General features: G+C 39.9%; 2 protein-coding genes, 1 long non-coding RNA gene and 1 other non-coding gene across 7 annotated transcripts; 2 read left to right on the top strand and 2 right to left on the bottom strand.

The window, feature by feature from the left end:
* Positions 1-7,322: 7,322 nt before the first annotated feature.
* On the bottom strand, positions 7,323-16,622 carry PRXL2C (peroxiredoxin like 2C). Of its 2 annotated transcripts, none has more exons than XM_044756828.2 (6): positions 16,271-16,622; positions 15,791-15,859; positions 14,850-14,903; positions 14,576-14,681; positions 10,802-10,933; positions 7,323-8,909 (listed from the first exon to the last, which is right to left on the bottom strand). In XM_044756828.2, exons 1-6 carry the CDS (start codon positions 16,460-16,462, stop codon positions 8,782-8,784), a joined length of 681 nt encoding a protein of 226 aa, XP_044612763.1. In that variant the 5' UTR covers positions 16,463-16,622; the 3' UTR covers positions 7,323-8,781. The 2 variants fall into 2 exon arrangements, with proteins under 2 accessions (XP_044612763.1, XP_014717306.2); XM_014861820.3 differs by having other exon boundaries at positions 10,802-10,843; positions 16,271-16,600.
* A 58,198-nt stretch (positions 16,623-74,820) lies between these two features.
* On the top strand, positions 74,821-83,194 carry LOC106844421 (uncharacterized). The gene is made up of 3 exons (XR_011497345.1): positions 74,821-74,954; positions 82,626-82,723; positions 83,058-83,194. It is a non-coding gene; the product is annotated as an uncharacterized lncRNA (long non-coding RNA).
* Positions 75,215-75,316, bottom strand: LOC123280319 (U6 spliceosomal RNA). Its single transcript, XR_006519126.1, has one exon. It is a non-coding gene; the product is annotated as a U6 spliceosomal RNA (small nuclear RNA).
* A 15,573-nt stretch (positions 83,195-98,767) lies between the features above and the next one.
* LOC106844422 (zinc finger protein 782-like) lies at positions 98,768-135,795 on the top strand. 3 transcript variants are annotated; one of them, XM_014861849.3, is made up of 6 exons: positions 98,768-98,905; positions 100,257-100,484; positions 100,859-100,952; positions 105,607-105,733; positions 123,111-123,206; positions 133,636-135,795. In XM_014861849.3, exons 3-6 carry the CDS (start codon positions 100,938-100,940, stop codon positions 135,414-135,416), a joined length of 2,019 nt encoding a protein of 672 aa, XP_014717335.2. In that variant the 5' UTR covers positions 98,768-98,905; positions 100,257-100,484; positions 100,859-100,937; the 3' UTR covers positions 135,417-135,795. The 3 variants fall into 3 exon arrangements, with proteins under 3 accessions (XP_014717335.2, XP_044612514.1, XP_044612512.1); XM_044756579.2 differs by lacking the exons at positions 98,768-98,905; positions 100,257-100,484; positions 100,859-100,952 and adding an exon at positions 104,762-105,015 and having other exon boundaries at positions 133,636-134,898; positions 135,657-135,795; XM_044756577.2 differs by lacking the exons at positions 98,768-98,905; positions 100,257-100,484; positions 100,859-100,952 and adding an exon at positions 104,762-105,015.
* Positions 135,796-144,179: the final 8,384 nt, after the last annotated feature.

Genomic DNA, 144,179 nt, shown 5'->3' with positions numbered 1-144,179 from the left:
CACTTTTTCATTAAGTATGATACTTGAGATGATCATGTGATTTTTATTCCTCATTTTGTTAATGTGGTGTATCACACTGATTGATTCGCAGATGTTGTACCATCCCTGCATCCCTGGAATAAATTCCACTTGATCGTGGTTTATGATCCTTTTAATGTATTGTTGTATTCAATTTGCTAATATTTTGTTGAGGATTTTTGCATCTATGTTCATCAGCCTGCCTGTAATTTTCCGTTTTTGTGTTGTCCTTGTCTGGCTTTGGGATCAGGGTGATGTTGGCCTCATAGAATGAGTTAGGAAGTGTTCTGTCTTCTTTCATTTTCTGGAATATTTTGAGAAGGACAGGTATTAAATCTTCTTTGAATGTTTGGTAGAATTCTCCAGAGAGGCCATTTGGTCCTGGACTTTCATTTTTTGGGAGGTTTTTGATTACTGTTTTAATCTCTTTACTTGTTATTGGTCTATTCAGATTCTCTATTTCTCCTTGATTCAGTTTTGAGAGGTTGTAAGTATCTTTTCTTTCCCCCACCCCAACACCCCAGTGCATGGTTGTATATCATAGTTGTAAGTTCTTCTATTGCTTCTATGTGAGCGGCTGCCCACAGCATGACAACTGACAGACAGGTGGTGTGGTTCTGCAACCAGAAAACAAACCCAAGCCACTAAAGCAGTGAGAGTGCTGAATTTTAACCACTAGGCCATCCGGGCTGGTTCGGGAGGTTGTATGATTCTAAGAATTTATCCATTTCTTCTAGGTTATCAAGTTTGTTGGTGTTTAGCTTTTCACAGTATTCTCTTATAGTCCTTTATATTTCTGTGGTGTCTGTTGTAATTTCTGCTCTTTCATTTCTGAGTTAAACTCAAATAAATAATTTGAGTCTTCTTTTTTTCTTAGTGAGTCTGGCTAAGGGTTTGACAATTTAATTTATCTTCTCAAAGAGCCAGCTCTTAGTTTCATTGATCCTTTTTTTTTTAGTTTCTATTTCATTTATTTCTGCTCTCATTTTTATTATTTCCTTCCTTCTACTGACTTTGGGCTTTGTTTGTTCTTCCTTTCCTAGTTCTTTTGGATACAGTATAAGTTTGAGATTTTTCTTGTTTGTTGAGGCAGGCCTGTATTATTATAGATTTCCCTCTTAGTACTGCTTTTGCTGCATCCCATAGGTTTTGGTATGTTGCGTTTTTATTTTCATTTGTCTCCAGGTATTTTTTTATTTATCCATTGATTTCTTCATTAATCCAGTAGTTGTTCAATAGCATGTTGTTTAGTCTCCACATATTTGTGACTTTCCCAGTTTTTTTCTTGTAGTTGAGTTCTAGTTTCATAGTATTGTGGTTGGAAAAGATGCTTGATATGTTTCAATCTTCTTTTTTTTTTAAGGATTGGCACCTGGGCTAACAACTGTTGCCAATCTTTTTTTTTTTTTTTTCTGCTTTATTTCCCAAACTGTGCCCCCCCGGCTCCCCCCCCCCCCCAGTACATAGTTGGATATCTCAGTTGCAGGTCCTTCTAGTTGTGGGATGTGGGATGCCGCCTCAATGTGGCCTGACGAGCAGTGCCATGTCTGCACCCAGGATCTGAACCCTGGGCTGCCACAGCAAAGCGCAAGAACTTAACCACTCGGCCACAGAGCCAGCCCCTCAATCTTCTTAAATTTATTGAGGCTTGCTTTGTTTCCCAAAAAATGGTCTATCTTTGAGAATGTTCCATGTACACTTGAGAAGAATGTGTACTCTGCTGTTTAGGGATGGAATTTTCTCTATATCTCTATTAAGTCCATTTGCTTTAGTGTTTCATTTAAGGTCACTATTCCCTTGTTGACTTTAAGTATGATATTTGTTGTAGGTTTTTGGCAGATTGCTTTTATCAGATTAAGGAAATTCCTTTTATTTCTAGATTGCTTAAGGGTTTTTTTCCCTAACTATAAAAAGATGTTAAATTTTATCATATGCTTTTTCTGCTTCTTTGAAATAACTATATAATTTTTTTCTCCCTTAAATGTGTTAATGTGATAAATTATATTAATTTTTACAAAATTTACATTTCTGGGCTAAACCCTACATTTGTGTGGTAAATTAAATATTTTATACATTGGGTTGATTTCATTTGCCAATATTCAGTTTAGGAATTTTGCATTTGTTCCCATGGGAGAGTCCATAATTTTCCTTTCTTATTTATTTGAGTCTGACTGCAGTAACAAGGTAAGCCTCATTTTCTATTCTCAGAAAGTTTGTATAAGATTGGAAGTATCTTGTCCTTGAAAATTTGGTAGAATTCACTTGTAAAACCCTCTTGATCTGGTGTTTTCTTTGTGGAAAGAAATTGCTGATTCTCAACTGCTGATTCAATTTTTGAATGGTTATAAGGCTATATAGGTATTCTATTTCTTAAGACTTTTGAAAAGTTACATTTTAAATAAAAGTCATTTCTTGAAATTTTTAAAGTTATTGGCATAAAGTTGTTCAGAATGTTTTTATATTTTAATCTCTATGTGTGCAGTTACATCATTTTTATTTCTAATATTTGTACTTTCTTTTTTCCTTAATCAGTTTTGCCACACATCTGTATACTTTATTACCAAATTTTGGTCCTTTGAATCTCCTATTATTTTATTTGTCTACTATGTAACCAATTGCCATTTCTTTTCTTTCTTTTTTTTTTTTTTTTTGAGGAAGATTAGCCCTGTGCTAACTACTGCCAGTCCTCCTCTTTTTTGCTGAGGAAGCCTGGCCCTGAGCTAACATCCATGCCCATCTTCCTCTACTTTATATGTGGGACCCCTATCACAGCATGGCGTGTCAAGCGGTGCCACGTCCGCACCCGGGATCCGAACCGGTGAACCCTGGGCCACCGAGAAGCGGAACGTATGAACTTAACCACTGCACCACTGGGCTGGCCCCGCTATTTCTTTTTCTTATCTCCTTTCATTTTTTCATATGGGTTTAGTTTGCTATTTTTTAAATTTCTGAAAGTTGAACACTTAGTCCATTGATTTTCACCCTTTTTTCTTTTTCAATATGAGAGTTTAAGGGTATAAATTTACATTAAAATGTTGTTTTTGAACATTTTGAACATTTGAACATAGAGAACATGGTCTCTATGAACTTGAGTCTGAAATTTATTGAGATTGTCTTTAAGAGATGATATAGGGTTAATCTTTCATGTGTATTTCTTGAGAAGAATAGGTATTTTTGAATTCTTATTTTACACTTGTTCATTAAATCAAACTTATTATGTGTATTGTTCAAATATTCTTTATCCTTAATGACTGTTTTATTTGCTTCATCTATCAATGAAGATGATCCATAAGGTGACCATATAATTTATGGTCCAGACCAGAACATTTCAGAGTGAAAAAAGGCACAAAAATAATTAAGATTATATAATTTCTTGAAATATTCATTGACTGGCAATTGTTTCAATGGTGAGGGACTTATACAATCCTTCTATTCAAAAACTTTTAAAAATAAGATTCTTTCTAAAAATTCTTAAACCTTTTATATTGATTTGAACTTTAAAAAAAATATAAGATAATTGTGCTTGGGAGGTATTTATATATGTATTTTAGTGCATTTCTAAGCTGAGTCTGTCTTTAATGCCATGTCACAGGTATTTTTCTGAAAACTGTTTTTTTCAATATGGTTTTATTAATTTCTAATTTTTTTTTTTGAGGAAGATTAGCCCTGAGCTAACTGCTGTCAATCCTCCTCTTTTTTGCTGAGGAAGACTGACCCTGAGCCAACATCCATGCCCATCTTCCTCTACTTTATATGTGGGATGTCTCCACAGCATGGCTCACCACGTGGTGTCATGTCTGCACCCGGGATCTGAACCAGCAAACCCTGGGCCGCCGAAGCGGAACGTGGGAACTCAACCACTGCACCACTGGGCCGGCCCCTAATTTCTAATTTTTAAATAAAATTCCCTGCAACCTTCCCTACAGTTGCATTTTATAGTTAAAAGACTCGAATTGTAGACCTCTTCATTTGATTCTTCTCTGTAGTCCAGGTTTCAAATTGAGAATATTCTGTCTCTACAGGTACCTGGTAAGCTCAGGACAAATTTTGCTAAATGGAGGATATTCTCAAGTCCAATTTTTTCATATTAAAAACAAATATTTCAGCCCTAATACTTTCAGATACTGTCCTTTGCCTCCAGAGTACCTTTCTTCAACACATGATTTTTACAAGATGAAACTCATCAAATAAATTCTCCATTTATAATTCCTTTGAACGTTTCAGCAAATTTTGATGCTAGAAAATCATAGGCCATTTTATTCCTTTTTTTTTTCATTTCATTCCTTTCTGATGCAGAATTCACATTTACCCAATTAAAAATAGGAGCTTCGTCATAAGTTAAGAAGCTATAAAGCAAAGTTACAGAATTTCAAAATTAAATCTTTTAGCCTACTTGAGATTTCAATTATTTATTTTGTTTAATTTCTTTCCTTGTGAAGAGCCAAATTTCCGTATCTTCCTATTTGTAAGATTTGTTTTCAATCATATGTTTTGCTAAAAACTTCAAAAGTTAAAGTTTTTTGGCACACCATTCACTGAATAAATTCATTAAAGATTTCCAACTTACTAATCAAAAGAAATAAAAACATACAGGACCCATTTACAAAAAAAAGCTCACTCTCAGTGAGGAGAAAACAGGTTGGTTTACAGAGTAGTTCATCAACACTTCAAATATTTCTAACATCCACTTGATGACGGGCAACAAAAAAGTACAGGCTGCCATGTTTGCTTTTAAGAAAATTATTATTCAACATCAGCTTCTCACAGATATTTTCTTTGGTTACTCTGTGCATACACTTTTAAAAACTGGCAATTTTTGTCAAAACTACATTATCACTTCACAGCCATTAGAATGGCTATTATGGAAAAAAAAAAAACAGAAAACAAGTGTTGGTGAGGATGTAGAGTATTTGGAGCCCTTGTGTGTTGCTGGTGAGAACATAAAATGGTACAGCTGCTGTGGAATACAAAGCTGCACCATTCTGGTTCCTCCTAACATTGAACATAGAATGCAAATATGATCCAGCAATTCTTCTTCTGTGTATATACACATAATTGAAAACAGGGACTCAGAGAGGTGTTTGTACAGCAATGTCAATAGCAATATTATTCACAATAGCCAAAAGAGAGAAATAACCCAAATATTCACTGAAGGATGGATAAATAAAACATGGTATATGCATACAACGGAGTATTATTCAACCATAAAAAGGAATGAAATTCTGATGTATGCTACAACGTAGATGAACCTTGAGGACATTTTGCTGAGTGAAATAAGCCAGACATAAAACAATAAATACTGTATGACTCCGCTTATATAAGGTATCTAGAATGCTCAAGTTTACAGAGACAGAAAGTAGAACGGTGGCTATCAGGGGCTGGGGGGATGGGCGAATGAGGACTTACTGTTTGATGGGTACAGAGTTTCAGTGTGAGATGACAAAATTTTGAAGATGGATAGTGGTGATGTTTGCATAACAACATGAATTACTAACGCCACTGAACTGTATACTTAAAAATGGTTAAAATGGTAAACTTTATGTTATGTATATTTTACAATAAATAATGGTTATAATGGTAAATTTAATGCATGTATATTTTGCCACAATAAAAATGGGTTAAAATGTTAAATTGTATGTGTATTTTATCTTTTTTTAAAGAAATTGGTAAATTTTAACTATAATTTCTATTTTGATTGACAGCTTAGTTTGGACACAATTATAAATTGTGTGTGCACCACAACAAATTCCACGTATGCTTCTGCTCCACAGGTTTCTTAATTTAACATGAACATTATTTTTATCAAAATATATATTCATGCAAATTTACACTCATTTGTCACCACAAAAATCAATTTTTCTTCAATGTTAAATATTTAAACTCAAGTTAGAGTAGCATCCACCATAATATCAGATATTTCACCTTGAAGAGAATGAACTTCCAACAGTTTGCCTCGATTCTGTAGACTGGATGAAAAAAAAAGGAACCTTTTCCTAACTCCTTTTTTAGGAATGTTTATCTGACTTTCTATTTGAAGCATCTGACAATTTGGATATGAAACTGGCATCCTGTAACTATTTTCAGAGTTTTCTGCTAATAGAGCCACTACACGAGAAGCTACCACTTCACTGTTTATATGTGCCTAAGAAAACTTGGAATTCACAGTAAGTGAAATTAATTTAAAAGAACTCTGCTCTAAACGAAAAATCATTGTGTTCTCCACAGAATGACACGTAACGGTACCTCCTGCAGCTGCACGCTGTAAGTCATCTTCCGAAACACTCTTCTGAAAATAACTACGAACTGTAAAGCAGATGATGTTGCTGCTTTAGAAAGGTTGTCTTCCAGGTTTTCACACGGTCAGTGTTAGCACTGTGGCCCCGTGGCGGATGGGAACATAAACGCACATTGCATGCAGGTTACTCCTTGAGAAACATAATACTTGATTTTTAAAAGTAAACATGCTCTTTCATTTTCTTGAAGTTCTTGTTGCCCTAATGGCTCACCGCAGAAGCCCTGCAGTATTTCCTCCCTGGGCTCTGTGCCCTGCGGATGGATCTGACCGTGGCCCGTTCTGACCGCTGGAGCCGTCAGGCTCAGGGGCCCAGGGCCCGGCCCAGGGCTCAGGCTGTACTTCGCGCAGTCGTCTAGGTTCATCTCCCTGCTGTCGAGGCCTCTGAGTTCACAAGGGAACAGCCTTCTCCCATTCTTGGAACAGGCACAGCCCTCAGGGCGGCCGCGACTGCGATGCATGGATTAGCCTGGTTTCTGCCTCTGTTTTTGGCCCTGGTGGAGCTTCCTCACTTTCTTATAAGTTCACCTTAAAAAAAGATGTTTCTTCTCTGTAAAAGGGAGATGCTAATAGTAACATCAATTCCATAGAGCCAATGGATGTAAGGTGTTTGGAATAGCACCTGGCAAATAATTAGCACCATAAAAGGGTTAGATGTTATTATTCTTTCATCAGTACTTCTATGTATTTATCACAAGAAGCTTTTTCAAGGTTTTGAGTGCAGTACACTAGTGGATGTGAGCATGTTTATACATTTCACAGCATCGAGTATAAGTAATTTCACATTAAATGTTTGTTTGGGTAGGCAGCTTACCACTGCACTGTATTTTTGTAACCGTACCTCCCTGAAGACACATAAAGAACATTTATACATCTTTAAAAATGTGGTGTTTACTTACAAATATATAATTTTTGTGTAAGCTGGGATTCAGAAGTTGTAAGTTTAAAAACAACAAAGGGATCTGGGTTACCAGTCTTTCCTTACTATAAAAAATAGTACGAAATTGCTTAATTTTATGAGAAATTTCATTTTTATTGATTAAAAACATGATTGCCCATGTGTATATATGAAAATACATTAAAATATTTGGATACTTTGAATAGATATATTTTTGTGTGACTTCATATGCTTTATATAAAAGTTATACTTGCTAATAATTACCAATATTTTGATTTTGCTATGCTTTTCATCAGAATTTCTGGGACCCTTCCCAACTAAGCATATTTAGATTCTGGAGAAATAAACAATGACAATATTCCACTAAATAAAAGCAATTTGGGGGTGAGAAATAGAAGCTGTTTAGGAATATACAACCAAACCATGGTATGTTTAAGTTACAAAAAGTGTTTTCAGTCAAAACAATTCTTAAAATTTCCTGTCAAAAAGCATACTCATCATCTTTTAAATACACATCTTAAATATCTAAAACATATTTTTCTCCTCTTAATGCTCCCTGACGCCCCATCCTAGCGAAATGGGTAGTGGGTGTGCGGGACGAGGTGCTCTGAGCACCCTCATCCTAGCGAAATGGGTAGTGGGTGTGCGGGACGAGGTGCTCTGAGCACCCTCATCCTAGCGAAATGGGTAGTGGGTGTGCGGGACGAGGTGCTCTGAGCACCCCCATCCTAGCGAAATGGGTAGTGGGTGTGCGGGACGAGGTGCTCTGAGCACCCCCATCCTAGTGTGGCTGGCGGGTGTGCGAAATGAGGTGCTCTCAGCACAGGCTCTATGAAAGGGTCACTTTGTCATATTTCCTCTGAGTAAAGCAATTAGGATAGAAACATGTGGCAGCACTTTGTGGAGCTGCTTATGTAGGAATATATTCTTCATATAATTTTTAAAGATCTTTTCCTGGCCAAAAAAAATGAATCATGCTAATTATAGAATATTTGGGAAATAGAGAAAAGTGTGGAAAAGAAAATAAAAACACCTGTAATCCTCCCACATAGAGACACCTACTGGCAATATTCTGGTTTTATTTTCTGTCTTTTCTTCTAAGCATACAAAAATATAAACATATACATAAAAACGTGATTATATTGTTTACAGAATTTGATATCCTGCTCTTTTCAATGAATAAAATGGTCTTGACTTGCTTAACCTTCCCCTTAAATGTTTTTCATAACAACTTATGGTTTTAATGGCCAACTAAAACTGTCACTGAATAGATATACTATAAGGTAAAATACAGAATGGTATTTATAATTTTATAGCTTTTAAAGTTTTATTTTGTATAAATGAAATTTTATTTTGTAGAAAACTTTAAAAGCTATAAAATTATAAATATATATCACACCTTTGATAACTGATCCTCTCAGCATGCAATTCAACTGCTACTTGGTTTCTTCATGTTTTCATAACTCCTCAAAGGCTGGGAAGAGCCACCAAGTTAGATGCTGCACAAGGATACTCCACTCCCACATCCAGGCACATCCCAAGAGTCCAGTGGGAAGCGACAGAGCCTGTCCTGTCACACGTGGGTAACTGAAGGTCTGCCTGTAAAGTCCACAGGCTGAACTCCTACAAGCTGTAAAACAGCGTTGATGGGTTTGTGATCCAACCTATTCCTATCACAGTGTATAAAATGGATATTGTTACCTAGAAGAGAGTAAGAAGAGAAGGCAGAGGTTGGCATAGAGTATCATTCATTCGATTGATTGCTTATTAGAATCAAGGAAGCTTTTCAACTTTTAATCAGTCCAAAGGGAAAAATTAATTACCTAGAGTACATTATATTCTCCAGACAATGCCATAATTTTTAATTAAGGTAATAAAGCATGACAAGGATTATGGTTAAATAACAGTGATACTTAATGTTTTATGAGATCCAAGAGGAAAGATTCTTAAATTATAACCTTTTGTTAGGTTTTATTAAATGTAATTAAATAAAATGTCCTGTCAAACATACAGGCAGAATATGGAACTAACATATATATCGAGCTGGGAAATCCTTTGTTTCTTAAATGTAATAATGGAAGAAATCACTTGCTTAAAAAAAAATCACTCCCAAATACTGATCTAATAGGCTATCTGCATTATAACCATAGACCAAAAGAGGCTGGAGAATAAAGGCATTACAATAACAATCAGTTACAATACACTTACATGTCCACAATCCCTTTATCTGCTCAAATAAGTCATAATTTATAGTCTAGGTTCTGTTTACTTTGATTCTTAGACTCAAGAACCGAATTTTAATTTAAAACATTAGATTAAGTAAGTATTATGAGGCAGGTTTTTGGCATTGTACATATCTGCTGTCTACAGTAATCACCAAATTTAATATCATACATTGGCTTACTATCAAATAAGGCAAAATGAAATACAGGATTAACCGTGATAAAGATTCGTATAAGTGAGCACACACAGCTAGCTCTTTCCTTAGAGAAGCTACATTTTTTCCAGAGGATAGTTTCAAAATATTCTCTTGACTAAGTATGTTTCTACTTCAGCACACAATGGCGCTCTCCGGGAGACAAGAGACTCAGAGAACAACCCCTTCCAGGTCTGAGGATGGAAGTCAGTCATTCAGAAACATGGCTCAACGTCATTCTGGGCCAATTAACAGGACTCACTCTGATAAAACAGGGCTTCCTTTTTGGCGAGTCCAACTGGTGCAAATTTATGAGAGAGAGGGAAAGGGACATCAAATAAAGTGATGGATTTGAGCTGGCTACAGTGTTCCAGCTCCAGAAAGCCAAAAAGTCCTAATACTTGGCCAAAATCCTCCTTCTAAAGACTTCCTTTTAGATCCTGGAATTTACTAAAAAGCAAATATTAATTTTATAACTCTAAGAAGTTACACTCATTAACCTGGACAATTTTAAAGAGGAAGAAGAACCAAGAAAACTCAGTTTACAACACAGTGACTTAGCCTGCTGGGCCCGTGCTGTCACACGCGGGGGTGTGTCTCTCACTGAGATGTCTGACCACAGTGGAGAGTCAACACTCAAGCATTCAGCAGAGTGGAGCCAAAGGAACTGCAGGTGCTCCAAACTGATCAATAAAGCTATTCAGAGTATGTGGCTTACAGTAATTGTTATCGAATGAGCTGTCCCTGGGGCAGACTTGCTTTCGACATTGAGCAAGTCTCCTAGTTTCGTCAGTATAAATAACTAGATTATTCTTGCACTGACAAAAAAAAAAGTGGTGGACGATTTTCTCCTATTTGGAAATGTTCACCTCCATTTAGCTTTTTAGAGTGTTATAGCCACAAACAATTCACCAAACTACCACTGACCTCCCTAATCCCAAATACCTGAAATCACTCAGGCATGGAGTGATGGCACCTTTCATCCAATACACAGACATCAAAATGCACAGAAGCCTTCAAAAACAAAAGATGCCCCATGGAAAGCACAGCATCCTGCCTGTTACAATGTCAAGTTGCCCATTTCTACGTGGTCTCCATTTTATGAAGAAAGTGGGTGGCCTCTGCCTTCTACGGGGCACAATAAGGGTACTGCTGAATCTGGGCTACGATTACTTACCTGGACCTAAAATGAGGGTTCCGCCCTGCTGAGCCGGGTCTCCTTGAAAATCAAAAAGAGGGCCGGTCATTGCGCGCCACAGGCTCCGAATGCTTCCTGAGAGTATATTTGACTTTATATGGGGGCTTTTTCCTGAAATATTGGGAATTGTCTTTAGATGTTATCATTTTACATTTGATTAGCTATTAGAAGATAATGTTAGTGCTTCCATAAAACAGTCTCTTTCTTGTGTGTCATCTTACTTTCGACTTCTTTTTTCTTCCTTCAAAGAATGGTGTCTCATCCTTTGACAACTGACATTTTGGCCCAGATAATTCTCTGTAGGATGCAATGCAGGGTGCTTAGCAGCATCCTTGCCTCAGCACCCAGTGATCTATAGCACCACTCACCAAGTCGTGACAACCAAAAATGTCTCCAGGCAATGCAAACTGTCCCCTGGGGGGGAGTAGGGGCAAAACTGCCCCTGGTTGAGAACTACTGCTTAAAGGAAGAAGCGATGACAGACCCAGATCATTTTCTGCCACAGAAAAATGTCAGCTATGGACTTCTCCAATTGGTAGTGCTTTCCTTTTTAATTCTCCACTTAGACTCCGTATAGTTTCTCACCTACTAGTAGGAAGATACACTCTTTTTCAAAAAACATTGTGGCACAGACTATCATATACTGCTCTTTCCACCCGTTTCCTCTTTCTGGGCCCACAGCTAAACTACATTTCCCAGTGTTCCTGACAGCTTAGTATGGACACGTGACTATGTTCTAATCCATGAGTGACATGATGTGTACCACTTCCAAGCCTGCTCCTAAAACCTCCCACAGTGATTCTCCACGTTCCTTCTACGTTCTGGGAAGCCTTGGGTTGAAAATGGCAGAGCCAGAAGATGGAAAGAGCCTGGGTCCTTCCATATTGTGACCCTGAATTGCTACTTGGAGAGCACCTGAATGGATATATGCATCTCGACATGTGAAAGAAAAGGACTAATCTTCTACCCTGTTGTGCTACGGAGGCTTTGGGGTCTCGCTGTAACATCTACCACAGCTGTCCCTCCATCTCTCCTTGACTGTCCGTTTTTCTGTCTGTTTTCTCACAGTGACTGATGCTTCGCTTCCACTCCCCTTGAGTAAAGAAACTCAGTCACTTTACCCTTCCTGTAAATTACCTTCCTGTTTTTTTTTGCTTGAGGAAGATTAGCCCTGAGCTAGCATCTGCACCAGTCTTCCTCCAATTTCTAGGTGGGGTGCCTCCACAGCATGGCTGACGAGTGGTGTGTGGGTCTGCAGCTGGGATCCAAACCCCTGAACCTGGGCCACCAAAGTGGAGCATGTGGGACTTTAACCACTCGGCAACGGGGCTGGCCCCACTGCCTGACTTCTTAAAATTTCCAAATGCCTATTATTTCCCTTCATCTCTCCAACTCTTCTCTTTCTTTCATGTTTACATTATGATGGACAGCGCTCTTACCAAGAAACAAATACAGGCTCATCAGCTTAGAGACACGGGTAAAAGACTACATTTTAACATCTTCTATGATTCTATACCTAAAATAAATGTTCAGAAATCCAAACTATCTCTTTATGTCCAAAGAGAGAGTTATTTAATATTTCTGAAATTTTAGAAATTCAATTGAAGGAGATTCCACAACCTAGAATTGAACAATCTTTGCTGTGAAGCACAATCTAATTTTGCCAGTTTGAATTTAGTCCTTATGCGTAAAACTCCTGTTTCTCAGCCTTCTACAAACCCATCACTCTCTCACATTTAATGGCTTTATTTTCTCATTCTCTGTCCATTGATTTTAAATTATAAGTGTATGTTTTTAGTCTCTCAATCTTCAACTGGCACTATTCTGAGACTAATTCTGAGATTAGTACCTTTTCAGGGAGGAACTTTTAAAAAACTATTTTATGAGAAAAAAGTGTTTTCTGTTTGGAAATACAATACTTTAACACAGGTCAAAGGAGTTTAAAAGATTTGAATACACCCTCTCTTACAATTACAAGCATACATCTCATTTAGAACTCATCTGTCTCTTTGTAATTCCCTCTCTTTATGTCGGCAGTGAATGGGGAGGGGTCACTGAAGCGCAGCTCACAGTTCACAGCTGAAGTGCTGAACGACAAGCAGCCTCACGTGCTGAGGCTCTGTTCCCGCAGGAACGGCCTGCCACAGAGGAAGGGCCACGTCTGTGCCGCTGCAATTCCCTACACTAAAGAGAGACAAAGAGGAAACTGTGTTTACGCCAGCTCCTCACCAGTTTTAACAAAGTTTAGGTTGCTTTCTTTAAAAAGGTCAGTAAAGGGATCATGTCAACTCCACCTCATAGACAGCCACCTGATCCATCCCCTCCTCTCCATCTCCACTTCAGCCCGTTTCTTTCTAGCCTGTTACTACAACCTTGTCCTGAACATCACTGCCTCCGGTTTGGCAGGTTCCAGTTACTCCTTCACTCTGGGTACGTGACCGCATCACCCCTCCACTTCAAATGCTGGCATGACTCCCGCACCGCCTCCAGAACAAATCCAGACTCCGCATAAATTGGCCACAACCTGGCCCTTGACTCACACCAATTCCCCAGCTGGCCCCTAGACTCCGGCCTGATGCAGGGACTCGCACTTCTGCACTTCTCCAAAGGACATGTTTTTTCATGCCTGTGTGCTTTTGCATGTGCTACTTTCTGTCAACAGCACCCTTCCTCTGCCTCATTTCACCCAGCTAACTCCTTGAAGAGTGAGCTTAGATGACACCTCCTCTGAGGAGCCTTCCCAGATTCTTCTCTCCCCTCGTATTTCTGGTACGGGTAATTCCAGTACATGGTCTCCTCTATTACAAACCCTTAACCTGTATTGTAATTGGCTCTCCAAGAGGATTATGAGTTTGGGGATGGCAGAGGCGGTGTCTTTCATCACTGTCCTCCTGGGAGCATCCAACACAGTGGATGTCATGGACAACAGCTCAATAATATCTGTTGAGAATGAACGATTTGAGTTCGAGTTGAGTTCTCTTAGCTGGAATTTCAGAGGCCAAGTTCTTTCTACCTAAAACACACATAAACAGTTCACCTAAGCCTATGAAGCTCTATTAACTATAAAGAATTGTTCTAAGGGCTGGGAATGTGGACTATATGAAGAATAAAACATCCAACTCTTCAACTAACTATACTACCCAGCCACCTGAAGTGCAATAACAGAGCATATAATAAAGTGCAAGGTGCTACTATTAAAGTCCAACAAGGGAGGCAATCACTTCTGCCCCTTCGAGCTGAGCTTCAAGTGAAAACTAAGACTTCGTCAATTAAAGGACAGAGAGTATTCAAAGCCATGGTGTTGAGATATGAAAATACATTAACTTAAGCAATATTATTTTTGTTTTAACTACAAAAGTAAAATGTACTCAGTGTAAAAAGTACAAAAGCCACTTTTCTCACTCCTGTGCCTTAGGATAAGCACTGCAACGTCTCTTAAAACCTTCTTCATCACGCACACAGAGACATACTATAAACTTTTATGTTTATGAAAACGATTCTTTCACAAAAATGGAATCATAGTGAAAACATTGTTCTGCAACTTGCTTTTTTCTTTCATTTAGTACTTCACAAACAGCATCCCGTGTCATTACACCAGGAAATGAATTTTTTAGATTCTGGTGTATCTGGACCACTTACTGGAATCATAAAGAGCAGCCTGATTTATGAATTTACTGTTTGTTCCCCTGTGCTCTATATCAAATGTGAAAAGACACCATCAGCGTTTGCTACTTACGACATGTCTTGTCTCACCTGAAAAGGCGATTTCTTCACCTCTTTTCATTCCCAATCTTTTATAAATTTCTCTCTCAGGGTCAACATAGATTTCATGAGAATACCCAGTCAGTTTGCAGAAGGGCTGCAAAAAAGAGAACAGTTGGAATTTTTATAAAAACAAGCAAAAAAAATTAATGATAATCTGACTTACTTTCAGCAAATATAACCTACACTTACTGGTTCAAATAATATACTTTGTATGTCTAAAACTGATTTAGTCTATCAGTGTCCCAATGTGCTATGTATTTACCTCAATATGATGGTAGGATGACTGTCCAATCACTATAAGGGTGACATTTGCTTCCTTTAGGAGAAAAAAAGGACATGTACATATTATTAGAAATGACATGTTTTATACAACCTCCCCTAATCCAACTATTTTGTTCCATCCTAATGCCACCTGCAGGCTTCTGGAAGAATGGAATAAACGACAAAATTGAGTCAAAGCAAAGCAATGTATGCTAAAACGTTCAATTAACTCAGATGATGCTTTTGCTAAATAAGAATCTCAAAATAATAGTCAATAATTTATACACTCCTTCAAAGGAATATATAAAAAAGAATAAAAACTATTTAAGTAGGGTTATTTAATCAGACAATTTTATTTTTTCAGATCCCAATTGATAAGGTCCGCTGAAAACAGATCTCAGTTTTACAACCTGGCCCACCTTTCCCTCAAAAGGTCACCTGGGAACAAACCTCGTACCTGAAGAAAAACACACAAATGTGGTCGTCCCACGGATGTGGAACGTGCGCCCTATTAACAAATACACGTCTTCATTTAAGATGTATGGGTATTTTCCTATCAGAAACAACTATTTGGAATGTTTTTATTACAAAAATAAAGGGAAGAAAATATCAATAATTTCTAGCATTTGTGTTTTCAGTCATTATCATTCAACATTTCCAATTAGGCAGGTTACGAAGTAACATCAAAATTATTATGATGGTTAGTACGCTTGCAAGCAGGCAGTAACGAATAAATAATAAGTTAGGACAGAACTGGATCTCTGGCTCTCTTTTCGCAGGTGTCGGAGAGATGTGTGGGGAGGTAGCGATCCGGCTTTCGGAGCATCAGCGCAGGAGGGTGGCACGCTCCGCACCGACCCCACTGCATTCCTATAAATGACAGGCGACTCACGAGACGCCTCTGAAGCAGGGCGCGCTCCTGCTCACGCTCGGGAAACTCACTTGTAAGAAACTCTTGGGGATTTTGGCCAGATCTTCTACGTATTCCTTGCAGATGTAACACAGGAAATGCTGAAATCCAAACAGGACAAAAAGGACAAGTTAGCCACGGACACCCTCAGGGTCCAGAATGGACCGAGTACTTCGTTATGCGTGACGCTAACTAACACCACACCCCAGGCGGGTAGAAAAAGGTATCGAGGGCGCCCGATTGCGTTAAAATTGGGCCGCGCCCAGTGCCTGCGAGGCGTCACCGCTTGCTGAGAAAACGGACTGGCTGGGCGGGCTGTTTTTCCATGCCCGGGAAAGGAAGCGAGTGGAGCGGTTCGCATTCCGGAAGCCTCTGGACGACGACATCGGCAGGGCCGGGCCCCGGACCCTCCGGGGGACCCGATGTCCCCACAGCCGAAGCTGTTGAAGCAACCTCCACCGCAGTCTGCGGGCGAGGGCCCGGCTCCGGGCCGCCCCGCCGCCCGCGCTCACCCGCACGAAGACCACCACGGCGCGGCGCTCCCGGAACAGCGCGCCGAACGGCACCCGCCTCCCGGAGGCATCCAGCACCGGCAGCTCGGCCACGGCGGCGGCCAGGGGCTGCCCGCACTCGGGGCCGCTCGGGACCGCGGCGGCGCGGCCGCTGACCTGCCGAGTGACCGGGGGCAGGGCCGCGGCAGCCATCGCGCCTTGCAGCCGCCGGCTGGACCTCGCTCGGTACGGCTGCGCTGCGTCCCAGCGGCGCGAGGAAGGTCGCGGCCGAGTGGGGCGGGCGGGCGGAGCTGCGTGGGGTTCTGACCCGCCGGGGCGCACGGGCAGGGCGGGCCGACTGGGGTGCGGGGCGGGGCGCGGTACAGTGGCGGGGGCGGGGCGGGGCGGGGCGGGGCGGGGCGGGGTCGGGGCCGGGGGCGGGCCGCTCTGAGGTGAGACTGGGCTGTTGGCGATGCTGCGGGAAAGTGCAGCGTCCCTCGCTGGTTTTCTGACTCAGTCGATGCGGGTAGCGGGAGAGAGGCGTTCGAGGCAAGTAAAGCCTTGTTTAGGAAGAAAGCAGCGCCCGCCTTCCATAGCCCCCTGGGCCGAAGGTAGTTCTCATCTGTTCAAGAGAACTTGTCATCTAGCAATTTAAGAAGAATCTTCTAGGAGGCTGGCTCTGTGGCCTAGTGGTTAAGGTCGGTGGGCTCGCTACGCTTCACTGTAGGGTTTCGGATCCCAGCACAGACCTACACCACTTGTTGTGGGCCATCCTGTGGCGGTGGCTCACATACAAAATAGAGGAAGATTGGCATAGATGTTAACTTAGGGCAAATCTTCCTCAACAACAACAACAAAAAGGAATTTTCTACCTAGGGCAGTCACATCTATGATCCAGTAGATTTATTGTACTTCCTTCTTTTCTATTTTTTTAACCCACCCCTTCCTCCGGTCTGGTGCTTTTTTTTTTAGCGTCATTAACATACAGTGTAATGTACAGATCTTGTGTAGAGTTTAATTTATTTTTATGAGTAAGATTGTCCCTGAGCTAACATTTGTGCCGGTCTTCTGCTATTTTGTATGTGGGATGCTGCCACAGCATGGCCTGATGAGTGTCCATAGGTCGGCAACTGGAATTCAAACCAGGAACCCTAGGCCTCTGAAGCAGAGCATGTGAACTTAACGGCTGTGCCACTGGCTGGCTTCCCAAATTTTATTTTTAAAGTTAATTTCTAATTTGAAGTTTTCAAACATTGTATTATCAAAATTTTTAAACATGCCTAAAAAGTTGAAAGAATTTTGCAGGGAATGCTCCTATATCCACCACCTGGGTTCCACTGTGAATGTTTTACCCTCTTCTATCATGTGTCTATGCATCTGTCCACCCTTAGATGAGTTTTGCCTGATTACCCACCCCTGTTATCCCCACTTATATGAAAATAGGGAATATTTTCATCACTGGAGAAAATTCCCTCAGGGCTGCTTTTTAAGAGCTGGTGCAATAAACCTTTTTTAGAAAGGTGATAGGGGATTTCAAGAGTCCAGGTCCTATTCTCAGAATTTTTTTTAGCTAAAGCTATTTACCAGACCTCTCAAGTGAGATAATGTGCTGGGCGGGGGGGTGGGGGGGGGGGTGGGGGGGGTGGGGGAACGTGTGAGTGAAAGGTGGGCTGGCAGGGATGGGGACGATGGAGTTAAATAGCTTGCCATCAGTTTTGTAGAAGTCCCACCGTGGACACATACCAGGTAGTCTTTTAAACATGCTTTCTGTTCCACCTTAATTTCTCCTAGGGCAGGCTGCAAGCAGGCAGGCATGGGAGAATTTAGCAATTTCTGCGGTATCTACGAGACCCAGCTGGCCCTGGACTGGGAGGTTGGTCTTGCGCTGAGGTTTCTCGTGGGTGGTGACTGTGTGTCCAAGATCTCTAGGGCAGGACCACATAACATTCAGGGTTTTTTTAAAGATTTTATTTTTCCTTTTTCTCCCCAAAGCCCCCCAATACATACTTGTGTATTTTTAGTTGTGGGTCCTTCTAGTTGTGGCATGTGGGACGCCACCTCAGCATGGCTTGACAAGCAGTGCCATGTCCACACTGAGAATCTGAACTGGCAAAACCCCGGGCTGGCAAGCGGAGTGCGCGAACTTAACCACTCAGCCACGGGGCGGCCCCAATTTTCAGGTTTTTGTCTTTGTAAGTTCACTCACCTTTGTATCTGGATTTGCGATTCAGAAAATATGGTCTTCTGTCTATGGTATTTGTCTACTTGAAGCCCATGGGGGTCACCTTTACAAAGGGCGGAGTGCTGGTGAATATCATCTGTCACAAAATGCAGGAGAGACTGACGTTCTGGCTTTCAGTTGTGTGAAGACATACGTTACTGATCACACACGTAAGTGCTCCCACTTTGAGCAGCCCTGCAGTGGTCTTAGACACTTTTAAGCACAGATCTGTTTCTAAATCAAGATGCACTAGGTACTGGGAGACCCAGCACACTCCCGGAGGACAGCAGGATATTTTAAATATCGGAGGGAAAGAGAGGTCACCTGTTTGACATCTTGCGTGTAAGTGGAGATAGTTCACAATTTCACATTAGGCTACACTTCTTTTCTACTGCATTTCTTTGGATGACATATCTTTGCAAAGCTGGGTTTTCAACCATTGTTGTGATAAAAAGCTAGAATTACAAAAAAGTCACTGTGGAACAGGAAATGAAGGTGCTGGTGGCCAATCTGATTTCAAGGCTTGAGGCTTCATCCTGGGATGAAATAAATATTACTTTTTCTTTTAATTTATAGGTATATCTTCAAACAGCTGTGGTTGTTGAGACAAACACTTAAGCTGTTTGGATCTAACTTTTATTATTTCCCTCCTTCTACTGACTTTGGGCTTTGTTTGTTCTTCTTTTTCTAATCCTGTTAGGTGTCGTTTGAGATTGCTTATCTGAGATTTTTCTTGTTTGTTGAGTTGAGCCTGTATTGCAATGAATTTCCCTCTTAGGACCGCTTTTGCTGCATCCCAAATGAATTGGTATGGCATGTTTTTATTTTCATTTGTCTCCAGATAATATTTGATTTCTTCTTTAGTTTCTTCAATGATCCATTGTTTGTTCAGTAGCATGTTGTTTAATCTCCACATTTTTGCCCCTTTCCCAGCTTTATTCTTGTAGTTGATTTCTAGTTTCATAGCATTATGATCGGAAAAGATGCTTGATATTATTTCCAGCCTCTTGAATTTGTTGAGGCTTGCTTTGTTTCCCAAGATATAGTCTGTCCTTGAGCACATTCCATGTGCACTTGAGGAGAATGTGTAACCTGCTGTTTTTGGATGGAGTGTTCTATATATATCTATTAAGTCCATCTGGTCTAGTTTTTCATTTAATTCTTCAATTTCTTTGTTGACTTTCTGTCTGGATGATCTATCCATTGGTGTTAGTGGGGTGTTGAGGTCCCCTACTATTATTGTATTGTTGTTGATATCTCCTTTTAGTTTTGTTAATAGTTGCTTTACAAATCTTGGTGCTCCTGTGTTGGGTGCATATGTATTTATAAGTGTTATGTCATCTTGGTGGAGTGTCCCTTTTATCATTACAAACTGCCCCTCTTTGTCTCTCTTTATCTGTTTTGCTTTGAAGTCTACTTTGTCTGATATAAGTATGATGACACCTACTTTCTTTTGTTCATTATTAGCTTGGAGTATCATTTTCCATCCCTTCACTCTGAGTCTGTGTTTGTCTTTGGGGCTGAGGTGTGTTTCCTGGAGGCAGCATATTTTTGGATCTTGTTCTTTAATCCATCCTGCCACTCTGTGTCTTTGGATTGGAGAGTTCAGTCCATTTACATTTAGAATGATTATTGAAATGTGGGGGCCTAACGCTGCCATTTTATCACTTGTTTTCCAGTTCTCTTGCATTTCCTTTGTTTCTCCTCCCATGATTTTTGGACTACCAATCCAGGTAGGTAGTTTTCTATATTGGCTTTCTTCTTATTTGTAATTTGTGTCTTTATTCTTGTTATTTGTTTAGTGGTTACCATGTGGTTTGTATAAAACATCTCATAGATGAGATAGTCCATTTTCTAATAGCCTCTTATTTCCTTAGATTAAGCCATTCCATCCCTTGCCTCTTCCCCTTCTAGGTTGTTATCGTCAGATTTTTTTTCTTCCTTCTTGTGTTGTGAGTTTGTGGTTAAAATGACAAGATTATATTATTCTTGGTGTTTCCCTTCCTTTTATCTTTGATGTTATACTTAGCCTTTGCTAAACTGTTCTGATGGAGAGCTGCTGCTTTCTGGATTTGTCTTTCTACTTATCTCCTTTGCTCTGGGTTTTGTAACCCCTTTGGGTTTTTGTTTGTTTGTTTGTTTTTTCCGGTATGAGGGTCTTCCTGAGCATTTCTTGTAGGGGTGGGTCTTGTGGCAATGAACTCCCTTAACTTTTGCTTATCTGGGAAAGTTTTTATTTCTCCATCATATTTGAAGGATATTTTCACTGGATAGAGTATTCTTGCCTGCAAGCTTTTGTTCTTCAGAGTTTTGAATATATCATTCCACTCTCTTCTAGCCTATAAGGTTTCTGCTGAGAAATCTGCTGACAGCCTTATGGGGGTTCCTTTGTAGCTTATTTTCTTCTGCCTTGCTGCCCTTAGTATTTTCTCTTTGTCATTGACTTTTGCAAGCTTCACTACTATATGCCTTGGGGTTGGTCTTTTTACATTGATAAGGTTTGGAGATCCATTAGCTTCTATCACATGGAGTTCCATCTCTCTCCCCAGGTTTGGGACGTTCTCAGCCATTATTTCTTTGAACAGGCTTTCTGCCGCCTTCTCCTTCTCTTCTCCTTTTGGGATACCTATCATCTTTATGTTGCATTTCCTAATTGAGTCGGATATTTCTCAGAGAGTTTCTTCATTTCTTTTTAGTCTTAGTTCTCTCTCCTCCTCTATCTGCAGCATTTCTATATTCCTATCCTCCAAATTGCTAATTCTGTCTTCTATATTATCGACCCTACTGTTCAGAGAGTCTGTATTTTTCTTATTCTCCTCAATTGTGTTCACCCCAACATTTCTGATTGGTTCTTCTTTATAGTATCAAGCTCTTTTGTGACATAGCTCCTGAACTCATTGAGTTGTCTATCTGTATTCTCTTTTAACACTTTGAGTTTTTAAATGATGGCTATTTGAATTCATTGTCATTTAGGTTATAGATTTCAGTGTCTTTGGGATTCTTTTCTGGGTACTTGTCATTTTCCTTCTGTTCTGGAGATTTAATATATTTTTTCATACTGCCTGATGGTGTGGATTTGTGCCTCTGCATAGAGATAGAGTTTGGTTACTGCTTCCACTTGCTTGTACTGCTGGTGGGGCGGGGGGCCGCAGCTGTGTAATCTGCACTGACCAGGATCACTGTCAGCTGTTCCTGACCAAGCCTGAGCCCCTCCTCATGATCACAGTGGCCCTGTGGGGTCTCTCGTCAGCTGTGGGGACAATTTGCAAGGAGGCCTCAGGTTGCTGGTGCCTACTCTCACAGACCGCCTAGACACGCTCCCTCCTTAGGCTCTGCAGCAGTGTTATGGGCTTTCACAGTGACTGCGAGCAGGTTCACCTAGACTCACATCTGTCACCGTCAGAGCCCACAAGATCTCACTTGTCCACTGTGAGCCTCAGCAGAGCTATGGTTATCTACTGCAGTCTGTGGTTAGCTCACCCAGCTGTGCTACTTCTGCCTCAGGGCCTTCCAGCCTTGTGAGTGCCAGGCGGGGCCTCTCCACTAATGCTGAGCAGACGCTTTCCCTGCAGCTGCTGTGGGACTGGGGATTTTCCCGCTGGAACAAGGAGCCGTCAGGCTGGGGCTCCAAATTGTCACTGCCCATTTGCACAGTCCCACTGGGTCTCCCTTGCCTCCTCAGGGCCACAGCAGGGCTTTGTGTGTTGGATGTGGCTGGTGGGTTGCTCAGCCAGCCAACCCCTTTTTCCCCAGGGCCTCCCAGCAGTTTGATTGCTGCACAGGGCCTCTTCACTAAGGCCGACTAGAGGCTTTCCCTGTGGCTGCTGTGGGACCGTGGATTTTCCCACTGGGCTAAGGAGTGATTGTGGGGTCTTAGGGCTGTAGTCACCTGTTTCCATAGTCATGCTGCTGATGTGTGCGCACACCCGCCTTTGGTGCCATGGCGATGCTTTGAGTGTGTCAGCCAGTAGAAAGTTGCTTGCAGGTACTAGGCTGTGTGGGGGTCGGAGAGTTCTCACCTATCTCCACCTCCTCCTGGGGGGAAGTCCGTCCACCTTCCGATGTATAGCAGCGCAGGTCTCTCAGGAGCCCTGAGGTGCTATGTGGATATCCTTTGTTGACTGATGAATGTCCAATTAGTTGTAGTTCGAAGGGGGAGACACAGAGAAAACTGCTCACTCTGCCATGTTGCTGACATCACAATCTGGATCTAACTTTTAAATAAAGAGAACTGATAGGTATTTCTTTTGGCCTAAAGGTGCTGTGAATAAACCACTGAGACACTGATGGGTGCTATGAACCAAGAAGGTTTGGGAACCCCTGAATTAGATGGTAACCTCCTTGCCTTCTGCAGCACTGCAGTATCTTCACAGACTGGCAGAGGCCTGGCTGACAGGAGGCCTCTGTGAATATTGTTTGATTGGCGAATGCATGGAATGGGTGAGAAAGGGTGCTAACACAGCTCTCGTCAACAGTGTGGATTGAGTATGAGTGAGAATAGAGGAGTTATTCACAGGACTTGTGCTTCCCACTGGCTGAAATAGGCAGGCCAGAGCTCAGAGGACACATCCAACTGCAGGCTGGCCAGTCCACAGAAACCCATCAACTAAGCATCCAGCCAACTCTATTTCCACTCAGATTATTCCAGAGAGGAGCCTCACCTGACCGTAAATGCCCAGATTTCCTTGGCTTAGTTGCTAACCGCTGATTCTGATCATAGTTTTCACACTGATCGCCGAACAGCTAGTCAAAGCTCCCCAGAGTCCCTGGTTGGAGCTGGGAGTACGTCACTAGTTCATCAGCTGTCCCAGCACAGTTTGAGAACCCCAGCCTCCTGACTTCTGGTTATTTGGTGCACTGCACATTTAATTGTTTTGGAAGCATTTATTACAAATATGATTAAACAGTTATAAACTCCCTAAAAACAAAGTCCATGTCTATTTCTGCATATCTCCAGAATCTGTCACAGGGCCTGGTACATAGAAAGTACCCAATAAATATGCATGAATGGATGAACTTCTTTTTGCTTGTCCTTAAGTTTTCCTCTTGTACTTCCTTATCCCTCTACCTGCCCTCCCCCATCCCCAGCCTTTCATTTTTCCTTTCTTCTCCTCCACTGTGTCTCCGGCATGCAGTATTGCCCACACACCTGGCTGAGTTCTGCACAACTGTCCCTTGGTCTGAAAATCATGCATTACTGCTTTATTCATCTCTGCTACTGTCACTACTGTCTGCTGCTGAAACAAGGAATGTAGCTCCCATGAGGTCAATTCTTCAAGAATTAATGGAGGCTGAAGGGATAAGTTGGTGCCAATAGACCGTATCAGCCCCTTGAACAGAGCCTGGCCCAGAGAAAGGAGAGGCAGAGGATTTCATTTAGCTTCCTTTGTCTATTGTATGCTCCTGAGAAAGAGGAAAGTACAGTAAAAAGGTAACTTTTGGAAAGGTAACTTTTGGGTTTTATCATTAGCTGTTAATGATTAATGTCTGTAGAATGCAATATTAGCAGAGGAAATGAAATACAGGATAATCGAGGATTTTAGAACTGGAAGAGATTTTAGAAACCACTTAGACCCATGGAGGTAAGGAATCTGACCCTGTGAAGGTAACAGGAGTGTAAGCCCAGCTTCCCTCAGGCTTGGTCCAGTTCTCTGATCTCATGTCCAGCCTTTACTCCAGCAGGTGCTATGGTGCTTTCAGCCTGCTCCCAATAGCATCTTTCCATCACTGCCTTCCCACATACGGGGGAAAACATTCTTCCCAAGTTACTGCTCCAGGTGGAGGTGAGAATCACCACAGGAATGTACCGATGTTGGTTTTTAAGCCATAAAATACCCTACATTTATAAGGCATTATTATTGCTGCAAAAGAATTTCTAGAAAGCTTTAGAAATCAGAAAAGAAGGAAAAAACCCACAATAATAAAGCCCTAGATAAATAAAAGTTGAGGTATATTCTACAAAAAACCTAACTAATATTCTTCAAAAGTGTTAAAGGTCATAAAAGACAGAGACCAAGAAACCATCACAGATGGGAGATAAGCATTCAGGACAACTAAATGCAGTGTGGTACCCAGAATTGGACCCTGCAACAAAAAGGAGAGCTTCAGTAGAAAAACTGGGACATCTGAATAAAGTCTGCACTTCAGTTAGTCATAGTGTACCGATGTTAATTCTTTAGTTTTGACAGATGTATCGTAGTTCTGTAAGACGTTAACAATAGAGGAAAGCGAGTAAAGGGTGAGCAGGAACTCTCTGTACTGTTTGTGATTCATTGGTATAGCTAAAATTATTTCATAATGAAAAGTTTAAGACAATATTCTAGAGTCCCAGTGGCCAGGAAGAAAGTATGGTTACAGCGCAGAATCTGTCTTATTCTGTTTGGACGTTGCATTGGGTTGCTCTGAAATGTCTTTGCTCTTCAGAGTATTAATTGCAGTTGTTGTAGTTTCTTTACACTTTAAGCTTCTTAAGCGCATGAGCTGTGTTTCATGTGAGTCTCTTAATCCCTGTACTCAGGATGCAGCAGGCAGCGCCAGTCACACAGTCAATACAGACTTACTTGGCAACTCCCCTGTGTCAGGCGTTGTTAGAGGCCGGGAAGATTGAGGTAAGTAAGACAAGCCCAAGGCAAGGAGCAAATAGTCTAGTTGGGAAGATAAACTCGGAGTAAATAGTTGTAATGAAGAGCAATGAATAACATAGCAACAGTGTAAATAAGGTATAGTGAGAATTTGGATCAGTTATGATGCTTTTGGTTTCAAGTAACAGAAAATCTTGACTCAGACAGTTTTGCATCATAAGGACATTTATTATCTACCATAACAGGAATTTCGGGAGCAGGCCAGGTTCTGGCTGTGGTATGGTCAGAGCTTCCTTCCTCAGCTGTTCTCTGGCTTCCGCCTTCCTTTGTGTTTGGCATGGCCCTCAAGCTGGCCTCCCTTGCTCTTGCAGGATGGTTCCCAGCAACAACAGAGTTGCGGTTCCCGGTACAGGTGTGATGCAGAGACCTAGGATGTCTTCATCCCCAGAAGTCCTGGCAAACTTCTCCTTTTAGTTTAGCTTACCCAAATGAGCTTAGACTTGCCCTTCCCTGGAGCAATCTTTGGCAAAGGATTAAATCTCCATGATTGGTTAAAATTGATTATTTGAATAGAATGGACACTGAGGAATAAGCTGAAATGACCATGCCAGGGGTACAAAGGAGGGAGTGATCAATTTTCCAAAGAGGATATCAGTGACAAAAATAAATGAAATAAAGCAATCAGAGCTGAACTCAACTAGTTGAAAATCTTGCAACGGGACAAGCAATGTCTGTGAAGTGTGCAAGTGATCAATGAATGTGTCTTGCCTGCAAATCCACCCTCATTGCTTGCTCTATGGTAATGGAGCATTTCTCCTTTGCAGTAAACACAACGGTAAGGTTTGTCAGCAGGGGGCTGTATTAACCATGTGTTTCTGATGCTTAGACATCTGGGGCCTTGCTGACTCTGGAGGGACTGCCCTTCCCAGGACGAACCAGCTCCTAGAGACAGTAAAAGCCTTGCCTGCAAGCGCAACTTTCATATGCACACTAACCAGCCCAGAGCCCACACCCTCCACCACTCCTCTGGGCTCTCACACTCTGGGCCACTACTCCCTTGCACTGATCACCCCAGGGCCAGGTCCCAGACAACCAGTGGCAGCCCCTACACAGAGGTTATTCAAACCAGCCAGTCTTAAGTCTGTTTACCCTGCCTCTCCCATTCCTTCCTGTGGAAACCACCATAGAGGCTCTTGTCCATGGTTTCACCTCTCTGCCGCTGCCTCCTGACCACCCACATGCCTCCCCGTGTGGCCCTGCGTAGCATGGCCTGCCCCCTCCTCTTGGGATCAGTGAGTAACAAACTATCTTTTCCATGGCAGTTATCTCCTGACCTGCTGGCCTCACCGTACCTGAATAATAATAAAACGTACATTTTAAAACAAGGGTGCTGGAGGGACACTGCAGAAGTAAGGGCTTCTCTTCTTGGTTTCCACGTGCTTTGTTCTGCCTCATCTTGCTACAACTCCATGATTACCAGGGATGCACATGTGGGGACTTCAGCGATGCCCTGTTCCAGCTGTGCACCCAGGAGTGTGTGGTGCCTTGGTGAGCTTGCAGCCCCAGCCCTGGCCCAGTGACCACCATGCTGCAGCCCTCCCCATGCCAACACCATGCACCCCTGGCCTCCTGCCATGCTGCTCAGAGATGGGCTCCTAATGCCCTGACTCCCTCTGTTCACCCACCTGCCAGCCTCAGCCCGCCTCTCCATGGCTCTCCTATCATGGACACCATACACTCCAGGCTTAGTACCACCCACTGGGCACCTAATGTCCCAACACCCTCCATATGCCTCCCTGGTAGCCTCTGCCGCCCTGCAACCTGGAGGGGTGTTTCCTGCTTGCTTGTGACTGTGCACCAGCTCTGGCTCCAGCAACCCAGCAAACGTCTCCATCATCCAGTGGGCTGAATCCACAGCTTCTCAAAAGACATCTAAGTCTCAGCCTTGGGGAGGGGCACCCTGCCAAGTCTGTTCCTTCCTTGCGCACTCTCCCCGAGCCCTAGGGTGTTCTTTAGAGTTATCTTTTCACTTTTAGTTACTGCCTGTATATAGTTAATAGTTCTTCATATTAAAATTTTCCCATTCAATTAATTTGTTTGTTTTCTGACTCTTGATTGGACCCCAACTAATACAGTAGGTTTGTATTGGACATTAAAGATCTCAAGACATGTAACTTATTTTAATGATTAATATCTTTGCTGAATTGTAACAAAAGGCTCTGTGAACAGAATGTTTCTTTTACATAACATACATTAGAGGTTTTAGTAAATACGAGTAAGCATCCTTTGATGAATGGAACAAATTTACTTGCAAAGTGGTTTCTTAAAATACATTCGTGGTATCTACTGTTACTGTTTAGTAACATGCAGATAAAATTCTTGTTGATTTGCAGTGGATAGATTTTAAATGTTCTATAGCCATGCAAGAACACCAATCAAAGAGAACATTTTTACTCTTTCTTTAAAACTTGCCAATCCAGGATCTTGAGTGTTTCTTTATGAATTTAGTAAAAAGGTGAAGAAACAATGTTCTATCGGTTATGTAAGAACCAACTTGAAATGCAGGAACTCTTGGGTTGAGGACATATATTCTAATTTCAGATTGAATTATAATCTAATTATTTAGGTTGTTGGGAAAACCATAGCTGAAAAGAAAGAATGATGATGAGTCTATTGTGTGCTCATTCATCTGTCTCATCATTAACACTCATTTATTGAGCCCCTCCTGTGTCCCAGGTCCAGTGAACTCTCCTATTTGAGAAACTGGATAAAGTGAGAGAAAACTATAGAGTTAAGTATCAAAGTAAGTTCTGACTTTAGTATGAGAATTTTGGTGGCTAATTCTATTTGTAATGTAATGCCTTAATGCACTACCGAATTTCCTTTTCATTTTTTGGAATAAAAGAGAAATTGATTGTCTGTGTAACAAAATAGCAGGAAAGGCAAAGATGTAGCTTGTCTCAGAAGGAACCACGAGGAACGTCTCCCTTCTCCTCTAGTCTCCGCCTCTCTCTATGGGCTGCTTCCTTTTCTCAGCTTGTTCCCTTGTATGATGCCTGAGAACATGGCTATTCCCAGATTCAGGTCGCACACACTCCACTGGAGATGAATTGAGGTTCCCCCTCTGTGAGATCATGGAAGATACATATCAGTCTCTGCCTCTGGTTCCTGGCACAGAGATCCTGAAACCCTTGTAATTTCCTAAGTGATAAGAACACTAGGAACATCTTTTGTTCAAATATTTGGTCTTTGACCCTGTTTCCTGACACAGTGCTCCTGAAACTCTTCTAATTTTCTGGGTGATAGGAGCATCTTTTGTTCTAATGAGCAGACTTTTGCGGGCTTCTGGGTGGCTCCTGGGTGGGGGCTGGTCCAGAAAGACCAAGCCATGATTAGAAGCTTGGAATTTTCAGCCCCACCTCCCCATTCTCTTGAGAGGTGGGGCTGAAAATGAAGTTAGTGATCAATTACGCCTATGCGATGAAGCCTCTATAAAAATCTTAATAACAGGGGGCTCAAAGAGCTTCTGTGTTGGTGAACACATGGAGACTGGGGAGAGTGGCATGCTGGGAGAGAGATCATGGAAGCTCCACATCCTTCCCCCTACCTTGCCCTGTGTATCTCTTCCATCTGGTGGTTCTGAGTTATATCCTTTTATAATAAACTGATGATCTAGTAAGTAAAATGTTTCTCTGAGTTCTGTGAGATGCTCTAGCAAATTAATAGAACCTGAAGAGGGAATCATTGTGGGTAACCTGGGGACCTACCACTTGTGAATGACATCCAAAGTAGGGTGGGGGCAGTCTTGTAGGACTGAAACCTTAACCTATGGAATCTGATGCTGTCTCTGGGTAGATAGTGTCAGAATTGAGTTGAATTGTTAGGTCACGCAGCTGGTGTCTGCAGCACTGCTTGGTGGGGGGAACACCCCCCCCCCCCCATGCACTGAAATTGGTGATCAGTACAAAAAACTCCTCTTAGGTCCCAAGTTTAGAAGCCAGAGAAGAGCCCTGAATGGCACAATTTTAGTCAGTTTACTAAACCCAGACCAATCAATTGTGATTAAATGTGTGAGGTTCTTTGATGGACCTACTTGGATTAGGTGCCCGTGCATAGACTGATCACTGTGGCCAGGAAGGTGGGGTTTATAAGAAGATTGCGACTCTGTAGTAAACACTTGGATAGATGGTGTGTATCTGAGTGACAGTGGAGGTGCACATCTGGGCAAATAAAATAATATTCAATAAGAAGCCAACTTGGGTGTAGGTTATACTAGTTACCAACAACGAATGATTACCATGATGCTGGAACACTCCTATAAGGTTATTATTGCATTTACTACAACTAACTTTGATCACTTAAAATTGCCACACATTTCACAGTTAATCATTGCAGCACTGCTTTTAATAGCAAAAAGATTATGACAACCTAGAACTCTATCATATGAAACTTAAAAAAAAGAACAACAGCTGTTACATTTACCCAGTGGAGTACTGCTATGCAGCTGTAAAAACGAGCAGGAAGGTCTCTATGTACAGATATGGAGTAATCTCCAAGACATTAAGTAAGAAAAGCAAGGTGCGAAACAGTTTTTTAGTATGCAATTTTGTGTAAGAAACAGGAAGGGCAACGTGAATATATTTAAATGCATTTGCTTGTGTTTTCAAGGAGAAACAATGAAAGGGTAAACCAAAATTAAGAAAATTAGCTATCTAGTGAGGGAAGAAAGGAACTGCAGGGAGGGGATGAGGATGGAAGTTAGATTTCTATGAATGTTTTTTGTTTTATAATTTTGACTTTGTAATCATGCAAATGTTTTACATAATTAAAAAGCAAAGTTAAAACAAAAAATCTCTAAAAGTTGAAAAAATAAACATAAATGAACATAGGTGTATATTAAACTGATGGCACAATCACATATTGAAGAATGACTTCGCATGACTCTAAAGCATAGCATTTTTGACTATACCTCCCTAAGAGGATAGATCCCAAGGTAAAAAAGAGTACTAAGAAATCGTAAATTCTATTCAGTAGTCTTATTATTAGAAGCCAATATTGGCACTGTCATTTCAAGACTATTATATATATTCTGTAGGATAAAGCAAAGAAGTAATAAAAATTTTCAGCACAAGTGAAAGAGATACAGTCAAACAAGTTAAACAAAAACCCTATTATCATTTCCGTGAATGGGAAATAAGTATAAACTTTTAAAAAAAGACTATTTTTTAGAGGAGTTTTAGGTTCACAGCAAAATTGTGCAGAGGTATGAAGAATTCCCACGTACCCGCTGTCCCCACACGCGCACAGCCTCCCCGCAACCAACATCCTGCTGCAGAGCGCACACTTGTTACGGTCAATGAACCTACATCGACACATCGTTATCAACCAGAGTTCATAGTTTACATTAGGGTTCGCTCTTGGTATTTTACATTCTATGGGTTTAGACAAATGTAGGCCATGTATCCGCCATTATAGTATCACACAGAGTAATTTCACTGCCCTAAAATTCTCTGTCCTCCAGCTATTCAGTCCCCCCTCCAACCCTTAGCAACTACTGATTTTTTTACTCTCTCCACAGTTTTACCTTTTTCAGAATATCACATAGTTGAAATCATACAGAATGTAGCCTTTTCAGATTGTTTTCTTTAGGTAGCAATACGTATTTAAGGTTCCTCATTGTCTTTCATGACTTGATACTTTCTAGCACTGAATTCTTTCTAGCACTGAATACTATCTAATTTTCTGGATATAACACAGTTTATTTATCCATTCACCTACTGAAGGACATCCTACCTGCTTGCACATTTTGTCAATTATAGATAAAGCTGATATAAACGTTTGTGTGCAGGATTTTGTGTGGACATAAGTTTTCTACTTCTTTGGGTAAATACTAAGGAGCATGATTGCTGGGTCATATGGTAAGAGTATGTTTAGTTTTGTCAGAAACTGCTAAACAGTCTTGCAAAGTGGCCAAACCATTTTGCATTCCCCCCAGCAGTGGATGAGAGCTCCTGCTGCTGCACGTGCTCACCAGCATCTGGGGGTGTCAGGATTTTAGATTTTGGCCATTCGAATAGGTGTGAGGTCATTGTTGTTTTAATTTCTCTAATGACGTATGATATAAATTATCTTTTCATATACTTGTTCGCCATCTTTATATTTATTTTATGAGGTATCTGTTCAGGTCTTTTGCCCATTTTTAAATTGAGCTTTTTTCCTATTGTTGAGTTTTAAGAGTTCGCTGTATATTTTGAGTAGCAGTCCTTAATCGGATGTGTCTTTTGCAGATATTTTCTCCCAGACTGGCTTGTCTTTTCATTCTCTTGACATTGTCTTTTGACGAGCAGAAGTTTTTAATTTTAATGAAATCCAGCTTATCAATTATTTACTTCATGGATTGTGTCTTTGGTGTTGTTAAACTTATTGTTTACTTCCTCAAGAGTATGTAAGTCCCAGCTCTGTTCACTAATATGGGCTAGAAGCAAGATAACTTAGCAGCAATGAATAACCCTACTGCCCGTACTGTGGTTTCTAAAATTCTAAATTCCCCACAAACAGGAACCAGGACTCTTTTTAGAAATAGCTGATCCCAGGTTTGGTCAGGAAATGTACAAAAGGAGCCTGGAACATTAAGTTGTAATGGAAAGCAAGGAAGTTATCGAAGAGAAAGGGAATGTCAGAAGGACAGGAGCCAATTTGCAGGGCTCTCAGTGGCAAACTTTGGAGCAAATTGAGAATCACAATTGAATAACAACTGCAATGAGTTAAAACACATCAAGCAGTTAAAGATACGCGAATTTTATAATGATACTAAAGACAAAAGTCCAAGTAAACAGAACCTCCTTGGTCACTTGTGGAGGTTGCTAGGTCATCGACTCATTATTCTGAATACAGGAAATAAAGAGAAGAAATCAAACATTTATCTCTCCTGTATTTCAGACACTTTAGAGTCATATCAACAAGTACAGTGTATAGATCTTTTTCAGATCCAGATTTGAACAAATCAACTGTAAAAACACACCAAATAGCCAAAACAATCATGAGAAAGAAGAACAAAGCCGGAGGCATCCCATTTACTGATTTCAAACTACACTACAAAGCTATGGAAATTAAAACAACATAGTACTGGCATAAAAATAGACACATAGACCAATGGAACAGAATATAGAGCCCAGAATTAAACCCTTGCATATATGGTCAACAAATATTTGACAAGGAGCCAAGAACTCCCAATTGGGAAATGATAGTCTCTTTGACAAATGGTGTTGGGAAAACTGGATAAACAGATGTAGACAAATGAAATTAGACCCATATCTTACACCATTCACAAAAGTTAACTCAAAAGGGATTGAAGATTTAAACATAAGACCTGATACCATAAAACTCCTAGAAGAAAACATAGAGAAGAAACTCCTTGACATTGGTCTTGACAATGATTTTTTTTAATCTGACACCAAAAGCACAAAAGACAAAAGCAAAAATCAACAAATGGGACAACGTCAAACTTAAAAGCTCTGCACAGTGAAAGAGAACATCAACAAAATGAAAAGGCAGTGTACAAAATGGGAGAAAATATTTTAAAACCGTATATCAGATAAGGGGTTGATATCCAAAATATATAAAGAACCCATACATCTCAAAAACAAAAAAAAAAAACAATCTGATTAAGAAATGGGCAGAGGAACTAAATAGACATTTTTCCAAAGAAGACATACAAATGGCCAATAGATACATGAAAAGGTGCTCAGCATCACTAATCATCAGGGAAATGCAAATCAAAACCACAATGAGATACCATCTCACACCTGGTAGAATGGCTATTAACAAAAAGATGAGAATTAACTAATGTTGGCAAGGAGGTGGAGAAAAGGGAAGGCTGGTGCACTATTGGTAGGAACGTAAATTGGTGCAGCCATCATGGAAAACCATATGGAGATTCCTCAAAAAATTAAAAATAGAACTACTATATGGTCCAGCAGTTCCACTTCTGAATATTTATGCTAAGGAAACGAAAACACTAACTCAAAAAGATACCTGCACCCCTATGTTCATAGCAGCACTACTTATAATAGTCAAAATATGGAAGCAACCTAAGTGTCCACTGATGGATGAATGGATAAAGAAGATGTGGTAGATATAAACAATGGAATATTATTCAATCATAAAAAGAAGGAAATCTTGCCACTTGCGACAACATGGATGGACCTTGAGGACATCATGCTAAGTGAGATAATTCAGACAGAGAAAGACAAATTCTGTTATGATCTCACATATGTGGAATCTAAAAACAGCCGAACATGCAAAAACAGACAGTAAAAAGATGGTTACCAGGGGCTCGGGAACAGGGGAATTGGAGAGCTGTTGTTTAAAGGCACACACTTGTTGCTACTGGATAAACAAGTCCTGGAGAGCTGGTGCACAGCCCAGTGGTTATAGACATTGATACTGTACTGTCAACTTCAAAGTAGCTGAGAGACTAGGTCTTAATTATTCCCACCACGGAAAAGAATTGACAATGGCAATCATAGGGCAAGATATAACTGTATCCAGTCAACATGTTGTACACCTAAACTTACACAGTGTTATATGTCAAATATATTTCAATAAAAACCCCACATATTTTAGACAATTGCAAACCATAAACTGAGTTTTAAATGATATTAAGGAATTACTGTAATTTTTGTTAGATGTGATAATGTCTATGTGATTATGTATTTTTAAAAGTCCTTTTCTGTTAGAGATATAAGCTGAAATGTTTATGATTAAAATAATATAATGGTGGAATTTGCTATTTGCTTCAAACTATTCCATTCCCTCTTCCCTCCCCAAAAAAGAGAAAAGAAAAAAAGAAAGAGTGAGAGAAAAATAAATAAAACAAAATTAGCAAAATGATGATAGTTTTTGAAAGTAGATGATGATTAAATGATAATTAAATCATTATACTATTCTTTCTTCTATTTTGTATATTTTGGATTTTCCACATTGAAAGTTTAAGATATTGCTGCATAGTTTGTCCTTGACTTTATAAAAATATAACTAACTAGTTTCTTAATGATGTAGGTAATTCCTTACTTTTTTATGTTTTGGCTGTTAGAAATAATGTTTGAGTCACATTCTTTTGCGAACACCAGTTTTGAATTGGGAGAGTACATGCCCAGGATAAATTGCCAGAAGTGGGACTTCTGAGTGGGAGGACAGGCTCGTTTAAATGAGGTTCTTGCCCAGTGTATCATGGCAGGGGGAGTCTGGAGAGTTCCTCCTGCCCCACCCCTTGCCAGCACTGGGTGTGATCAACCTAATTGAGATAATTAAAGATGGTGACCAGGAGCCAGCATGAGGTTATTTGAAAACTTCTGATTCCCTGTGGGGCTTATGTGGGATTTGAAATAGATGTCTCCATCCTCTCTCTCATTTGGGAGTCATCAGTCTGAGATATTAAGGAAGGAGAATGGTGTGTTTACATGGAAGACCCTTTCCCAGTGCATATTTCAGTACCCAAGTCTTTGGCCTAGAGAGAGGAAGCTTCTTGAATTTCTGGGAATAAATGTGTGACCAGAAGTGAGGAACAGGGTGACAGATAGCACTGACAAGAGGCAGTTTACCAGAGAAGATGTGACCACATTTATTATAAGCAGTGCTCTGGTAAGCAGAAATAGCTGCGCAAATAAGAAAACAGCTGTCATATTTTGACAGCTCTAGTTAATTACTGATATCAATGGATGAAAAGTTTTCTTTGACATTACTGCTCTCAGGGTTATATTTAATGTGAAATATGAATTACAGATTAGACAATTTCATTTTCAAATCTAATCAACAATGATTCAGTCATTGTTATTTTAGCAGAGCAATGCACTCAGACATCATTAAAAAGTAATTTCTTAGGGGGGATAGTAGCCATGCACAAAGGCAGGAATTACAAGGGATTGTGTGGGGAGCATCTCCATGAGACTGAATGAATTAGACTCTGAGTGCCTGTGGCGGTTATCAATCTATTGCCTCTCAGCTCCAAATCAATCCTTCAGTGAATGCCCTGTGGCACTGGACAAATTTCCTTTAAGCATCTCTCCTTTAGAGTAAGCACGATGTTCAGCACTTTCAGTGGAGAGCACTGGAGGGGGTGCAGGAGGAAGGGGCTCTCATGCTGTTTCCAGCGGCTGCAGGTTGTGTCAGTGAGGACGCTGGGTGGAGCTCCGCCCCAGCTACGTGCCCAAGATGCCTGATCCATCAATAATCTTCCTGCATCCCGCTGGACATGGAAATGTGCCTCCATGGGTGGCCCAGTTCCTCCCTCTGCACAACAGAGTGTTCCCATCCAGCCGCCACTCTCTCTGCAGGCCTGTGCATGGCTCACCTGCACCCCAAGCCTCTGGTGGCTGATCACCTGTGCTCGCTCAAGCCTCTGGTGGCTGATCACCTGTGCTCCCCTGCACTCTGGAGGGTTGCCTCCAGCTTGCCCATTGACCTTTGACACTGACTGGCCTGGGAGAGCCAGCAAACTTCTCTGCTATCCAATAGTCTGAACTCATCTTCTCCAATGAGGTTTGAACCCCAGATTTGTTGAAAGGACCCATTCCAAGTTTGTCTTCCTTGGGTAGTCTTTCTCAGGCACAGTTTCCTTACATTTTCTAGTCACACTCTAATCAGAGTTTAATAATTCTTTATATTAAACTTTCTCTGTTTAACCTACGATGCGGTTTCAGTCTCTTCATTGGCCCAGACTGCTACAGTGTCTTAGAGACTATAATCAAGGAAGTGTCGATGTCAACTATTGTCATTTCCATCCTGTTATTATTTGAGTGACCTGCCAAGATTTGGTGGTATAACTAAGAAAAATGCTCTTCATTTGCACACGGTTTTAAAGTGGAATGAATGAGTGTTTCAAAACACACATTGAAAAACACACATAGAGAGACACAAAGTTGCCAATATGAACCAATTTGTTGCCCAAGAAAATATTTGGCCCCCTGCCCCAAAATATCCTCTGACTAGTCCAAGGGTAGGTTCAGCTGCCAAGAATATAGCCCTGAGGGGATGATACAGAGGATGTGTAAGTTATTTCTTAGTTACTTAAAGTTTTTAAATCTTTTTTTCCCTTTTATTAAAATTGTGGTAAAATACACTTAACATAAAATTTACCATTTTAATCATTTTTTTTTCATTTTTTTTTTTACATTTTTTTATTGAGTTCAAAATAGTTTACATCGAGGTGAGATTTCAGTTGTACATTATTTATTGACTGTCACCACATAAGTGCTCCCCTTCACCCCCTGTGCCCGCCCCCACCCCCCTTCCCCTGGTAACCATTGAACTCTTTGCTTTGTCCATGTGTTTGTTTATATTCCACATATGAGTGAAATCATACAGTGTTCGTCTTTCTCAGACTGGCTTATTTAGCTTAGCATAATTCCCTCTAGGTCCATCCATGTTACTGCAAATGGATGAATTTGTCTTTCTGGCTGAGTAGGATTCCACTGCATATATATATATATACCACATCTTCTTTATCCAATCATCAGTTGATGGGCACTTGGATTGCTTCCATGTCTTGGCTATTGTGAATAGTGCTGCGATGAACATAGGAGTGCATAGGTTATTTGGGATTGTTGATTTCAAGTTGCTTGGGTAGATACCCAGTAGTGGGGTAGCTGGGTCATATGGTAGTTCTATTTTTAGTTTTTTGAGGAATCTCCATACTGTTTTCCATAGTGGCTGCACCAGTTTGCATTCCCACCAGCAGTGTATGAGGGTTCCCTTTTCTCCACACCCTCTCCAACATTTGTTATTTTTAGTATTAGTGATTATAGTGATTTTAACAGGCATGAGGTGGTATCTTAGTATAGTTCTGATTTGCATTTCCCTGATGATTAGTGATGTTGAAAACCTTTTCATGTGTTTATTGGCCATCTGTATATCTTCTTTGGAAACATGTCTGTTCATATCCTCTGCCCATTTTTTGATCAGGTTGTTTTTTTTATTGTTCAGTTGTGTGAGTTCCTTATACATTATGGAGATTGACCCCTTGTTAGATATACGATTTGCAAATATTTTCTCCCACTTGGTGGGTTGTCTCTTTGTTTTGATTTTAGTTTCTTTTGGCTTGCAGAAGCTCTTTAGTCTGATGAAGTCCCACTTGTTTATTTTTTCTCTTGTTTCCCTTTTCTGAAAGGACATAGTATTTGAAAAGATCCTTTTTAGTTCAATGTCAAAGACTGTACTACTGATATTATCTTCCAGGAATTTTATAGTTTCAGGTCTTATCTTCAAGTCTGTGATGCATTTTGAGTTTATTTTTGTGTATGGCGTGAGATAATGGTCTGCTTTCATTCTTTTGCATTTCTTACCCGACGCCATTTATTGAAAAGACTGTCTTTTCTCCATTTTATGTTCTTGGTACCTTTGTGGAAGATTAGCTGTCTGTAGATGTGTGGTTTTATTTCTGGGCTTTCAGTTCTGTTCCATTGATCTGTGTGCCTGTTTTTGTACCAGTACCATGCCGTTTTGATCACTATGGCTTTGTAGTACATTTTGAAGTCAGGGATTGTGATGCCTCCAGCTTTGTTCTTTTTTCTCAGGATTGCCTTAGCAATTCGGGGTCTTTGGTTGTCCCATATGAATTTTAGGATTCTTTGCTCTATTTCCATGAAGAATGTCATTGGGATTCTGATTGGGATTGCATTGAATCTGTAGACTGCTTTGGGTAGTATGGACATTTTAACTATGTTTATTCTTCCAATCCATGAGCAAGGAATCTCTTTCCATCTCTTTATGTCATTATAAATTTCTTTCAGTAATTTCTTATAGTTTTCATTGTATAAGTCCTTCATCCTCCTTGGTTAAATTTATTCCTAGGTACTTTATTCTTCTAGTTGCGATTGCAAATGGAATTGTATTCTTCAGTTCTCTTTCTGTAAGTTTGTTATTGGAGTATAGACAAGCAACTGATTTTTGTAAGTTGATTCTATACCCATCAACTTTACTGTAGTTGTTAATTATTTCTATTAGTTTTCTAATGGATTTTTTTTGGGTTTTCTATATATAAGATCATGTCATCTGTAAACAGTGACAGTTTCACTTCTTCACTCCCTATTTGGATTCCTTTTATGCCTTTCGCTTGCCTAGTTGCTCTGGCCAAAACCTCCAATACTGTGTTGAATAAGAGTGGTGAGAGTGGGCATCCTTGTGTTGTTCCTGTTCTCAGAGGGATAGTGCTCAGTTTTTGCCCATTGAGTATGATGTTGGCTGTGGGTTTGCTATATATGGCCTTTATTATGTTGAGGTAATTTCCTTCTAACTCCATTTTGTTAAGAGTTTTTATCATAAATGGCTATTGGATCTTGTCAAATGCTTTCTATGCATCTGTTGAGATGATCATGTGGTTTTTATTCCTCAATTTATTGATGTAGTGTATCATGTTGATTGATTTGCAGATGTCTAACCATCCCTGTGTCCCTGGTATGAATCCCACTTGATCATGATGTATGACCCTTTTGATATATTGCTGAATTCGGGTTGCCAATATTTCGTTGATGATTTTTGCATCTATGTTCATCAGCGATATTGGCCTGTAGTTCTCCTTTTTTTGTGTTGTCCTTGTCAGGCTTTGGTATCAGAGTGATGTTGGCCTCACTGAATGTCTTAGGAAGTGTTCCATCTTCCCCAATTTTTTGGAATAGCTTGAGAAGGATAGGTATTAAATTCTCTCTGAAAGTTTAGTAAAATTCCCCAGGAAACCTGTCTGGTTCTGGGGTTTTATTCTTTGGGATGCTTTTGATGGCTGTTTCAATCTCTTTACTTGTGATTGGTCTGTTCAGATTGTCTGTTTCTTCTTGACTCAGCTTTGGGATGTTGTAAGAGTCTAAGAATTTATCCATTTCCTCTAGGTTATCCATTTTTTTGGCATATAGTTTTTCATAGTATTCTCTTATAATCCGTTGTATTTCTGTGGTGTCTGTTGTTATTTCTCCTCTTTCCTTTTTGATTTTGTTTATCTGAGCTTTCTCTCTTTTTTTCTTTGTAAGTCTGGCTAGGGTTTTGTCAATTTGATTTATCTTCTCCAAGAACCAGCTCTTTGTTTCATTGATCCTTTCTACTGCCATTTTTGTTGCAATAGCATTAATTTCTGCTCTGATTTTTATTATTTCTCTCCTTCTGATGACTTTGGGCTTGGTTTGTTCTTCATTTTCTAATTCAGTTAGGTGTGATTTGAGATTGATTATTTGGGATTTTTATTGTTTGCTAAGATATGACTGTACTGCGATGAATTTCCCTCTTAATATGGCTTTTGCTGGATCCTCTATGAGTTGGTATGATGTTATCATTTTCATTTGTCTCCAGATATTTTTCTATTTCTCCTTTAATTTCTTCAATAATCCATTGCTCATTCAATAGCATGTTGTTTAGTCTCCACATCTTTGTCCCTTTCTGAGCTTTTTTCTTGTAATTAATTTCTACCCTTATAGCATTCTGATCGGAAAAGATGTTTGTTATTATTTCAATTATTTAAAATTTATACAGGCTTGCCTTGTTCCCCAACACTTTGTCTATCCTTGAGAATGTTCTGTGCACACTTGAGAAGAATGTGTATTCTGTTGTTTTTAGATGGAATGTTCTATATATGTCTATTAAGTCCAACTGTTTTAGCTTTTCACTTAATTCCACTGTTTCCTTGTTGATTTTCTGCCTGGATGATCTATCCATTGATGTGAGTGGTGTTGCAGTCTCCTACTATTATTGTGTTATTTTTAATATCTTCTTTTAGGTTTGTTAGTAGTTGCTTCATGAACTTTGGTGCTCCTGTGTTGGCTGCATAGATATTTATAAGCATTATTTCCTCTTGATGGAGTGTTCCTTTGATCATTATTGACTGCCCCTCTTTGTCTCTCTTTACCTGTCTTTTCTTGAAGTCTATATTGTCTGATATAAGTATTGCAACACCTGCTTTCTTTTGTTTACCATTAGCTTGGAGTATTGTCTTCCATCCCTTCACTCTGAGCCTGTGTTTGTCGTTGGAGCTGAGATGTGTTTCCTGGAGGCAGCAAATTGTTGGATCTTGTTCTTTAATCCATCTTGCCACTCTGTGTCTTTATTGGAGAATTCAATCCATTTACGTTTAGGGTGATTATTGATGTATGAAGGCTTAATGCTGTCATTATGTGATTCATTTTCTGGTTTTCCTGCATTTCGTATGTTTCTTGTGCTGGGTGTTTTGGTCTACCCATTGAATTACGTAGTTTTTTATGATGTGTTTCTTTGTTTTTTCCTTATTGCTTGTGTGTCTTTTCCGCTTTTTTGTTTAGTGATTACCCTGAAGTTTGTATTCAGAAGCTCGTGTATAAGACAGTCCATTTTCTGATGGCCTCTTATTTCTTTAGTCTAAACCATTTCAGTCCCTGTCCTCTTCCCCTCCTAAGTTGTTTTTCTCATATCTTGTTCCATCTTGTGTTGTGAGTTTGTGGTTAAAGTGACAAGATTGTCTTTCTTTTTGATGTTTACCTTTCCTTTAGTGTAATGCTATAGTTGGATATTTGCCATCGTATTCTGATTCTGTCTACCTATTTATCTCCTTACACTGTGTTCTATGACCCCTTTCTCCCTTTTTTTCTTTTTTCAGGTATGAGGGCCTTCTTGAGGATTTCTTTGGGGGAGGGGGGCCTCATGGCTATGAAGTCCCTTAGCTTTTGTTTGTCTGGGAAGGATTTAACTTCTCCCTCATATCCGAAGGATATTTTTGCTGGATAGAATATTCTTGGCTGGAGATATTTGTCTTTTAAAGTTTTGAATATGTCATTCCATTTTCTCCAAGCTTGTAAGGTTTCTGCCGAGAAATCTGCTGAAAGCCTGATAGGGGTTCCTTTGTAGGTTATTTTCTTCTGCCTTGCTGCCCTGAGTATTCTTTCTTTGTCACTCATTTTTGCCAGATTTACTACTGTAGGCCTTGCAGTAGGTCTTTTTACATTGACAAATCTAGAAGTTCTGGAAGCTTCCTCCACACATATTTCCCTCTCTTTCCCTAGATTTTGGAAGTTCTCTGCTATTATTTCTTTGAACACACTTTCTGCTCCATTCTCCTTCTCTTCACCTTCTTGAACACCTATCATTCTTATGTTGTATTTCCTCATTGAGTTGCATATTTCTCAAAGACTTTCTTCGTTTCTTTTTAGTCTTAATTCTCTCTCCTCCTCAGTCTGGAGCATTTCAACATGTCTATGTTCAGTTATGCTGATTTGCTCCTCTGTGGTGTCCACACGGGCATTCAGGGAATCCGTATTTTGTTTTATCTCTTCCATTGTGTCTTTCACCTCTAATATTTCTGATTGATTCTTCTTTATAGTTTCATTCTCTTTTGTGAAGTAGCTCCTGAACTCTTTGAATTGTTTCTCTATATTCTCTTTTGCCTCACTGAGTTCTTTGGTGATAGCTATTTTGAATTCATTGTCATTTAGTTTCCATATTTCTGTGTCCTTAGGGCTGAGTTCTGGGTGCTTGCCATTTTCTCTTCGGTTGGAGATTTGATGTAGTGCCTGATGTTAGAAGGTCAGGTCTTTCTCATTCTGATATTGTTCAGTTGCAGTTACAGCCTATTGCCACTGGGTGGGGGTTGAGAGCCACGTATTCTGAGCCCTCCACCTTCAGCCGAGATCCCAGGGGCTGGAGTCACCCTGAGCGGGTGGGGGGAGGGGTGCTTTCTCCTGCATGCACTCTGGGATTTCTCAATCAGCTCTGGCTATCTGGTCTCCCAGGATCTTGGCTTGATGAGGTCACCCCGTGCAAAAACTTTTGCCCCGTTAGAGGGCTTCCCTCTAGGCTTCAAGGGCCCGTGGGCATCCTGGGTGATCCCCTGAATGAGTGATCCTTCCCCCACTCCTTCCCTCTTGGAGCCTCCCATGCAGTGATCCCAGTCTTTAGGGGAGGGAGCAACTTTCTCTCTCACCCCATTCCAGCTCCTCCGAGGGGGGCTCCGGCCTCTCCACCCTCCATCGTCTGGCTGCGTGTCTCTCTGAGGTTTCTGTGTTGTTAGGATGTCTTCTGTTGGAGTATGGATGTCCCTTTTTGTTGTATGTTGGAGGGGAGAGAGTCCCGGGCAAGTTCACTCTGCCATGATGCTGACATCACTCTTAATCATTTTTAAATGTACAGTTCAAAGGCATTAAGTGTATTTGCATTGGTGTCAACCATCACCACCATCCATGCCCAGAATTTTTTCATCTTCCCAAACTGAAACTCTATGACTACAAACCAACTCCCATTCTCCTGCCACCCCTATCTCTTGGCAACTACCACTCTACTTTCTGTCTCTGTGAAGTTGTCTACTCTAGGTCCCTCATATAAGTGGAATCATACAGTATTTGTCCTCTTCTGACTGGCTTATTTCACTCAGCACAATGTCTTCAAGGTTCATTCATATTGTACACATGACCAGATTTCCTCCTTTTTTAAGGCTGAATGATATTCCATTGTGTGTATATATCACATTGTATTTATCCATTCATCTGGTGATGGGCCCTTGGGTTGTTTCCATCTTTTGCTTATTGTGAATAACGCTGCTATAAAAATGAGTGTATAATTTACTAATTTTTTGAATGTTGTGTTAGTCAACATACCATACATATTGAGAAAGAGAGAGAAAGATTTCTTTCAAAGAATTGATTCACATGATTAGGGCACCTAGCAAGTCTGAAGTCTGTAGGACAGGCCAGCAGACTGGAAATTCAGGTAAGAGTTGATGTCAAAGTATTGAATTCTAATTTTTCAGGACAGGAGGCTGGAAACTCAGGGAGTGTCTATATTGCAGTCTTGAGGAGAAGTGCTTCTTCAGGAAACCTATCTTTCCTCTTAAGGCCTTCAACTGATGGGATGAGGCCCATCTACATCGAGGGTATCTACTTTACTCAAAGTCTACTAATTTTGATGTGAGTCACATCTAAACAATACCTTTAAAACAACATCAAGACTGGTGTTTAACCAAATGACTGGGTACCATAGACTAGCCAAGTTGACATAACAAATTAACCATCACAGTTTACCTCTTGTCACTTGGCACCTATACACTTCCCCCTAAACCATACATAATCTCCAATCAAAGACAGTAACAAAGTCATACTTTTGCCTAACATGATACAATTATGCTATATACAACCAAAAACAAACTAACCTTTTCCCCAGAACAGAAAGCATAGTCCTTGGGTGATATTCACTCTTCTTGATATCCTGTAACGTAAATACTCTTATGTAAAGTTAAAGCATCTCATGTTACTTGATAAGGAGATAAGAGAGGGAAGAAAACAAAGGTATGTACACATACACATACGCACACATAGACATACATGCATACTTTCATGTGTACACATACGTATGCATGAATATATTCAGTACAAAATAAAGAAGATAACATTCAAAACAACTACCATCCTCATCTCTGCAGCTTGTCACGTGTATGTAGCTGGTATTTATAACTACCTTCTTCCACCACACATTCCATATTCCTTTTATCCTCAGCGAGTGCCTCAGCTTGTGGCTCTTTCTTTACCAGGTGAAGGCTGTGGGTCATTAGTCATCTCATCTGAATTGGACTGTTTTATTTTTCCATTTACTTTAATCACAGGGCATGGTAGTACTTAGAGACACTGTGATATTGTGATATAATAAGAAATATGTATTTGGTTTTCTTCACTGGTTCTTGGCACAGAGCTGCTAAAACCCTTGTAACTTCCTGAGTGATAGGAGTGAGAGGAACATCTTTTTTTGCTTATGATAAGCTCTCTTCAAACATACTGAGTTTATGCTAATGAAGCATAATTGAGTTTATAAGTCAGCATAATATTAGCACACTGAGTAAATGCTAAAGAAGTGACTCTTGGAGGATGAGGACTGGTTACCGAGGAACCAACTATGTGATTAGAAGGTTGGAACTTTCGCCCCCAACCCTCAACCTCTGGCGAGGGAGTTGGGTTGGAGACTGAGATAATCAGCAGTGGCCAATTATTTAATCAATCATGCCTCCATAATGGAACCTCCAAAAAGCCCTACACAATGGGGTGTGGAGACTTGCAGGTCGGTGACAACACTGAGGGGCTGGGAGGGTGCAGCCCCTGGAGAGGGCGTGGGAATTCCGTGCACCACCCACACCCTCCTTACCCCTGACACCTTGTCCTGTGCCTCTCTTCCATCTGGCCATTCTTGAGCTGTTTCCTTTATACAGAACTGGCAATAGTACGTAAACTGTTTTCCTGAGTCCTGTGAGTCGTTCTAGAAAATTATCAAGTCTGAGGAGGGGGTTTTGGGAACCCCTGGCTTATACTGGTTGGTCAAAAGTGAAGGTGAGGGGCTGGCCCTGTGGCAGCCTGGGGTTTTGTAGATTTGAATCCTGGGCGCAGACATGGCACCACTCATCAAGCCATGCTGAGGTGGCATCCCACATGCCACAACTAGAAGGACCCACAACTAAAATATACAGCTATGGGGCTGGCCCCGTGGCCGAGTGGTTAAGTTCGCGCGCTCTGCTGCAGGCGGCCCAGTGTTTCGTTGGTTCGAATCCTGGGCGCGGACATGGCACTGCTCATCAAGCCACGCTGAGGCAGCGTCCCACATGCCACAACTAAAAGGACCCACAACAAAGAATATACAACTATGTACCAGGGTGCCTTGGGGAGAAAAAGGAAAAAAAAATAAAATCTAAAAAAAAAAAAAAGATTAATTAATTAAAATATACAGCTATGTACTGGGGGGCTTTAGGGAGAAAAAGGAAAAATAAAAAAATCTTAAAAAAAAAAAGTGAAGGTGAGAACATGGGATTTACAACTGGCATCTGAAGTAGGGGCAGGCAGCCTTGTATCACTGAGGTTTAACTTGTGGGGTCTTCACTAACTCTGGGCAGTTAGTGTCAGAATTTTTTGGTATGGAAAATCCACACACTTGGTGTCAGAGTAGAGAAAAAAATTTTCCTTTTAGAAGTCCTAAGGGATTGCCTATATTCCAGACATACTCTTACTTCCATTGTGGAGTGGCAGTCCAGTTTCCTCTTGGTAATCAGAACTAATCACCCTGGCCAGCACAGTGACTTCCTTCTTTCTCTGTTGATTCAGAGGCAGAGGGGCCCAAAATGGCCAGGTGGCAGTCTTAAGTTGCAGTTCAATGGAATCATTGTTGTGTCTCCTGGTAGGAGCATTCCTCCTTTTAGAACAAAGACCTCTAGACCAGCAGAGCATTAGGTCCTGAGGATGGGGCAAAAATTCTGCTAGTGGGTCCCTAGGGTTATTATGAATGGTGCCATTCTCATTCCCACCCCTTGATTCCTGGCTATGGGAGAAACAATGCCACATATTGGATGCTACTTTAGGACACATACAGCCTCCTGGAGAAACTTGACCCAGCCATGCAAGGTATTGCCACCTATCTGGCACTGTAACTGAGTCTTCAAAAGGCCATTCTGCCATTCCATCAAGCCAGCTTTACAGTAAGGGTGGGACATGACAGACCCAATTAATTCCATGAGCATGGCCCATTTCCACACTTCATTTGCTGTGAAGTAGGTTCCTTGATCAGAAGCAATGTGTGGAACCATGATGATAGATAAGGTATTCTATAAGTCTATGGACGACAGTTTTGGCAGAAGCGTCGCATACGGGGAAAGCAAATCTGTATCCAGAGTAAATTTCTATTCCAGTAAGAACAAAATGCTGCTGTTTCCATGATGGAGGAGGTACAATGTAATCAAGCCTCTAGGTAGCTGGCTGATCACCCCAGAAAATGGTGCCACTGGGGGCTCAGTGTTGGTCTCTGCTGCTGGCAGATTGGGCACTTGGTGGTGGCTGTAGCCAGGTCTGCCTTGATGAATGTTGCTGAGCCCATGCATAACCTCAATTTCTGCCACCACTTTTTTTTCATGAGCCCACTGGGCAATAGTGGGAGTGGCTGGGGAAAGAGGCTGACTGAAAGGGTCATCCTATGCACTTGATTATTAAAATCTTCTTCTGCTGAGATCACCCTTTGGTGAAAATTCACATGGGACACAAATATATTTATGTTTTTCATTCATTCAGAGAGGTGAGTCCACTTATCTCTTCCCTAGATTTCCTTGACAACAATTTTCCAGTCATGTTCCTTCTAAGTCTCTGAGCATCCAGCCAAACCATTGGCCACAGCTCATGAATTGGTATATAGTTGCACATCTGGTCATTTCTCCTTCCAGGCAAAGTGAACAACCAGGTGCACTGCTCAGCGTTTTACTCACTGGAGGAGTTCCCTTCACCATGGTCCTTCAGGGATGTCCCAGAGAGGGGCTGTAGTGCTTCAGCACTTTTTGGGTGGTTCCTGCATATCATGCAGAACCATCTGTAAACCAGGCCAAGGTTTTCTCATCTTCTGTCAACTGATTGTAGGTAACTTCCCATGCAGCCATAGGCACAGGCTGGGAGACAGAAGGGAATGTAGCAGGAATGGGGACCATGGGCAGTTGGGTCGCTTCCTCATGTAACTTTTGTGCTTTCAGAGCCTGTGCAAGCCCAGTCTCATCTACGCTGCTTTCATTTGATAACGGAGAGCCTAACCTGATGGCTTGGTGGGTCAGATAACACCCAGATCATGACGGGCAGCTCAGTCTTCATTAAGGCCCAGTAGCAGGCCAAAAGATGTTTCTCAAAATGAGAATAACCAACTGTAGAAATTATCTTGAGTCTATGGATGATGGTGACTTTGGTCACCTAGAGCTAATTCTCAAGGAGCTTCAGCCACATATGTTGATCTCTCTAACCCCAGCCCCTGGAACTGAATGAACTCTTCTTCCTGAAGATGGCTAACACACATTAGGAGGGAGCAGAGCTACAGCTCAACACTTCTTTTGCTTGTTGTTGAAAACATAGACTGGAAATAACTCAAAGGTAAAATCAAATCTAAGGTTTGATTAATTTGTCTGAATTATTGTCAGGTTGGAAAAAATGAATTATAATTCTCATCATGTTTCATATAAAACATTGGTTCATTAAACAGGAAGATAAAAAGCAAATGTGGTAAAGAATCAACTTTTATCTGGAAGAACTGTCAAATAAATATTTTGCAAATAAAGAATTTTATTGAATGAAATCCTAAAAGGAATAAACCAGATGGTGCTGTTCGTTTGTATAGACTGAGAATTTATTTGCATCTTCTTTTCAGTAGAAGGAAATCCAAAAGTGGACTCTTGAGGAGACCTACTTTCTTAGTTCTGTTAATTATTCCCATTTTGGAAAACTTATACTGCTATCTAAATCTTCACTCAGGCTTGGGGGCAAAATGGTCTGTTATAGTTTTTCCCCGTATTTGAGAGGGCCTAACAGTCTGTCATCATTCCTGCACATCGTGATTCTGACACTATTACGTGTGCCTCAGTCATTCCAGGACAGATTCTGATTATAAACCTTTCCAATAGACATTCATGCCTCTTGGAAACCATATTTGCTCAGAACAGCATGCTCACCATGTTGAACCACCAGGGGCCTCTGTGCACACTGTGGGAGCGCTGCTGGGGGGCATGCTCAGGGCTGCCCCCAGGAAGAGGGTGCTCCTCAGATAGGAAACTCCTGAGAAGGGGAGGTGGGAGGATGGGAATAGAAAGTGCTGGGTCTCAGGGACGGTATATGACAAGTGGCCTCTGCTGAGGTATACACATTCTGACAGCGGAGGGGCTTCCTGGAATATTCTGGGACTTTGGAGAACATACTCAGAAAAGCGAGGTCTTGCCAGGCATGGCAGAACCTTCAGAGTGGCTGCTGGTATTATTCCTACTGAGAGTGAACCAGGGTCTTATAGTCTTGGGAAGACCTTTTTCTTAGCAGTAGGTCAGAGAAGGGACACCATCAACCTCTTTTGGTCCCTTTTCTTGGGGCTGGACGTTAGAGGTAGAGGTGTCCAGCAAGAAGTTTCTGGGTGGTGGGGTATAAATATGATCCCTTCTGTGAGGGCAACCCCAGACCTAGGGCCAGAGGCCTCCTCGTGGTAAAGAGTGAGCTGCACGTGAGAAAATTGACATATCAATCAGATTAACTGGGTCGCGGCACTCTCGACATTTATTTTCCTTTCCCTTTCTCAAAGACTTTAGTAAATCCCAGTCTGAAGGTCCCAGCTCAGTTTCAGCTGTCACTGGGTTCAGTCGCAAACCAGAGACCATCAGGTGCACGAGCAGGGGAACAGCACCTTCTTGTGGTTAGCACTAAGGTAACGTAGTCAAAATTTTTAATTTTTTTGGTGAGGGAAGAGTTGCCTTGAACTAACATCTGTTACCAATCTTCCTCTTTTTGCTTGAGGAAGATTAGCCCCGAGCTAACATCTGTGCCAATCTTCCTCTATTTTTTGCATCTGGGATGCCACCACAGCATGGCTGATGAGTGGAGTAGGTCCACACCCAGGATCCAAACTCACAAACCTGGGCTGCCAAAGCAGAGCACACATAACTTTAACCACCTGGCCATGGGGCTGGCCCCCAAGCTTTTATTTTTATTTCCTCTGTTGAGCTCCTTCTGTGGGGGCAGTTTGTATAAAGGGCTATGGAATCCATCCTGGCATGCTGGAATCTGGGTGGAGGTGTTTGGATCCATCAGGGAATCAGGGTACTTGCTCTCTTGAATGCGCCAACCCCATGTCAGGGCCCACTTCTGAAAACCTGGGTGAGAAAAATTAGATGTACTCCAATTTAACTCTGGCTTCCCAGGACCAGGGCAGTGGAAAGCCTGAAGCTGGTCACCTCGCTCAGCAGACCTGGATGGCCTCAGAGCGTCCTTACAGGAGTCAAAACTCCCTGCCACATGGGACACTGAAGGCTGAAAGCTTCCCTGTGGCCTCTGATAAGGAACTGGGAGACTAAGTTTGGGACCAATCTAAGAAGAGTTTGGGGCTCAGAGAGGCCAGTGTAAAGTCAGGTCCAATTTAAGGGATGCCCCAGCACACTGGACTCACTGGGGAGTCACTGCTAGTTACTTTATTTGTTACTGTGATAGAATTTGAAGAAGAAGAAAAAACAGCAGGTAAATAAAGCACAGGTGAGGACCTTTGAGAGGGAACAGAGGGCCTGAGCTTCCCCTATAGAAAGTATTCCAGAGAAGGCAAACAAAGCTCAGGACTGGATGTCATGCATGCAGCATCAAAGGAGGTAGTGGAAACATTTCTCTCTCTTGGTGTGGCCAGCCACTGGGGCTCACCAATGCCTGGCTGCCAGTCCAAGTAAGCACAAGAACTTGGAGGACAAGGTCATTCAGTCAGCCTTTTGAAGATCACACCTTCACGCAGAGTACAGGAGCAGTGTGGTGGGTAGCATGTGAATGATACCAGACACTGCAGTCAACAATGAACAAAGGAAGGATGCACACCTTTGCCCAATCTCTGTGTCTTCACAGGATACAATTCCAGTTGTATCCCTTCTCTTGGAGAGGTGTCCATGGCTCTCAAGGCACGTCTTGCCCATGGTGCTCTTCTGAGGAAAGCATGTCCAACAGCTCACTCCTGTCCTGGGCATCCAACAAAACCAGTCTTGAAGTCCTGGCCAGGGACTGAGCTGGATCCAAAGGGAGCTTTGTGTCAAGTGATTCTGAGAGGGAAATAACCCTCTCTACTCTGCCTTGGCATAACCTTCTGCCTAATCAGAGTGCTCTGCCTCAGATGCTGGAAAGCAGAACCAGTTCCATCTCCTGGAACTCTTGGGGAGTTAGAGATTCTATTTATGGTGAGTATAGATTCTCCCAGAAAGGCAAGTCATGGGAGCTTATTTTCTGGGTCAAACAGTGATGAGCTGTGGTTCATGTTTTCCACAATGCTCCTGAGCACCTTCTTCCCCAAAGCACTAAGTGACTGCTGGGTCATGTGAACCAACTTCTGATGCCTCCTCCAATCCCCATGTACATTGCAACACCGTAACCTGAGTGGAACAGTTCCTTACACACATGACAAGCCCAACTAATTGTTGATGGGGGGGATTCCCTGCTGCCACCCAAGGGTGTGCCCTGAGCTGCCATCTCTGCTGAGGGAGCAGGGATAGAGTCCCCAAGGGCTCCAAATCAAGCCCCCTGCACAGTCCTAAGCTTCTTTTCAGTTTTGGTGAGGTTTTGGCAGTTCTGTCCTTCCTCAAAGATGGTGTAATAGTGTCCTATGGCTGCCGTAACAAATGACCACAAACTAGCAGCTTAAAACAACACAAAGTTATTCTTACAGTTCTGGAGATCAAAATTTCAACATCAATTTCACTGGGCTAAGTCAAGGTGTCACAGGGCTGGATTCTTCTGGAGGCTCTGAGGCGAGAGTCCATTCTCTGCCTTTTTCAGCTTCTAGTGGCCACCTACATGGCTTGGCTCATGACCCCTTCCACACATCACTACAACCTCTTACTTCCATTCTCACATCTCTTACTATTTACTGTGATCTCCTGCCTTCCTTTATAAGAACCCTTGTGATTACACTGGGTCCACCCAGATCATCCAGGTTAATCTCCCCATCTCAAAATCCTTAACTCAATCACATTTGCAGTGTACCTTTGCCACATAAAGTAAATTCACGGTTTCTGAGGACTAGGATGTAGACATCTTTGGGGGGCCTTTGGTTTATCACAGATGCTGACCACATGCTTCTCTGTGCAGGGAGCCCTGGAGATGGAGAGATTAGGCTATCTCTACTGCACACTTAGACTCTGCTCTACCTAGTCTGGTCTTTTTGATTGATTCAGAGCTTGGTGTCACTTGACCCCCCACCCCCACCCAGTGGCGAGAGGCAGTAACTGCAACCAAATAATATCAGGATGTGTAAGAACCAGGCAACCACCTCTAGCAATATCAAACACTATATTAGATCTCAAGACCAAAGAGAAAAAGATAAGTACCCAGAAATCAGTCGTGAGGACAGAAAAATATGTAGTCTAAATGACAAAGAATTCAAAACAGCTATCATCAAACAACTCAACGAGGTAAAAGAGAATGTAGAGAAACAATTCAACGAATTCAGGAGCTACTTCACAAAAGAGATTGAAACTATACAGAAGAATCAATCAGAAATACTAGAGATGAAAGACACAGTGGAAGAGATAAAACAAAATATGGATTCCCTGAATGCTCGAGTGGACACCATAGAGGAGCATATCGGCATAATTGAAGATAGACTTGAAATGCTCCTGATAGAGGAGGAGAGAGAACTAAGACTAAAATGAAATGAAGAAAGTCTCTGAGAAATAGCCGACTCAATGAGGAAATGCAGCATAAGAATTATAGGTAGTCAAGAGGGAGAAGAGAAGGAGAATGGAGCAGAAAGCTTGTTCAAAGAAACAATAGCAGACCTAGGGAAGGAAATCCATGTGGAAGAGGCTGCCAGATCTCCTAAACACATCAATGTAAAAAGATCTACTGCAAGGTGTATAGTAGTGAAACTGGCAAAACTGAATGACACAGAAAGAATACTAAGGATGGCAAGGCAGAAGGAAGTAACCTACAAAGTAACCTCCATCAGGCTTTCAGTGGATTTCTCTGCAGAAACCTTACAGGCTAGGAGAGACTCCAATGACATATTCAAATCATTGAAGGATAAAAACTTTCAGCCAAGAATACTCTATCCAGTGAAAACATCCTTCAGATACGATTGAGAAATAAAAACTTTCCCAGACAAACATAAGCAAAGGGAGTTCGTAGCCTTGAGACACCACCTACAAGAAATCCTCAAGAAGGCCCTCATGCTTGAAAAAAAAAGCAGGGGGGAAGGGGTTACAAATCACAGAGTAAGTAGTTAAATAGGTAGACAGACTCAGAGCAGGATAGCAAATACTCAAGTATAGCATTAAAGGCAAAGGGAAGGAAAAAGCCATAAATAAAGATAATCCTGTCATTTTAACCACAAACTCAAAACACAAAATGTAATAAGATGTGAAAAAAACAACTTAGGAGGGGGAGAGGTAAGGGACTGAGTCGGTTCAGTCTAAGGAAATTAGAGGCCATCAAAAAGGAACTATCTTGTCCACAAGATCTTGAATACAAACCTCAGGGTAACCACTAAACAAAAAAGCAGAACAGAGACACAAATAATAAATAAGGAGAAAACAAAGAAACACAACATAAAAAACTGCACAATTTGATTGGAGGACCTAAATACACAGTCCGAGAAACAAAGGAAATTCAGGAGAACTGGAAAACAGATGATAAAATGGCAGCATTAAGCCCTCATATATTTATAATCACCCTAAACATAAATGGATTGAATTCTCCAATAAAAAGACACAGAGTAGCGAGACGGATTAAAGAACAAGACCCAACATTATGCTGCATCCAGGAAACACATCTCAGCTCCAATGACAAACACAGACTCAGAGTGAAGGGATGGAAAACGATATTCCAAGCTAATGGGAAACAAAAGAAAGCAGGTGTTGCAATACTTTTATCAGACAAAGTAGACCTCAAGATAACACAAGTAAAGAAAGACAAAGAGGGGCAGTATATGATGATCAAAGGGACATTCCACTGAGAAGAAATAACACTTATAAATATCTATGCACCCAAAACAGGAGCACCAAAGTACATAAAGCAACTATTAACAGACCTAAAAGAACACATTAATAATAACACAATAATAGTAGGGGACCTCAACACTCCACTCACATCAATGGATAGATCATCCAGGCAGAAAATCAAAAAGGAAACAGTGGAATTAAGTGAAAAGCTAAACCAGTTGGACTTAATAGACATATATAGGACACTCCATCCAAACACAGCAGAATACACATTCTTCTCAAGTGCACACGGAACATTCTCAAGAATAGACCATATGTTTGGAAACAAGGCAAGCCTCAATAAATTTAAGAAGACTGAAATAATAACAAGCATCTTTTCCAATCACAATGCTACAAAGCTAGAAATTAATTACAAGAAAAAAGCTCAGAAAGGGACAAAGATGTGGAGACTAAACAACATGCTATTGAATGAGCAATGGATCATTGAAGAAATTAAAGGAGAAATCAAAAAATATCTAGAGACAAACGAAAGTGAAAACATACCATACCAATTCATATGGGATGTAGCAAAAGCCATATTAAGAGGGAAATTCATTGCAATATAGGCCCACCTTAACAAACAAGAAAAAACCCAAATAAGCAATCTCAAATTACACCTAAATGAATTAGAAAAAGGAGAACAAACCAAGCCCAAAGTCACCAGAAGGAGAGGAATAATAAAAATCAGAGCAGAAATTAATGTAATTGAAACAAAAAAGGCAGTAGAAAGGATCAATGAAACAAAGAACTGATTCTTTGAGAAGATAAACAAAATTGACAAACCCCTAGCCAGACGTACAAAGCAAAAAAGAGAGAAAGCTCGGATAAATATAATTAAAAATGAAAGAGGGGAAATAACAAGGGATACCACAGAAATATGACGGAGTATAAGAGAATACTACAAAAAACTATATGCCAACAACATGGACAATCTAGAGGAAATGGATAAATTCTTAGGCTCCTACAACCTCCCAAAGCTGAATCAAGAAGAAATAGAGAATCTGAGTGAACCAATCACAAGTAAAGAGATTGAGACGGTAATCAAAAGCATCCCAAAGACTAAAACCCCAGGACCAGATGGCTTCTCTGAGGAATTCTACCAAACTTTCAGAGAGGATTTAATGCCTATCCTTCTCAACTTATTCCAAAAAATTAGGGAAGATGGAACACTTCCTAAGACATTCTGTGAAGCCAACATCACTCTGATACCAAAGCCTGACAAGGACAACACAAAAAAAGGAGAACTACAGGCCAATATCACTGATGAACATAGATGCAAACATCATCAACAAAATATTAGCAACCTGAATACAGCAATACATGAAAAAGATCATACATCATGATCAAGTGGGATTTGTTCCAGGGACACAGGGATGGTTTGATATCTGCAAATCAATGTGATACACCACATCAACAAATTGAGGAATAAACACCACAGGATCATCTCAATAGATGCAGAGAAGGCATTTGACAAGATCCAACAGCCATTTATGATAAAAACTATGAACAAAATGGGGATAGAAGGACATTACCTCAACGTAATAAAGGCTATATATGACAAACCCAAAGACAACATCATACTCAATGGGCAAAAACTGAACGCCATCCCTCTGAGAACAGGAACAAGACAAGGATGCCCACTCTCACCACTCTTATTCAACATAGTACTGGAGGTTTTGGCCAGAGCAATTAGGTGAGAGAAAAGAATAAAAGGAATCCAAACAGGGAGTGAGGAAGTGAAACTGTCACTTTTTGCAGACATGATCTTCTATATAGAAAATCCTAAAGAATCCATCAGAAAACTATTAGAAATAATTAACAACTACAGTAAAGTTGCAGGGTACAAAATCAACTCACTGAAATCAGTTGCATTACTGTACTTGAATAATGAACTTACAGAAAGAGAACTCAAAAACACAATTCCATTTACAATTGCAAAAAAAGTATAAAGCACCTAGGAATAAATTTAACTAAGGAAGTGAAGGATTTATACAATGAAAACTATAAGACATTATTGAAAAAAATAGATAATGACATAAAGAGATGGAAAGAGATTCCACACACACGGATGGGAGGAATAAACATAGTCAAAATATCCATACTACCCAAAGCAATCTAGAGATTCAATGCAATCTCAATCAGAATCCCATTACATTCTTCATGGAAGTAGACCAAAGAATCCTAAAATTCATGTGGGGCAATCAAAGACCCCGAATTGCTAAAGCAATCCTGAGAAAAAAGAACAAAGCTGAAGTCATCACAATCCCTGACTTCAAAATGTACCAAAGCTATAGTGATCAAAACAGCATGGTACTCGTACAAAAACAGGCACACAGATCAATGGAACAGAACTGAAAGCCCAGAAATAAAACCACACATCTACAGACAGCTAATCTTGGACACAGGTGCCAAGAACATACAATGGAGAAAAGATAGTCTCTTCAATAAATGGTGTTGGGAAAACTGGACAGCCACACACACAAGAATGAAAGTAGACCATTATCTCATGCCATACACAAAAATAAACCCAAAATGGATCAAAGACTTGAAGATAAGTCCTGAAACCATAAAACTTCTGGAAGATAATATAGGTAGTACACTCTTTGACATCAAACTTAAAAGGTTCTTTTCGAATACCATGCCTTCTCAGACAAGGGAAACAAAAGAAAAAATAAACAAGTGAGAGTTCATCAGACTAAAGAGCTTCTGCAAGGCAAAGGAAACTAAGATCAAAACCAAAAGCACACACACACACTCAGGAAAAAAATATTAAAACTAAAAAATGAATTCAACAGGTTTCAGCACGTGAGCACAACATACAAAAATCAATAGTATTTCTATACACTACGAAAGAACAATCCAAAAACAAAATCAAGAAAACAATTCCATTTACAATAGTATCAAAAAGAGTAAAACACTTAGCAATAAATTTAACAAAAGAAATGCAAGACTTGTACAATGAAAACTACAAAATATCATTGTAAGAAATTAAAGACCTAAATAAATGAGAAGACATTCCACATTCATGGATCAGAAGACATAAGATTTTTAAGACAGTAATACTCTCCAAATTGATTTGAGAGGTACCATCGGAATCTCAGTGGACTTCCTCATAGGAATTGACAACCTGATCCTAAAACTCATATGGAAACTCAAGGGACCTAGAATAGCCAAAACAATCTTGAAAAAGAAGAATACTTCCCAATTTTTGTAGCTAACTACAAAAGATACAGTAATCAGGACAGTCAGTGTAGTGCTAGCACAAGGACAGACACCTAGACCAATGGAATAAAATTGAGAGTTCAGAAATAAATCCTTATGTTTATGCTTAATTGATTTTCAACAAAGTGCCAAGACAACTTAATAGAGAAATAATAATCTAGATATCCACAAGCAAATGAATGAAGATGGAACTCCTATGTCACGTCGTATACATAGATTAACTCAAAATGAACCAGGGATTTAAAGTGAGAACTACAAAACTCTTAGAAGAAATCATAAGTGCAAATCTTTGTCACCTTGGATTAGGCAATGGTTTCTTAGATGTGATACCAAAAACACAAGCAATAAAACAAAAAAATTGATAAGTTGGACTTCTTCAAAATAAAAACTTTCCTGCTTCAAAGCATACCGCCAAGAAATTGAAAAGACAACACAAGAACGGGAGAATATATTTGGAAATCATATATCTGACAAGAGCCTTATATCTAGAAGACGTAAAGAACTATTACAACTCAACAATAAAAAGACAAGTAGCCCAATTAAAAAGTGGGCTCCAAGTATATAAATGGACATTTCTCCAAAGAAGATACACAAACAGCCAATAAGCACATGAAAAGATACTCAACATCATTAATCATTAGGGAAATGACATTTAAATTCACAATGAGATACCACTGCATACCTACTTGGATGGCTATAATGAAAAAGATGGACAACAAAAAGTGTTGGCAAGGATGGCTGGTGGGAATGTAAAATGGTAAAGTCACTTTGGAAAACAGGCTGGAAGTTCCTCAAAAAGTTAAACATAGAGTTACCATATGACTTAACAATTCTACCTATAAGTCTATATCTAAGAGAATGGAAAACACATCTCTATACAAAAATTTGTACAAGAATGTTTACAGAAGCATTATTCATAATGGCCAAAAAGTGGAAACAACCCAGATGTCCATCAACTCATGAAAGAATGAACAAAATGAGGTATATTCATACAATGAAGCATTATTTGACCATATAAAAGAATGAAGTTCAGAAACATGTTACTACATGGATAAACCCTGAAAACATGCCAAGTTAAAGAAAGCAGACAAAAATTCATAGGGACAGAAAGAAGATTAGTGGTTGCCAGGGACTGGGGGTAGAAAGGAATGGAGAGTAACTACTAATGCGTAGGGGGTTTCTTTTGGGGATGACAAAATGTTCTGTAACTATACAGTAGTGATCAACTTGGTGACCATACTAAAAACTACTGAACTGTCCATTTAAAAAGGTTGAACTTTATAGAGTATATGAATTATATTGCAATAAAACTGTTATATATTAAAAAATTAACAGTACTTTCTCTTCCTTGAAGCAGTCTCCCCACTTAGAAAGAGCTAACACACAAAGGTTCTGAGAAGGTTTAGGTCACAGGAAGAATCTCCTCAACACCACAACAGTAATTCTTACAGAATAACATTTGTGATTTTATGGCCTTTTAATCCTTTACTATTATTCCCCCTTTATAGTACCTTTATATAATGTGAAAATAAATTTAGAAAGAATACTGGTTAGCAGTTTCCCCTGTCTTCTAAGGATACGCAGATGGATTTCGATACATTATCACTCCATCAGTTTCCCTTAAACACAAGCATTACAAATAGTAAATGCCTGTTTTAGATGTAAAGGCTTTACGCTGCCCCCTGTTATAGATGTTTTTCTTTTCACTAAAAACCCAACAGATGGCTGACCTTCTGCTATGAACTGATAAGCAGCTATGTCTGATGACACAGATGGTCTTCTGCTACTACCCTAAGTCCCATGTTAACAAGTCTGAGAACAGCAGAGACTTTGTTGGAAGAGATGAAAGAGATACTCTTTAGCAACTTGGTTACTGCACAAAAATCTACTGGTGCAATTCTCTGTAAAGCCTATCATAATGAATAACTCAATATATCCTACTGAAGGCTTAAAACTATAACGTACACCTACACAGGCCAATATACAAACAAAAGTCTTTCGGACAATGCAAATATGAAAAGCCTGTCAAACTTGATACTTGTGTGGCTTATCTTTCCAATGCCTGACAATAAAGCCACTCCAACACTGATCAGTGTCTTGCAGCTTTCCTGCCTGCCCACTGCTCCGCTCTTCCTGCTGGCTGAAGAGACATGTTGGAGCAACACTTCATCTCATCCATTGAAAATCTTCCCTAGACATCTTGGTATTCCTAGGAGATTGTGGGTGGAGGGCAGGGGGATGAACACCAAAGTGTATCAAGTTTAAGCTGAACTGTGTATCTGCTGAAAACAGCACTAATGCCTGATCTTCTCTATGTTTGGATGGGTACCACCACATCTGTCTGTATTCTTGAGCAGTTTCATTAATATTGCTTAAAAGTCACATTTAACATTAAGGTCATCAATTCTGAAATTCTAAAATGAAGCAAATCTAACTGCATCAAAGTTATCTTTACAAAAAGAGGTCAATGCTGATTAGGACTGGAATTCTAATGTATAAATAAGTGAAGACTTACAAATCTTAAGATTTAATTACCCCCCATCATTCACAAGTACCATTCTTCTTTTTTTTCTGAGGAAGATTGGCCCTAGCTAAAATCTGTGCCAATCTTCCTCTATTTTTTAGTATGTGGGCTGCCAGCACAGCATGGCTGCTAACAGAGCAGTGTAGGTCCATGCCCAGGAACAGAACCCGGGCCACCAAAGCAGAGTGTGCTGAACCTAACCACTAGGCAACCAAGACTGGCCTCACAGATACTATTTTTTTATTGGTAAATTATGTTAGGCTCTACCACTACTATTAATAAAGCTATTTAATTCCTCCTTTTCCAAAACAATTTAAAATCTCGACTCTTCAATCCACACTGCCTCGATCACCTGCAAGAGGGATATAGAACGTGCTATTCTAGACACTTTCCCATCTCTGAACAGGAGATTAAAATTTCCACGTGTGCATACACACATACACACACACACTCATACATACTCTGAACAAGCTTGTGCCCTTGACTATTTTTCTATTTCAGACAACTATGTTTAACAGAACAATGGTGTTTGTAGACCAGACTGAAGAAATCAACAGAAACTTAGTGTCTAGAATTCTTAATTTTAAATTTTTCCTCTATATATTTTCTTAAAATTTTGGTGCCTGTTATCACTTTCTTTCAGCAACTCAAAATAATATTAATAGAACAACTTGGAAACGTGATTTCTTACAAGTTATGTTTGCTGTCTTTGAGATATGGTCTGCATACAATATAAGCCTATTTTCGACTAGAAAATTCTTATTAGATGTATGATAAATAGAAATGAAATATCTTTTTTTCATGGAGCTTTGAACATTGATGATACCATAGCTTATGAGTGTGAATGAATAAATAAATGAGGTTTAACTGAAGCCCAATTATTGCTGCCCAACTGTTCATGGTGCTCCACTACTAGAAAAGGTTTAAGAACAATTACTTGGGAGTGAGATCAGTATCATGGCAGAGTGAGTTGTTCTTTTGTCTCTCCCCTCTAGGTTACAACCAGTTGGACATCCACGGACAAACAAAGGACTCCCTGCACAGCACACCAGAATGCCTGAGAGATCCATACATCCATACATCTGAAGGTGGGTGGACTGGACCTCTGGGATGCAGTGAAACCACAGGAGCAAGCCCCTCCGTTGCGGTGGTGTTCCAAAAGGTGGATCCTCACACTAGTGTGGGCACTGGTGACCAGAGGCTGCAGGTGAAGACACAGCACTTGCAGCTTAGCCCCTGCCCACCCCCAGCAGTGGTGGGTGGTGTACACATCCTGAGGCTTGAGGACACAGAGTGGAGCCAGCAATGCAGCCCCTTCCCTCCCTTGGCGGTGGTGCTGGTCTTTCCAACAGTGGGGATAGAAACTAAAACATGGATTTCCTTGGCAGGGGTGGGAGGCCCTAAGCTGAGGTTTCAAAGCACACTCTTGGGTGCCAGCGACAAGAGGCTGCATGAGCAGCAACAACACTCACTCATGACTTAGTTCCTGCCCTTCCAGTTGTGGTAGGTGGCACTTGTGACCTGAGGCTTCAAGAACCACAGCAGAACCCCTGACCCAGCCCCCAGTGGCAGCACCCCCAACACTGGCTCTACCAGTGGTGGTGGGGGCTGCATACAAGACCTCAAGCCCCTGACAGCAACAGTGACACCTGTGAACCCAGTGCCCCAGGAGTGGTGCTTCCAGCACCCCAAGATAACCCAGGAGCAACACTGAAGGTGGTGCACAGGGCAGCAGCACCTAAACCTGTGGAGAGCCTACAGAGAGCCTGCAGAGAGCCAGTGGGGGAACATGAGACCCAGGTGACCCCAGAAGCAGCAGAAGTGCACGCAGCTTGGTGACCCCAGTGGCAACACTGGAGACTGCAGTGACAACACAGGCAGCAATGCACCAGCAACCCCAGAGGCACCAGCAGCACAAGGAGGGCACTGATGATGCCTCTAGCAGAAGCAGGGGAGGGCAGAAAGTACAGGCTCAAATACAACCAGAAGCAGCTCAGAACCAAAGTAACCAAAGCCTTACTGAAATAAGAAGGGTGTCTGCTACCACAAATGCTCTGGAAGAGCAATTACTCATCAAGCACCATGAGGAACCAGAGTAACATGGTAACACAGAAAGAAAATGACAACTCTCCAGAAACCAACCTTGAAGTCACAGAAGATTACAATCTAACTGACAGAGAATTGAAAATATCTGTCATGAAGAAACTCAATGAGTTACAAGAAAACTCAGAAATGAGCCCAGGAATAAAATCAATGAGAAGAAAGAACACTTCACCAAAGAGATTGAAACTCTAAAAAATAAAAAACAAAACACCAAACAGAAATTCTGGAGATGAAGAACAAAATTAATGAGATGAAGAATATAGTAGAAGGCATTGAAAATAGAGCAGATGATATGGAAGGAGAATTAGTGAGCCTGAAGATAGAAGTCTAGAAATAATGCAGGTGGAAGAGGACAGAGAATTACAATCTTTAAAAAATGAACAAATTCTAAGAGAAATAGCCAACTGAATTAGGAAAAGCAACATAAAGATAAGAGGTATCCCAGAAGGAGAAGACGGGGAGAAAGGAGCAGAGAGCTTATTCAAAGAAATAATAGGTGAGAACGTCCCAAACCTGGGGAAGGAACTGGATATACAAGGATTTGAAGCTAATAGAACTCCTAATTGTTTCAATGCAAAAAGACCTGCTCCAAAGCACATTATATTAAAACTGTCAAAAGTCAATGACAAAGAAAGAATATTAAGAGTGGCCAGAAAAAAGAAAATAACCTACAAAGGAACCCCCTTTAGGCTATCAGTGGATTTCTCAGCTGACACTCTAGAGGGTAGGAAAGAGTGGAATGATATATTTAAAATTTGAAAGACAAACACTATCAGCCAAGAATACTCTATCCAGCAAAGTTATCCTTCAGATATGAAGGAGAAATAAAGGCTTTTCCAGAAAAACAAAAGTTGAGGGAGTTCATCAACACTAGACCTCCCTCATATAAATGTTGAAAGGAGCCCTCATACCTGAAACAAAAAGTCAAAGGTTTACAAAACTTTGAGCAAGGTGATAGACAGACAGGCAGAATCAGAAAATTGAAACTCTATATCAGAATAGGTTAGTAAACACTTAATCATGGCAGAAAGGCTAAAGAGAAAGAAAGCATCAAAAATAACTATAACTGTTTCAATTTGGTAACAAACTTACAATACAAAAAAGATGATTTGTGACCAAAAAAACATAAAAGGGGAAGAGGAAAATGATGGAATCTGTATAGGCCAATGGAGATAAGATGCTATCATCAGAAAAAGGACTATCTCATCTAAGAGATCTTTTATGCAAACCTCATGGTAACCACAAATCAAAAAAATCACAGCAGAGTCACAATACATAAATAAAGAGAAAACTGAGAAAAACATCACAGAAAACCACCAAACTGAAACAGCAGACAGAAATACAAGGGAAAAGAGAGGGGAAAAGGGGCGGAGCAAAATGGCGGGGTGAGGTGACCCGGGATTCTCTCCCCTCCAAAATACAACAAAGGATTGGAAAAACTGAATTTCAGAGAATAAATCTAATGCCAACACGTTAGAGACCTACAATACCAAGAAGGCAGAGATCATAAACCTTGCTCACAGACTTGGAGGCAGTGGAACGGTAGGAGAGAACATCGCTCCCTCCCCTAGAGTCTGCTATCGCTGTGGCGGGGTCAGGAAGGAGCGGGGCAGGGGCCGTGCGACTGGGGGATCATCCAGGACTCCTGCCACTGGTTCAGTGGAGACCCCCTGACGGGGGAAAGCTTCCATCCGCGGGGACCCCATAAATCAAGGGCCTTGGGAGACCAGAGAACAGAACTGATCTGAATCCAGATCAGCGTGTGAGAATAGCAGCCCCTCCCCCCCAGCAAAGCCAGTGGGCGCAGCCATGTTGCCTGAAGGTGGAGAGCTGATAACACGCAGCTCTCAACCCCCATGTAGTGGCGACAGGCTGTAACTGCAACCGAATTCTACCACCATGCGAAAAAAACTCTCCTCTACCATCCAGCTATTTTAAAAAGCCCCAGACCAGAAATAAAACAATAAAAACAGAGAATTAAGTCCTGAGGACTTGGAATTAGGTAAACTAAGTGATAATGAGTTCAGAGCAGCTATAATCAAAAAGCTCAATGAGGTAGAGAGAAAGATAGAGAAACAAGCCAATGAGTTCTGGAGTTACTTCACAAAAGAGATTGAAACTATAAAGAATCAAACAGAATTACTAGAGATGAAAAACACAATGGACCAGATAAAACAAAATACAGATTCCCTGAATGCCTGTGTAGACACCATAGAAGAGCAAATTAACATAATTGAAAATAGACAGGCTGAATGGCTCCAGAGAGAGGAAGAAAGAGAACTAAGAATTAAAAAAAAACGAGGAAAATCTCCGAGAGATAGTGGATTCAATGAGGAGTAAGAAGTTAAGGATCATAGGAATTCCCGAGAACGTGGAAAAGGAAAATGGAGCAGAAAGTGTGCTTAACAAAATTATTGAAGAGAACTTTCCAAATGCAGGGATTGACAGAGAAATGTGTGTAGAGGAAGCTTTCAGATCTCCTAGATTTGTCAATGTAAAAAGACCTACTGCAAGGCACATGGTAGTAAAATTGGCAAGAAGGAAAGATAAAGAAAGAATACTCAGGGAAGTAAGAAAAAAGCAGAGAATAACCTATAAAGGAGCCCCTATCAGACCTTCAGCGGATTTCTCTACAGAAAACTTACAAGCTAGGAGAGAAAGGAGTGACATATTCAAAGCTTTAAAAGATAAAAATCTTCAGCCAAGAATACTCTATCCAGCAAGAATTTCCTTCAGATATGAGGGAGAAATTAAATCTTTTCTAGACAAAGAAAAGTTAAGGGAATTTGTAACTAAAAGCCCTCCACTACAAGAAATCCTCAAGAAGGCTCTCATACCTGAAAAAAGAAAAAAGGGAGAAAGGGGTCACAATCCACAGACTAGGGAGACCGATGGATAGAACCAGAACAGGATAGCAAATGTTCAACTATAGCATTAGGGTAAAGGTAAAGAAACAACCAAAGCAAGGACGATCTTATCACTCTAACTACAAATTCATAACACGAGTTGGAATAAGAAATGAAAATAATTATTTAGGAGGGGAAGAGCAAAGGGTCTAAATTAGTATTGGCCAAGTAAGTAAGAGACCACCAGAGAATAGACTATATTATACACGAGATTCTAAATACAAACTTCAGGGTAGACACTAAAATAAAATACAGAACAGAGTCACAAATCATAAATAAGGAAAAATCTAAGAAACCCAGCATAAGAAATTGCAGTATTAAATGGGTAGGCTAAAGCACACAGGAAAAGAAATGCAGGAAAACAAGATAATGATCGACAGATTGACAGCATTAAGTCCACATGAATCAATAATCACTCTCAATGTAAACGGATTGAACTCTCCAATAAAAAGACACAGAGTGGCAAAATGGATTAAAAACAAGATCCAACAATTTGTTGTCTCCAAGAAACACACCTCAGGCCCAAGGACAAACACAGGCTCAGGGTGAAGGAGTGGAGGACAATACTTCAAGCTAATAGCAGGAAAAAAAAGGTAGGTGTTGCAATTCTTATATCAGACAAAGTGGATTTCAAAATAAGCCAGGTAAAGAGAGACACAGAGGGTCAATATATAATGATCAAAGGGAAACTTCATCAAGAAGAAATAACGCTTATAAATATCTATGCACCCAACACAGGAGCACCAAGATTCATAAAGCAACCATTAACAGACCTAAAGGAAGGTGTTAAAAACAACACAATAATAGTAGGGGACCTCAACACCCCACTCACATCAATTGACAGATCATCCAGACAGAAAATCAACAAGGAAATAATGGAGCTAAATGAAAAACTAAAACAATTGGATTTAACAGACATATATAGATCACTTCACCCTAAAAGAGCTGAATACACATTCTTCTCAAGTTCACATGGAACATTCTCAAGGATAGACCATATGTTGGGAAACAAGGCAAGCCTCTACAAATTTAAAAAAATTGAAATAATAACAAGCATCTTCTCCGATCATAATGCTATAAGGCTAGAAATTAATTACAAGAAAAAAGCTGAGAAAGGCACAAAGATGTGGAGACTAAACAACACACTACTGAACAAGCAATGGATCATTGAAGAAATTAAAGAAGAAATCAAAAAATACCTGGAAACAAATGAAAATGATAGCATGCCATACCAACTCATATGGGATACAGCAAAAGCTGTATAAAGAGGAAAATTCATCACAATACAGGCACATCTTAACAAACAAGAAAAATCCCAAATAAGTAATCTTAAACTACACCTAACTGAACTAGAGAAAAAAGAACAAATAAAGCCGAAAGTCAGCAGAAGGAGAGAAATAATAAAAATCAGAGCAGAAATAAATACTACTGAAACAAAAAAGGCAGTAGAAAGGATCAATGAGACAAAGAGCTGGTTTTTTGAGAAGATAAATAAAATTGACAAACCCCTAGCCAGACTTACAAAGAAAAAAAGGGAGAAAGCTCAAATAAACAAAATCAGAAATGAAAGAGGAGAAATAACAACAGACTCTGCAGAAATACGACGGATTATAAGAGAATACTATGAAAAACTATATGACAACAGAATGGATAACCTAGAGGAAATGGATAAATTCTTGGACTCCCACAATCTCCCAAAGCTCACTCAAGAAGAGGCAGACAATTTGAACAGACCAATCACAAGGAAAGAGATTGAAACAGCAATCAAAAACATCCCAAAGAATAAAACCCCAGGACCAGATGGCTTTCCTGGGGAATTCTACCAAACTTTCAGAGAGGATTTAATGCCTATCCTTCTCAACCTATTCCAAAAAATTAGGGAAGATGGAACAATTCCTAACACGTTCTATGAGGCAAACATCATGCTGATACCAAAACCTGACAAGGACACCATGAAAAAAGAGAACTACAGGCCAATATCACTGATGAACATAGATGCAAAAATTCTAAACAAAATGTTGGCAACCAGAATTCAGCAATTCATCAAAAGGATCATACATGATGATCAGGTGGGATTCATACCAGGGACACAGGGATGGTTCAACATCTGCAAATCAATCAACGTGATACACCACATCAACAAACTGAGCAATAAAAACCACATGATCATCTCAATAGATGCAGAGAAGGCATTTGACAAGATCCAACAGCCATTTATGATAAAAACTCTGAACAAAATGGGCATAGAAGGAAACTACCTCAACATAATAAAGGCCATAGATGACAAACTCATAGCCAACATCATACTCAATGGGCAAAAACTGAATGCCATCCCCCTGAAAACAGGAACGAGACAAGGATGCCCTCTATCACCACTCTTATTCAACATAGTACTGGAGGTCCTAGTCAGAGCAATCAGGCAAGAAAAAGGAATAAAAGGAATCCAAATAGGGAGGGAAGAAGTGAAACTCTTGCTGTTTGCAGACGACATGATCTTATATATAGAAAACCCCAAAGAATCCATTGGAAAACTCTTAGAAGTAATCAACAACTACAGCAAAGTTGCAGGGTATAAAATCAATTTGCATAAATCAGTAGCATTTCTATATTCTAATAATGAACTAACAGAAAAAGAACTCAAGAACACAATACCATTCACAATCGCAACAAAAAGAATAAAATACCTCAGGGTAAATTTAACTAAGGAAGTAAAGGACCTATATATAATGAAAATTACAAGGCCTTTCTGAGAGAATTGGATGACGACATAAGGAGATGGAAAGACATTCCATGCACATGGATTGGAAGAATAAACATAGTTAAAATGTCTGTTCTACCTAAAGCAATCTACAGATTCAACGCCATCCCAATCAGAATCCCAATGACATTCTTTACAGAATTAGAACAAAGAATCCTAAAATTCATATGGGGCAACAAAAGACCCCGAATTTCTAATGCAATCCTGAGAAAAAAGAACAAAACGGGAGGCATAACAATCCCTGATTTCAAAACATACTACAAAGCTACAGTAATCAAAACAGCATGGTACTGGTACAAAAACAGGTGCACAGATCAATGGAACAGAATTGAAAGCCCAGAAATAAAACCACACATCTATGGACAGCTTATCTTTGACAAAGGAGCTGAGGGCATACAATGGAGAAAAGAAAGCCTTTTCAACAAATGGTGCTGGGAAAACTGGAAAGCCACATGTAAAAGAATGAAAATTGACCATTCTTTTTCACCATTCACCAAAATAAACTCAAAATGGATCAAAGACCTAAAGGTGAGACCTGAAACCACAAGGCTTCTAGAAGAAAACGTGGGAGTGCACTCTTTGACATCAGTATTAAAGGGATCTTTTCGGACACCATGCCTTCTCAGAGAAGGGAAACAATAGAAAGGATAAACAAATGGGACTTCATCAGACTAAAGAGCTTCTTCAAGGCAAATGAAAACAGGATTGAAACAAAAAAACAACCCACTAACTGGGAAAAAATATTTGCAAGTCATATATCTGACAAAGGCTTAATATCCATAATATATAAAGAACACTCACAACTCAACAACAAAAAAATCAAACAACCCAATCAAAAAATGGGCTGGAGACATGAACAGACATTTCTCCAAAGAAGATATAAGGATGGCCAATAGGCACGTGAAAAGATGCTCATCATCGCTGATCATCAGGGAAATGCAAATCAAAACTATACTAAGATATCACCTTACACCCATTAGAATGACAAAAATATCTAAAACAAATAGTAACAAATGTTGGAGAGGTTGTGGAGAAAAAGGAACCCTCATACACTGCTGGTGGGAATGCAAACTGGTGCAGCCACTATGGAAAACAGTATGGAGATCCCTCAAAAAATTAAAAATAGAACTACCATACGATCCAGCCATCCCACTACTGGGTATTTATCCAAAGAGCTTGAAGTCAGCAATCCCAAAAATCCTATGTACCCAATGTTCATTGCAGCATTATTTACAATAGCCAAGACATGGAAGCAACCTAAGTGTCCATGAACAGACGAATGGATAAAGAAGATGTGGTACATATATACAATGGAATACTACTCAGCTGCAAAACAGATCAAAATCATTCCATTTGCAATAACATGGATGGACCTTGAGGGAATTATGTTAAGTGAAATAAGCCAGCTAGAGAAGGATAATCTGTGTATGACTCCACTCATATGAGGAATTTAAAAATGTGGACTAAGAAGAGTTTAGTGGCTACCAGGGGAAAGGTGGGGTGGAGGGGTGGGCACAAAGGGTGAAGTGGTGCACCTACAACACGAATGGCAAACATTAATGTACAACTGAAATTTCACAAGATTGTAACCTATCATTAACTCAATAAAAAAAAAGAAATACAAGGGAAAAGAAACAATGGAAAAATAGAACAATCTGAAAACAAGAGATAAAATGTCAGTATTAACCTCTCATATGTCAATAATCACTCTAAATTTAAATGAATTGAATTCACCAATTGAAAGACACGGAGTGGCAGGATGGATTAAAAAATAAGATCCAACAATATGCTGCCTCCAGGAGACCCATCTCAGCTTTCAAGACAAACACAGGCTCAGAGTGAAGTGGTGGAAGGCGATATTCCAAGCAAAAGGCAAACAAAAGAAAGAAGGTATTGCCATATTTATATCAGACAAAATAGACTTCAAGCCAAAAATGATAAGAGACAAACATGGACATTATGTAATGATAAAGAGGACGTTTCACCAAAAAGACATAACACTTATTAATATGTATGCAGCTAACACAAGAACACCAAAGTATATAAAGCAACTATTAATGGACCTAAAGGGAGAAATTGACAGCAACACAATAATAGTAGGGGACTTTAACATCCCACTTACATCAATGGATAGATCATCCAAATAGAAAGTTAATAAGGAAATAGTGGCCTTAAATGAAATGCTAGACCAGATAGACTTAATAGATATATATAGAACATTCCGTCCCCAAAGAGCAAAATATGCATTCTTCTCAAGTGCACATGGAACATTCTCAAAGACAGACCAAATGTTGGAGAAAAAGGTAAGCCTCAATAAATTTAAGAAGATTGAAACCATATCAAGCATCTTTTCTGACCACAATGGTACAAAATGAGAAATCAACTACAAGAAAAAGGCTGGAAAAGTCAGAAACATGTGGAGACTAAACAACATGCTTCTGAACAACTATTGGATCAATGAAGAAACCAAAGGAGAAATCTAAAAATACCTGGAGACAAATGAAAATGAAAATACAACATACCAAAACTTACGGGATGCAGCAAAAGCAATACTATGAGGGAAACTTACGGAAATACAGGCCTGTCTCAAGAACCAAGAGAAATCTCAAAGAAACAGTCTTACACTATACTTTAAAGAACTAGGAAAAGAACAAAAAAGCCCAAAGTCAATAGAGGGTAGGAAATAATAAAAATCAGAACAGAAATAAATGAAATAGAGACTAAAAAAGACAATAGAAAGGATCAATGAAACTTTGAGAAGATAAACAAAACTGACAAACACTTAGCCAGAATCACTGAGAAAAAAAGAGAGAAGACTCAAATAAATAAAATCAGAAGTGAAAGGAGAAATTACAACAGACATCACAAAAATACAAAAGATAATGAGAGAATACTATGAAAAGCTATACACTATCAAACTGGATAACCCAGAAGAAATGGATAAATTCTTAGAATCATACAAACTCCCAAAACTGAATCAAGAAGAAATAGAGAATCTGAATAAACCAATCACAAGTAAAGAGATTGAAACAGTTATCAAAAATTTCCCAAAAAACAAAAGTCCAGGACCAGGCGGCTTCTGTGGTGAATTCTACCAAACATTCAAAGAAGATTTACTACCTATCCTTCTTAAACTCTTTCAAAAAATTGAAGAGGACGGGGTGCTTCCTAACTCATTTTATGAGGCCAACATCACCCTGATTCCAAAACCAGAGAAGGACAACACAAAATAGGGAAATTACACGCCAATATCAGTGATGAACACAGATGCAAAATCCTTCAATAAAATATTAGCAAATTGAATACAATATGTTAAAAGGATCATACACCATGATCAAGTGGGATTTATTTCAGGGATGCAGGCATGGTTCAATATCTGCAAATCAATGTGATACACCACATTAATAAGATAAAGAATAAAAACCACATGATCATCTTAATAGATGCAGAGAAGGCATTTGATAAGATCCAACAGCCATTTATGATAAAAACTCTTAATACAAGGGGTATAGTAAGAAAGTACCTCAATATCATAAAGGCCATATATGACAAACACACAGCCCATATCATACTCAATAGTGAAAAACTGAAAGCTATTCCTCTGAGAACAGGAACAAGAGAAGGATGCCCACTCTCACCACTCTTATTCAACACAGTAGTGGAAGTTTTAGCCAGAGCAATAAGGCAAAAAAAAAAAAAAAAAAAAAGAAAGAAAGAAAGAAAAGAAATAAAAGGGATCCAAATTGGAAAGGAAGAAGTAAAACTGTCACTATTTGTAGATGACATGATTCTATAAATAGAAAACCCTAAAAATACACCAAAAACTATTAGAAATAATCAACAGATACAGTAAAGTTGCAGGGTATGAAATCAACATACAAAAATCAGTTGCATCTATACACTAATAACAAACTAGCAGAAAGAGAAATCAAGAATATAATCCCATTTTCACTCACAACAAAAAGAATAAAACACCTAGGAATAAATTTAACCAAGGTGAAAGATCTATACACTGAAAACTATAAGACATTACTGAAAGAAATCAAAGAAGACATAAATAAACGGAAAGACATTCCATGCACATGGATTGGAAGAATAAACATAGTTAACATGTCCATATTACCTAAAGCAATCTATAGATTTAATGCAACCCCAATCAGAATCCCAGTGACATTTTTCACAGAAATAGAACAAAGAATCCTAAAGTTCATATGGAACAACATAAGACTCTGAATAGTCAAAGCAATCCTGAGAAAAAGGAAGAATGCTGGAGCTATAGTAATCAAAACAAAATGGTACTGGCACAAAAACAGACAGACAGATCAATGGAACAGAACTGAAAGCCCGGAAATAAAACTACACATCTATGGACAGCTAATCTTCAACAAAGGAGCCAAGAACATACAAGGGAGAAAGAAAAATCTCTTCAATAAATGATGTTGGGAAAACTGGACAGCTACATGCAAAAGAATGAAAGTAAACCATTATCTTACACCACACAGAAAAATTAACTCTAAAAGGATTAAAGAGCTGAATGTAAGACCAGAAACCATAAAACTGCGAGAAGAAAACATAGGCAGTACACTCTGACATCGGTCTTAGCAGCAACTTTTTAAATACCATGTCTACTCAAGCAAGGGAAAGAAAAGAAAAAAGAAACCAATGGGACTACATCAGACTAAAAAGCTTCTGTGAGGCAAAGGAAATCATGAACAAATTGAAAAGACAACTCACCAACAGGGAGAAAATATTTGCAAATCATATATCCAGCAAGGGGTTAATTTCCAAAATATATAAAGAACTCACACAACTCAACAACAAAAAGACGAACAACCCAATCAGAAAATGGGCAGAGGATATGAATAGACGTTTTTCCAAAAAAGATATAAAGATGGTCAACAGGCACATGAAAAGATGTTCAGAGCCAGTCCTGAAAGTCTTGTGGTTAAAGTTCAAAGCTCTCACCGCTTTGGTGCCCCGAGTTTGCTTCCTGGTCATGGAACCACACCACCTGTCTGTCTGCTGCCATGCTGTGTTGGTGTCTCACATAGAAGAACTAGAAGGACTTAGAACTGGGATATACAACCATGCACTATGGCTTTGGGGAGGAAGAAAAAAATAAAAGAAAAGATGTTTGGCATCACTAATTACTAGGGAAATGCAAATCAAAACTATAATGAGAGATCGCCTCACACTTGTCAGAATGGCTATTATTAAAAAGACAAGAAATAAGTGTTGGAGAGGATGTGGAGAAAGACAATACTCATACACTGCTGGTGGGAATGCAAACTGGTGCAGCTATTATGGAAAACAGTATGGAGATTCCTTGATAAATCAAAAATAGAAATAGTATTTCATCCAGCTATTCCACTTCTGGGTTTTTATCCAAAGAAGATGAAAACACTAATGGAAAAGATACATGCACCCCTATGTTCATTGCAGCATTATTCACAATAGCCAAGACTTAGAAGTAACCCAAGTGCCCATCAACAGAAGAACGGATAAAGAAGATGTGGTGTATATATGCAATGGAATACTGCCTAGCCATAAAAAAAAGACAAAATCCTACCATTTGTGACGACAGGATGGACCTTGAGGGTATTATGCGAAGCAAATAAGCCAGACAGAAAAAGACAAATACTGTATGATTTCACTCATGTGGAAGATACACAAACAAACAAACACATAGATAAGGAGAACAGACTGGTTGTTACTAGAGGGGAAGTGGGTGCGGGGAGGGTGAAAGGGGCCAAGGGGCCACATGTGTACAGTGATGGATGGTAACTAGCCATTTGGTGGTAAACATGACACAGTCTATACAGAAGGCGAATTATAATGATGTACACCTGAAATTTACACAATGTTATAAACCAATGTTCTCTCAATAAAATAACAAAAAGAAAAGAAAGAACTACTACTCAAGAGGACAGGGACAATGTCCTTGTAACAAAACTTAAAGGCTCCTCAACTGTATACTTGGAAAACCATGGATATTCAGATACTTACATGTTTGGTGAGTAGCCAAGATCAACTAGGAAACAATTAGATCATCACATTCTGGTGCTAAAGTAGGATTCAAACCATACAGGCCCAAGTATGAAGTTATTACTGAGGACTAGAGTAGCTTGGAAGGCTTCAGGTGGCACAAATTGAACTTTCAGCAGAAGGATCTGGAAAATATGGATGAGCACAGGATTCATGAGAGCATTCTGGGCATCAGAAGCATTAAGTTATTTGGCATGAGGCCCTAGGAAGAAACCTGCCTGCCTGGACAGAAGGAGTCAAGCTGGAGAAGATAAGGTTAGGTGGCTAAGTGGAAGGCAAATCACAGGGAATCTCAGGGGTCTTTCAAACATGTTGTGTGCTTGTTCATTTATTCATTCAATATACATAACTAACATATTACTATGTGGTTACTATGTGACAAGTACTGGATATACAACAATATGTACATCACCCTTGCCCTCATGGACTTAAGTGAGGCTAAAAGACAACAAATACATAAACAAACATAAGTAATTACAAATAGTGATAAGTGCCCAGAAGAAAATTAATAGAGTGCAGGGGGAAGCCTGCTTGAGATCATGATGATTACAGAAGGCTTTCTAAGGTGACAGCATTTGAGACCAGAGTCTTTTCCTTTTTTTTTTTTTTTTTTTAAAGCAGGGAGCAGCTTTCTAGACAGAGGTCTCCAGATGGACGAGCCAGGGCCCTGCAGCTTGAAGCAACTTGGTATACTCAAAGAACTGAAAGGGCCAGTGTGGCTGCAGCTCGTCAGACATGGAGAAGAGTGGAATAAGGTGATGTTAGAGAGGAAAGAATAAACCAGAGGCTAATAGGGCAGAATACAGATTATGGATTCCTTCGTTAATAGAGTGGGAGGTTGACAAGCACTGACTTGCATTTTAGAGAGTTCTATGTCATCAGAGGGTCTGATTCAGTAGGTTTGGGGTGGAGAAGGGAGATTCTGCATTTCTAACAACCATCCTAGGTAACTTCTAATACAGAGACTCTTCAGAAAAGCTCCTGGAGAATCATGCTCTAAAAGACTCGCCTTCCTCTCCTTTGGTGACGTTCACCCAAGGTAAACTTTGACATAACGGCTTAGATTCTCATCTAGAGAAGTTAGGAACAAGAGATTCCTGAGTTAGGAACAGTGCAGACTTAGCTCCATGCTACACTCACACACTAAACACTGAGTGATTTGTTATAAATTACTTTTTCAGAAGGACTACCACAAGGCAACTATCAGCCAATGGTTACCCAGAACTAGACGGAGCCTCCCAAAGTGCTATCCTCAGGAGAGAGGCCTAGAATGCACCAATTTTGTTCTGATGACTCCTAAAGGCTCCAAAACACGTAAGACTGTGCAGACTTCCACGGGGCAGGGGTCGTTGCCTTTGACTCCTCCTGGAACCTGGCACAATGGTGAACAGATAGCTACAAGCAAGGCACTGGTGACTGGCGCCGATTTCTGATAAGATCATCAATGAGTAACTGAAAAAGAGGCAGCTATAATTTCTGCTACAATGTATTAGTATGCCCATGAATTTCGTGCGAACTACTTTCTATAAACGGATCTCAAGCTGTACATAAAGTTGCAATTCTCAGCAGTCCGCATTTAGAGGAAGCTCTTTGTGGCTCCGGTAAAATTTTCTCTGCCACAATTCTTTAAAATTCCGTGGAAAATCACTAAGGAATGGGATAATTCCTAACCTAGTTCATTGACAAGAACAAATGTTCAGTACGTGCTTTACTAAGGAGGACCACGGAAACAATCGTTTTAAGTGATGTGCTGATTTCTTCTAAACTTTGCAGTGTATTTTACAAACAGCAATCTAACAGCCTGGAAGGTGTCAGTCTGCTGGGAGATGCCGAGGTGCCGAGGGCTCGAAGGCGCCACCACAGGCGTTTAGGAGATCTGGACGCCCCGCCCCCGCGCGCCGGCGGCCCTCCAGACCCCCTGCGGGCCACGCGACTGCGCACGCGCTCCCCGCCGCGAGAGGCGGGTGGCGGGCGCGCGGGTCTCCCCGCGTCCTGGATGCGGACTCCAAGTAATCGGCGTCCCCTCCTTGTGGGAAGTGGATGGATCTGCAGGAGCCAAATCTCTGGTAGTGAGCGAGCCAGGCTCTCGGCCTTTCATCCTGTCCGAAATAGAAGTCTCTTGGGCCTCTCCTCGGACTGCCGGCTCAGAAGACAAGTGGCCTGATCCGCAGACCTTTGGGTGTGTGAGGTCGGGCCACCTGGGCTGTGCAAATGAGCTGAGCTGAGACTGGAGGGGGCATCAGAGTCAGCGGAAGCAGAGAGGAGGGAAGGGCATGCCAGGCAGAACGTTCTCTGGGTTCCGAGAAGGGAAAGCTCAGTGAACTGTGTTCGGGGTGAAATAAGGGCGAGGCTGGGCTGGGACCCAGCAGCTAAGATCATTGCAGCCTTAAAAACGGCATGGGGGAGTCATGTAAAAACCTTGACTGATTTTAAGCCGGAGAGTGACGTGATGTGTGTTTTAGAGAGAGGACTGACTGCAGTGGATCAGAATGGATTAGAAAAGGCAGGGACAAAACGCGGGCTTCAAGTTCATCTTGGCAAGAGGTGTTGGTGGCCTGAAGGAGCAGTGAGAATGGAGAATGGTGGATGGAATCCAGATATTTTGGGAAGTAGAATATATAGGACTTGGTTTTTGCCTGGATGTAGGGAGGAAGAGAGGGAGAGGTAAAAACAAATTCTGAATTCTCAGAATTCTGGTTTGGGCAGCTGTGGGTTTCTTCATTGACAGAAGAAACACAAGAGCAGGTTTTGGGGCTGGTGTCTGTGGAAAATGCGTTCACTTTAGGACATACTGAGCCTGAAGTTCAGCTGATGAAAGGAGCAGCTTGAGAAGGCCTTCACTGTGGAATTTGGCTTATGAGGTAGGAGACGCAGCAGTGATCATTTACAACTTTTTTCAAAGTTTCTATTGTGTCCCATAGTTCACTTATCTTTTTTTTTGAGATATACTTGACATATGACATTATATTAGTTTCAGGTGTACATTAGGATTCGATATTTGTATATATTGCAAAATGATCACCACAAGTCTAGTTAACCTAGTACCTCACATAGTCACAAAAAATTGTTTTTCCTGTGATGAGAACTTTTAAGATCTACTCTCTTAGCAACTTTCAAATATAAAAATATGGGACGTTTCATGAATTTGCATGTCATCCTTCTGCAGGGGCCATGCTAATCTCTGTGTCGTTTCAGTTTTCATATACTGCTGCCAGAACGAGCACTGGTTCCTGTACCTTGATGGTGAACTTGTGATTAGGGAACCATTTTCTCTAGGCAGTTCTTGGGACAGGCACACTAACAATTTCTCGCTCTTTGGTTCTCTATTCCTGTTTTTCTTACTGAATCTTATCCATACCAAATGTGAGTGCTTTAGAAGAGTAACAAAAGGGAGTGACATAGCCCTGATTGCTTTTCAGTAAATAAATGCATTTGAGCTAAATGGTCAGATCTGGATGAGAAAGGAGAGGATGGCAGCCTAGAATCCCTGAGGTAAATGCTCCTCTCAGCCTCTGGGGCATGCTTCTCTTCTAGGGCCCTCTCTTTTTATCTCTCTCTCTTTTTTTTAATTGAGTTCATAATAGTTTACATCAATGTGAATTTCAGTTGTACATTATTTCTTGTCCATCACCACATAAGTGCTCCCCTTCACCCCCTGTGCCCCCCTCCCTTCCCCTGGTAACCACTGAACTGTTTTCTTTGTCGATGTGTTTGTTTATATTCCACATATGAGTGAAACCATCTGGTGTTTGTCTTTCTCGGTCTGGCTTATTTCACTTAGCATAATACCCTCAGGTCCATCCATGTTGTTGCAAATGGTATGATTTTGTGTTTTTTTCTGGCTGAGCAGTATTCCATTGTATATATATATATACACCATATATCTCCTTTATCCAATCATCAGTCAATGGGCACTTGGGTTGCTTCCATGTCTTGGCTATTGTGAATAGTGCTGCAATGAACATGGGGGTACATATGTTACTTTGGATTGTTGATTTCAAGTTGTTTGGGTAGATATCCAGTGGTGGGGTAGCTGGGTCATAGGGTAGTTCTATTTTTAGTTTTTTGAGGAGTCTCCATACTGTTTTCCATCGTGGCTGCACCAGTTTGCATTCCCACCAGCAGTGTATGAGGGTTCCCTTTTCTCCACACCCTCTCCAACATTTGTTATTTTTAGTCTTAGTGATTATAGCCATTTTAACAGGTGTAAGGTGGTATCTTAGTATAGTTTTGATTTGCATTTCCATGATGCTTAGTGATGTTGAACATCATTCCATGTTTTTATTACCATCTATATATCTTCTTTGGAAAAATGTCTGTTCATATCCTCTGCCCATTTTTTGATTGGACTGTTTGTTTTTTGTTGTTCAGTTGTGTGACTTCCTTATATATTGTGGAGATAAACCCCTTGTCAGATATATGATTTGCAAATATTCTCTCCCAATTGGTGAGTTATCTTTTTGTTTTGATCCTAGTTTATTTTGCCTTGCAGAAGCTCTTTAGTCTGATGAAGTCCCACTTGTTTATTTTTTCTTTTGTTTCCCTTGTCTGAGAAGACATGGTATTCAAAAAGATCCTTTTAAGTTCAATGTCGAAGAGTGCACTACCTATATTATCTTCCCGAGTCTTATGGTTTTAGGACGTATCTTCAAGTCTTTGATCCATTTTGAGTTTATTTTTGTGTATGGCGTGAGATAATGGTCTACTTTCATTCTTTTGCATGTGGCTGTCCAGTTTCCCAACACCGTTTGTTGAAGAGACTTTCTTTTCTCCATTGTATGTTCTTGGCACCTTTGTCGAAGATTAGCTGTCCATAGATGTGCGGTTTTATTTCCGGGCTTTCAGTTCTGTTCCACTGATCTGTGTTCCTGTTTCTGTACCAGCACCATGCTGTTTTGCTAACAATGGATTTGTAGTGTATTTTGAAGTCAGGGACTGTGATGCCTCTGGCTTTGCTCTTTTTTCTCAGGATTGCTTTAGTAATTTGGGGTCTTTGGTTGCCTCATATGAGTTTCAGGATTCTTTCTTCTACTTCCATGAAGAATGTCATTGGGATTCTGATTGGGATTGCATTGAATCTGTAGACTGCTTTGGGTAGATGGACATTTTAACTATGTTTATTCTTCCAATCCATGAGCAAGGAATCTCTTTCCATCTCTTTATGTCCTTATCTATTTCTTTCTCTAATATCTTATAGTTTTCATTGTATAAGTCCTTCACCCTTCTTGGTTAAATTTATTCCTAGATATTTTATTCTTTTTGTTGTGAGTGAAAATGGGATTATATTCTTGAGTTCTCTTTCTGTAAGTTCATTATTAGAGTATAGAAATTCAACTGATTTTTGTAAGTTGATTCTGTACCCTGCAACTTTACTGTAGTTGTTAGTTATTTCTATTAGTTTTCCAATGGATTCTTTGGGGTTTTCTCTATATAAGATCATGTCGTCTGCACACAGTAAGAGTTTCACTTCTTCACTCCCTATTTGGATTCCTTTTATTCCTTTCTCTTGCCTAATTGCTCTGGCCAAAACCTCCAGTACTATGTTGAATAAGAGTGGAGATAGTGGCATCCTTGTCTTGTGCCTGTTCTCAGAGGGATGGCGTTCAGTTTTTGCCCATTGAGTATGATGTTGGCTGTGGGTTTGTCATATATGGCCTTTATTATGTTGAGGTAGTTTCCTTCTATCCCCATTTTGTTAAGCATTTTTATCATAAATGGCTGTTGGATCTTGTTAAATGCTTTCTCTGCATCTATTGAGATGATCATATGGTTTTTATTCTTCATTTTGTTAATGTGGTGTATCACATTGATTTGCAGATGTTTTGAGTTTTTTTTTTTGAGGAAACTAGCCCGGAGCTAACATCTGCTGCCAATCCTCCTTTTTGCTGAGCAGAAGACTGGCACTGAACTAACATCCGTGGCCATCTTCCTTTACTTTTTATATGTGGGATGCCTGCCACAGCACGGCTTGCCAAGCGGTGCCATGTCTGCACCTGGGATCTGAACCGGCGAACCCCGGGCCACCAAAGTGGAACAGGTGCACTTAACCGCTGTGCCACCTGGCTGGCCCCAATTTGTGGCTGTTGAACCATCCCTGTATCCCTGGTATAAATCCCACTTGATCACGATGTATGATCTTTCTCATGCATTGCTGAGTTGGGTTGCCAATATTTTGTTGAGGATTTTTGCATCTATGTTCATCAGTGATATTGGCCTGTAGTTCTCCTTTTTTGTGCTGTTATTGTCAGGTTTTGGTGTCAGAGTGATGTTGGCCTCATAGAATGTCTTAGGAAGTGTTCCATCTTCCCTAATTTTTTGGAATAGGTTGAGAAGGATAGGCATTAAATCCTCTCTGAAAGTTTGGTAGAATTCCTCAGGGAAGCCATCTGGTCCTGGGCTTTTATTCTTTGGGATGCTTTTGATTACTGTCTCAATCTCTTTACTTGTGAGTGGTCCACTCAGATTCTCTATTTCTTCTTGATTCAGCTTTGGAAGGTTGTAGGTGCCTAAGAATTTATCCATTTCCTCTAGATTGTCCATGTTGTTGGCATATAGTTTTTCATAGTATTCTCTTATAATCCTTTGTATTTCTGTGGTATCCATTGTTATTTCTCCTCTTTTGTTTCTAATTTTATGTATCTGAGCTTTCTCTCTTTTTTTCTTTGTAAGTCTGGCTAGGGGTTTGTCAATTTTATTTATCTTCTCAAAGAACCAGCTCTTTGTTTCATTGATCCTTTCTACTGCCTTTTTTGTTTCAATTGCATTAATTTCTGCTCTGATTTTTATTATTTCCCTCCTTCTGCTGACTTTGGCATTTGTTCTTCTTTTTCTAATTCAGTTAGGTGTAGTTTGAGATTGCTTATTTGGGGTTTTTCTTGTTTGTTAAGATGAGCCTGTATTGTGGTGAATTTCCCTCTTAGTACCGCTTTTGCTGCCTCCCATGTGACTTCATATGGTATATTTTCATTTTCATCTCCAAATATTTTTTGATTTCTCCTTTAATTTCTTCATTAATCCATTGCTCATTCAATAGCATGTTGTTTAGTCTCTACACATTTGTCCCTTTCTCAGCTTTTTTCTTATAATTAATTTCTAGCTTTATAGCATTGTGATCGGAAAAGATGCTTATTATTTCAATCTTCTTAAATTTATTGAGCCTTGTCTTGTTTCCCAACATATGGTCTATCCTTAGATTGTTCCATGCGCACTTGAGAAGAATGCGTATTCTGTTGTTTTTGGATGGAGTGTTCTGTATGTGTCTATTAAGTCCAACTGGTCTAGCTTTTCACTTAATTCCACTGTTTCCTTGTTGACTTTCTGCCTGGATGATCTATCCATTGATGTGAGTGGAGTGTTGAGGTCCCCTACTATTATTGTGTTATTATTAATGTGTTCTTTTAGGTTTGTTAATAGTTGCTTTATGTACTTCAGTACATAGATATTTGTAAGTGTTATGTCTTCTTGATGGAATGTTCCTTTGATCATTATATACTACCCCTTCTTTGTCTCTCTTTACCTGTCTTATCTTGAGGTCTACTTTGTCTGATGTAAGTATTGCGACACTTGCTTTCTTTTGTTTGCCATTAGCTTGGAGTATTGTTTTCCATCCCTTCACTCTGAGCCTGTGTTTGTCGCTGGAGCTGAGATGTGTTTCCTGGAGCCAGCATATTGTTGGGTCTTGTTCTTTAATCCATCGTGCCACTTTGTGTCTTTTATTGGAGAATTCAATCCATTTACGTTTAAGGTGATTATCGATGTATGAGGGCTTAATGCTGCCATTTTATCACTCATTTTCTGGTTCTCCTGCATTTCCTTTGTTTCTCGTCCCGTGTGTTTTGTTCTACCAATTGAGTTATGTAGTTTTTCATGTTGTGTTTCTTTGTTTTCTCCTTATTATTATTTGTGTTACTGTTCTGCTTTTTTGGTTAGTGGTTACCATGAGGTTTGTATTCAAAATCTTGTAGATAAGATAGTTCATTTTCCGATGGCTTCTTATTTCTTTAGACTAGAGTGATTCAGTTCTTTTCCTCTTCCCCTCCTAAATTGTTTTTCCTCACATCTCATTCCATCTTGTGTTATGAGTTTGTGGTTACAATGACAAGATTGTCTTTGTTTTTGGTGTTTTCCTTCCCTTTGTCTTTAATGCTATACTTGAGTATTTGCTAACCTGTTCTGAGGTATCGCTACAATTTTCTGATTTTGTCTACCTATTTATCTCCTTACTCTGTACTTTGTAACCCCTTTCTCCCCTTTTATTTTTCTCAAGTATGAGGGCATTCTTGAGGATTTCTTGTGTGTGTAGGGGGGGGGGTCTCATGGCTATGAACTCACTTAGCTTTTATCTGGGAAGGTTTTTATTTATCCATCATATCTGAAGGATATTTTCACTGGATAGAGTATTCTTGGCTGAAAGTTTCTGTCCTTCAAAGTTTGAATATGTCATTCCAGTCTCTCCTAGCCTGTAATGTTTCTGCAGAGAAATCCACTGAAAGCCTGATGGGGTCCCTTTGTAGGTTATTTTCTTCTGCCTTGCTGCCTTTAGTATTTTCTCTTTGTCATTGACTTCTGCCAGTTTCACTACTATATGCCTTGCAGTAGGTCTTTTTACATTGACATATTTAGGAGATCTGGTAGCCTCTTCCACATGGATTTCCATGTCCTTCCACAGGTTTAGGAAGTTCTCTGCTATTATTTCTTTGAACAAGCTTTCTGCTCCATTCTCCTTCTCTTCTCCCTCTTGACTACCTATAATTCTTATGTTGCATTTCCTCATTGAGTCAGATATTCCTCGGAGACTTTCTTCATTTCTTTTTAGTCTTTGTTCTCTCTCCACCTCTATCTGGAGCATTTCAACATGTCTATAATTATGCTGATTCGCTCCTCTATGGTGTCTGCTCCAGCATTCAGGGAATCCATATTTTGTTTTATCTCTTCCATTGTGTCTTTCATCTCCAATATTTCTGATTGATTCTTCTTTATAGTTTCAATCTCTTTTGTGAAGTAGCTTCTCAATCCATTGAATTGTTTCTCTACATTCTGTTTTAACTTGTTGAATTTTTTTTAAGATTTCATTTTTCCTTTTTCTCCCCAAATCCCCCCAGTACAAAGTTGTGTATTTTTAGCTGTGGATCCTTCCAGTTGCGGCATGTGGGACACCACCTCAGCATGGCCCGATGAGCGGTGCCATGTCCATGCCCAGTTTTCAAACCAGTGAAACCCTGGGCTGCCAGAGTGGAGTGTGTGAACTTAACCACTCAGCCACGGGGCTCGCCCCTTGATGAATTTTTTGATGATAGCTATTTTGAATTCTCTATCATTTAGATTCCATATTTCTGTGTACTTGTCATTTTCTCTCTGGTCTGGAGATTTAATATAATTTTTGATGCTGCTATAGGGTGTGGCTTTGTTCTTTCACATGCTGGCATTATTTGGTTGCAGTTACTACCTATTGCCACTGGGTAGGGGTCAAGAGCCACAATATTCTGAGGCCTCTGTGATGCCCTGGGGTCCCAGGCACTGGAGCTGGCACTGGGCAGGTTGAGGGGAGGGGCACTTCTGTGTGCTTTTGGGGTTTTCTCACTCTGCTCTCGCTATCTGCTCTCCTGGTGTGTTGGCTTGGTGAGGTCACCTCCGAGTGAGCTTTCACCTCAGTAGGGATTTCCCTCTAGGCTGCTAGGGCCCTTGGGGATCTTTGACGTTTTCGTGAACGAACATCCCCTCCCCTCTTCCTTCCCTCTTGGAGGCCACGCACAGTCCTGGATTGCAGTCTTCTGGGGAGTGAGCAACATTTTCTCTTACCCACTCCACCTCCTCCAAGGGGGTCTCTAGCCTTTCCACCTTCTGATGTATGGCTGCGTGGGTCTCTCAGGCATCTTTTGTGTCGTGTTTGGATGTTGTCTGCTGGATATGAATGTCTTTTTCACCGTATGGTGGAGGGAGAGATCAGCGGGAGAGCTCACTCCACCATGATGCTGACGTCCTCTTTTTATCTCCTCTTTGCGTAACTTGCCTGCCTCATACTGGCTTTCTTCTTTATCCTCATAATTCTCCTCTAGTACTCTAGTGTGTAAACGGATAATAGTTTCCTAAGCACTGCACTTATTTTGTACTTGTGTGGTTCCCAATGTTACTACCAGAAGATGGAATTTTCAAAGTCCTTTGATACTCTGTGCAATTTTTTAAAAAAGGAAGAATCAGAGTAAAAAGAATAAAGCAGAAGTAGAGGAGAACACAAACTCCTGCCATGTTGGAATTAGGATTTGAAAACAGAGCTTTTTTACTGTCCCTTCTTAGTTTTCCTTTCTTCATTTAACAAATATCTCTTGGCATTTATTTGGTTCTAGAAACTGTTATATGGGCAGTCCTGTGGGTAGTTGGAGAAGTGTGAGGATATGTACCAACCATTGTTTTCCTGCTGTTTTAAATTTATTTTTTATATTTCAGATTTGATACATGCTCACTGCAAAAATGAAATTAAAATCTAGAAGTGTGTAATAGAAGAAGTAAGTCCTCACTCTCATCTTATAACGCAGGCCCTCCAGGACCAGTTCAACTGACCCCATCTCTTATCAACAGAGTGATTAAGAATTGCCTTTCATCTCCTGCTGGACACTGGCCCAGCCTTGCCATGGTCAGTAGGGGGAGGGGCTTCTCCCCCTTAGACTTTGGAGCTGCCTCCCCCCATTCCCATAGCCCTCTCTGGGCAGAGCCAGGCCTTCCTTGACTGACCCCAAGCTGCTGCCACCTCCTCACACATCCCCACACAGCCCTGACCATGGCCATATTACACATGCTGACCTCACTCAGCAGCCAGGCCTGGCCTCCCTCTTTACCCCACCTCTGCTACTCTCCCAGAAGAAGCCTTGTCCAGCCAGAATGACGCTGTCCTGCCAGTTGGTTCCTACCCACTCCCTTTAGCCTGCTCTCTAAGCCACAAACCTCCATTTGTATGTTGCCTCCTCCAGGAAGTCTTCCAGGAAGCCCCATGTTGAGGAAGGTGTCCTCCTGCTGGCATTTCCCACACTGTTGGATCAATCATTGTATACACATTTGTTTCTTCTTCATGTAGACTTATACAAAATACATGCCTATTGAACTTAATAAATGCAGAAAATATAAAAATCATAAAGTAAACAATGACAATCCTACCTTTCAGAGCACACTTTTTGGTGTATGTCCTTCTGTTTCTTGCTCTATTTGTGTAGATACCAAGCTGAGTTCATACTGTATACTTTTCCTTTAAAATATTACTATTTTCCTATGTAATTAAACGTTCTTTGAAATGTTTATATACTATGCCATCAAATAGGTAACCAATTTTCTTTAGTTTGTTTCCATTTGTTTGTAGTTAAAAAGAAATCCAAAATGAAAAAAAATGAGAATTGCCTTTCAGAAAATCTGCAGAATCATGTAGCCAGGGCACACACAAAAGAAGAAACGTGACCTGCAACTACCGTGGAAACAAAGATCCTCCTTCCCACAGAACCCAAGGACCGGGACACGACCGGAACTTGGCAATGGACTCTTATCAGAAGTGAGGGATCCCTCATTCAGAAGATCTGGTGTTAAAATTCCTTCCCCACCTCATCAAAAATGTTTAGAACCCTGTTAGAAATATTTAGAACCTCATCATAAAGGCTTGAAGCCCACCGGTCAAAGCCTGTCCCACCAGCATTTCTGCATGCCAACCTGTCTGTCCTCCATAACCTTTTAAATTTTGCCCCAAATCCTGAATTGGGGAGACAGATCTGAGGGCACATGCCCCCTGTTCTCCCTGCAGATCAATTTCGCACAGTAAAACTGACCTCTTTCCCCAAAGGCTGATGCTGTAATTAATCAGTTTGTTTATGTGCATCGGGCAGTGAACCCCAACTTTGTGCGGTAACAGTCTCTCTCCTCTTCCACTCCATCCCACAGGAGTAACCGTTTGAGCTGATTTGGTGTGTTTCTTTCCACACATTTTTCTGCACACATAAATAAATGATAGATATATATATATGTATTACATATATATAAAACAAAATATATGTTTATATTATATACTCTATATTATTTTATATATATATATACAAGATATATATATGCAGATTCCCCAGAAGACACCCTGAGTTAAGGATTATTTTGCAAGTCATTTAAGAACATGCTCCCAGGGTACAATATTGTGATTTATAAGAAATATATATTTGGTCATTCATATATGTTTGGTGTTTGTCCACAATTCCTGGCTCACAGCTCCTAATACCCTGGAATTTCTTAAGTCATAAGAACAATGGGAGCAACTTTTGTTATAATATTTGGTCTCGTCTTCAGTTCCTAAAATCTCTTCAGAGCCATAAAGGTGAAATGGTGAAATAGGTGTCTTGTTATTCATAACAAGACCCTTTCCACCACAACTGAGTTTATGTTAATGAGGTGACTTTTGGAAAGCACCTAAGGATGGGGTCTGGTTGCCAGGGGAACCAACCATGAACAGAGAGTGGGAACTTTCAGTCCCATCCCCTGATGTCCAGAGAGGGGAGGTGCTGGAGGTTGAATCAATCACCAGTGGCCAGTGATTTAATCAATCATGCCTGTGTAACAAAGCCTCCTTAAAAACCCAAAAGGAGGGGGTTTGGAGAACTTCCAGGTTGGGGAACCAGAACACTTCCACGTGCCACTGTGCCAGGCCCCACACTCCACGAGGACAGAAGCTGTTTGTTTGGGACCGTGCCCTCATATATCTCTTCATCTGGCTATTGATTTGTATCCTTTAATAGCCTTTGTAATAAATCGGTGCTCTAGTGAGTAAATGGGTTTCCTGAGTTCTGTGAGCTGTTCTAACAAATTAATCAAACCCAAGAAGGGGGCCTTGGGAATCTCTGATTTATAGCCAGTTGGTCAGAAGTGCAGGTAACAACCTCGATTTGCAGTTGGCATCTAAAGTCCAAAGAAACGTTTGTGGGAACCTCCATCTGTAGTGGGTTGGTCAGAGGCACAGGCAACAACCTGGGCTTATGATTGGCATGTGAGGCAAAGGGAAGTCTTGTGGGACTGAGCTCTTAACCTATGGAATCTGATGCTATCTCTGGGTAGATAGTGTGAGAATTGAGTTGAATTGTAGTACACCCAGCTGGTGTTGCAGAACTGTTGGGGGTGTGAGGGACTCTCATACCCCTACATTGGAACTGGGAGCAGAACCCATGACAAGGAAACTGGTAAAGAAGTGGAGAAAGCAAGACAGGGAAAGAGTAAAGGCCAAGAAAGATGCAATCTCAGATCTGCAGAGGATTGTTTCAGCCTGGTCCCACAGGGGAGTTCTGGAATATAAATTATATCAGAATCATCTCCACCACAGGCAAGGGAGTTGGGCTTTCATTCTCTCACTCCTGTTTCTCATTGGTTAAGGGCCGCCCAAGGTCATGTAAATGCACAGGTACTCCCAGCTCTCTGCACATGCAGGCAAAGCAGTTCTAACCAGCCAAGCAAAGACAGTCTTCCCAATAAGACCCACCAGTGCAGGCATTTGGAAGTGAAAGTAGGTTGAATTTGGGTGAGGAGTTTGGTGTGGTACAAAATGATTTGTATCATTTTGTGTATTAGTTAGGGTTCTCCAAAGAAACAGAAAGGATATTTATTTTAGGGAATTGGCTCACATGATTATGGAGGCTGGAAAGTCTAAAATTTGCAGCATAGGCTGGCAGGCTGGAGACCCAGAGAAGAGCCAATGCTGCAGTTCAATTCTGAAGGCCTTTGGGTTTCAGATCCAGAAGAGAGTCAATGTTGTGGTCAAGTCTGAAGGCCATCAGGCTGGAGACCCAGGAAGGAGTTGATGTTGCAGTTTAAGTTTGAAGATCAGTCCACTGCAGAATTTCCTCTTGATCAAGGGAGGTCAGTCTTTTGTCTCATTCAGGACTTCAACTGATTGGATAAGGCCCACCCATATTATGGAGGGCAATCTGCTTTACTCAAAGTCCACCAATTTAAACCTTAACCCCATCCAAAACACCCTCACAAAAACATCTAGAATAATGTTTGACCACATATCTGGGCACCGTGGCCCAGCCAAGTTGACATATAAAATTAACTACCACATCTGCTCTGTTTTAATCCTTACTCTCTACTTAATGCCTTGTCCCCATCTGACTCTAGCAGCTCTAGTTCTTGCCTCATGGTTGCAAAATGGTTCATATTCTTATACTATGCTGACCACAGGAAGAAGGATCTTTCCTAATAGCCCCCAAGGAAGAGAGAAGAAGTTCCTCCTCCTCAGAAAGCCTCAAGACTCCTGGATAATCTTGGATGTGGCAGATTGTTGCTGTAATGACTCCTAATTTGTTTAAACATCTCTGTATGCACACCCTTGTATATTGCCCTCCTACACTGATTCTGGGCGTGGACACTGTGACTTGCTTTGGCTAACATAATACCTTTTATATATGATGCAAGCACAGATTTAAAAGTTGTTCTTTGGAACCCTGAGAGCTTCATGTGAAGCAGCCTGGAGACTGAGAGACCACACAGATCAGAAATGATTTGTCCCAGCTGAGCACCACCTCATCTCCCTGACCAACTGAACAAATATGAAAGTAAGGACATCCTAGGACATAGACCGTCTGGCCCTAGCTGAGCCAGTCCAGACCAGAAGAACCACTCAGCCAACCCACAGAACTGTGAGAAATAACAAATGTTTGTTGTTTTAAGCCACTAAATTTTGGGATAGTTTGGTTTTGCAGCAAAAGCTAACTGACACACTGGGTTACTTCATCTCTGAACCAGTCACTATGGCCCCAGAGATGGGCTTATTGGATTAAGACAATCAGGGCCATCCTTGAAGGAGGCCTTAGAATCAACCCCACCCAAACTATGTGGCTGAGAACAGAGAGATTCCTGAGGAGTCTCTGTCTGAGGGAAATAGTTTGGTTCCTGATGGTCTCATCCTTCAGGCCAGGTGCAGGCTCCAGGAGTGTGTAAATGCATGGGTCTGTGGAGTGCTGTTTGCTTCTGCCACACTCTTGAGTGAGAGAGGCTGAGGAGGACACAAAGGAGCACTGACACAGAGCCAGGCTGTCCTGAAATCTGCCATCTGATGCCAGACTGCAGCTTCAGAGGCCCATTAGGGATTCCAGAAGGGCTCACTGGAGACCTGAAGGTTCCTTGTGGATTCTGCCTTAAGTTGCCAAGGAATCAGTTTCAAGAGTCCTGTGAGAGTTATTTAGGGAAGGAGGAGACAGGGGTACAGGATGGGAGGAGGTAGGCAAGGTTGGCAAGGTTCTTGGGCTATAGGATCCTAGGGTTCAAATTTCTGCCTGCGTTTCCTCGTATTCTGGACCTTATGGCATTGCTCTGTTCCCTGAAAGGCCCATTGTGGAGGTCTCACCCCTGAGGGAATGAGGGAATGATGTGGGTCTCTCCCCGTGGGTTCTGTATCTGTCATAACAACCTCAGGCAAACACCTTAGCTCATCCTCCCCATGACTTTGAACATGCAGTTCCCTTGCTGTTACTTCCTGGTATCCACCTGCTTTCTCCTCCAAATTCAACTCTAGTCCCATGCCTTCAGAAAAAGGTCCTCTCCCCACCTCAGTTAATTATTATTTTTTCTTCAGCACCGTGCTTTTCCTTTTCATGACGTCATTCATATCCTGCGTTCCTTCCTGTTGGTTGAATTTTGGCTCATCTGCTTACAGGCCTCCACTGAATACAGAAAAATTTCTAGATTCTTTTGCTGTCCTAAAGACAAAAAGAAAGCTCCAGTTCCAAAGAAGATGGAATAAGCACATTCCATCTGTGTCTCCCCCTGAATGTAACTATAAATTCTTCACAGAATGTATACAGCAGCTGTCTAAGGAGTGAAAAGTAAATAGCAGGAATGAAACAACACACAGTTAAACAACCAATGGATCAAAGAAGCAATCACAAGGGAAATTAGAAAATATTTTGAGATGAGAGAAAAAACACAACATGCTAAAACTGATGGGATGCAGTGAAAGCAGTGCTCAGCAGAAAATTTATAGCTGTAAATGCCTACTTAAAACAAAAAGATTTCAAATCAATAACTTTACATCTTAAGGAACTAGATAAGGAAGGGCAAACTAAACCCAAACCTCGCAGAAGAAAGGGAATAATAAATATTAGAGTGGAGATAGATGAAATGGAGAATAGAAAATAAGAGAGAATCAATGAAATAAAAAAGATCAACAAAATCAACAAACTTTAGCTAGACTAAGAAAAAAAAAGAGAGAATGCAAATAACTAATATCAGGATGAATGTGGGAACATTACTACAAAACTTACAGAAATGAAAAGGATTATAAGAGAATACTATGAACAAACATACACCAAAAAATTAGATAACCTTGATGAAATGGACAAATTTCTAGAAACACACAAATTACCAAAACTGACTAGAGAAGAAATTGAAAATCTGAACAGGCCTATAACAAGTACAGAGATTGAATCAGTAATAAAAAATCTCCCAAGAAAGAAAGCGCAGGACCAGATGGCTTCCCTGGAGAATTTCACCAAATATTTAAAGAAGAATTACCAGAAGTCCTTCACAAAATCTCCAAAAAATAGAAGAGGAGGGAAGACTTTCTAATTCATTCTATGAAGTCAGCCTTACCCTGATACCAAAGCCAGACAAAGACACTTCAAGGAAAGAAAATTACAGTCCAATATCCCTTAAGAATATAGATGCAAAAATCCTCAACAAAATACTAGCAAACTAAGTCTAACAGCATATTAAGAAGATTATATATTACAACCCAGTGAAATTTATCCCACAAATGCAAGGGTGGTTCAACAAATTAGGCAAGAAAAAGAAATAAAGGGCATCCAAATTGGAGAGGAGGAAGTAAAATTATATTTACTGTTAACATGATGCTTTATATAGAAAATCCTAAGGAATCAACACACACAAAATGATTAGAGCTAATAAAAGAGTTTAACAAGGGCAGCCCCATGGCCAAGTGGTTAAGTTCATGTGCTCTGCTTCAGTGGCCTGGGGTTCGCTGGTTCAGATTCTGGGTGTGGACCTATACACTGCTCATCAAGCCATGTTGTGGTGGCATCCCACATAGAAGAACTAGAAGGACTTACAACTAGGATATACAACTATGTGCTGGGGCTCTGGGGAGAAAACAAAAAAGAGGAAGATTGGCAATAGATGTTAGATCAGGACCAATCTCCCTCACCAAAAAAAGTAAAACAAAAAACAAATGACAAAAGAGTTTAGCAAAGTTGTGGAGTACAATGTAAACATGCAAATATCAATTGCATTTTTATACACTAGCAATGAACATTCTGAAAAGGAAATTAAGAAAATAAATCCATTTACAATAGCATCAAAAAGAATAAAATACTTAGGAATAACCTTAACCCAGAAAGTGAAAGATTTGTACACTGAAAACTACAAGGCATTGCTCAGAGAAATTAAAGAAGACACGAATAGAAAGATATCCCCTGTTCATGGATTGGAAGATGCAATATTGTTAAGATGTCAGTACTACCCAAAGAGATCTATAGATTCAATGCAATCCCTATCTAAATCCCAATGACTTTTTTTTTTACAGAAATTGAAATATTTATCCTAAAATTAATATGACATCTCAAGAGACCCTGAATAGACAAAACAATCACGAAAAGGCAGAATAAAGTTCGAGGACTCATAATTCCTGATTTCAAATTTTACTACAAAGCTACAGTAACTGAATAGCATGGTAGTGGCATAAAGACAGACAATATAGACTAATGGAATGGAACAGAGAGCCCAGAAATAAACCCACACATATGTGGTCAATGACTTTCATTAAAAATGTCAAGACCATTCAATGGGGAAATAGTCTTTTCAACAAATGGTGTTGGGAAAACTGGATATGCACATGCAAAAGAGTGAAGTTGGACCCTTTCCTAACACTTATTCCCTTAATATAAAAAAATTAACTCAAAATGGGTCAAAGACCTAAATGTAAGAGTTAAAACTATAAATCTCCTAGATTTGTAGGGGGAAAGATTCATAACACTGGATTTGGCAATGATTTCTTGGATATAACATGAAAAGCACAGGTAACAAAAGAAAAAATAGACAAACTGGACTTCATAAAAATTTTGTGCATCAAAGGACACTATCAACAGAGTAAAGGCAACCCACAGAATGGGAGAAAATATTTGCAAATTACATATCCGATAAGGGATTAATATCCGGACTATATAGGGAACTCCTAGAAAAATAACAAAAAAGCAAACAACCTAATTCAAAATGGCAAAGGACTTGAACAGACATTTTACCAAAGAAGATATACAAATAGCCAATAAGCACATGAAAATATGCTCAACATCATTAGTCATTAGGAAAATGCAAATCAAAACCACAGAGATACCACTTCATACTCATTAGGACAGCTATTATCAAAGAAACAAACAAGTATTGGTGACAATGTGGAGAAATTGGAACCTTTGTGCGTTGCTGGTGGGAATGTAAAATGGTGTGTAGCCCCTGTGGCTAACAGTTTGGCAGTTCCTCAGAAAGTTAAACAGTATAACTTTGATATAGCAATTCTACTTCTGGGTATCTACACAAAAGAATCCAAATCAGGAACTTGAACAGATATTTTTACACCCACATTCACAGCAGCATTGTTCACAATAGCCAAATGGTGGAAACAACCAAAGTGCCTATCAACAGATGAATGGATAAATAAAATGTAGTATATATGTACAATGGAATATTATTCAGCCTTATAAAGGGAGGAAATTCTGACAAGTGTACAATATGGATGAACCTTGAAGACATTATGCTATATGAAATAAGCCCGACACAGAAGGACAAATATTATATGATTCCATTTCTATGAGGTACCTGGAATAGTCAAATTCATAGAGACAGAAAGTAGAACAGTGGTTGCCAGGGGGTGAGAGAGAGGGAAATGGGGTGTCATGGTTTAATAGGTACAGAGTTTCAGTTTTGGATATTGAAAGAGTTCTAGAGATGGATAGTGGTGATGGTTGCATGACAATATGAATGTACTTAACGCTACAGAACTCTATACTTAAAAAATAGTAAAAATGGTAAATTTTATGTTATATATATTTTATCATAATTTAAAAAAATGCAATACCTGAGACCTCAGCTCTGCCAATGATATAGTAACTTGTACCAGTCTAGCCATCACCAAAAACAAGTATAAAAATGGACATAATAGGAAGCAATTGTTTTCAAGCATTGTAAAACAGGCATTTCAGGCCAGTGAAACTTGAAGGAAGAAAAATTCATACTTGTAGTCCTTCAGTTCCCTAGTTCTTTGCTTTGCAGATATTTTCTGCTTTGCACAAGAGTTGGAGTCCAAGTGGGGTAGTGGTCTTCTTCAACTAAAGAAGTAATCAGAATTTGTGGGGCAAAGTACTTAAGACAAGGAAGCACTAGTGTGTGTGTGTTTGTGTGTGTGTGTGGGTGTGTGTGTGTGGTAGGGTGAGAGGTACGTTTTGAATTCAAAATGGGTCCTTGGCCAAGAGCTGGGTTGAATGTATGTAGGCCAAGACTCCTGATGCCTTATATAGGTTGTCTGTTGTGGGGCTGAGAGCTAAATTATGATACCAGGTGTGATGCACTGATGTAAGATATAGGTACTTCTGGCTAGCTATTGTGGAGAAACATTGATGAGGACCTTGGCATTACAGTGAAGTTACAGAAAAGTCAGTCCTTAGGAATAAGGACTACACCTTAAAGAAAGACCATGCCCTAGGATTAAGTTCAATACCATAACAGACACAACTATCAAAGATTAAAGCAAAGCCTTACATATAAAAAGGATCCACCAGTAACTCAACTGCCTGCCTGAACAAAATTCATGATCCTATAAAGGAAGACACTATAATCCAGAATCTCTATAATGTATCATCTACAATGTCCATCATATAATCATTAATTACTAAAAATGTGAACCTGAACAATGTGATCCAAAGCCAAGGCAAAAAATGCCAATAGAAAAGACCTGAGACAATTCAGATGCTGAAATTAGCAGCTAAACATTTTATAGCAACTGTTTTCATATGATTAAAGACTTAAATATGGATATAATGAATGAACAGATGGAGAACTTAAGCAGAAATATGAAAAATATAAAAAAAACAAGGGAAATTCTAAAATGGAAAAGTTAAATATGCAAAATGAAAAAATATCACGGGGTGGGCCTAATAGTCTGTTGGTGAATAGAGAAAAAATGTTCATGAACTTGAAGACAAATCAACAGAAATTATCAAACTAAAGATTAAAGATAGAAATAGATTGAAGAATTATGAACAAGAACCTTGGTGATCTGTGGGAAAATAGCAAGTGATCTAACATATGCGTAGTTGGCGTCACAGAGGGAGAGATGGAAATGATAAAGTATGTGATAATAAGAAGGACAGACTATCTGCAGGAATAACGGCAGAAACTTTTCAAGGTTGGTGAAAACATCACTTTACAGCTCCCGGATCCCAACACCTAAGCCAGAGAAATAGGAATGAAATCATAGCTAGGTGCATCACAGGAAATCTTGTGAAATAGAAAGAGAAAATATTAAGTGAATACAGAGGAAATAAAAATACATGCTCCGCAGTGGGGAACAACCATACAAATGATAGTAGATTTCTCATCAGAACCAATTCAGGCCAGAATTACCTCAAAAAGACCATTGTAAGGGAATGACTTCTTAAGTGCGGAAAGAAGGGGAAAAGACAAGGTGGCAGGACTTAAGCTCACCTGCATCAGTAACTACATTAAATGGACTTAACATGCCAATTAAAAGATAGAGACTTTCAGGCGGGATAAAAAAGCAAGACCCAACTATATTTTGTCTAAAGGAGTTGTGTTTTAACTTCAAAGACACAGGCAGATTGAAAGTAAAATAGTGATTAGAGTGTACTCTAAACACCAAGCATAAGAAATGGGATTTGGCTTACAAAAGTAGGACTCGAAACAGTGGGTATTGCCAGAGACAAGAAGAGATGATTCACGTTAAAAAGGATCAAATTATCCACCTGAAGTTTACACAATGTTATAGCCAATATGATGTGAATAAAATAATTTTTTAAAAAGGGGGGAAGGATCACATTATCAGGAAGACATAATCATAAATATGTATGTACTTAAGAGAACTTCAAAATATACAATGTAAAAAGAGAGAACTAAAAAGAGAAATAGACAAAGGCACAATCTTCGTTGGAGATTTGACACCCTTCTCTCAGTAACTGATAGAAAAAAGTAGACAAAAAATAAAACCAGTAAAGATGTAGAAGACTTTAAAAATATCATCAACCGGGGCCGGCCCGGTGGTGCAGCAGTTAAGTGTGCACGTCCCGCTTCGGCAGCCTGGGGTTCGCCAGTTCGCATCCTGGGTGTGGACATGGCACCGCATGGCAAGCCATGCTGTGGTAGGCGTCCCACATATAAAGTACAGGAAGATGGGCATGGATGTTAGCTCAGGGCCAGTCTTCCTCAGCAAAAAGAGGAGGATTGGCAGATGTTAACTCAGGGCTAATCTTCCTCGGAAAAAAAATATATATATATTATCCACCAACTTGACCTAATATGTGTAGAAAACTACAGCCAATAACTTCAGAATACACATTCTTTTCAAATGCACTTGAAACATTTACAAGGACAGAACACATTCTGGGCAACAAAGAAGTTTCAACAAATTCTAAAGATTGAAATATTAGAGAATATAGCTTCTGACTACAATGGAATTGATTTAAAAATCTATAATCGTGTGTTGTCCCCTGTGTATTGGAGATCCAAATATATTCTCATGTAGTATTTTACGGCACCTCCTACCAGCAGTTCCTAGACTGGGAACCAGTGAGGTAATGAAATTGCATTCAAGCAGTGCTTATCTACGAAGGGAAAGGTACCATGTGGAACAATTGTTTTCAAGTGGTCCAACCACATCTGTTATAGTTTGGCGCAAAACTCTTCCCAATAGCTTCTTGTCTCTTGGGAAATAGAAATGTTAAGTGAATGTACAGAAACTTTGTCACTGGACATCAAGCTATGTCTCAAATAATGATTCGTTTTCTACAAGGCCTAGAATCTGCAATCACAGTAAGGCACATGAGAGGACGTCTGGTGCCTCCTCACATCCTGGTGCATCTTTACAATGATCTTCTATGACATAGGGAACGTGATGTATATGTGTCCCCCGTATCCCGAAAGATGCCTTGGGGGATCTTGCTGACAGAGTAGGTAAAGAATCTGAGTGGGTTCTCAACAGAGCACTGAAGTGCCCACAACTTGCCTTCAGTTATAGTGAGACACCGGCCTCTATTAAAAGATGGTGGTCACAGATGTCTATCTACAAGAGTCCTTCAGATATGTACATCACAGTTCCCTGTCACAGAGTTCTGCACGGTCCATGATTTCGGGGGAAGAAAACTCCAAAGATAACAGAGTTTGATAAGAATTTAGGATTCCGATTTTTTATTGCTTTCCCATCTTACTACGTCCAACGTCACAGGGCTTTGCACTTTCCCACAAGCTCTTTCTGAAGAGGAAAGTAGGGCAAAAGGGTTTAGGTTTCTTATTCCCTACAAAGTATTAAGCTGTAAAGCAAGTTCTAGTCACAGCAGCAGAGGTGTCTCACTCCTTGGCAGAGGCATAGAGTCCTTCTTTAGAGTAAAAACAAGGAAACGAAAGGCAGTGTCCCGGGACAGACCATTGTTGTACTCGAAATCTCTGGGAAAGTATATTTGGAAGGTGCTTAGAAAACTTCCCCCAGGGATCTAAGTGGGGGAAGGAATAGGGAGTGTGTAACTTCCTGTCCTCTCTTCTTTCCAGCACCTCCAGGAAGAAGCCAGAGACTATTCTGTTGAAGAGAGGGGAGAGGACAAAGGGGAGAAAGGAAAGGCAGAGGGAGGGGAGAATCTGGGGGAGGTGGAGGTCAGCACAAGGGACCCTCAGGTACACATTCCTACATGGGGTGGACACTGGCACCCTAGCTCTGCCACTCTGATTCCGATCATTCTGACTCCCACCTGTAATAATTCTGCGCAGAGTGCTTTATCTCCGCTTCATAGAGGAAGACCATGAGCCCAAGGATGTGGAGTGCCTTTGCTGAAGTTACAGAGTAACTTTGTGTTGGAGGCTGAACAAGACTCAAACCTCACCCCTAGTTCAATTTTCTAGATGGAAAAGTAAATTATAACCCCTTGTTCTTTTCAACTCCTGCTGTATTTCCCAAAGTGGAAGGAGACAAACATGGAAAAGAAAGAGCCCAAGCTACTCCCCTGGCACCACACGGGGGCAGAGGATGGAGGGAGAGGCTATCTCTGACTCTTCTCACATTTGCTCCCACTGGTATCGCCTGTCACTCACCTGCAGGCATAGACAGGGCTGTGGCTGCTTGCTCTATCTTGGCATAATAGGTTATTGTAACCCCCACTTTCTGCCCAGAAAACCCCAAACTTTCTCATCTCTCATTTCATTTCTCACTAACCCTGCTGTTCACTGGAGACCCTATATCTGACATTCTCTTACTACCAACTTTAATTATCCCAGTTAGAAGCACAGAAGGAACGCAACAGAAACAGCAGGGACGCCCCGCCGCCCCCCCTTCCCCCTCCCCCCACCTTCCCTATATATCCCAGTGCACTATAGGCCTTCCGGAAATGGAAGCGGAGTTAATTTGGGCCACCGGAGCTCAGCAGACTGATTTTGAGCCTCCCATGTGGCTACAACTTTACTAGTGTTTACTTCCTTCAGGATGCTTCGTTCCCCACCAGAACTGACAGAGGTTTTGTGTTTCCATACTAGTATTTCTCTGTTTCTCTCCACGGGGCATTCCTGTGACCACCCCAGATCCCCCATGGTACTCTCGCACTCCTGGGTACCTTTGTACAGGGGCTGCCATGTCAGTAAAACGAAAGCCCAACCTCTCAGGGTGAGTCCGCCTTGGGCGAAGAGAAGGCAGACACGGTGAGGCAGGAGGACAGACCTCTCTCAGTTGGGACGGACAGATCAGGAACAGACCAGCTTCACTGGTGAGAACCACTCCAATCCCTTCTCCCAAGGGTCTCTTTCCTGACGGAAATCATCTCAGGATGATACTCACTTTGTGTGGTTGTTGAGAAGATGAAATGGAAGGCAAATACCAAGTATCTAGAGCTGTTTCTGACACATAGAAGATAAGTTGTTCAGTAAGTGTGAGTTCCGCTGCCACCTGTCTCTTTGCTTTCGGTGTTTCAGTCCAAGATCAGGCAGAGCGAGGCAAGGGGGAGGATCAGAGCTGAACGCCGTCTCCCTTCCCCGGCACTTCTCTCGCAGGGCCCGCCTCGTCTACACCCGCCGGCCCCGACGGAGAAGAGGGAAGAGGCGGAGCGTGTCGCGGCTCTGGGGGCGGGTAGCCGCCCCTCTCAGCACTCCCAGGTCCGGCCTCGGAGTCCGGGGTCCTAGGGGTGCGGTGGGGTGGGGGCGAGAGAGACCATTTCTTAGGAAAGGTGTTGGGGGGGTTATTTTTATATGTTTATTTTTAGAAAACGTACGTTCTCTTAAAGAATTTAGTAATTTCCCAGAAACATTTAAATTTTGAAAGTTATTTGTTTTACTTGAGAGCTGTGCGTATGGCCCTACTTTGTCCCAGCGCCTGCATCGTGGTCCTAACAAGGTGATTGCAGCTTCTCTGGCCCGCTGCTCTGAACGCCAGCTCCAGACACGCGCCACCTTCTCACTTTCTCTTCTTCCTGGACCTGTATTGCTGCAGGAAAAGTGTTCAATGGTTTAGCAATAGCATATGTATGAATGTGTGAGGGACATTGCTGTGTCTTTCAACACATCTCTGATCGTTATATTGTTTATTTTTGTCCCATTGATAGTTCCTTCAGGTTAAAAAGTGAAAAAAACGTTGAGAGAAAACAAGCTGACAAACGTTTGAGATTCTAATCTGAATTTTGGCAAGGAATGTTTAGTGTTCTCATATAGAAAACTGGCACTTATTCAAGTTCTTTGTAATGTCAGGAGTAAAGCTTTATGCTCGTGTTCTCATGGATTGCGCTAGGTTCTTGATGACTCTATTCCTTTTTTCTCCCAGTGTGAACAGGATCTAATTAAAAAAAAATCTATCATTGTCATAAGAAATGATGGATGTTATAAAAATATTTACCAAAAGTATGCTCATTAGATGTAATTTAGTAACAAGAAGTTCCTATAATATTATGACCATATGCCCCTAATTTGCAAATAAGACAAGAGGATGCTCACTTTAGGTTTAAGTAGGGTCATCTCCGGGATGTGAATGATTTGCCTGATAACTGTTTTCTTATTTTGGATTGTGTATATTTTTGTGTATTACTCATGTAATTTTGAAAAGGTTCTTTGCTTTTTTTTTCCTTTTAAGCCCTGCTGCTTATAGATACTGCTCTTTTCTGTGTCAAAGATAAAGCGGTGAGAACAGATTAGTTAGCTCCCACTTCCATTGCCTGTCACTCACCTGCAAGCATAGAAAGGGCTGTGGCTGCACTCTCTATCTCGGCCACTAGTTAAAGTGGTGAGAACAGATTTTAATTGGTAATATACAATTGCAATAGGGAAGAGAATCCAGTATGAACTGAACTCAACTTCGATTTGTACAGAGGTGACTGGGAGTTTTAAGGGGAGAATGAAGGAATAGAGAGAGGGTGAGCCAGGGCTCAGCAGAGTGAAGGAAGTGAAAAATTACAAAAAGTGGGAAGCAGGGATTGGTCCATGTGAAAGCCATCTGGGTTTGCTAACTGGCACTTAATGAAATTAGGGTCCTACTCTCCCACAGCGACTGGGAGACAGGGACCCTAGCTTCAGGTTTTGGCTGGAACAGAGAGATCCTTTTGGCTACCTTGAGTCTTCTCAGGGAGGCACTTTAAGGGGGATTAATGTCATTGAAGGGATGAGACTGTTAGAAACTTTAGTATTTTGTTCAAGTCTTTATAGGTCGAAGTTGACAGGCCTAGTTGAGAAGCAGGCTTAGAGGAGCCTAGCTGGAGTTTGGTGAAGGAGAGAAAATTTTTTTCATTTAGTACTGCTGTGCTCCATTTTTAATTGTTTTATAACCATTTCACAGTCTTATTCCTAGGAAATATCTCTATGAACTTTAAAATCTCTCTGCAGCTTTGCATTTAAAAGGTACACTGATGGAGGTAGTACCCATAATCCCCTCCCCTTTTTTTTCCACTCTTATTGCAAAATTTTCAAGCACTTAGAATATGGTAAAATGTGCATTTATCTATACCCATTTCCTTGCTGAAAAACAACTTTGCTGTATTTACTTTGTCTAATTGCTTTTCCTGAAAATTTGTGAATTAACTTACAAAGATATAATTTCAATCCTAAATACTTCACTATGCTTGCCTTTATGAAACCAGTAGGTTTTTCTATGGACATCCGTATCATATTTACACTGAAGAGAAACCCAGTGCATATTCAAGTTTTCCCAGCTGTCTTCAATGTCTCTGGCAGCTGTTGTTTATTCAATCAGGATTTGCTCAAGGACCACGCATTGTATTTGGCGGTAGACTTCAAGTTTAACCCCTAACATTTGGGGATTCTGAGACGATCTACGCAGCAGAGGTCAACGTCAACATCTTCCAACCGTCTAAAAAACCGGAAACGCTGCCAAGTCTAGGCAAGGAGCGGGCGCGGAGTTATATGGGAAATGTAGTCTTGTACCGAACCGGCTCGCCGCGCAGCACCCCGGGAACGGGTTTTCTGTGCTCCATCTGCGGATGTACAGCCTTAGTCCCGCCCCTCGGCTTCCGCTGTCTGGGCGGCTGTGTGGAGAGGGTCGGGCAGCTCTCCATTGCTGGGGTAGTGCCGAGGGGTCGTACCTCAGGTGAGAAGGCGCGGGTGGTGGGGAGTCTGGGCGGCTTGGGGACCAGCATGGCGGGTGCACGTGTCCCCGGGGAGGAGGAAACGAGAAGTCCCGGGAGTCCCTCAGGGGGTCTCTGCAGTGTAGGAGCCTGTACAGCCCGTCGGGGGCGGGGGTCGCGTGCCCGCCCGCCCGCCTGCAGCCCGACCCGCGAGGAGCCCGGGGCGGGGCGGGGGCGTGTATAATGGCGACCGTGAGCGGCCGCAAAGCGCGGGCTGTGGGTCGGCGGGGAGAACCAGAAAGGCCCGGCCAGTCCCGGCCCTGTACCTGCAGGCGGGGCGACAGAGGGCCCCCGGGTGAGAGTCCGCTTTCTCACCGGACGGTGCTGCTGTTGTTCTGAGAGTTAGGTCAGTTCGCACCTAAAGAACACAGCCGCCTGAGTGACGCCTGCTGCTGTGTTCGCAAGACGCTTCGTTCCGTTTAGTGGGTGGCTTGTGCAAACCCCACAGCTGCTCTGTGAGGTCCGCATGACCATCAGCGTTAAAAGAAAAAAAGGAACCGAGGCTCGGGTTGGTGGAGGCACGTGCTCGGCTCGCAAACTAGCGGGGAGGGACCTTCAGTATAATAGTGAGAGTGCTTCAAATCTTAGGCTTCGTCTAGATATCACGTCTGCCAGGACCGGCATTACGCCTTCGCAGCCCTTAGCAGAGGAACCTGTCCCTGAAAACCCGGGCAGTGTGCGTGGGCTCTCACCACTGTCGCGTGTGTTCTGGAACTTCTGGGGTCTCATCAGAGTCCTTGGGTCAGACAGACGCCCGCAGCTCTTCCTGCACTGGCAGGTTCTCTGTGTTTTCAGTTCGAAATTGTAGTGAATTCCAAGAGTCAGGTTTTTGGCCCTAAAGTGAATTTGTTTCCCAGACCCGGGTCCCAGATCTTGGGAAACAAATTTATTTTAGAACAAAGCAGCTCTTGTGATGTAGGAATCAGGAGGTTTCTAGGAACAAGAATATTACCTGGAAGCGAACACTCCTGTTCTTACTGTTCTTGCCAAAGATTCAAAGCTGAGGCAAACAAGCACAGAAAAGAGCAGGGGCTAAATTTGCATGGTCAGAAGCAGTAGTTGACCCCCTTGCCCAGTTATGGAGATGTTGCCACGTCCAGACGCCACCGCGCTGTGCGATAGTGGGAGATTTGGGCCAACTTTGAGAAGAGGGGGGTGAGTTGGGGTGGCCCAGGGGTGTGCTGCCTGAGAAAGGCCGCTTTGGGAGAGCCTGTGCGAGTGAGGTGTGGGGAAAGGTCTGCCCAGCCAAAGGGTGAAATTCCGTCTCCACTGTTGCTAAATGGCCCCCGTCCCTTCATTCTCCACTCTTTTCAGATGCTGTGCTGCTCTCACACGTGTCAGCTCCTACACGTGACATTTTTGACTTATCCTGACCTCACAGAATCCCACAGTGATGGGTCACGAAGGGCTTCCATGGTCATCTACTTCTGACTCTTGAAAGCTTTAAAGAAATTGGACCTGAGCAGTTCAGTGACTTGTCAAGGCACACCCAGTGTGTGACAGAACCAGGAGGAAAACACAGTGCAGTGCACTCCGTCACAGGTAAGTCACCAAAAGCATGTTAAGAAAAGGACCTTTTGAGAAACTAACTTAGTTAAAAATGAATGAACAATTCTTGCCTTAAAGCACTCTATTCCTTTTAGTGAGCTTTCTGTGGATTTTCTCTGAGTGGTAAGCACTGTTAATAGGAAAATAGTTAAGTGATGTAGCCTAAGTATTTTGCTATGTTAATTTTAATGAAAGAGTGATGCTTTATCCTTTATGTACTGTAACTAATTCTCTCTTGTATTGGTTATTGCTGTTAACCATTAAAAAAAAAACTGAATTGTCATTTAACCATGGAAAAGTTTATATTTCGTCAGTGAAAAGCTGTGGGTTTTAGTCCACATGACCATTTCTGAATCTTACATGGATAGGTGGTGCTGCCTCTGCCTGGTCCTCCCCAGGCTTCCCAGCTGAACCATCACAGTTCTCTACACTGCCAGGAGCAGCAGAATGGACACATCTCAGGTGAGCTCTTTGTTCATTCTCCACTTCACACTGTAATGGGTTTATGAGGTTTATAGGGGTCCATACGTTAAATGGAAAAGGAGAAATAGAAATAAAGCCAGGCTTGAGGGAAAATAAACACTTCCATGTTAGCTCTGATGTTTGCTTTTGGTTCTTGGTAGGTAACCCTTGTTTAATAAGTATATTCCCTGCAGTTATCAGTTTGCTTAGATTTCAGTTTAGTCAGGAAGGTGCATTGAATTATGTTGAGTACTTTTTCTGTCTTGCAATATTATGATTTATAAGAAATACATATATTTGGTAATTCACATGACTGAATCATATTTCGCAGATATATTTGGTGAAACTTGTGGAATTTCCTGAGCCATAGGAGCAACGGGAACATCGTTTGTTACAGTATTTGGTCTCTTGTTCTCAGTTCCTGAAATCTCCTCAGAGCCGCAAAAGTCTTGTTTATGTTAATGAAGGTGGCTTTTGGGCCCCACCCAAGGAGGGGCGCTGGTTGCCAGGAGAAGCAGCTGTGTGATCAGAGGATTGGAACTTTCAGTCCCAACCCTGATTTCTAGAGAGAGGAGGGGGCTTGAGGTTGAATCTATTGCCAATGAGCAGTGACTCAGTGGATCATGACTATGTAATGAAGCCTCCATAAAAACCCAAGAGGACAGCTCTTTGGCCCTTGTGTTTGGAGAGAGCTACGTGCCACCCTGCTGGGCCCCATGCTCCATGAGGACAGAAGCTGTTCGAGACCTTGCCCTTATGTATCTTTTCATCTGGCTTTTGATTTGTATCCTTCAGTATCCTTTGTAATAAATCAGTAGTCTAGTGAGTAAATGGGTTTTCTCGAGTTCAGTGAACCATTCTAGTAGGTTAATTGAACCACAGGAGAGGGTCATGGGAACCTGTCATTTATAGCCTGTTGGTCAGAAGTGCAGGTAACAACCTGGACTTGTGATTGGCATCCTGAGTTGGAGGGGGTTGTTGGAACCCCCAGTTTGTAGCCTGTTGGTCGGAAGCACAGGGCTTGCAGCTAGCATCTGAGGTGGAGAGTGGTCTTGTGGGACTGAGTCCTTTACCTGTGGAATCTGGGTCTCTCTCCAGGTAAGTAGCATCAGAATTGAGCTGAATTATTAGACACCCCGCTGGCTGGCGTCTGAGAACTGCTCACTGATGTGGGGAAGCCTCCACACTCACGTTGCAATGGGTCCGGGAACACTTAGTATTGTATCTGTTGAAATAGAGACATGGCTTATTTCCTTTAATCTATAAATATTGTGAGTAGCATAATGAATTTTCTGATATTAATTTATTGTTGATTTTCTGTATATACCCTGCTTGCTGATGAGTTGCTTTGTATATATGTTGACTGGGGTCTTTCTGCTAGTACTTATTTATTTCTATATCACAATTATGTGAGCCTGTAATTTCCTTTTCCTGTGTTCCTATCCAATTTTGGTTTTTGGTTTTAACCTCACAAAAAGAATGGGACACATTCCTGCTCCTTTTTTCTTTGCTTAACATTTTTCTCCCTGTAATTTATATAGGAAAAATTACCTGTTATTTGTGGGGGGATTTTTGTGTGAAGATTTGAGCATCAAATCAGTAGATCTCTGCTGTGTTTTTCTCTCACCATGTGTCTTTCAAAGAACATAAGTACTTAATTGATCAAGTTTTCAAAGTTTTTAATCTTTTTCTTTTGCTAGTTATGCTTTTTTGGTCGTATGTAAAAAAATCTTCCTCTAAACCAAGGTCACAAAGATTTCCTTTCATATTTTTATGTTTTATAATTACAGGTCTGTCATCATTTTGAGTTAATTTTTTATTTGTGGTATGAGTTATAGATCAAGATTGTTTATTTAATTTTGCTTGTGTATGTCTGATAGTTCCAACAACATTTGTAGGAAAGAACATACCTTCTCCACTGAACTGCATTGGCACCTCTGCTGGGAACTATTTGACTTTGTGTTGTTTGTAGTTGTTTCTGGAGTCAGTATTCTCTTCTGTTGATCTATGTCAGTCCTTTTGCTAATACCATACTGCCTTGCTTACTGTTCCTTTAAAATAAATATTGAAATCAGTAATGTGAATCTCCAAACCTTGTTCTTTTTCCATAATTGTGTTGGATATTCTAAGTCCTTTCCCTCTTCATATAAGTTTTAGAATCCACTTTTCTGTCTTCAGATTGAGCTCTGATTTTGTGTGTGATCGCAATGACTCTGTACATCAATTTTAGACCTCCTTTTTGTGTTCCAAAATCATGCAACCAGCAGTGAAGTGTATAGTTCCATGTGTATGTTCACAGATACTTTGAATGCAAATGAAGAACATTTGCCCGTTACCTTACTTTTGTTCTTCTAATCTCGGTGTGTGGCTGAGTTAGAAAACCCAGTAGTCTTCCTTCCTGTATGTCTCCTTTACTGTTCATGCAGAATACTTCTGACACTTCTGATCACCAAAAGTGTGGGTTTTTGCCCCCACCAAGCAATTCTCTGCAACACCAGCTAGGTGTCCTACAATTTAGCTCAATTCTGACACCATCTACCTGGAGATAGCATCAGATCCCATAGGTTAAGGGCTCAGACTCACGATACTGCTCCTACTCCACTTCAGATGCCAGTTGCAAGTCCAAGTTGTCCTGTGATTCTGACATATAAATCTTTTTATGACTGTAAATCTAAGGTTCCCATGACTCCCTCCTTGGGTTCGATTAATTGTTAGAGCGGCTCACAGAGCTCAGGGAAACACTTAAGTTTACCAGTTTAGTAAAGGATATGATACAGGATACAGATGGACAACCAGATGAAGAGATATATAGAGAGAGGTCTGGGAGGGTCCCAAGTGCAGGACTTCTGTCCCCATGGAGTTGGGTGCATTGCCCATCTGATAGACAGTTGTGTTCACCAACCTGGAAGCTCTTCAAATCCCGTACTTTTTTTCTTTTTTAAAGATTTTTTTTTTTTTTTTTTCCTTTTTCTCCCCAAAGCCCCCCGGTACATAGTTGTATATTCTTCGTTGTGGGTCCTTCTAGTTGTGGCATGTGGGACGCTGCCTCAGCGTGGCTTGATGAGCAGTGTCATGTCCGCGCCCAGGACTCGAACCAACGAAACACTGAGCCGCCTGCAGCGGAGCGCGCGAACTTAACCACTCGGCCACGGGGCCAGCCCCCAAATCCCGTACTTTTGGGATTTTTATGAAGGATTCATCACATGGGCATGATCAGTGATTAACTCTATTTCAGACTCCTCTCTCCTCTCTAGAAAAGCCAGGGCAGGGCTAAAAATTCCAAGCTTCTAATTATGGCTTGGTATTTTGGTGACCAGCCCCCATTCGGGAGCCTATCAGAATTGGCTCACTAGAACAGAAGATGCAGTTAGTGCTCTTATCACTTAGGAATTTACAAGGGTTTTAGGAGCTCTAGTCAGGAACTAGGGGCAGAGACCTATGTGTATATATATGTGTGTATATATAGATATATATATATTTTTTCTATTATCTCACAGTGGCATCACTTTACCCAGTTGCTCATGCAGCTTCTCTCGATACAGCTGTACAAAAAAATAATGATTGAAATTTTGTTCCTTTCTCTTATAAGGGATCAGTTTCCCGTTCTTCATCCCCATTGCTTTACTTTAATATAGGTTGTCTCATTTTTTTCTTTTTTTGATTCAGTTTATTTAAACTAAAAATACCCAAAATAGTTCACCCATTCCTCCCTGCCACCTTGCCTCTGGTAGCCACCAATCTGTTCTCTATCTCTATAAGCTTAGTTTTTTTTGTTTTAGATTCCACATATAAGAGAGATCATACAATATTTGTCTTTCTCTGTCTGACTGACTTCAGTTGGCACAGGGTCCTCGAGGTCCTTAAATTGGTCTCTTCTGTTTTGCTGCATAAGACTTCCTCCGCTCTTCTTCCAGAGCATTGCTTCTGAAAGACAAGTCTGATCATGTGTACTGCCTCCAGGGTTTACAGATATCTCTTCATTGATTCCCCCTTGTCCCAGCAGAGAACTCCAAATGGGTGTATGTACCCTAGAAAGCGTTCAGAACAGTCCATTGGAGTACAGGTAAAGATTACAGGAAGCCTAGTTATAATAACTATCTAAAAAAAAGGCACTAAATGTAATCAGTAATGTGGTAACTGACAGTCTATTATATAATTTGTAAGTAAATACAAATACATTAGGGAGTAAGAGTAATATTTCTACCAATTATGTTAGTACCCCAAAGTGTAAGACAGTGATAGGGCCATAATAGGCACCCATCATAAAATTTTGTTTTAACAAAATTTTGTTTTATTTATTTATTTTTTTATTTTTTATGTGAGGAAGATTCACTGTGAGCTAAAATCTTCTTTTTTGCTTGAGGAAGATTAGCCCTGAGCTAACATCTGTGCCAGTCTTCTGTATTTTTTGTATGTGGGATGCCTCCACAGCATCAGCTGATGAGTGGAGTAGGTCCGAGCGTGGGATCCTATCCCATGAACCCTGGGCTGCGAAAGCGGAGTACACGAAACTTTAACCACTTGGCCATGGGGCCGGCCCCTAAAATTTCATTTTAAATTCTCACAGTAAACATGGTACAAAGTAATTTTCAAAGGTGTTTCCATATCGTCTGTTTCTGAACCCTTCAGATTGAATAGAAATGTGCTGTTACAGGCATTAGTGTCATTCAAGGATGTGACTGTGGAGTTCAACCAGGAGGAGTGGCGGCACCTGGGCCCTGCTCAGAGGGCCCTGTACAGAGATGTGATGCTGGAGAACTACAGCCACCTCGTCTCCGTGGGTGAGCAGACCTTACCATGTGACTCCCTCTAGAATGCAATTCCATTTTCTCTCTCCTTTTTAATTTTTAAAATACTTGTGTTGGGGTATAATTAACAGAAAATGAAAGTCGGTAGTTTTCGTTATATAATGTGATGAGTTTCAGAAATGTGTATAGGTGATTACCACCACCAAAATAATGATATAAAATATTTCTGTCACCCCAAAAAGTTGCCATGTAGCTCTTTGCGGTGATTCTTCTCTCCTCATCCCTCTCCCTTGCCCTGATCCACCACTGACCTGCTTTCTGTTGCAATAGTTTACCTTTCTAGAATTTTATATACGTCATACAGCATTTGCTCTTTCTTGCTTTGTTCACTTAGTTTTTGAGAGTCACGTATGTCATTGTGTATGTTATTCCTTTTATTCCTAAGTAGTATTCCTTTGCATGCATATATCGCAATTTGTCATCCGTATACCAGTTGATAGACATAGATTTTTTCCTATTTGGGCTGTTAGGAATGAAGCTGCTATGGCCGTCTAAGTTCAGGTCTTTGTGTAGGCTTGTGTTTTCATTTCTCGTGTAAATACCCAGAAATATGATATTACTGGTCTTATGGTAACTTTATAAGAACTGCGAGATGTTTCTAAAGTGGCTGAGCCAATTTGCATGCCCCCTAGCAGTGCATGATAGTTGTAGTTGCTCCACATCTTCACCAACATTTGGTATTGTAAGTCTTATTTTTTTTAAAGATTCTAGTGGGCATCTCGCTATCTTATTGGGTTTTAGTTTGTGTTTTCCTGATAATTAATGAAGTTGAACATCTTTTCATGTGCTGTTTATTTTCTTTTTTGAAGTCTGTTCAAATCTTTAGACCATTCAAAAAAAACTTTTTTTGGTCTTAGTGAGTTGAAAGAGTTTTATATATAATCTAGATAAAAGACCATAATCAGATAAATATTTTGTTAATGCTTCCTACTCTCCTGGTGCTTGCTCGTATTTTCTTAACAATGTCTTAGAAGAGCAGTTTTCTGTTTTTTTAATATGTCATTGTTTCTTCTTTTATATTTCATGGTTTTTGTGTCTTTTCAAAAGAAATTTTTGTCTAATCCACGGTCACTAAAATTTCCTTCTATGTTTTCTTGAAGAAGTTTTAGAATTTTATGTGTAGGCCTATGATTCATTGGCAGTTAATTTTTCCATATGATGTGAAATAAGGGTTCTGGTTCATTTTTTGCATCTCTGTGTGTAGTTATAGCGACAGCATTTGCTTTATTATTTTATTATTTTTCTTTTTTTTTTTTTTTTGAGGAATATTAGCCCTAAGGTAACTACTGTCAATCCTCCTCTTTTTGCTGAGGAAGGCTGGCCCTGAGCTAACATCCATGCCCGTCTTCCTCTACTTTATACATGGGACGCCTACCACAGCATGGCTTTTGCCATGTGGTGCCATGTTCGCACCCGAGATCCGAACTACAGAACCCCAGGCTGCCTAGAAGCGGAAGGTGCGAACTTAACTGCTGTGCCACCAGGCTGGCCCCAGATTATTTTTCAATTGAAGTACCTTGGCAACTTTGTCAAAAACAAGTTGACCATGTATCTTGTAGTTCTGTGTCTGGACTCTATTCTGTTTAATGGATCTGCATGTCTGTAACACACCTTGATTATGTAGCTTTGTGGGAAGTTGTTAAATAAGGAAGATTTAGTCCTCCAAATATGTTTTTCACTTAAGAATTATTTTGATTATTATACATTCTTTGTCATTTCCATATAAATTTTAGAATTTCTTGTCAATTTCTTAAAAACTTTGCTTGGAATTCTGGTTGAGTTCTGAGTTTTTAGAATAGTCTAGGGACAATTTACATCTTAACAATATTGCTGCTTCTGATCCAATTAAAATGGTCCCTCGCACTTTAATTTTTCTTTTCAATGATTTGTAGCTTTCAGTGTCTATGTTTTACATATATTTTGTTTAGATATATCCTGTGATTTTGATGATATAAATGGCACATATTTTACAATTTCAATTTCTAATTGTTTCTTGGAAGTACATAGAAATCCAATTGACTTATGTATATTGATGTTATGTTTTGTAACTTTGCTAGTCTTATTTATTTTAGCAGATTCCCAAGGATGTTTTACATGCACAGTTATCTGTGAATAAAGATGTTACTTCTTCATTTCTAAACTATATGCCTTTTATTTCTTTTTCTTTAATAACTGGCTAGGACCATCAATCCAATCATTTGTTGTTTAATGAGGGAGACACATTTCAGAGAAATGTGTTGTTAGGCAATTTCATGGTTGTGCAAACACCATAGTTTACTTACACGAACCTAAGTAGTATAGCCTGCTGCGCACCTAGGCTATATGGTACTAATGTTATGGGACCACCATTGTATATGCGGTCCATCATTGACGGAATATTCATTATGTGGCGTGTGACTGTAATAACAATGAACACAAGTGGTGAGAGAAGATACTCTTGTCTTGTTTCTAATCTTAGAGGTAAAGCATTCCTTCTTCACCATGACATAATTAATTAACTAAATTAATTGTAGGTTTTTTATAGTTGCCCGTGATCAGTTTGAGGAAGTTCCCTAATCTGCTGGAAGTTGTTTGTTTGTTTGTTTGTTTTTGCGAGAGAGATTCACCCTGAGCTAACATCTGTTGCCAACCTTCCTCTTTTTTTGTGTGTGTGAGCTGCTGCCACAGCATGGCCACTAACAGATGAATGGTGTAGGTCCAAACCCGGGAACTGAACCCAGGCCACTGAAGTGGAGTGCACCAGGCTTAACCACTAGGCCACTGGGGGTGGACCTGAAAGTGTTTTTTTTAATTATTGATAATTGATAATCATCATCAGATGTTCTTTCTTTATCTTTTGAGATAATCACATGGTTTTTCTTTTTTGTTCGGTTAATATTTTGAATTACATTAATTTTTGAATGTTCAACCAACCTTGAATTTCTGGGATGAACCCTACTTGTTCATACTTTATTATATTTTTGGATTTGGTTCATTAACATTTTAAGGATTTTTGCACATATCTTTTTTTTTTTTTTTTAAAGATTTTATTTTTTTCCTTTTTTTCTCCCCAAAGCCCCCTGGTACATAGTTGTATATTCTTCGTTGTGGGTCCTTCTAGTTGTGGCATGTGGGATGCCGCCTCAGCGTGGTCTGATGAGCAGTGCCATGTCCGTGCCCAGGATTCGAACCAACGAAACACTGGGCCGCCTGCAGCGGAGCGCGCGAACTTAACCACTCGGCCACGGGGCCAGCCCCATGCACATATCTTTTTAAAGGATATTTGTATGTTTATTGTAATGTCCCCTCAGGGATTTGGTATCATGATAATACTTGTCTTATAAAGTGAGTTGAACCATTTCTCCTGTTTTCCGGAAGAGTTTGGATAGAATTGATATTATTTCTTCCTTAAATATTTAGTAGAATTCACCATGGAAGCAGTCTGAACTTGGAGTTTTTTTTGTGGGGAGGTTTTCATTAAGAGTGAAATTTCTGGGGCTGGCCTGGTGGTGCAGCGGTTAAGTGTGCACATTCTACTTCTTTGGTGGCCCGGGATTCGCTGGTTTGGATCCTGGGTCTGGACATGGCACCGCTTGGCAAGCCGTGCTGTGGTAGGCGTCCCACATATAAAGTAGAGGAAGATGGGCATGGATGTTAGCTCAGGGCCAGTCTGCCTCAGTAAAAAGAGGAGGATTGGCAGCAGATGTTAGCACAGGGCTAATCTTCCTCAAAAAAAAAAAAAAAGATGAAATTTCTTTATTAGCTTTAATGTATTTTGGGTTATCTTTTTTTGTGGTAAAATATACCCAACATAAAATTTACCATTATAATGATTTTTAAGTGCAGAGTTCTGTAGCATTAAATATACTCATATGTTGTGCATCCATTACCACCATTTATCTCCAGATAAATACCATATTTATCCTTCTGTGTATGGCTTATTTCACTCAGAGTAATCTCTTTAAGGTTACTATGTTGAGTAACAGTGGTGAGAACAGGCATCCTGTCTCTGTCTCGTTCCCACTTTTAGGGGGAGAGCATTCAGTCTTTGACTATTAACTATATTAATTATATGTTTTTTATAGGCGTTCTTTATCAAGTTGAGGAAATTCCTAGTTTTCTTAGGGATTTTTATCATGCCTGGGGATTAATTTCCTTCCTCCTTCTTATTTGAGCCTTACTTTGCTCTTCTTTTCCTAATTGAGATGAAGGCTTGATTATTGACTTGAGACCTTTCCTGTTTTCTATTGTCAGGATTTAGTGGGATATGTTTCCATCTCAGCACTGTTTTAGCTGCATCCCACAAATTTTGATATGTCATTTTCATTTCATTTTGTTCAGTGTATTTTCTTGATTTCCCATGAGACTTGTTCTTGAAAGGATTACTTAGAAATGTGCTCTTTAATTTCAAAGTATTTGGAGATTTTTCTGTACCTTTTGATTTTTAGTTTGATTTCATTGTGGTTAGAGAACATACTTTATTTCAATTCTATTAAGCTTTCCTTTTTTTTTGTGAGGAAGATTATCCCTGAACTAACGTTTGTGCCAGTCTTCCTCTATTTTTTGTATGTGGCTTGATGAGTGTGGTGTGTAGGTCTGCGCCTGGGATCCAAACCCGCGAATCCCAGGCCACTGAAGTGGAACATGTGAACTGAACCACTGTGCCACTGGGCCAGCCCTGAACTTTTTTTTTTTAATGGTCCAGGATATTGTCTATCTTGGTACAAGTTCTATGGATTCTTGAAAAGAATGTTATTTTGCTGTTATAGGATGGACTATTCTGTAAATGTGTGTTAGATCATGTTGCTTGATGGTTTGGTTAAGTTGTGTATCCTTGCTTATTATCTGTCTAGTTCTATCAGTTGTTGGAAGAGGGTGTTGAAGGGTCTAGCTATAATTATCGATTTATCTGTTTCTCCTTTTAGTCCTCTTAGTTTTTGCTTCATATATTTTGAAGCTCTGTTGTTTGGTATATACATATTTAGTATTGCTCTGTCGTTTTGGTAGATTGTTCCTTTAATCGTTATGTAGTGTCCTTCTCTGTCTCTGTCAATATTCTTTGCCCTGTGGTCTCCTTCGGCTGAAATTAATATAACTCCTCCAGCGTTTTTTTTTTTTTAATGTTTGCATGCTGTATCTTTTTCTGTCCTGCTTTTAATCTATATCCTTACTTTTGAAGTGAACTTCTTGTAGACAGTACGTAGTTGAATTATGTTTTTAAGTCCATCTGCCTGTTTCTGTCTTTCAGAAGGTACATTTAGATCATTTGCATTTGATGTAATTATTGATATGTTAGGGCTTAAATCTGCTGTTTATTATTTTCTTCTGTTTCTTTTTTGTTTTTCTGCTTTCTTTTTTTGCCTTTCTGTGGGTTACTTGAACATTTTAGAGTTCCGTTTTGATCTGTCTCTAGTGTTTCTGAGGGTGTTTCTATATAGCTTTTTTAGTGGTTTCTCTAGGAGTTAACATTTTATATAAATTATCACAGTCTGCTAGTGTCTACATTTTTGTGGTTTGAGTGAAGTGTACTTCCTTTTACCTTCCCTCATTTATAAGATAATTTTGTTATTTTCTCTCTGTATACTGAGAACTATATCAGACAGTGTTATAATTTTTGCTTCAACCATCAAACAGTTTAGAAAACGTAAGAAGAGAAGGAAAACTTACTGCATTTACCTGTATTTTTTACCCTTTCTGTTGGTCTTTTTTCCTGATAGTCCAAGATACTTAAACATTTACAATCTTTAGAGAACTCTAGCCATTCTTGTATAGTAGTTCTGCTGGTGACAAATGCTCTTAATTTTGCTTCATCTGAGAATGCCTTGATTAAAACTTCATTTTTTGAAGGATATTTTCACTGCATGTTTAATTCTGTGTTGACAGTTTTTAGCACTTGGATAATTGTGCCACTTTCTTAGATCCTCCATGGTTTCTTGTGAGATACCTGCTGTTGTTCCAATTGTTTTTCCTCTCTGGGTAAGGTTGCTTCTATCTTACTGCTTTCACAATATTTTTCTTTTTCCTTAGTTTTCAGATGTCTGACTATTATGTGTGTGTGGATTTATTTGCACTTACTCTGTTTGGGGTTTACTTAGTATAGTAAGGAGTCTGGCTGCATTTTTGATAACTGACACTGATGGCTGATAAGCCCCACCTCCGCCATCCTCTCCTGCTCCACATCTGGGCAAGATGATAATAAAAGTCTACCCTTTCCTTACTTAGCACCAATGAAGCAGTTCAAACCATGCAAATCCTGGCTTATGCGTAGCAACTCTTGCTCTGATCCCATCCTCTAACCACAGTCAAATCCAGGGCCACTTTCTCCTTCCTTCACTCAAACCATTTTCAGACTGTCTTGGGTGTTACCCTACTCTCCTGAAAGCCTCAATATGTGAGTAACATGCATTTTCATGCCCCAGTAATCACTGAAAAACCCCCCAAACTTGAATACATACCGAGGGAGGAAACAGAAAACTGAAACAGAAGCCTGCAGAGTCACACAGTTGGAAGTCTGAAATGTACTAATTCAACAACAAAAAGTAGATAAAAAAGCACCAAGTGCCTTTTGTGCCTTTACAACACATATTCTAAATTAACTTTTACATCTGCTGAGATACACAATTTGGCAAAGCTTCTTGGCCTTAATCAATACTGGGCCAAATTACAGTTATACCTGGGGATTGCAGTAAATTTAAACAAGATACCCCCTATAAGGACAGTTACCAAAGAGAGGACAGTTATGCTTCACCTTGACCGTTGGGATCATTGGCTTACCCAAACTCACTATGGTCATAATATCCCTTGTCCTAAAATGTGATGTAGTGGATCATGGACCCTCTGACCCAACAAGTAATATAATAAAATTGTTTGGCACTTACAATCAATTCGCTTGACAAAATGAGACTCAGTTAACCTACCCCCTCAGTTCTGGTCATTGCACACAATCTTTGCAAGCCAGATCTTAACCACATCCAGCTTTCTCCAGGAGCACAGATATGATATTACGTTGATGACATCCTCCTCTGAGGAGATTCATTTGATACATTCATTCAGGACATAACAAATTCTCATAAAACAGCTCACAAGAAGGAAAGGGCCATTGTGCTACACGTAGCACAAAGCCCCACCATCTCAGTTAAATGCCTGTGAATTATTTGCTTAATTGAAGGAATGCTCTATTCCTGGCACTCATAAAACAGCTCTTGGCACTCTCCATGCACTCAACATTAAAAAGAGCCCAATATCTTTAGTTTTTTTGGTTCTGATGGTAACATGTTCCTCTTAACAAATTTTACTTAAGCTCATTTATAATATTAGTCACAAATTATTCTACTTTGAATGGGGTCCCCTACAAGAAAAGGCTCTAGAATCCATCTGAACTGTAATGTAAAAGGCACCCCTGTTAGTGTCCCCGAGAGACTCTTGCTGTAGAGGTTTTAGCAACCCTTTCTCAAGCCTTTTAGACTTTCTGGACCACCGTACGTACCGTGAAATGCCCGTGAGCTTCTGATGCAAGAAACTGCCTTCTTTGGCCCTGTGTTAATACCGTTAGAGCAGCATTTGTGGACTTTATACTTGGCTGTTCTGGAAGTGGAGACTTTCACAGGCTCTGAGCCTGTGACCCTCAGTACCCAGCTGCTCATTACACCTTGAGTCATAGAAGCAGCATCCCTCAGACTTGGCCAGGCCACTCAGGCCTCCTTGATGAAATGGAAGTGGTATTTACAGGATGGATACAAACATGGCCTCTCTGGCATATCCCATGTGCAAGAGGAGGTGGCCTTCCCTGTCCTCAGTCCCTTACGAGTTGCTTCAGTGCTGGCGGAGATTGTCCTTTCAGACCCCTTGACTACCTAGGGAACCTCTTGGGATCAACTGAGTGAACAGCAAAAGGAGTTTGTACACTGCACGTGGCAGCACCACTGTGCCACATAATGGAATTTGCTGGGGAACTCCTTTTCATCCTTTAACTGGGATATCAGTGATCAAGAATGGGATCTAAGAATCAGTACAATTGGCCACATTTTAAACAGTCATCTTAGCATTGGAGGCTGCCCTGGCCAACAACCTGCCCCATCTGCACAGTTTTACCGAACTTCGGCCATTGCCAATGACCTGGCTGGCTGGTTCAACCAAAGACAGCCACGATTCCTGGTCCAGGGTAGGCCCCTTTGGGGTAAAGGACTCTGGAAATTTCTTGCCTCACATACACCCAAAAATATAAATCAAGGTTACACGTGTCTGCCATACTAAAACCATAATACAAGGCATCACCAAGACACTCTGCATCTCCTCTGGAATTCCACACATCATCAGTAGACCAAAGCAATTATTCAATTTCTCAGAATACACAACACTGGGCTCCTAAAAAAACTTTTACTTTCTTTACAGCCTCAGGTGGCAGTCTTCATAGAGTGCTCATCAGTTCAAATCAAATGAAGCGAAATGGCACATTTCAAACAGCAGGGGTGAATTGTACTAGAGTCTGACTTCATTTTTGATATGTGACTGCTGACAGCTCTCAAGCCCTACCTCCCCCTTCCACTTCTTCCTCATATCTGGGGCAAGCTGATAAGAAAGCTCATGTGTGTCCTTCCTTGGCACCAATGGGGAAGTTCAAACCATGCACACCCCAGCTTGCACGCAAAAACCCTCACCTTGGCCCCACCTTCTAACCACAGTAAAACTCAGGGCCACTGCCTCTTTGCTCAGACCATTTTCAGAATGACTTTGCTGCCTGCCCTGCTCTCCTCAGAAAGCCTTGATATGTGAGTAATAAGTCTTTTCATGTCTTCTTGGTGCGTGTGTAGAGTCATCAGTCTTGATCTCCCAGCTGTCACTGATGAAGATGCGTTCTGCATCTGTGGGATTACTGTAACACATAGCTGCTTTTGCCAAATTGGGGGAAATTTCAGCCATTATTTCTTTAAATATTGTTTAGCCTCACTCTCTTCTCTCCTTCTGGACTCTGATAACCTGAATGTTTGTTATAGTCTTCTTTCTTCCTGAGAGTCTGGTGATTAATTTTGTGTGTCAGCTTGGCAAAGCTTTGGTACCCAATTATTCGGTTGGACCAAGTTTAAATGCTGCTGTGAGGTATTTTTTAGATGTGATTAGTATTTAAATCTTTAAGTAAAGAATTAAAAAAAGGTAAAACTGAAGAAGTAGACTTTGAGTAATTAGATTACCCTTCATGATGTGGTTGGGCTTTATCCTAATCTGTTGAAGGCCTTAAGGGGAAAGACTGAGATCCCCGTAGAAGGAAGGAATTTTGGACTGTTTTTGGACTCAAGACTGCAACGTCAATTCTTCCCTGGATCTCTGGGCTGCTGGCTCATCCTGCAAGTTTCAGACTTGTTCCCACAATGACATGAGCCAATTCCTTCAAATAAGCTTTTCTCTCTGTATATACCCCCTATTGATTCTGTTTCTCTGGAGAACTTTGACAGATAAAGGGTCTGTTCTTTTTTTTCTTGCATTCGGTCTCTTCTTTCTGTTGTTCAGTTTAGGTAATGGCTATTATTGTCTTCGAGTTCACTGATTCCTCTGTCCCTTCCATTCTGCTAAGCCCATCCATTGAGTTTATTCCAGTTATTCTATGTTTCAGTTAAAAATTTTCCATTTGGATCTTTTTTACATCTTCTCTATCTGCTGAGATTTTTAATTTTTTCATTTATGTCAAGCATGTTTGTAGCTTCTCTTTGAAGCATTGTTATGATTGCTTGAAAGTCAGTGTCAGGTAATTCTAACATCTTTGTCATCTTGGTGTTGAAGTCTGTTTATTTTCTTATTCAACTTGTGATTTTCCTTGTTCTTGGTGTCACAAGTGATTGTTGATTGAAATCTGGAAATTTGGAGTGTTATTTTCTGAGACTCTGGATCTTACTTAAATCTGTTTTAGCTGTCTTTCTCTGAGACTGCTTCAGCAGGGAAAAGGGGGCCACTGACTTGTTACTGCCAGGTAGGGGTGGAAGTCCAGTGTCTTAGTCTGTTTGGGCTGCTATTAGAAAATACTACAGACCGGGTAGCTTATAAACAACAGAGATTTATTTCTCACATTTCTGGAGGCTGGAAGTCCAAGATCAGGTTGCCAGTATGGTCGAGTGAGGGCCCTCTTCCCAGTTCCAGACTTCCTGTATCCTCACATGGTGGAAGGAGCTAGGGAGCTCTGTAGGGTCTTTTTTTTTGTTAAGAGCACTAATGCCGTTCATGAAGGCTCTACCCTCATGACCTAAGCACTTTCCAAAAGGCCTTAGCTCCTAATACCATCACATTGGGCATTAGGATTTCAACATATGAATTTGGGGGTGGGGAGAGAGACATACCTTCAGACTGTAGCATCCAGTTTCCCACTTGTCTTCCCTTGACACCTAGTAGGGAGGGACTTCTTGTTACCAGTTGGTGGGGATGGAGGTTCCAGCTCCCCACCAGGCCTCCACTGTCACCACCCTGGTTGGGAGGGGCAGAAGTGTGTCCTTACTGCTCCCCACATGGCCTCCACTGACAGTGTACTGCAGGGGAGGGGTGGTCTCGTTACTGGAGCACTGAAATTCCTTCCTCTTCTCTAGGCCTCCTCTGGCACCATCTCCCTGGGCGTGGGGAGGCTGCATATGGATGGAATTTCAGGCTCCCCAGGTGTTCCCTGCTGATAGTACAGGGGGTAGGGTAGGGAGTGTTGTTGAAATCTAGCAGAGATGAAAGTCCCAGCTCCCTACTTGGTCTTCCTTGACCTCTACCTGGTGAGAAGGATTGTGGCATGTTGTTTCAGCCTGGGAAGGGTAGACGTCTCTGCTCCCCACTTGGCTTTTGTTGGCAGGGCTGGCAGTGGAGCTGTAGTTTTTTTGCGTTAGTGCTGTTTGCTAGGGTAGAGCAGTTGTCTAAAGTTTTCTGTCTTGCTAGTCTCTCCCTTTTTTGGTTCATTGGGGTAGAGAGAGAACAGGCTTTGCTTGTTTTTGTTGTTGTATTCTGGTGGGAAGAATAGGGAAGAGTACTTGTACTCCATCTTTCCGAAGGCAGAAGTCCCTGGTGACACAAATTTTTATATGCTAAATGTTAAGGCAAGGCCAACAGTCGCTGGGTGAACAATGAGCCCTTCTTAGATTCAGATAGTTTATTACTTATATGAGCAGCAAAAGCAAAATAAAACAGGAAAACAGTGGTACCAGCTCCTCAAATCCTTTGTTCCATAGGATCACACTGAAACAAAAGGAACCAGATGACATGATGATTCACTGCGAGTGGTGGGATACCCTGGTCCCGAAGAGACAGTGTGATAGTACCCCTAAGCAATTTTATAGCTTGCAGCTCTACCCTAAGGAGGTGGGGGCAAAGCAGAAAGCCTCATACCTCATCAGATCCCAAGATGTGATGAGAAATTATCTCATGACAGCCTCCCAGGAACACAGGGAGAAGGATGAAAAATGACCTCTTAGCAGCTCTTCACAAATTTCCATGCTCTTGTATTCCGAGAGTCTCACGGGGTGTTCTTGCAAGGCATAGATCAGCTGTGGCTAAGCCTTGCCTACACAGCATGTTTGGTGTCTTACTCATTTTGGGCTGCTCTAATAGAATACCACCGACGGGGTGGTGTTAAACAACAGAAGTTTATTTCTCACAGTTCTAGAAGCTGGGAAGTCGAAGATCAGGGCACTGGCAGATTTAGTGTCTGGTCAGGGTCCACTTCCTGGTTCATGGACAGTGGTTTCTTGCTGTATCCTTCCATGGCGGAAAGAGGGCAAGAGAGCCCTCTGGGCTCCTTATATAAGGCACTGATCCCATTCATGAGGGCTCCACCCTCACGACCTAATGTTACCTCCCAAAGTCCCCATCTCCTAATATCATATTGGGGGTTAGGATTTCAACATATGAATTTTGGGAGGATACATTCAGTCCATAGCACGTGGGTATGTGCAGGGTCATCGGGGTGCTGGCAAAAAGCTGTTCTACATCATGTCTTCATTTTCTTTTAAAAGATATTTTCTTATTTCTCTTGTGATTTAATTGTTTTTTTCTGTCGGAGAAGATTAGCTCTGACTAACATCTGCCACCAGTCCTCCTCTTTTTGCTGAGGAAGACTGTCCCTGAGCTAATACCCATACCCATCTTTCTCTACTTTATATGTGGAGGCCTGCCACAGCATGGCGTGCCAAGCGGTGCCGTGTTTGCACCCGGGATCTGAACCGGTGAACCCCGGGCCGCCTAAGCGGCATGTGTAAACTTAACCACTGTGCCACCGGGCCGGCCCCTGATTTAATTTTTGACTAGTCTTTGGTGTTTAATTTTCAGATATTTGGGTTCTTCCTAATTTCTTACATTACTAATTTTAAATATTATTTTTTGTTTAGTTAACTTTGTATACATAGTTTAAATCCTGTTTTAAGTTTATTGAAAGTTGTTTTAGATCTTAGTATATTATCTGTGTTGGTGAATATTCCATATGTGCTTGAAATTATTATATTTTTTACAGTTTTTGCGTCTAGTGTTGCTTAGATGGGAAGTAAGTCAAATTAGTTCATAGTATAGTTCAAGTCTTCTGTATACTTTCTGATTTTTTGGTATGCTTTTTCTAGTAATTATTGAGAAAGCAGCTAGTTAGCCATAGTTTTGAATTTGTCTACCTATTCCGTCAGGATTTTATGTATTTTCAAAACCTGCTCTAAGGTAGAAAATATTTAGGTTGTTATATGTTCTTCAGGAATTAATCCATTTATTCTCATGCAGTGTTTCTTTTTATCCCTGATAGTATTCCTTTTTCTGAATTTTACCTTGCCTAACATTGGCTTCTTCCTCCCCACCCCCAACTTTTACTTCTTTCTGCCTCAGTATATTGAAAGTTGTTTATTTGTAGATAGGACATGGTTTGGACTTCTAAAAAATTCAGTATGACAGTCTCTACCTTTTAAGTGGATTTCTTTACCTATTTTATGTTTAATGTCATTATCGACGTGGGTGAGTTTGTGTCTATTATCTTGTGATTTGCTTTCTGTTTTTCCATGTGTTTATTGTTCCTTTTTTCTTCTTTCTCTAATTTCTTTGATATTAATTGTACATTATTAATGATTCCAATTTCCCTATTATTGACTAGTTTGCTATTCTTGTGTGTTTATGTGGTTGCTCTAGGGTTTAAACTTAACTTTAACTTAACACAGTCTACCTTAAAATAATATCTTATCACTCATATATTTTAAGAATCCTTTATAATTTTTTTCCATCTCACTTTAGTCTTTGTGCTGCTGTTGTTGTATATTTTACTTGTCTATATATTAGAAAACCCATACTGTTAATGTTTTTCTTTAAACAATGATTTTTTTAAAAAGAAGTCAAGAAACAGAAATGTATATTGATCTTGTATCCTGTAACTTTGCCCAACTTGTTTGTTCTAATTGTTTTTAGTGGATTCTTTAGAATTCTCGCTGCATAAGATAGTGTCATTTGTGACTATAGATTTACTGTCTTTCCAATCTGGATAACTTTTAGTTCTTTTTCTTGCCTGATTGGCCCAGCTAGCACCTGTAGTACAACAGCGAATAGAAGTGCTGAGAATGAACATCCTTGTCTTCGGATCTTAGCGGGAAAGCATACAGTCTCTGATCATTAAGTATGATATTAACTGTGGAGTTTTCTTAGAAGCTCTTTATCAGGGTGAGGAAGTTCCATTCTATTCCTAGTTTGTTGAGTATTTTTATCATGAAAGAGTATTGAGTTTGGGTCAATATTATCATACTGCTTTTTCTGTGTCTGTTAATAGGTGATTATGTGGTTTTTATTTTTTATCCTATTGATACCGTAAATTACATTGATGGATTTTTGGATGTTACATCAACTTTGCATTCCTGGGATAAATCCCACTTGATCATGCTGTATAATATATTTAATATGTTGCCAGATTCAGTTTGCTAGTATTTTGATGTGGAGGTTTTCGCATCTATATTCATAAGAGATATTGGTCTGTAGTTTTCTTGTGATGTATTTATCTGATTTTGGTTAGGGTAATGCTGGCCTCATTGAATGAGATAGGAAGTGTTCTCTTTTCTGTTTTCTGGCAGAGTTTGTAAAGAGTTAGTATTAGTTCTTCTTTAAATGTTTGGTAGAATTCAGCAGTAAAGCCCTCAGGGCGTGCATGGGCTTTTCTCTGTGGGTAGTGTTTTATTGCTGATTCAATCTCTTGTTAAAACTCTATTCAGATTTTCTGTTTCTTCTAGAGTTAGTTTCAGTAGTTTGTGTCTTTCTAGGGATTTGTCTCTTTTATCTAAGTTATCCAATTTATTGGCATAGAATTGTTGATAATACTCCTTTTTAATCATTTATCTTTCTTTTTAAAGGTTTTATTTTTCCTTTTTCTCCCCAAAGCCCTCTGGTACTTAGTTGTGTATTTTTAGTTGTGGGTCCTTCTGGTTGTGGCATGAGGGATGATGCCTCAGCATGGCTTGATGAGTAGTGCCATGTCTACACCCAGGATCCGAACCAGCGAAACCCCGGGCTGCTGAAGCAGAGCGCACAAACTCAACCACTCGGCCACAGGGCCGGCCCCTCATTGTTATTTCTGTATAGTTAGTAGTATTGTCCCCTCTTTCGTTTCTGATTTTAGTAATTTGAGTCTTTTCTCTTTTTTCCCTAGTTAATCTAGCTAAAGATTTGTCAGTTTTGTTGGTTTTTTTAAAGAACCAACTTTGGTTACGCTGATTTTGTCTTTCTGTTCTTTCTTTTGTTAATTTCCAGTCCGGTCTTTATTATTTCTTTTCTTGTGCTTGCTTTAGGTTAGTTGGCTCTTGTTTTTCTTTTGTGTGAAAATGAAAGGTTAAGTTATTGATTTGAGAGCTGCCTCTTTAATATAGGTGTTTATAAATTCCCTCTAAACACTGTTTTTGCTTCATCCTGTAAGTTGTGGTATGTTGTGCCATCATTTCAGTCATCAAAAGGTATTTTTTAATTTCCTTTGTAATTTCTTCTTTGACCCCTCAGTTATTTAGTAATGTGCTGTTCAATTTCCACATATTTTTGAATTTCTCAAATTTCTTTCTGTTATTGATTTCTGATTTCATTTCATTGGGGTCAGAGAAGATATTCTGTGTTATTTCCATACTTTAAATTTATTAAAGTTTGTTTTGTGGCCTAATAAATGGCCTATCCTGGAGAATGTTCCACCTGCATTTTAATTAATTAATTAATTTTTATTGAGGTAACTTGGGTTATAACATTGGATAGATTTCACGTGTACAACGTTATGATTCAACATCTGTATATACTCTAGTGTGGTCACCATCAAAAGTGTAGTTTTCATCCATCACCATATAATTGACCTCCTTTAGTTTTTTCACCCTTCCCTACCCCATGTGCGTTTTAGAAGAATGGATTCTGCTACTGTTGGTAGGGTGTGCTGTGTGTGTCTGTTAGGTCTAGGTTTATAGTGGTGTTCACATCCTCTATTTCCTTACTGGTCTTCTGTCTAGTTATCCTGGACATTATTCAAAGTGTGATAGTGAACTTTTCAACTATTATCATTTGTCTGTTTCTCCTTTCTTTTGTCAATTTACACTTCATGTATTTTGGGACTCAATTGTTAGGTGCGTGTATGTTTATAATTGTTATAATATCTTCGTGATGAGTTTACCCTTTTGTCGTCATCTCTAATAACGTTTTTAAATTTAGAGTCTATTTTGTTTGATATTAGTGTGGCTTTCTTATGGTTGCTGTTTGCATAAAATATGTTATTCTGTCCTCTTACTTTCAACATCTTTATATCTTTAAATCTAATGTGTATCTCCTTAGGCAGCATGTAGTTGGACATAGTTGGATCTTTTGTTTTAATCTAGTCTGACAATCTCTGCCTTTTGGCTAGATTGTTCTTTCACATTTGATGTTATTATTGATATAGTTGGGTTTTTGTTTGCCATTTTACGTTTTGTTTTCTGTATGTCTCATGTCTTTGTCTCCTCTATTCCTCTTTTACTGTTTTGTTTTGTAGTATGTTGATACTTTTTAACATTTTAATTCCTTTAATGATTTTTTTCACTATATTTTTTAGAGTTTATTTTCTTAATTGTTGCTCTAGGGCTTACCATTTTATCTGAATTTATCAGATTCGACTTTAAATTTATCTTAGCTAATTTCAGTGACATACAGAAAAGTTAACTCCTTTGTAGCTTTATTCCTTCCTCCCTTTGTGGTCTTATTGTTAAATATATTACATGTCTATATGTTACAAACCCCACAGTACGTTGTAATGATTATTACTTTGTATAATTCTAAATTTTTTAAAGAAGCTGAGACAAGAAAGATCACGTATATAACATAACGTTTATTATATTAACATTTTATTTACCGTTTTTGTTTTTCTTTATTTGTTCCTGTGGATTCGAGTTACCATCTGGTGTCATTTCCTTAGTTTAGTACAGCTTTGCTCCCACCTACCTCTTTTGTCCTTTCATTGGAAAATATAAAAATGCATTTGTGTATGTTAGAAACCCAGCATTACATGTATGTACACACTGTTTTATACGGTTACTTTTTAAATCAATCAAGAGAACTTTTTTTAGTGTAAGGTGGGTCTACTAGCAACAGAATCTCTCAGTTTTTGTTTATCTGGGAATATTTTTATTTGGCCTTCATCTTTAAAAGATAATTTTCCTGAATATGTGATTCCTGGTTGATAGTCCTTTTCTTTTAGTAGTTTGAGTATAATATCACCCCACTGCCTTCTGGCATGTATGGTTTCTGATGAAAAAATCTTACTGAGGGTTCCTTGCCTTTCCACTCGGGAAACACAAACTTCCCACTTCAGTGTGTGTTTTGGTAATTTTTCATTCTGCTTTCTGATAATTCTTTCCTCAACCTCAGGTAGTTTCCTCACATGCATCTACAGTTAGTACTCAGTGAAATATTGAAGGGGACTCTTCTGTAGATCTCTCTCAGTGCAGCTATTTTTTATTCTGTGTTGAAACTCACCAGGCTATAAGGTGTAGTCATAGCACTCACCTCATTGTTTCCCTTTTCTCATGAATTCCTAACCTGCACTGCCTGTTGTCCCAAGTCTAAAAGCCAAAGTTTTATATATTTTGTATTGTGTTTGAGTTGTTTGATGTGAGAGGGTAAATTGGTTGCCTTCACACCATCATGACCAGAATTGGAATCCCCATTTGGTTTTTTGAAACCCAGTAAATGTGGACCTTTATTAAAATTTAATGTTATTTAGGCTTGTGATTTAGGGAGATTGATCTCTTTTGAGCACCTGAAAATATTTTCGTTTTCACCTTCTCAAAGAAAGGGTCAGTGAGTATTGTTACTGTGTCACTTGAAGCCGCACCTTCCTTCCCATCAGAGTCATCAAAGCCTGTGCATTGAGCCCAGGTCCTAAATTATTTTCTGTTTATAGGGTATTGCTTTATAAAACCAGAAGTGATTTTCAAGTTGGAGCAAGGAGAAGACCCATGGTTATTAGAGGACAAATTTCCAAACAGGAGTTATCAAGGTGAGTTTTCAGGTACTGGGAGAAGATATCTCTGGAAAACTGAATCCAAAATGGGGTCAAAGATGGCCACCTTTGGAAGTTTAGAAACGAGTAGATCCAATAAAATGTGGGTATGGGAGGTTTAATATAAGGGATACAGTGTAATCATTTTCATTTTTAAAAAAAATTTATTTTTTTTTTGAGGAAGATTAGCCCTGAGCTAACATGCACTGCCAATCCTCCTCTTTTTGCTGAGGAAGATTGGCCCTGAACTAACATCCGTGCCCATCTTCCTCTACTTTACATGTGAGATGCCTGCCATGGCATGGCTTGATAAGCACTGCGTAGGTCTACGCCTGGGATCCGAACTGGCAAACCCTGGGTTGCCGATGGGGAATGTGTGAACTTAAGTGCTGTGCCATGAGGCCAGCCCCTCTTTTTTTTCATCTGTTAAACTAGGCAACAGAGTATGTCGTTTATATCTGATGAATCAAGCAGTCGATTTGTATGTAACATTAAATACTAAGAGCAGTTATGCTTATAAAATAAAAAATACTTATAAAAGCAGTTAAAATGGAAGGTTAAAGGATGAGAAAAGTGAGAGAGGAGATACATTAATTTGGTCAGTGATTGTGTAGTAGGAAATCACTAGGTGTGGCTAATTAATAAATAATTAAGAATCATGTAACATAAATGTAACTACTATAAATGTACTACTGTAAATGCACAAATAGGAGCTTTCTCATTATTAGAAGGAAAACACAGTTAATAGTACAAAGTAAACAGAACTATCACTGAAAAAGTTTTTTATAGAAAACACCTATGTAAACATTAACATATGTAAATAGCATAACATAAAGTAAGATGGATGTATCTATCATATCAATGTAGATGGGTTAAAGTCACCTATTAAGAGAAAATAGTATGAGGTTGTAGCAAAGAGATATACCTGAAAATAATTTGGAAAGTTTAAAATATGAAATATTTAGTATTAAGGCAATATACATGAAATAATTCAGGATTAATTTACGTAACTATTGGACAAGATTTTGATTCACGTCAAAATTCATATATTAACAAAAAGGACACTTTAATAACGCTAAATCATATAATTTAAAAAGGAGATGCAAAAGTTGCAAATACCTGCACACCAATCAAATATTATCATCAAGATTCATAAAACAAAAACTGTGGAGATATGAGGACAAATAGGAACTCATTAGATATAATAGACCTGTACATGCTGCTCTGATTTCATACCAGATATTGTGGGCAACAACTGAGTTCTAGACCATGGGTAAATTATGTTCGTTGCACTGAATCCAGCTCACTGCCTGTTTTTGTAAATACAGTTTTTGGAACTTAGCAATTTGTTTGTATGTGGATTATGGCAGCTTTTGGAGTACAACAGAGTGGCTGAGCAGTCGTGACTGAGATCATATGGCCCTCAATGACTAAAATATTTACCGTCAGACCCTTTACAGAAGAAGTTTGTTGACCGCTACTCCAGAAGATATAAGTAGTGTATTTTATGACATGAGTCTAATACATATTTATATGTCTTTCACTTTCTGTACTCTGAAAACAATATAAACCTTTGAAGTGTCAGTGGAATAACTAAACGTAAATATATTATGGGTTAAAAGAAAACATCAATAAATTCTGCAGAGTTAAAGTAACGTAGTTTAATAAAGCTAGAAATTGTAGACAATAAGACGAATTAAAATCCCTCCATCTGTAAATAAAAAGTACATTTATACTTTTGAAACATCTGTGATCAAGGGGTACATCAAAATCAAAAATATAAAATGTATTTGTAAACCTGTTGTCCAGAGGTCTCTAAGAACTGAGAAAAGCTGCTGTATTCAAGTTTACAGTTTATTACGGTAAAAGAATACAGATAAAATTAGCAAAAGTAAAAGGCACATAGGGCAGAATCCAGGAGAGACTAGACGCAGACTTCCCATTTTCTTCCCCCAGGGGAATGGTATCAACAGTGCTTAATTCTGCCAGTGGCGATCTGTGACGACATATGTGGAGTATTGCCAACCAGGGAAGTTTACCCAAGCTTCGATATTCAAGGTTTTTGTTGGGGGTCAGTCATGTAGGCCTGGAGCACCTTTGTGGCTGACCTTAGTTACTCAGGCTCTAGCCCCTCCAGAGATCACACTGATTTCTTGTGGCCAAAGGCCCCCAGGTATATAAAGACACTGTCATCAGGCAAGATATCCCAAGGACTTAAAAGTTATCTCACAGGAGTTGGTCAAAGGCCAGTCATTTCTGTGGAATATGCAAGGTCTCAACACCCTAAACCTGTGCAATTAAGTCTTTATTGCACAGAACTTTGGGCTATGGGTATAGCATTGCTTAGTGGAAAATTTGAACAACAAGGAATTTTGAGAAGACTAAGCAAAGCAGAAGTAATCTATTTTAAAAAAAATTAATTGAAAAACTGTAATGCTATAAATTAAAGTGAAAACATGTTTCTTGGAATAAAAGTTAAATCAAATTCATTCGGTTGCTAGCCTATGCTGGAAAAAGGAGAGAAAGCATAATATAAAAAGTTGGAATGCAAACACACCTAGAAATACAGCTGTGCAGATATTGAAATTTTGGAGAGCAACATGAAATAAAACTGAAATAAATGGAAATATCATGTTCGTACATTGCAAGACTATTTTAAAATTCTTAATTCTCACCAATTTGTTTAAACATGTTTGAAGAAGAGAGGGTGTAGGATTTTTTTCTAACAGTTATTAAAGATATGTTGTAAATCTGTTGTAACTGGTACAGAGTAGTACTGGTGTGGGGATAATTATAGACCTTTGAAAAGAATAGAGAGCCCAGAAACAATTTGTGCTTTAATGACAACTGGTTTATGAGCAGGGTGACAGTGCAGAAAGCTGCAGAAGCCATTTATATGAAAATTGGTCTTGCGCTCCACCTTTATGTTCTACCACAAAAGTTAATTTTGGTGGACTGACGGCTGAATTACATGAGGCAAAACTAAATATTTTAGAAGGAGATGTGGGAGAAAATTTTCATTATTCTGTGTACTGAAAATTTAAAACTACAAAAATGTTTAATTTTTGCGAAAAGCCTTATAAACTCAACTCTACTAAAATTCACAATTTCTTGACATCATGAAAAGTGTGAAAAGAGAACCCACACTGTAGCAGAATCTATTTGTGATAGGTTGAACCAAGACAGGACTAACCTTAGGATTATAAGAAGAAATTCTGTGAGTCTTGGAGGAAAAAGGCAGGCAACCCAGCAGAAAAATGGGCATAAGACAATAAGAAACTTCCAGAGTGGAAATCCAGATGTCACATATCAGGGGAAAACATATTTAACCTCATCAGTTGTGAAAACATGCAATTGAAACTTCAGTGTGACACCACTACACATTTATTTATAAGATGGGCAGAAATTCCGAGTCTGACAGTATCACGAGTTGGTGAGGATGCAGAACATCAAAGAACCCCATTTAGTGCTGCAGAATTGAAATTGGTGCACTTTTTTTTTTTAAGACTTTTTAGAACAATTTTAGGTTCACAGCAAAACTGAGCAGAAGGCACAAATATTTTTCATATACCCCTTGCCCCCACACAAGTGCAATCACTTTGAAATGGTGGACGTTATCTAGTAAAGGTGAAGATATCCCTACCCTGTGTCGTGCTGTTCTGCTCCTACCTATATACTCCTGAGAGAGGTGTGCTTATGTGCTCCAGGAAGAATAGGAAAATTTTTTTCCACACAATGAAATCAGACAAACACCCATCAATAGATGAATGAAGAAATAAATTGTGGTGCATTTATTTAATAGAGCATAAATTATACAGAAATGGAAATTTGCAAGTTATGGGCACAAGCAAATACATGAATGAACCTCACAAACAATTTTGAACAAAAGAAGCAATGATTCCATTTGTGTTAAATTAAACTTTTTTTTTTTAAGGTTGCATGTACAGATTGTAAAAGTAAGTGAGGGAATCATGAACTGGCTGGTGGTTCTACAGGAGTTCATTTCATGCCACTTGTTAACTTACACAGAAGAGATTTGTGTGTATTTGTTTTAGTTTTCGTGTTTTAAAAGCTAAAAAAGGACAAAGTAATGAGTGGGAGATATTTGCTACATATATTCCTCAAATGTATTTGCTGTATAAAGGAATTCAGATCTTGTCATGTCACTTTCTCAGTATGGCCTTCCACGACCACCTGTTTATAATGGCACTCTTCATCTCAAGCAGTCCATTTCCCTTGCTTTATTTTTCTCCTAAGCACTTATCAGCTCTTCTTACTTCTGAAATCATATTTCAAAATCTCCACTAAGCTGTCCTATTTGAAAATTTGAGGGACTACTCTCTCCCACACATTTTCTGCTTCCTTTGATGTTACGAGTCATGATTCCTAAAGCAGTCCCACCTTGGATTTGAGCGTACTTTTGTCTGTGCTTCTCTAAGTCCTTGTTCACATTGAGTTGGCCTGGTTGATAGTTGTAAAGTGCCTCAAGCGTGATAAGGCACAGAGTAGGCATGCAGTGGATATTTGTGAATGAATTTTGATTCTCAGACCCTTTCTCCTGCTAATTTGTCTGTCTCTGAACCCTGTCCTACGTGTCTACTCTTCTTCTTCCTATGCAGTAACTCCCTGCATGCCTCATCCATCCCCATAATTTAAGCCTTTTGTTTTATCCTGATGAATTTCTCCCACCTTCAGGGCAGCTGTATTTGAGTGTTATGGCCCCTTTATTTTCAAAATGGCCAGACGAAAACTAAGTTTTTCTCTCCAACTCAAAAATGCTTCTTTCTTTTTCTCCTTCTGTAATCATTTGTCCTGCTATCCTGCTGTCATAACAGATGACCATGAAGTCATTTTAAAGTTCTGAATTGCTTATCTCTGTCATCCATGCTGATATTTCAATACTTCTTGACGTTTTAGTTTTCTTTATACTCAGTCTTTTCATATTCTTATTGTCTAATGACATTATCCAAAACTAGAGCCCTGCTCTTTAATGCCTTGATTATTTTTATTTCTAATTGGAGTTAATTTTTACATAATGCATCAAATTTGTTTGCTCTGGGCTGACAAAAATAACCTGTGGCTTATAAACCTAGAGTTTACATATAACTTATATGCAATTTAAATTACCTGTGTTTTAGTGACTAGTAAATTATGAACCCTTCTTGCATTATCAGACGTATTTCCTTTTGTTGTCTACCCTGATGCCATACCTTACATGATCCAGTCTCCTGTCACCCATCCATGTGACATTCCCCTACATCACGCTTTTCAACGTTGTATGCTTTCTCTATACAAGTTCTTAAATAAATTAATTAAATTGCTTAACATTCCTGGCACAAGGGAAGGTCTCTTATTTTTTTTTTATTACTGCACATAAGTTTTGGCTAAGATTCATAGTTCTATAAAATGATCATGGAATATTTTAGCCTACTTTAATTTCTCCTTTTTATAATCTCCCAACCCACTTCATGACTGTTTCTCAAGAACATGAGACTTTTCACACACAATAGGCCAGATAACATAGAGTTACTGAAAGAGCACTTTTCCCCTTCTGGAAATCCACTACAAAGAATGGCCTCTGCTTTGTTGTTCCATACTTTGGTATATAATATAAATAAATACTTTGTAAATGCATTGTGGATTAACTGCAAAGCCAGGTAGAGGAAAGGTATTTCATACTGATTCACTCTGAAAGCACTATCCCAAATGCAAATGCCCAAGTCAAGTCTATTTCTCCCCATTAGTTACATAATTAACGTGTGATTACTCAATTACATGTAATTAATTCTTGTTCTGCTGGATCTTGGGTTACCAGTCTCATGAAATTATCTGCTTCTTGACTTAAAAAAGAATTCTGATTCAGTGCACTGTAATGGCCTGAAAGTTTTCTAAATGATGTCAGCTCAAAAGCATAGTTTGTAAGAGTCTTTTCATTGAAGTGTCCATAGCTCGAACTGCTTAGTACAGCCTCTTTTCCTGAGGTTCTGAGATTGTCCTTCATTGATGACACAACTCTGGCCTAGTTTGTAAGAGCTTTCAGGCAAGTGTCAGAGTTAAACAAAAGCCATCTATAGACGTCGACTTAGAATGGCTATGTGTAATTTATTAATAGGAAAAGTCTGCTGTGGGTTCATAATAAGAATAACCCACTGACAAGGAAATTTGGTTATTTCTGTGATAGGATAAACATAATAAAGTCACGTTTAAAAAAAGTTTTAGGCAAAATATCTTTAAGGACAACAAATAAAGTTTTCAAAGAAGTCAGAATTTTACGTTTGATCTTGAAAATGCATGAACAAAATTTTATAGAGGAAATTTTTTTCTTTTAAGATGGGCACCTGAGCTAACATCTGTTGCTAGTCTTATTTTTTTTTTTTCTTCTTCTTCTTCTCCCCAAAGCCCCCTAGTACATAGCTGTATATTCTAGTTGTGGGTCCTTCTGGCTCTGCTATGTGGGACGCCGCCTCAGCATGGCTTGATGAGCGGTGCCATGTCCATGCCCAGGATCCAAACCAGTGAAACCCTGGGCCCTGAAGTGGAGCGCATGTGCTTAACCACTTGGCCACGGGGCTGGCCCCTGTAGAGGAAAGTTTTTGGCATGTAACAATAATCCTGAAACATGAGACACCAGTAATATACCATTAGTATACAAGAATATCAAATAAAGAGATTCAGTAAGTCTAGAGTAAGGCTTAGATACTTCTCTAAGTATCTTCTTATAAAACAACATCAGTTGAGTCTGAAATACATCCCCAGTTGAAAATTACTGACCTAAAAGATACTAGAGGTTCAAATAAAGTTAGGTTTTGACCAAGTAAACATTTAAAGTAATAACTGGAATGATAACTGGCAACACTATACTTTTGTTGCCTAATATTATGTAAAGTATTGCCAATACTCTGATAAATGTAGGAAAACCTGGTAGAAGTGTTTAATGACAGTTTTGGTAAATAGTTTTTGTCAACATTTTGGACAGTGAGGGCGTTGACAAATCTGTACAAATTCATTTTGCATACAATTTCCAAAATATATTAATAATATTTTATATGTCCAAATTTAACATAAGGCAGGGTGAGCATCTCTGTTTTGTCCATCTTCTCATGAAACTCTTAGAATAGTAACACATTAAACAAATCTGATTATTTGTAGCATTTCTTTTGCTTTTTATTTGAAATAATATAGACTCACAGGAAGTAGTAAAAATAGTACACAGATTCTGTTTACCTTTCCACCACCTTCCTCCAATGGTGACATCTTAGTAACTGTAGTAGAGTATCAAAACCGGGAAATTGGTGGTGGTACATTACTGTTAATTAGGGTGCTGACCTTACTCAGTTTTTATTGTTCTTTTAACTTGCGTTTGTATCTGTGTGTGCATATATAGTTCTGTGTGGTTTTATCCTGTAAATAGGTTTGTGTAACCACCACCAAAGCTAAAATACAGAACTGTAAAATTACCATGAAAGAACTCTTTTTGTGCTACCTTTTTGTATTCATACTCCCCCCATTCGCACCCCCTAGTGGTCGTCTGTGCCCCCTGGCAACCACTAATCTGCTCTCCATTTCTAGAATTTTGTCATTTCAAGAAAGTTATATAAATGGAATCATATATAACCTTTTGAAATTCACTTTTTTCCACCAAGTATAATCCCCTTGAGGTTTATCCAGATTGTATCATGTATCAGTAATTTATTCTGTTTTGATTCTGAGTGGTACTCCATTGTATGATGTTCCAGAGTTTGTTCACTGATTCAATCACTGAATGATACTTGGGTCGTTTTCAATATTTTCCTATTATAAATAAAGTTTCAATGAATATTTGTGTATGGGTTTTTGTGTGAAGATAATTTTCATTTCTCTGGGATAAGTACCCAAAGGTTGCAATTCCAGGTTCATACGGTAAGTACATGGTTAGTTATGTAAAAAAATGCCACTAATTTTCCAGAGCGGCTACATCATTTTACATTTCTGCCAGCAGTGTATGAGAGATCCATTGTTTTGGCATCATCACCAGCATTTGTTGTTATCTCTGTTTTTCTTTTAGCTCTTCTAGTAGACGTGTAGGGATATCTTATTGTGGTTTTAATTTGCTCTTCCTAATGGCTAATTAATGTCGGATGACTTTTCATGTGCTTTTTTGCTACTTGTGTATCTTCGTTAAGGAAATAACCTGTTCTGTCTTTTGCCCGTTATATAATTTTTTCGATTATTATTATTTTAGAACTAAGACCTTTGTTGGATATATGGTTTGCAGATATTTTCTGTCAGTCTGTAGCTTGCCTTTTCATCCTCTTAAGGTCTTTCATAGCACAAATATTTTCACTTTTGATGCAATTTAATACATGTTAAAAGGTGGTTTGTTCTTTTCTTGGTCCAAGAACTCCTTGCCTAGCCCTAGGTCTCAAAAGTTTTCTATTTTTAAAAAATTTTTTTATAGTTTTATGCTTTACATTTAAATCCATAATACATTTTGCATTAATATTTTTACACAATCTGAGGTTTAGGTCAACATTCGCCTTTTTTTGCCTATGGATGTCCAATTGTTCAGTACCATTTGTTGAAAAGACTATCCTTGCATTGAATTGCTTTTATACCTTTGTTAGAAATCAATTGGCTGTGCTTATGTTGACCATGTTTTTGATTCTCTTTTCTGTTTCATTGATCTGTGTTTCTATTTCTCTGTCAGTACCACACTGTCTTGATTACTACAGCTGCTTAATAATGCTTAACATAAGGTAGAAGTTTTTCTTCCTTAACAAAATTATTTTAGCTATTGTGGGTTCTTTACCTTTTCATATAAAGTTTAGAACAAGCTTGTGTGTGTGTGTGTGTGTGTGTGTGTGTATAAATGCCAGGATTTCATTTGGACTTGCATTAAATCTATAGAAGAATGTGGGGAAAATTGACATCTTTACTAGATTGAGTCTTCCAATCCTTGATTGGAAGCATATTTCTCTGTTTATTTAGATTTTCTTTGATTTTTGCATCAGAGGTTTTTGATTTTCAGTATACAGTTCTTGTAAGTGTTATTTTAGGTTTGTGCCTAGGTAAGTTTTTAATGTGAATGTTTAGATAGTTTTGCCCTAAAGGGTATCTAGAATCGGACTAGTGCAAAGGCTGAAATACGAGTAAATTAGAGAAGAATGCACATAAAAGATTATTTTTTGAAATGAACTAGTTAAGGGGGAACATAGCCTGACCAGACTGTTGCAGAAAATTCTGTGTACTTGTAGACTTGTTGAATGATAATTTGAACACCCAAAGTATGCACAGGTATTGTAAAACTTTCTTTTCCAGAAAGATGTCTCTTAACTTTTTCATCTTTGTTTTCCTGGAGCAGTGGGCTCTGGACCATCTTAGGTTTTTAGCCAAGGCTTGAGGTCATTGTGTGGAATATAGGTCGCAGCATGGTAATAGTCAAATGTATACAGTATTTTTTTCTGATAGATAAATATAAAGAATATTTCCAGAATTTATGAGAGCAGGTTGAAACCTGACTCTTAAGGTTATCACAATCGATAGAAACCAGATGTGTTGAACAGTGCATAGAAAGCAGAGTGAAATATGGGACAGGGTTAAAACTGGTTCCAAGAACATGAGTAAGCACGTTAAAAAGATGATACTTAGGATTTGAAGGTCAAAAAAGGTTTACTTTTGAACAACACTAATAATAAATCTTAAATATCAGAGGCAGGATAGAGCAGTGACTCCAATCTAGGTGGAAAGATGGCTTTTTCTCCAGTCACTTTTATACTGCCTCCTGGGCATTTGTGTTCCTAAGAATTGCAGCCAGGAGAATTATAGCTTGGGCTTTAGGACTGAGTCTTTAAACGTGAGGAAATCTGTACCATTATAAACTTATTTTGGTGTTGATGTGTAGAATGAAAAAGGGGAGCCAAATGGAAGTATGTATACTGATGAGTATCTTGCCATTTTTATCTATATTTATTTGATAGTTTAAGAACCTAAATCCTGATAATCGCATTAATCCAAACCCTTTCTCTGCTAGAACCTTTAAAATTCTTGTCCATGATTTTTTTTGGTCATTTTTGAACTCATCACATTGTCTTATTTTCCTGTTCCCAGGACCAACTCTCTTAAAACCCTTATGTTTCCAATTCATCTTTTTTTTCCTTTATACCCACTTCTCTTCCCAAGTTTAAAAATTATATTTTCAAATGCCAGACAGACATGATATTCATTTCCAGGTTCATTTCCCTTTTTGCATGACAGCAAGTCCCCCCGCCCCTTCCCAAGGAAAGTGAGTAAAGTGAATATAGTTAATATATACTTGGCAGTACTATATAGTTGGGAGACTTAGCCAGAAACAAAAATACCAAATGTATAGTAAACCATATGTATATAAACCCTTTTTCATAAAAAATATGTTAAACTTCCTAAGAATTTCTAACTGTCTCTTTTTTAGAAGACCGTCGACTTGATCTTTTAGAGAAGAGCCAGGAAAACCAAGACAAAGATTTCTGTCAAGTTTTATTCAGCAACAACAAAACATTGACTACACAGCAAGAGAAAGTTTCAGAAAGACCATTTAATCTGGGCACAGACATTTTTCCTTCAAGAAAAATACCTTGTAAATGTGACACTGTGGGGCCTACATACTTGAATCTTTACCCATTGGCACCACATAATTACTCAAAAAAGAAGGCTGATGAGTTTAATGCATCTCATTTCAATACTAGAAATGAGAGAACCAATATTGGAGAGAGATCTTTTGATTACAGTCAAAATTTGCAAGGTTTTAGTTATGTTGAGGAACTTACTCAACATCACACTTTTCAGACTTTGGGGCAATCGTTTGAATATAATGAACATGGTAATGCTTTCCATGGCAAGGCTGCTTTCATTACATGTAAGAGTGCCCACACAAAGGCAAGATCTTACTATAAATTTGGAAAAAACCTATGTGATAAATCAGCGTTTATTGTCTCCCCCAGTATTCACACAGAGAAGAATCACTCTGAATTTATTGAAGATGAATGTAGTAAAATTGGAAACAATTTCAATAGGGTTACTCAACTTCAGAGAACTGATACAGGAGAGAAAACTTTTGGTCAAAAAGCACATTTCAGAGAGTATCAGAGAACTCACACAGGCGTGAAACCCCTTGAATATGGAAAAAACGTCAGCCACAATTCAGCCATTATAATACAACAGAGAACTCACACACAAGAGACATCTTGTGATAACACATGTAGAGGAACTTTCAGTTCTCAGTCAGCCTTCAGTACAGATCAGAAAACTCATGAAAGAGAAAAGCACTATGAATGTAATGACTGTCAAAAATGCTTCTCCAGGAGAGCATCCCTCATTATACATCAAAGAACTCACACAGCTGAGAAAACCTATGAATGTAATGAATGTGGGACAGCTTTTCCCTGGAAATCATCTCTAACCATCCATCAGAAAACACACGTGAAGAAGAAACCCTATGAATGCAGTGAGTGTGGTAAAACTTTCAGGCAGAAGTCAAGCCTTGGAGTGCATCAGAAAAATCACACAGGGGAGAAACCCTATGAATGTAATGAATGTGGGAGAGGCTTCACTTACATGTCACATCTCAGAGCACATCGGAGAATTCACACAGGCGAGAAACCCTATGAATGTAATGAATGTGGGAGAGCTTTCACCTACATGTCACACCTCAGAGGACATCAGAGAAGTCACACAGGTGAGAAACCCTATGAATGTAGTGAATGTGGGAGAGCTTTCACCTACATGTCACACCTCAGAGGACATCAGAGAATTCACACAGGGGAGAAACCCTATGAATGTAATGAGTGTGGTAAAACTTTCAGCCAGAAGTCAAGCCTTGGAATACATCAGAGAAGTCACACAGGCGAGAAACCCTATGAATGTAATGAATGTGGGCGAGCTTTCACGTACATGTCACACCTCAGAGGACATCAGAGAATTCACACAGGCGAGAAACCCTATGAATGTCTTGAATGTGGGAAAACTTTCCTCTGGAAGTCAATCTTGAGAATACATTGGAGAAGTCACACAGGGGAGAAGCCTTATGAATGTAATGAATGTGGGAGAGCTTTCACCTACATATCACACCTTAGAATACATCAGAGAAGTCACACAGGCGAGAAACCCTATGAATGTAATGAATGTGGGAAAACTTTCAGCCAGAAGTCAGACCTTAGAAAACATCAGAAAACTCACAATGGAGAAACCCTATGAATGTAACTAATGTGGAAAAGCTTTCCTTTGCAATTTAACTCTCCAAACTAAACTTACGAGGCAATTCACACAGGATAGTGTAATGAATCACATTTTTGGCAATGAGTCTCACCCTTTGAAACAGAAAACTCACGAAGGGGAGAAATCCTATAAGTGTAGTAATGTGGGAAAATTTTCAGAGGGTTGTCGGATGTAAAAAGCCAAGGGGAGGAAAAACAACTTTTTCCACTGCTCTCTTAGGTTTAGTGGCTGATGCCATGCAAGTTGAAAGACATTAACAGGAGAAAAAGATCTATTTCATGTGAATATGGAGGGGCCTCACCCAAATGAAATGAAAACCCCAAAGAGGTGGTCAGACCTCCAGGCCTTCATTCCGTTTTTAACAAAAGGGAAATACATTTGCAGAGAAGTGACTAGCCGGAGGAAAAGGGTTTTGAGCTTCCAGAGGTGGTAAATTCTGAGAAGGTAAGTATGTGGGGAACCAATGGAAGATAAGGATTATTTCAGTAAGATTTGTTTATGCAGATATTAGTTGGTGCCATCTTCAGTGATAGGAGTTGTCTCCTCTTTCTCATATTGGGAGATGGGATGGGGAAAACTTCACAAAGGGGGGATTTATGCCCTGCCTTTCGACAGATGGGGGAGGGTGGAGTGATTTTTCTGTGTCTACTGTTTTTCAGTTGCTTTCAGCTCAAGATAATCCTTAAGCCAAAGTGGCATATTTTGGGTTGCCATATTGCTTGCTTTCATCACACAGAGGAGAAACCTTATAAATGTGATAGATGTCGGGAAGATTTTCACCAGAAGTGAAACCTCAAAACATCAGAAAACTCACAGGGAATTAAACATGAAACATATGAATGTAATAAATATGAAAATACTTTCATCCATACATCAAATCTTGCATTAAATCTGATAGCTTACAGGTAAACAGCCTTGTAAATGTCAGGGATCTTGGAGTATGTTCAGTGAGAAATCAAAACTTTGAGAACATCAGAGGGTTCACAGGGGAGATACTATGAAGATGATGAATGCAGGGAAACTTTCAGCCACAAGTCAGGGCTAAGAAAAGATCGCAGAACTCAGAGAAAGAGCTGAAACTCTGTTAAGCTAATGAATGTGGAAGTTCCTCACTAAACATAAGAGAAATGTCTTAGTCTGTTCAGGCTGTTACAACAGGAATACCATAGACTGTGGCTTAAATAACACATTTCTCACAGTTCTGGAAACTGGAAAGTCCAAGATCAGGGTACTGGCAGATTCAGTGTCTGGTGTGGGTCAACTTCGTGGTTCATAGATGGCCGTCTTCTTGCTGTGTCCTCACATGGAGGAAGGGAGCTCTTTGGAGGCTCTTTCATAAGGGCACTAATCCGTTCATGGGAGACCTGCCCTCGTGACATAATCGCCTCCCAAAGGCCCCACCTCCAAATACCAGCACATTTGGGATTAGGTTTCAACATATGCATTTGGGGAAGACATTCAGTCTTTAACAAGGGCTTACACTGGAAGGAAACCCTTGAAATGTATGTGGACAGTCTTTCAGCCACTAAGGATAGGTTTATTCCTTACTGGACACCATAGAATTTTCTGGGACAAGAAAGACTGCAAAGGTAATGAATATAGGAAATATTCTGTATGAACGCAACCCTAAGTAAACTCCCACTGGAGAAACATTGAGAAAGTTGTGAAAATGTGAAAGCTTTCTGTCAAAGATTGAATCTCATTGAATAGAGAATTCACACATAGTGAAGAAAATCTAGAATGTGATTTGTGATAACTTCAGCCAAAAGCCACTTTTCTCAGTACAGCAGAAAATGCATAGAGCATTAGAGACCTCATAGTGACCAGATAGACCAGATGAAAGAAATCTTAAGGTAATGGATTTGGGAAATCCTTCCAGAAGTCAACCCACAAATACTGTGTTTGAGTAATAGAATTTAAAAGAGACCCCTATCTTACATACTGCACATTCTGCAGTAACTATTTCCTTTGTCTCTAGGCGCACAAGTAGTCTAAATTTCCCAGCCGCTTTCATCCAAATTAGGTAAAGTCACGAACTTCTAGGTAGTGGAATTTGGGTGTTGGTGGTAAAACAAGTCCCACGGAAGACATCTTCATTCTCTATGTTCTCTGCTGTCCCTTGTTGCTACACTGAAGATGGAAGAGTACCACTGAAAGGAGTCAGGGTTCAAGAATTACTGTGAAACAATTTCCTTCTCTGTGACAGTGACTTGTAAGGAAGAAAAAATCTTGTTCTCTGCTAAGCTGTTACAGGTTTGGGTCTACCTATGAACTGACATATACTAGACATCCCTCAGTTAACACAAGCTATGAATGTGACCTCTGAAAAGTGTCAAGCTGGTATGTATCAGAAAAGTCACATGGGAGGATCCTCTGACAACATCCTGAATGATCATTAGCTATTGACCACAACTCTTCTTTATTATTAATTACGTAAATAACAGAATTTGTCTGATGTTTCCTTATGATTACAGTTAGGTTATGAACTTTTTGTAGCAACACAATAGAAGCGTTGAGGACTTCATAATACATCATACGAGGAAGCACATGCTGTTAATTGGTCCCATTAATAATATTAAATTGGATTATTTGGCTAACATGGTATCTTTCATTTTTTTCACAAAGTTATTTTACCTTTTATATTAATACCTTGTAAGGAGATACATTCAGGCTATACATATATCCTCTTAATCCGCAAGCTTTCACCCGGTGAAAGCTTTTATTAACATTTGTTTCTAATAATTGCCCAAATAGTAATGCTAATTTTTTAGCATTTATTTCTAATCACTGCTCAAATCAATTATTACTATAATTGCAAAAGCATTTTCTGTTCTTGTTCTGTTATTGCTCCTGTGCTTATCCTGCTGTGGAAGGATTTTCCTTTCTCCAGAGTTTGAAATTTATGTCTGTATAGACTCAGATTATTCCTTTAGTGGGTTATAATCCTTAACGGGTGGTTTTTTGACACTCACATCATCTGAGATAAGCCAGCAGAAGTTCATTGAAATTGGCTCCTATACTTTTATTATGTGTTTCTGATAACGTTTTGCTTTTACCAAACTATTTTCCCTGTTCTGATCATGATAATGTTTAATTCGCCTTTGTAATAGTTTACATTATAGAGGAAGTTCTTTATTCATTTTTTCCCCCAAATTTTAAGTTTTCCTTAAAATATTTAGAATTTTAAGCCCCCTTAAATAATTTAAAATTCTGATAGAGCATTTAATTTCATCTCAGTGAGGTACCCCCAAAGTATAACCAACTCAGTCAACTGGCTTAGAGTCATTCTTGGGAAACTCAAAGACACAGTCCTAGTGATACGGGACTCAGGCCTCTTTGCTGGCACATGTCCAGGGGACACTCCCCAACACCACTTCATCCACTAGAGAATGTTGTCTGAGCCCTAGACATTAATGCTCCTTGCCTTATGGATCTTTCTTAACTGTCTCTGAACTGTTGTTTCAACAAATGGGAGGATCATCTGGGATCCTAGAGAAATTAGGTTTTCTGTATATGTGCTGCTTCATGCTCTTCACGCTACCACAGGCACAAAAGAGGTCTGTTGACAGGGTTTTTGCACTGTTGCATGCAGTGATGCACTTGATGAAGAGCATTCTCATCTTTTCAGTGCTCTCCACAGGTCACAGTTTGCTTACCTGTTTGGTGGTGTGACAGAATGACACTGGATCTCAGCTATTTGCCTAACTGCACATGACTAAACAATGATTATTATACTTCTTTCACTTCACTCTCTGCTTAGTTAACTGGGTGACTAAGTTTCTAAGTCTACAACCATCTCTGACCTGATAGCCAGAATGATAGGCAACCCAGCTGTATGACCCGCCTAGAAGGAAAGGATCCAGGGAGCGTTGCCAGGGTAGGTGACTGCCTGCTGCTTTCTCAGGCTTAGGCTCCTCTGTATCCTCGGGCCTTGTCCTCCCATCCTGAGCACATAGTCTTCAGTGTCAGGTAACTAGGAAATAAACATTCTGAGCCACCTCTAGCCTGATCCTAATCTGAGTCCCACAGATGGTTTGCAGTCTTCATTGGCTGGCTGAGATACATGCGGAATTGTCTGGGTCTTTGCATATGTCTAACATGAGAATTCATGGCTTTTGTTAGCTTTTCGAAATGGTCACTGTTTTAGTGATTCAAAATTGTCAAGAACTGCTGCTCAGGGCCCCACTCTGCCAGAAGTTCATGGGTATGTTATATGTGCATGTTTCTAGGAAGAGAGTGTATGGCTTCCGTCAAATACTCAAAATGTTTAATTTATTACCTATAATTTTCAGCTGCTGCTCAGAAGTGACCCCCCCCCCCCCCAACCCAGGAAGCTTGTGACTATCCTGGTCAGCCCTCCAGTGCCATTTCACAGCCACTCCAGTATGGGATCCTGCCAATCTTAGGGGTCAGTAGTGTGGGGGTCAGCTTAGGGGCCTGGGTTGGCTCCTGAGCCCCACTGAGAGTTGTGTTCTCATGTACAGACTCTGATTCCAGGGACTGCCATCAGTGCCTGTGAAGTCTTCCGGAGACAGACCCAGGGGGATCTGCAGCTCCTTTCTGGCTGGTGGCCTTCCTCACTGCAGGGTGATAGCTTCAGGGTAGAGGCTCTTCTCTCTCAAGTGGTGTGGATCTTGGGGTTGGCACCATTCTCTGTGGAGCTAAGAAAAGTGCATCTCAGAATGATATGAGAAGGTGACTTAGGTGAATACTGGTCTTTTAAGAAATGAGTTCACTTGTATAAAATTGCATTCTGGGTGTGTGTGCGTGTGAGTTGTATAGGTGCATTTTCATGCCATGTGTACATGTCTGTAGGGACGGCATGTAGTATAATGTTTAAGAGCTGTTGTACACATGAAGTGGACTCCTCAAGTTCTTTATCAGTGAGGCCTGTTTTAAAATATGCAGTGTTCTTTGTAAAAGAAAAAATTGTAAATATGTGTATGAAACGTGGCCTGTATCTGGTTAGCACCAACATGCCTCAGGACGCCCAAACAAGCACAGTTGAAGCTCGACTGTGTGTGTGTGTTTTAAGGATATAGGCAAACATGCTAGGGCCCATGAATAAACATGAATCTTTGGCAAAGGGTTGGGGTGAATCTATGCAGGCCAAGGCTCCATGAGGTTTAGCAGACATCACCTCCCTTCTGGCTGAGAGCTAAATGGTGATAGCAGACATGCAGGGCTGAGAGATGTAGGCATTCTTGGGCATCCACTGTTGAGAACACTTGCTGAGCACCTTGAGCATCTGGTGAACATCAAGCCTCAGGAGTACAGACTATATCCTAGAGCAAAGGCTGCACAAACTGGCTCATGGGTCCAGTCCAGCCCATTGCCTGTTTTTATACAACTTACACGCTGAGAATGGTTTTTATATTGTTAAATGATTGAAAAAAATCAAATTAATATTTTTTACACATGAAAATGATAAAAATTTAGAGCTTTTTAAATCTTTAAATAAAGTGTTTTGGAACAGCTATCTTCAGTTGCTTACGTGTTGTCTTTGGTTGTGTTTGTCCTACAACAGCAGAATTTAGTAGTTGAACATGGACACTTTCATTGCTTTACACTGCTGCTCATAGTGTTACAGTTGCTAGTGGTATAATTATAACTTGACAATATTGCAAAGTTTGAAAAAGTTGCTAGTGAATATCCTGTCTAAACAAGAAGATAAAAGTGGACTTTTAAAATACAGTAGAGTGTAGATTTTGTTGTTGAATTAGTTGTCAACACTTTTAGAAATGAAAAGTGACTCTATAGATGTGCCCAAAGTGTACTGTATATGTAGGCATTATCATACTAAGCCCTCAGAATTCTCCCATCTCACATGTAAGCAATTGCCGGAACAGTTAGAAAATTTTAAATAGAATATCTCATCACAGAATTACTTCACAAAATAAAAAAGAAAATGTGGCTGCTGTCAAACCGTTTTCAATGGCTTGATTGTTGGCCAAACAAGGAAAGCTGTTTGATAATGTTGAGTTAATTAGATTGTGTTTGATTGCAGCAGCTGAAGATTATGTCCAGAAAAAAACAACATTCTTATCCTTTTGGTGAGAACACTTGTCCTTAAGAGTTGAGGACAGTTGGAGCAACATTAATAGTCAATTAAGAGAAAAAGGCAGATGATTTAAGTGTTTTTCCTTGGCTGTTGCTGAGCCAACAGTTGTAACCAGTACTGCTCTGTTTCTGTTTTTTCGAGGTGTCACTGCTGCATTTGAAGTGAGTAAAGAATTTAACCTTTATGAACAGTCTGGAACAAATACATTTAAGAATATTTTAAAAGAAGTCGTGAAAACACTTATTCACTGTAACGTGAAGTGGAATCTGCTAATGTGTGTTACAACTGATGGTAAAAATGTGTGTAGAGCAGAAAAAGGCTTAGTTGGACATTTAGAAACCTTGTTTATTGTATTATTTGTCAAAGGGAACATTGCTGAAAATATTTTCATGTCGTGTTAAGGAATAGTGTGAACAGTACAACTTCACTTGCTCTCATGGACTTAACTGTCATGCGATCCATGAGCTTTTTTAGTTTATTATATTTAAACTTAGAAATTTCATGAATAACAATTTTGTTTAAATTCTTTTTCTCTTGATAATACCAAACTACTGTGGTAGCCTGACTTGACCCACCACAGAGCAGGTCAGTGACTTAGCAGCAGTAAATATTGTGATTTTATTTTTACAAGTTCATAGTCAACATTGAATTTGTTCTGAATGTGAACAGCTGCCTCTGCACTGTTACTGAACTGTGAATGCCTTTGGAAATTAGCTTTTGCTACACGTTTGACAATCTTTCAGGATTCAACTTAAAGTTCTTAGACAAAACCGTACTTACATGTGAAACTTACCCTGTTCTGAAGTCGTATCAACAGCAGCTAATGTTTGAATCACGAGGAACGTCAGGCGGCACAGTGCACTCCTGTGTGGTTGGAAATGGAAAACAAGGAGTATCTTCGTTCCCACGCTTTACAACCTCAAACTGTGGCATTTTTTTGGGACTTTGATGCAAGTGTAAAGGAAATTTCCTTCAGAATTAGTTAAATTTTGGAATTTAATTGGAAGTGATTATTCTACAATGTAATGACATGTTGAGAGGCAGATATCTAGAGAAGAATCAAACAGAATTCTGTAAATGCCTTCCTAGCACTAAATATGCTTAATTAGTCATATACCAACACTCAGTGTTTGGCAGTATCTGCATGGAAAGACATTTTTAAAGATGAAATACATAAAATATCATTACAGATAACATTAACTGCTGGATATCTCCTCTTTTTTTTTGGTGAGGAATATTGGCTCTGAGCTAACATCTGTTGCCAATCCTCCTCTTTTTGGTTGAGGAAGATTGTCCCTGAACTCATATCTGTGCCACTCCTCTATTTTGTATGTGGGATGCCGCCACAGTATGTCTTGATGAATGGTATGTAGGTCTGTGCCTGGGATCCAAATCCATGAACCCCAGGCTGCTGAAGTGGAGCACACACACCCAACCCCTCCGCCACTCGATTGCCCTCTGCAATTGATTTTGATGATAGGATACAGTAACTTTGAACCCCAATTAAATCATGGAATTCCATTCTCAGATCCATATTACATAAACTTGTACTCGTTATATTTAAACTTAGAATTTCATGAATAACAATTTGGTTTAAATTCTTTTTCTCTTGTGTGTATATAGTAGCCATCATTTTGCCTCTTTCTTCACAAAGCCTAGAAGATGTATTATCTGACTCCTTACAGAAAATGTTTATGAAATGCTCCCTAGTGAAAGGACCATGCTCTAGAATTAGGTTCAAGACCGTAATAGACATGGTGCTACAAAAGAATAAACAAAGCCTGACAGATCCAGAAGGGTCGACTGGTGATTCAATTGCTTGCCTGAACAAAACTCAATATTCTATAATGGAAGTCAGCACAATCCAGTGTAGTGGGTTGAATAGTGTCTCCTTAAAGTTCACATCTACCTGGAACCTCAGAGAGTGACCTTAGTGGAAATAGGGTCTTCGCGGGTGTAATTAAGGTAAGGATTGAGATGAGATAATACTGGATTAGGTTGCACCCTAAATTCAATGAGAGTATCCTACTAAGAAACAGACCAGGATGCAGAAATTGGAGTGCTGTGTCTACAAGCAAGAAACACGGGTCCCCCAGAAGCTGGGAGAGGAAAGGAAGGGCACTCTCATAGAGTCTTCAGAGAGCGTGTGGCCCTGCTGACACCTTCATTTTTAGAAAAAATTTCTGTTTTAAGCCGTTAAGTTTTTGGTAATTTGTTACAGCAGCCTTAGGAAGTTATTATATCTAGAATCTCTACAACATATCATCTAAAATGTCCAGCATGAATCAGTAATTACCTGACATGTTAAGCAGAATAACGTGACTCAAAATCAGGAGGAAAAAGTGCCAACAGAAAAGCTCCTGAAATGACCCAGATGTTGAAATGACATGGTTTTGAAACTACTAGTTTTATTATGTTTAAATTTAGGGAGAAAAAAATGAGTGAACAGATATGGGAAATCTCAGCAGAGAAGTCAAAGATAAAAATGAATCAAAAAGGAATTATAGAATTGAAAAATAGAATATCTGAAATTTAAATCACTGGGTGAGGTTAATAACATTAGAGATTATAGATGAAAGGGTTTGTGAGCTTTCCAACAGCAGTTATCCATATTGAAAATTAGAGATAAAAATAGTTTCTATAAAATTAAGAACTTAGTAATCTATTGGAAAATATCAGTT

This window comes from Equus asinus, chromosome 23 (genome assembly GCF_041296235.1).
Source record: "Equus asinus isolate D_3611 breed Donkey chromosome 23, EquAss-T2T_v2, whole genome shotgun sequence".
Lineage (NCBI taxonomy): Eukaryota > Metazoa > Chordata > Mammalia > Perissodactyla > Equidae > Equus > Equus asinus.
The sequence above is the reverse complement of the archived record's forward strand: the minus strand, read 5'-3'. Positions and strand labels throughout refer to the sequence as shown.

Coding starts and splice junctions, on each gene's coding strand:
- PRXL2C (XM_044756828.2), bottom strand. CDS start 16,462: ATGGCTGCCGCGGCCCTGCCCCCGGTCACTCGGCAGGTCAGCGGCCGC. Junction 10,934..14,575: donor TGAAGAAATCGCCTTTTCAG/GTGAGACAAGAC, acceptor CCAATATTTCAG/GAAAAAGCCCCCATATAAAG. Junction 8,910..10,801: donor AACCCTCATTTTAGGTCCAG/GTAAGTAATCGT, acceptor ACTCTCTTCTAG/GTAACAATATCCATTTTATA.
- LOC106844422 (XM_044756577.2), top strand. CDS start 104,896: ATGTGTACTGCCTCCAGGGTTTACAGATATCTCTTCATTGATTCCCCC. Junction 105,016..105,606: donor AACAGTCCATTGGAGTACAG/GTAAAGATTACA, acceptor GTGCTGTTACAG/GCATTAGTGTCATTCAAGGA. Junction 123,207..133,635: donor TCCAAACAGGAGTTATCAAG/GTGAGTTTTCAG, acceptor TCTCTTTTTTAG/AAGACCGTCGACTTGATCTT.